Raw genomic sequence first — 144179 nt, 5'->3', positions numbered from 1 at the left:
ATGCCACACCTTCCCTTTTGTAGCAGCCATGCAGGACTCAGCAATTATCACCATCATCATCATCATCATCATCATCATCATCATCATAATTATTTTGAGATGAATCCTTTCTGGTCTTGAATTCATGATGTTGCGACCTCAACCTCAGCAGTACCTGGGATTACTACCTGAAGTTAACAGTGAAAGATCCTAGGGGCTTTCACCAGCCTTACACCCACGGCCTCAAGTCAAGATTAGGCCAAGTTCCAGCTTCCCACCTCCGGTCAAAGCGAGGCCAAGTTCCATTCTCCACCCACAGTTCTTGGGAGAAGCAGGGACATTCTTGAAAAACCGCAGAATGTACTGACCCTCTGGTCCCAGACAGAGTTCAAATGTGTGTCATGTGCTTGCTAGCCAATAGATTCAGAGGTCAATATGCTTAACCAATAAGTTTAAGCTGTAACCTTGCTGATGTAACCTGTACCCCTAAAAAGTATAAAAACTGCTTGTTATAGCCATTCGGGGCTGCCTTCTAGTCACTCGCTGCGAGGGTATGATTGAGGATCGACCCCCAACATGCCTGAAAAATAAACCTCTTGCATTTGCATCGAACTCCATTCTTTTTTTTTTTTTTCTATCTCTTGCTCTCTCTTTTTTTTTTTTTTTTTTGGTTCCTTTTTTCCGGAGCTGGGGACTGAACCCAGGGCCTTTCGCTTCCTAGGTAAGCGCTCTACCACTGAGCTAAATCCCCAGCCCTCGAACTCCATTCTTGTGTCTCACTTGGGCGGGGTGGGGGGTCTCCTGGTAGTTAAGACTTCCTTCGAGCCTTGCAACAATATCGGCTTCATTTTACAAATGAGAACGGTGAGGATGGAGACTTCTTAGGATCTCACAACAGTTTGTGGTGGAGCCAGAAGTCACACACAGTCTACTTAATATTAGTGCCAATATCCTTCTACCCAACCAACCAGCTAGCCAAGAGATTTTTCAACCCTGGTTTGTAAGTCAAGCTCTTACATTTAGGTAGCTAACTTGCTGGGTGAAACATCCACTCAGATCGTAAGCGACACATTAAGAGACTCTTTCCCTAAAGGAAAAGAAAAAAAAAAGTAATAGGGTTATATGGACATGCTTTAGGGGATCGATGCAAAAGATGCGTGTCTCTGGGTCATCGTTCCTGATTCTGCTGTTTGCTTCACTGCACTGGGATCTGCCCAGCCACCAGCTAAACCTTTGCTTCCTTGGTCAACTTAGCAGCCTCAGAAGTAGGAAACATTGTGAAGAGAAGTGGTCAGCTGGCAGAGGGACACGCCAGCCATATCACCCGTCCTCTAGTGAGCATTTTATCCTTTTGTTTCAGCTGTTCTTTGGTAGGCACAAGTTGAAAGCTCAGTACTTTGGGATGTGTATTGGGCGGGTGGGTGGATCTTAAAAAAACGCACCAATCCAAATACCCAAACATAGCTAACTCGATCTTACACTGGATTTTGAAGGCACAATAGCAATAGTGAGGAAAAATTCTGACAGTGCCCGAGTCGAGTCGTAGGCTATTGAGTAATAAAGTTACGAGAGTGAGAAAGAATTATCTCCTCCGTGGCTCCAGTGGTCTAAAGGCTGCAGAAACAAACAAACAAAAAAAAACAAAAAAAACAAAAAAACAAACAAACAAACAAACAAAAAAAACCGAACACAACTCTACAGTATCAAACAATGCTGAGTTCAGAACGGTTTTGTGACTCCTGCGGGTGTAGGGAATAAAGTCAAAGCACGTTACATGGCTGTCTGTGCTCCGATCAATCCCAGCTGTCTAGTTTCGTCCCTCAGACATGCCGAGTTGTCACTCAGGGGCGGCACACTTCCACCGCCCCATCATTAGCCTCACAGCGTTAGGGCTTCTTAGTCTGGTCACATATGCTTCAGACCCTGTGCTTTTAAGTGAAATGTTACTCGTTGCTGCTACTAGATTTATGCTTCTTAAAATTATTGGCTCGCCCTTCTTCCACATCACAATTCCCACAATGCCTAGCACTTTCTGGGTCGTTGTGAGCACTAAATACATTTGCGGCCAGGGCTAAAGAATCGTAAATGCTGGGAGAATATTCTGCTCTGCCTCTTATGCTTCCCTGAACAAGCAAAGCAGCTATGGGCAAGCCTCGGGGGAAAGGAAGGGGAGAATACATACAGGAGCAAACGTGTGTCACCTAACCCTTTACAAAGTAAAGGCCTGGTAAAACAGAGCGAAAGGTCGAAGTGATTCTGCACTTTAATGGCAGGGAGACGAGAAAACCTTATAGAATCTCAGATTTCTGTAGAAAATGGAAGAGAAAAAAAAAAAGGACCATGGTCTAAAGAAAGACAGATACTAGGAATCAGGGATTAAGAGTGGTGTCTTAGTTAAGGTTTTACTGCTGTGAACAGACACCATGACCAAGGCAACTCTTATAAAGGCAACATTTAATTGAGGCTGGTTTACAGGTCAGAGGTTCAGTCCATGATCATCTAGGTAGACTTGGGACTAGAGGAGCTGAGAGTTCCACTTCTGGTTCCAAAGGCCACTAGCAAAAGACTGACTTCCAGGCAGCTAGGCCAAGGGTATTAAAGTCCACTCCCACACTGACACACCTACTCCAACAAGGCTACACCTCTTAATAGTGCCATTATCTCTGCTAAGCATATTCAAACCATCACAAGTGGTCTAGGGGTTTTGTAATCAAGATCATCATGGCCACTATTGCTTTAACCTCAGGAAAAGAAACACCCTTACCTACTTAAGAGTCAGGAAATGAAAGGAAAACGAGGTGCCGGGGCATATGCCTGTAATCACAGCCCTTGGGATGCAATGGCAGGAATCTAAGGCCATTCACAGCTGTGTAGAAAGTTTGAGGTCAACCTGGGTACATGAGATCCTGTCACAAACAACAAAAGAAAGGAACAAAATGAGAAATGATGTTACATTTATTAAATATTTATCGGTATCTTCTAAAGGTGTTATATTTTTGTGCCTGACCTCTTGAATTCAAATTCTGATATTATTAGCTGTTTATTATCTGCTTCCCAGAATGGTCAAAGGGACTGTAAAATAAAATTAAACACTAACTATTTATAAAGTGCTAAGAGTACAAGCCAAGGCACAGAAAATAGCATGTAAGCATGTATTAGAAACAAATGTGAACTCACTGATTCCCAGATAATCTTAATGATGTGTTAGTATTATGTAGTCCAGTGTAATTCTACTTTGCAGCAACCTTAGCAATAATGGTAGTAGGTGTATATTGTATAGTTGAACAGTTTCTCTTTTATGCATTTACAAAAAAACCCATTAATATATGGTCACTGAATGTGTGCAGTATAATGTTTGTGACAGGACAATCATAGTAACTTCAAACTGGAAGCTACAGATGTTCCTAACAGTAGAAGATCAAACCAATTACTGTCTACACAGATGCAAAGGCATGCCAAGTGCCAATGGGAACACAATGTCTTACTTTATTTGCAACACCATGGGTGGATCTGAATGTCACAAGGAGTGACAAAAAGCTCGTCAGGCAAAACAACATACAGAGTACGATTCTATTTAAATAAAGGCAATGGGTCTGTGCTGCTAGAGGTCAGGGCAATTGTAACGCTTGTGGACAGGCAGATCCTAGGGGCACTCATATTATTCTAGCATTGGTTACAAGGGTTATTCAGGCAAAGAAAAATAAGCCAAAGCAGTGTACATTTATGATACGATTGTTTTGTACAAAGGTTACATGTCAACAAAAGGTTTTAAGACATGCCATGAGGATAAAACAAGAACCAGTTACAGCTGTTAAGCTAGTAGGTAGTATCTGTGTGAAAAAAAAAATTAGACAGATCACAGTTTCTGGAATGTGCAGATGGAGATAGGTTGGGGCTCATAAACACCCAAAGAAAGATTGAATTGAAGAGCTTAGCAAAGGGCGTCTTCCACAGCATGACCTTTACAGCTTCACAGACCAGGCATCAGCCAAAAGGGCTCCCTGGAGCCACATGGTGTTCTCTGATAAACGGAGCATTCATTTGAGACCTTCATTGCATCTCCATAAAATCAAACAAAACGTTTTGCTTTGGCTTCCAAATTTAAGTGAAGAAAACACATTGGGTTCTTAGTGTCTTAGCGAAGTGCAATTTCATACTCTTGTTCATAAGTATGGCTATACCTATATAAAAATTCAGGGGTTGGGGATTTAGCTCAGTGGTAGAGCGCTTGCCTAGGAAGCGCAAGGCCCTGGGTTCGGTCCCCAGCTCTGAAAAAAAGAATCAAAAAAAAAAAATTCAGTTAAATCCATTCCAAATGTGACCAAACTTGTGACATTGTGATATGGCATTGTTGTCTACAAATATCATGCTGGAGAAGCACCCAATCGAGTGACCAATAAAATAATCATAAAATAAAATAATGTTGTAAGAATGTTTTGTCTAGGTCTGCCTTCATAAGCATCCTTGGATGCAGAGAGTCCATCTGCCATGGGTTGGGCATCCCTGAACCAAGTTTATAGCTCTAATAAATTCATTATGATGAGCATAAGCCTCAAGCACAATGTGAATGAAATAGCTAATTATATTTTGTAGAATTTGCTTTTAAAGTGATTAGATTTGTGGTTGTACACACATCTCAGTTCCTTTAGATAACTAGCGTTTTGGAAAAGATATGAAAGACCCACGTGACCTCTGAAAAATTGACAGCCCATCATTAGCATCTTCTCACCCATAGAGAGCACAGTTATTCATTTCCTGACACACATTTTACATATTTAAACAATCCCCGAGTTCTCCTTTCTGTTAGATTTTACAGTTTACTTTTTGGCTGAAGAGAAAAGTCAAGATTCAGTATACAACTTGCCCTGGACATAATACACACAGGCAAGAAGTGGGATCAACTGCCCATTTCTGTGGCTCAACACCTTCCGTTTCTACTGTACAGCACCGACTCTGGGTATGTCCGTGTGTGTGCAATCACACGCAAATATCTGTATCCTAATAGAGAACCCAAATTAGCATCAAAATCGTACAGGTACTTTATTATGTAGGCAAGCAGGGGAAAGAAAGGATCCTAGACAAAGCATATTGGGATCGGGCTGAGTAATGGAACAAGGTTTATTTTTGTAATCTCTTAACTGCAGTCATTCCATTGTGATTCAGTTTGTAATTGAAGCGCAGTGGGAGGTGAGAAAATTTAGGGTGGTTCATTTCACTTAGCTCTTCCTTTGTAAATTCCCTGGTTGCTAGGAACCACTGCCCTCTGAAGGGTCCCCATGTTTACACACCCTAGTTCCTCTGACATGGGGTGTCATTCCTCTGATGACAGAGCGGGGCTCTCGATGGGATCTTCTCTGCACTTTTATTGTCAATGGAACTTAATAGAACAACTCTCCGGCTTCCGTGAACACAGTCTCTCCTCTTCAAACAACTTCCAAGTATGCCACTACTAAATGGAAGTTTCTAGGGAAAGAAATAAACCATATGCCGCTTCTCCCTTCAGCTTATTTTAACCATATGCTACTAGAAATGAGAACGTAACCAACGGTATTAATTTAGACTCCCTGCGTTCCCAGTGCTACCATTCCCCAACTAATTTAAAGGAGTCCTTTCTATTGGGCTGGAAAAATATCGTCTTCGGGGGGGAAAAAAAAAAAAAGAGAAGAGAATTAGAAAAGAGACCAACGAGACTGTAAGCTGTACTTCCGCGCAATGTGCTTCCGCACAAAGTGCTCCCGTGCAAGTGGCCCAGGGCCCGAGAATACCACACGTAGAATGCCAGAGGTCACAGAGCGTCCATTACTACATTGAAGTGGTTGGCTTGTGGTTTGAACACTTGGTCCCAGGTCCCGTTTGGCGGTGGTGTTTGAAGAGGTCGAAGAAGTGCAGATTTGCTATAGGATATGCAAGAGCTCATAGCCTTGCTCAACTTCTAGTTCAGTCTCTGCTTCCTGTTTCAGTGATAGGAGATGTCAGTTTCTGGCTTCTGTTCCCATACGTGCTGATGGGAACTATGCCTGCTTACCTCAGTGGGCTCCTCTCTCTGGAACCATAAACCGAGTTAAATTTTTTTCATGTCTGCTTTTGCACGGCAGTGAAATGGTAACTAGTATATGAATCTTGAAGCTTTGTTTTGAACTGCAGAACTCACAGGCTGGCATTGATATACCACTCACTGGGGCTGGAGAGATGGCTCAGCGGTTAGAGCACTGACTGCCCTCCCAGAGGTCCTGAATTCAATTGCTCTCCCAGCAACCACATGGTGGCTCACAACCATCTGTAATGGGATCTGATGCTCTCTTCTGGTGTGTCTGAAGACAGCTACAGTGTACTCTTAGGCATAAAATAAATAAATCTTTAAAAAAAAAAAAGATATACCACTCACTGGGAGTAAGACCAAGCCTAAGACTAGATAGAACATTACATGTCATATGATTGACACTGAATACTTCAGAAGCCAGGGGAGTTCTGCACAGCATACTAGAAGGGCATTTTTGGTGCTGGAAAAGACACAATCTTTGTTGTAGATTCAATAGAATTTTAAGGTTTTAAAGAAGTAGATGCAAAGAAAACTTTTAGGATTAGAGATTAACAAAAATGAGTAAATTTACCATGTTGAGAAGCAGTATACACATATCACATACAGCTGTTCACCTAAGTAAAAAAAAAAAAAGAGTACATGAAAAGGATTTCTTTCTTTCTTTCCTTTTTTTCTTTTCTTTTCTTTTTTTTTTTTTTTTTTTTTTGGAGCTGGGACCAAACCCAGGGTCTTGGGGAAGATTCTCCACAATTTTAATTTACAGGAAAAAAATTTCCTTTTTGCATTGTTATTTATGTAGCAAACTTGAGATTTATTTTTGTGAATATTTAGATACTTTTAGCTTCTTTGACGCTTTGTGGTTCTTCTCCGTTTAATTGTGAGTTGGCCAGAATGACTTAAAGTTTTACAAAGACCCATTCTATTGAAGCTGTAAACCTGCTTGCCCCAATATTTTCAGCTGAGTCATGAGTCAGAGTTTTAACATGCTGCTGAACAAGGAGGCAGGTTCAGTTAACCTCAGTAGGAGCCGTCTCTGTAGGGGAATGGTCTTCAGGTCAAAAATATATTGAAGAAGAAAGCTATGGTAAATGTTTTCTACACAAACTATCAACATCTACACATGGACCAGAGGAAGGTCTGCCATCTTTGAGATTTACCCCTCTGGAGGGGTGCTTTGATATTTTCCTGTGGATCTGAGACTAGAGTCCTTGACATGGCTCTAGTAAACTTCATGACATCAAAAACACACATTCACTCAGGACTCCACACAAACAGGGATTCCCTGCACCCCACAGAGATGGATTTGCAGGTTTCCCAGCAGAGTTAGAAGGAGGTATTTTGGAATGGTGGATATGATCAAAATACACTGTACATGTTTAAGAAGTTTTCAAAGAATAAAACAATTCTTTAAAAATTCCCTTTCCCTCCCTCCTTCCTTTAAAATTCTTTTGAACTTTGTTCTTGCATTAATGCCTGTTTTATTTTTGTTGTTGTTGTTGTTTTACTATTTTGCTTCCTTTTCATATCTTCGGTTCCTATTACATTTTGTCGTATTTTGCTTCATGGTGTCTAGTGTCTTTACATCAGGAGCCTGCATACTATGAGCAGTGTCCATTATCTGCCCCCCTCCCCACCCCCCTTAGCTTCTGTAGAAAGGTTTCTTGGCATGCAGTCATGCCCATCAGTTGCACACAGCCACACCTACTCAGTGACATGTGGCCACGCCCACCCAGCGGCATGCAGTCACGCCCATCAGTTGCACACAGCCACACCTACTCAGTGACATGTGGCCACGCCCACCCAGCAACATGCAGTCACGCCCATACAGTGGCACGATCTCTGTTTTCTTGCAACCACAGCCCAATCGAATAGTTACACAGGAGACTGTATAGCCAGGAAAGCTTAAAAAGTAGTTATTACTTGGCACTTCGCAGAAAATAAAAAGTTTACGCTTGCTTTAGACAAGTTGTAGTCCTTCACTTTGGATTTTTGATAATTTAAAATATACTTAAAATTCTTTATACAACTTGATTTCTCCTGGAGGGCTGCCTCTTTGTTTGTTTGTCTCTCTCTCTCTCTCTCTCTCTCTCTCTCTCTCTCTCTCTCTCTCTCTCTTTCCTTCTTCCTTTCTTTCTTCTTTTCTTCCTTCCTTCCTTTCCTCCTCTTCCTCCTCTTATCTTTTAATTTCACTTTCTTGTGTACCTTAGAACTTTGGCTTGCAGGCTAATACCTCAGTCAAGAGAGTGCTATAAGTTCATGTTCTGATGTGTTCCTCTGTTCTAAATACAATTGTATAATGTCTATTACTTTTCTATTGCTCTGATAAAACACCATGACCAAGGCTCTTATAAATGAAAGTATTGAATTTGGCTTATGATGTAAGGATGTTAGAGCCCTGTTAAAGAGACTTGTTTTGGTTTTAGAAGTAATGTTCTTTTTTTTTTTTTTAACCTCTCTCTCTACCATGGTTTCTCTCTGCCAGACCATTTCGTATTTACCACCATCAAGTCCAAGTGCTGTGGTACTTAAGTTGATGTTACAGTGAGTGACCTGTTTGGTTTCTTTCTTGGTTATCAGACACTTGGGGATCTCCTCGTTAAACACGAGAATACTGTGCCCAGATATAAGACTCCCCTTTTTTCCAATCTCCCCAGACACTCGGCTAGGTGTGGGTCTTAGGCACTGGTAATGACCAACAATATGTTCAGAGTCTCTTTATTAGAGAGGGCAGATCCACTGTAGGGACCACCTTCAATTCATAATGGTTCAGACTCCTGACAGTATTAGGAAATATATGCCTATTCCATGAAGTCTGCTTTTGAACTAAAATCTGGCAGGTCCTATAGTTTACACCTGTTCATCTTTTTTCATCTTGGTTGTTTCTGAACCACAGAATTACTTATTGTGCTTTAGAATCTGAGTCTTATTTTTTAGCTTTCCTAAAAGTAATTTAATATAATATTGCTGATGTGGTTTGAATGAGAATGACTCCCATGGGCGAATGGGGGGTGTGTATTTGAGCTTATGCATGGTACCCAGTTTTAGAACTGTTTGGGAAGGATTAGGAGGTGTGGCCTTGGAGGAGGTGAATCACTGGGGTTGGTATATGAGGTTTCAAGACTCATGTATCACCCAGCTATACCTCTCTTGAGCATATACCCAAAAGATGCTCCAACATACAACAAAGACACATGCTCCACTATGTTCATCGCAGCCTTATTTATAGTAGCCAGAAGCTGGAAAGAACCCAGATGCCCTTCAACAGAGGAATGGATACAGAAAATGTGGTACATTTACACAATGAAATACTACTCAGCTATCAAAGACAATGACTTCATGAAATTCATAGGCAAATGGAATGAACTAGAAAATATCATCCTGAGTGAGGTTACTCAATCACAGAAAAACAAACTTGATATGCACTCATTGATAAGTGGAGATTAGCCAAAAAGCTTGAATTACCCAAGATGTAATCCACAGACGACAGGAAGTTCAAGAAGAAGGATGACCAAAATGCGGATGCTCCCACTCCTTCTTAAAAGGGGAAAAGATATCCGTAGGAGGGGATATGGAAGCAAAGTTTAGAGCAGCGACTCAAGGAATGGCCATTCAGAGCCTGCCCCACATGTGGCCTATATATATACAGCCACCAAAACTAGATAAGATGGATGAAGCTAGAAAATGCATGCTGAAAGGCACTGGATATAGATCTCTCCTGAGAGACACATCCAGAGCATGTCCAATACAGAGGTCAATGCTAGCAGCAAACCACTGAATTGAGAATAGGATCTCCTTGAGGGGAATTACAGGAAGTATTGAAAGAGGTAAAGGAGCTTGCAACCCCATAAAAACAGCAATGCCAACCAACCAGAGCCTCCAGGACTAAACCACTACCAAAGACTATACATGGACTGACTCAGGACTCCAACTGCACATGTAGCAGAGAGTAGCCTTGTTGGGGCACCAGTGGAAGGGGAAGCCCTTGGCCCTGCCAAGGTTGGACCCCCAGTTTAGGGGAATATAGGGGGGCAGTAAGGGGGATGTATAGGGGGAATACCCGTATGGGGGAGGGGGGAAATGGGTGTTTATGGACAGGAAACCAGAAAAGGGAATAAAATTTGAAATATAAGTAAAGAAATATATCTAATAAAAGATTTAAAAAAGACTCATGCGTCTCCAGTGTGTTGCGCTCTCTCTCTCTCTCTCTCTCTCTCTCTCTCTCTCTCTCTCTCTCTCTCTGTCATTCTCTGTCATTTTCTCTTCCTCTTTACCCATGGATGTGGATCAATGTGTGAGGTTTCATTTGTTCCTTCATTCATGGGCTTCACTGCTCTGAAATCATAAGTCAAATTCAAAACTTTCATTTAAAAGTGCCTTGGTCATAGTGTTTATCACAGCAATAGAAAAGTAACTTAAATGATTACATTTAGAGCAAAGGGACACATCAGAATATGAAGTTATAGCACTCTCTTGACTGAAGTTTCCTGCTCTCTTTCTCTCTTAAACCCCTTGTATGTGTTTGTGTTGTGTTGTGTGATAACATAATATTATATGTTTATTTGTAATTGAAATTATGAGCTTGAGTTTACACAAGCTTACTCGAGTGACTGTTAAGGGGCCATTTTAATACCAACTTGAATTCAAAGTGACTTTCTCAAAAATGCATCAAATTTTGCAAATTATAGTATTTATATAGAATTACTCTAGTAATTATAGGATTTAAATTGAATTATTCAAGTAAATCAAACTTCAAATCCAACATAACCTTTCATAGTAAATTATAAAAAACTGACTTCAGCAAAGAGTCTTAGTTCTACATTAAAACATGACCAAAAACCCCAATTTTTGTCAAGTCAAAGAAGCAACAGGAATTATATGGAGAATGTGTACGTTCATTTTGATTTACAGAACTAATGATGTTCATCAATAAGTTTTTATTGGGCTGGAGAGATTGCTGAGGGTTTAAGACCAGGTAATGCTATTGTAGAGGACCCAAGTTCCATTCCTAGTACCCACAATGCACAGCTCACAATAACTGGTGGCTCCAGTTCCAGGACATGTGACAAATCTCTTCTGCCTTCCTCATGCACAGGCACCTGCCCTCATAAGCATAGACCCATATACACAGATCTACACATATGCATAATTAAATATAAAATAAATCTTTTAAAACCATCTTGCATGTAATCTAAAATGCTCATTTCTTAACGTGCTTGCCTAATGCCTGGCTGTTAGGCTATTGTTCAGTGTTTAAGGAAACAAAATTAGTGATCATTCCCTGCCTGGAAATTGGGTTTGATTCTCATGTATGCATCTTAGCTCTGTTTTGGATTCTGGATGAGTTTTGCAAGTACATGTTGAAGATTAGTAGACTGAGGGAGTCAGAATCCGGAACCACTGCCTGGCGAGCCATACCCACCCTGGGCTGCCAAAGGAGTTGAGAGGCTACTAGAGTCATCCTAGCAAGATCTGACTGTTTGTGTGGCTGTAATTAGTGCTGATGTAATGAATGCAAAGGTACACGCCACACTGGAATCTTACACTGATTCCCTAGAAAGCAAAAAAAATTATGTGTATTTTTTAATGATTTATTTATTTATTTTATGTATGTGAGTACACTGTCAATATCTTCAGACACACCAGAAGAAAGCATCAGAACCCATTATAGATGGCTGTGAGCCACCATGTGGGTGCTGGGAATTGAACTCAGGACCTCTGGAAGAGCAGTCAGTGCTCTTTGCTGCTAAACCATATCTCCAGCCCAGCCCCACAGATTTTTTTTAGCATATGCCTATAATTTTTCTACATATCTAATGTGTATATGTCAGGAAAAAGCAGAAATTTATGTCATATTCATGAAATGTATTTCACGCAATCAATTCTTGTGCTTTTTTTAAAACTGAGAACAAGCTGTATTTGGGCGATGGAATTCTAATTTTATTTTCCATTTAAGTAAAATAGAACACGCTTAAATGTTCTCTTGGTGATTTGTTTCTACTCAATGGCTGCTCATTTAGTTACTTAAGTTTAGTCTCAAAAACTGAATGAGGTTTGAATAAAGTAGATGAGGTTCTGAAAGTTTTCACTTAGGATGGGTACACTATGTAGTTTACTAACTCGTAAGCAACTAAGATAGAGTTTTGAGAAGAATTATTTTAGAAGTAATAAAATAAAGTAAACAATTTGCATTAGACTTTCTTGAAATTGCTTACCCCTTTCTTCTAACAGATATTTATTGAGCAATTGACTTACACAAACTACCATGGTGGTCCCTATAGGCAAAGACAAAGAAATAGGAGTCACTCTTTCACAGCTTATGTCCCCCAGAATCTTAATTTTGGAGACAAGATGTACTTAAGTACGTTATAAGAAAAACAGTGCATGGTACTTGCAGAACAATCAATGAGGTAGGGACCTGCTGCAAAGGAGTGACGCAGAAGCTGCATCCAAGGCAATGAGAGGAGAGTTAACCTTAGAGGGGGTATCTTGAATGCATCTCATGGAGAAAAAGGAGGAAGCTGTATACAGTTTGAACAGCTAGGTCCCTAATGCTTCCAACAAGAGCAAGAACATTTGCAGCAAGGGTCCCCACAGCATATCCCACACAGAAGTGAAGACATCCTCCACCCACTTTGGGGAAACACAGCTCTAGGATTCGATGACAACTCCATTCTTCATGAAAATGATGACTAGTGATTTGAGATTCCTCATTGAGCAAGAATAGAAATCTTTTGTGCAGTATAAAAAGGACAGGAGCAGGTCTGTATTTGGCACTGGAAAATTTAATGGTTAGATTATTTATGTCTTTGTGTGATAAGCTGGGTTAGTAAATTAATTAATATCAGTTTTATGTTAACTGAGAATAAGCATTTTTCATTTTCCTATATGAATAGCAGATCAAGTAAGAACTATATAATAAGGTGATTGGGGAGCTACCAATGCTACGAAGTTGTAAGAAGGTACATGATGCATGGTAAGGGCCTGGGGAGATGGCTCACTGGTTAAGAGCAGTGGCTGCTCTTCCAGAGGTCCTAAGTTCAATTCCCAGCAACCACGTGGGGGCTCACAACCATCTGTAATGGAATCTGATGACCTCTTCTGGTGCGTCTAAAGACAGCTACAGTGCATTCACATTACCTAATAAATTAAATAAACAAATCTTTTTTTAAAAAGATGCATGGTGAATAAAAGGTGAATTGTCATTTCTATCCATTGCAGGCGTCCTAATGTTGTCCCTACAATTTGGAAGGCCATGCTATTCTGAGCAAGAGAGCACAACAGAAGTGGCATTGAGCTTTTTGATCAAGAGATTGGTGGCTTCTGAATCTTACATAGGAATTTTGGTCCTAGATCTGAGCTGTCAGACTCTGAGGAGAATCAAGCAGACTCTGAGGAGAACCATGGAGGAACATGTATGAGAAACTCAGGACCATAAGCAACTACCTCCCATGAGACCTTAGCCAATAATTATGACCAACTTGCCTGTTATGAGATTAAACCATCTTGGAGATGCAATGTTGCTCCCCTCCAGCTCACAGTATGTGGAATACTTACGAGCTGAACTGCCTCATGAGTTACAGCTTTGTGAGCAAAATGAATATCTATGCTTTAAACTACAACATCGAGGTTGTTGGCATTCAACAATGAATTAGCAGAAAGAGCTGTGAACAATACTTCAGAGTATACTACAGATCATCATGCATATTTTGCCTTAGCTATAATTTTATGCTGTGTTTAGAGATCCCTTCACTAGATATATATCCCAGGACAGGGAAAGAGTCTTTAGTTAGTCTAGGCTTCACCCAAAGTAAGTAGCTCTACCATTGAACTGTAACAACGGATCCAATGACCCTGAATTGTTTGCGATAGATTGGAATGAGGTAGGGCGCTTGTGGTTAGGTGAAACAGAAAAGCTTCTTATTAGAGAGCATATAGAAAATCCGTCACATCTTCATTAAGGGATTATTTATTTGGAAAAAGAAACTTATGGTTTGCTATACACACTTCCAAAATTTACCCTCTGAGCCCCATAATGGTTGATGCATTCAGAGAATGTCCTTCTAGGTATCTTAAAGCACGTTTGCTGCTTGCTACAGCCAAGCCCTCCAAAGTTGTCATCTCTTTAAAAACTATATCGACTTCACTTTGGGTGTGGAAGGAAATTTTTATGAGTGATAAAATTCTACATTGACAGTTTTCTTTTGCCTTTTGGCACCTTAAAAGTTTTATATCATCGTGAGTCAGTCTTTTCTCATTTTTTTCCTCTGAGAAGCCTGCCTTCATTCATCCCCTCTGCCCTCCCTCTCCATATGCTAACTGGTATGTGTGCGCGCTCGCGCATGTGTGTGTGTGTGTGTGTGTGTGTGTGTTGCTTTTAAGAAGTGTCTATTTATAGCCTATTCACAGTAGCTAAGTTGTAGAGTCAGCCAAGGTGTCCAAGAACAGAGGAATGAATGGAGACAATGCAGTACACCTATACAATGGGTTTTTCCCTCCACAAAGAATAATGAAATTATATTGTGCTGGAGAAAATGGATGCCATTGGTGATAACCTTACCCAGCAGATCAAGCCAGTCTCAGAAAGATGACTATCACATTTTTCTTTCATTTTTGGTTCTTAGTTTTTATGTCAACACACTAAAAAAAACCAACAGCAACACATGGTACATGATGTGAAAGTAAAAGCAAGCAAAGGAAGGATGGTGTAGTGGGAGGGGATGTGTTAGGCAATTTGGGGTTCTTCTTGGCAAACAACTGTTCAGATGGTTCCTTGGCTGCCTTCCTTGGCTTCTCACACGAGGACATTTGACCGTAATGTCCAATAGGAATGGAATGTGATGCTTCTTTTTGTCTCTTTTCATTTCAATTTCTTGACAACGTGGACAATTTCAATTACTTGATCTCTGAGTTCATTGACCCTTGTCTTTTTATGTACTGCTATGAAGCAGACGAGGCAGGTTCGTCATTTTATGGTCTTATATTTTTTTTAAATAGAATTTTATTGAGAACTTCATACAATGTATTTCAACCCAATGTACTCCCCTCTCTTAGCCCCTCCTAGATCTACCCTTCCCACCCTAACCTATCTACCTACCCAAGTTTGGATTTTTCCCTTCCTTCCTTCCTTCCTTCCTTCCTTCCTTCCTTCCTTCCTTCCTTCCTTCCTTCTTTCCTTTCCCTTTCCCTTCCTTCCTCCCATTGCGTCCAATGTGTATTGCAAGTACTTTTGGAAGTGGGGCCTTCCTTGGGTTTCACCAACTTACCAGCGGTCATACTGTTAAAGAAAACTGATTTCCCCTGTCTTAGCAGCTGTCAAGTGCCAACAGCCATCTACCTCTCTGCTTCCACTCTGGGATTTTGTCTGGTTTGAGCTTGTGCAGGTTTTTGTAAATGCCGTCCCAAACGTCATGAGTTCATACATGCAACTACCCTGTTGTGTCTGTAAAACAGTGTCCTTTAGGTTATCTGTCACCTCTGGAGATTACAATATTTCTGCCCCCTCTTCCATGAAAGTTCCAGAGTGCTGGGTGTGTGTATTGTGGTGCGTGTGTGAATTGTATGGGTTTTTAAAATTTTATTTATTTATTCGCTTTACAATCTGATCTGTCTCCTGTCTCCTCTCAGCATCACCCTTACAAATTCCTCCCCCTTCCTTCTCCACAGAGGAGGGGAAAGGCCCCTTGGGTACTGTGCCACCCAGGGACATCTAGTCACAGTGGGACTAAAGGCATCTTCTCCCACTGAAACACAACCAGGCAGTCTAGTTAGGGGAAGGGGATCCAATGGCAGGTGACAGAGTCAGAGACAGCCTTGCCTCCAATTGTTAGGGGATTAACAGAAAGAGGAGTGGCACATCGGCCTGGGAAGAGCACCCTATGGTTTCTCACTCTTGGCAAATTGAGCATTTGAAGGTCTCTGTGTTAATTGCCATCTGCTTCAAAAAGAATTTTCTCTGAAGACGGTGAGGAGATGCAGTGATCTATGGGTATAGCCATTAATCATTAGGAGTTTATTTTTAATACAATTTTATACTATTATTACAATATTATACAATTAATACTATGTCCTTTTAGCCAAATAATAATATTGGGTTCTCCTCTAAGGCCTATAACCTATCTAGCTGTAGGATATTGGCCCCATTAACAGTGTGGGCCCCACCCCATGGGGTAGGCCTTTGATCCAATCAGGGAGTGAGTAGTTACTCCCATGACGTCCGTGCCATGATTGTGCCAGAGGGCATATCTTCTCAGACTACTCATCATTGTAACTCACAGGGGTGACAGCTTGATGACACGGATGATTATGTCTTTCCTCTGATAGCTCTTTAACATATGAAAGGGATGAAGTTTCCGTGTTGGTACAGTTTGATTTCCCCATGTTCTAGGATTCAAGCACGTGGTATCTTGAACAACAGGGTCTTAACATCAAGTTTCTGAAGGTTTGTTGTTGTTGTTTTGTTTCTGTTTCTAGTGTTCTGTAGAAATGACATTTCCCATCTATCTCTGCATGTTAACTTTTTCCATAAGTTTTTATTAATAGTTTTATTCTTTGGCAATTTCATATAAGTAACATTTTGCTTGCTTCTGCTCCTCTATTACCCTCGCTTACTGCTTCCCATACTATTGACTCTCTTCTTTCCAACACCTCCCCTCCTCCTTTTTCATCTTGTGACCCACTGAGTTTAGTTAGGACTGCTTGCCTGAGTGGGGATGGGCTATTATTTGCACAGGCAACATAACTGGGTACACCAATGAAGAAATCCTAGCAACCATTAAGTGCCAATAACATTTCAGGGACAGATGTGGCACTACGAGGTCCTCATTGTCCATGCTGGAATATTAATTGGTTTGATCTTGATCTGTTCTCGTATAGGTACCCTCAGCTGTTGTTCATGAGTACAGTGCTGCTTCATATCCAAAAGACAGCATCTCATAGCACTTCTTCCTATCTTCTGGCTCTTATAATGTTTCTTCTCTCTCTCCCATAACATCCCCTGAGTCTATAGAGGTACTGTAGATGGCTAGATAATGCTGTTCCCAGAAGCCATAGGTTACTATATGGAAACTCAGTAGAATTCTTCACTGAGAGTTTTTGATCAGAGAGTCCCCACATGTCCACTAAAGAATACATGTTATTGGCCTTGTTTCTATTTTCTCCACAAGAACTATGTAATAAGACCCTATCACACCATGCATATTGGTTGGAGGACACTGGAAAATTAAGCTTGAACCGAGCTGGAATCTTCTTATCTGCTGGGGAGCTTCTATAGTACCAGGGCGAGGAACGCAAGCTATCGAGGGAGTAGCAGTAAACCCTGTGAGCTACAATACCAACAAGCCATGCAAGATATGCCCACTAGCACAATAATGGCACGATTGTTATGAGGGTAACCACCGCACTTCAGCACCTACTTCATAGAAAGGAATTCATGCCCAACACTGTAAGTGTGTCTAAGAGTCCATGGCAACATAGGTCATAGGCCTCAGGAAGAAGAAACTTTTTTTGCTAAATGGCTATGCTATAAAACTGCCTTCTGAATATTGATGTTTATGCCCACAAGTTAGTGCTTCTCTCAGCCATGATCAGAGAAGCCTCTGCCATCAGTAGTTGGTAATTAGCACACAGACTGAGTCAGGTAAAGTGCTGAGGATATGCATCTGTTGAGGGCACAGTCCTAAGTAGGTCACACATATTCTTGCTTTTCAAAAAAATTGGAATATTTAAATACTATCTTTTATTCATTGGTTCTAACATCTTGGCTAAGTTTGCGTCTATGTCTACTGACTACTTATTACCATCTTTATGCGTGGTTTTATTCCGCGCAAGTCTGAACTTTGTGGCAGAAGTGGTGCATAGAAGTATGAACAATCACCTGTTCAAGAGAAAAGTGTGCCCAGGCCTAGAGTAGGCTATGCTTAACCAAGATGAAATAATCTCACTTAAAATTAAGTTTAATCTGAGGTTTGTCAAAGCTTTTGTTAGATTAAGGAGTTTCTTATAGGTTCCCAGTGTTTTAGGAAAGGGATCCAGACTTGTTCATCTGAGCACTGGTACAATTCTGGAGATGGCTTCATGCCCTATGTCCCCTCTGCAATCCCAGATTTTCAAGTTCTCCAGTGGTCTTTTGCTTGGTAGCTTGTTCAGAAAAGGATTTCTGGTGAAGCCCAGCTGACATTAGCCCTGCCACCCTCCTGTCTCAGCTTCTATAAGGGTACAGTTCTTGTTATGGATCACCATGTCTGGTTTCTAGCCTGTCTTCTGGGTCTTCTAATCTGATCCTGACAGTCTGAGCTTCACTGCATCTGACAGAATCAACGAACCCCCTGTCACTTCGTTCTCAGCCTTTGTGTACTACTGTCTGGCAGCCAGGTGGAGTAGGGTGTGTGTGTGTGTGTGTGTGTGTGTGTGTGTGTGTGTGTGTGTGTGTACTGCTATAATTTAGTGTTTATTTGCTGTATATTTAGTGCATATTAGAGTGCATCCCTCAACAGATTGAAAATCAACATTTTTGTGCCGTCAGCCGTATGTGAGGTACAGTCATCTCTTGCTTCCCAGTTGTTCTGACCCATATCTCTATGGGGTATGCTAATTCTGTTAATAAGAAAATGTGCCCTAATATGACTTCATTTATCATCCAAGGTCAAGCACAACAAGATTCTTAATATGAAACATTCTTTTTTTAAAAAATTAGTTATTTATTATATATGAGTACACTGTAGCTGTCTTCAGACACACCAGAAGAGGGCTCAGATCTTATTACAGATGGTTGTGAGCTACCATGTGACTGCTGGGATTTGAACTCAGGGCTTCTGGAAGAGCTGTCAGTGTTCCTAACCACTGAGCCATCTCTCCAGCCCATGAAACATTCTTTATCTGCTGGAATCAGTCTTTTCCCTCGTTGAGGGTAGTTGATTTACCACTCGTTCAATGTGAAGAATCTAGGCTCAGAGGACACAAGGCACTAGGTGAGTAACTATACAAGAGAACAACAATCCGAGGTGTGGGAGAGTGAATTAGAACTGCCTTTTTCTTGAGCACCACCTCTCACGATTCATGTAGGAGAACATGCTACATCTTCCAGTTCTGGATAGACATTTTGAAAATTATTGCACAGTTCTTTTTCTGCCTCCTTCTTCCCTATTATAGGATTAGGTGAGTCCTTGGTAACAACAAAACCATGAGTCCATATCTTAGAGAAAAGACAATCATCATCACCACCACCATCATCATCATCACCACATCATTATCATCACATCATCATCATCACCACCACCACCATCATCACATCATCATCATCACAGCATCACATCATCACCACCACATCATCATCACATCATCATCATCACCACATCACCATCACCATCACCATCATCATCACATCATCATCATCATCATCACATCATCACCATTATCATCATCATCACATCATCATCATCACTACCACCACCATCATCACATCATCATCATCACAGCATCACATCATCACCACCACATCATCATCACATCATCATCATCACCACATCACCATCACCATCACCATCATCATCACATCATCACCATCATCATCATCACATCATCACCATTATCATCATCATCACATCATCATCATCACCACCACCACTACCACCACCATTATCACATCATCATCACATCACCACCACCATCATCACACCACCATTATCACATCATCATCACATCATCACCACCACCATCATCATCACATCATCATCACATCATCACCACCACCATCATCATCACATCATCATCACATCATCACCACCATCATCATCATTACATCATCATCATCACCATCATCATCATTAATCATATCATCACCACCACCACCATCATCACATCATTATCATCATCATCACCACCACCATCATCACCACCACATCATTATCATCACATCATCATCATCACCACCACCACCATCACATCATCATCATCATCACCACCACCACCATCATCACAGCATCATCATCACAGCATCACATCATCACCATCACATCATCATCACATCATCATCATCATCACCACATCACCATCACCATCATCATCATCACATCATCACCATCATTATCATTATCACACCATCATTATCACATCATCATCACATCATCATCACCACCACCATCATCATCATCACATTATCACCGCCATCATCATCACATCATCATCACATTATCACCACTATCATCATCATCACATCATCATCACATTATCACCACTATCATCATCATCACATCATCATCACATTATCACCACCATCATCATCATCACATCATCATCACATTATCACCGCCATCATCATCATCACATCATCATCACATTATCACCGCCATCATCATCATCACATCATCATCACATTATCACCACTATCATCATCATCACATTATCACCACCATCATCATCATTAATCATATCATCACCACCACCACCATCAGCAGCAGCAGCATCACCACCACCATCATCATCACGTCATCATTATCACCATCATCACCATCATCATCATCACATCATCACCAGCACCATCATCATCACATCACCACCACCACCACCATCAGCATCATCATCATCAACAGCAACAACAACAACAAATTATTGTAATGTACTCAGAAAATAAACCAGTTGTAAGCAAGTAATATCTTAAAATTGTTGTGGTATAATCAAGTTAAATTTACATTTACTAAGGGATTTTGACACTTTTGAACTATATATTGTTCAGCACAGAGGTACCATTATTTGGAAAATATATTCACTCATGAAAATATATATCTCTTGCAAGACTGAAGGTGGGAGCTTATCTACAAACTAACCCCTCAACCTCTCTTAGTCTCCTCCAGATGAACTTCTTCATCTATCTTTTCCTTCTTCTCTCATTCCTCCTCCTTCTGATCTCTTTGCCAAAGGTATAAATATTATTTAATTACCAACCATCTTTGTTTGTACAAGGTAGTGTCAGGCATGGCACTGAGACCACGACTTGAACACACACATATTTTTTCATGTGCATACGTAGGTCTATAATTTGAGAAACTTACAGTGGCTAATTTGCAGCAGAATTTGACATGGTATGAATTCATCTGATGACAGAGTTTCATCTGATTTAAAAAAAAACTATTTATAGGTAGGGATTAATTAGCTCTTGTAAAGTAGACATTCATAATCTTTGAGGGGTGGGGAAAACATGTTTCATGGTGAGGAGCTCTTATACAACTTCTGGGTGATGGTACATAGTATGTTATATATTGTTTTGTCTCCCTAAAGCCCTAACTTATAGTTTCTGATACCCATTTAGTCACACTTTTTTTTATATATTTTTTTTTATTAACTTGAGTATTTCTTATATACATTTCAAGTGTTATTCCCTTTCCCGGTATCCGGGCAAACATCCCCCTCCCCCCTCCCCTTCCTTATGGGTGTTCCCCTCCCAACCCTCCCCCCATTGCCGCCCTCCCCCCACCAGTCTAGTTCACTGGGGGTTCAGTCTTAGCAGGACCCAGGGCTTCCCCTTCCACTGGTGCTCTTTTAGTCACACTTTTTAAGATGAGACATTATAGCCTTGCATCACTAATGAGTTGTTTCTGGAATGTGACTAGTACGTTTTCCTCCTTGGTTACACCATAGGTACCTTCACACTTTATCTATATAGATCTTCCACAGCCATTTTAAATACATTTCCAGCTTCCAGGTGCTGAGCACTCGACTTCCCGAGAAGAGCTGCATGCTTGCAATTTCAGCATCCGAAGTGTGATTGTAGAGCGAATCTATCCCAAGTCAGTTGTAGGTGATGGCGCCTCTTATTTAGAACGTGTGCCACCTTAGCATGGACAGGGGACACGGAGATATTAATATTATACTTTAAATTTTCAGGCTGACTTCACTGATTAAAAGTGCCTAATCTGGAAATTTAACAGAAAATTTACATGTAAGGAAATACTGTTTGTTTGAAGTGACTCTACTTACATCAGAAATAATCACGCTGGGCTAGGCATGTAGCTAATTTATAATCGCACAGTTGACAGAAGAGCCACACGGCTATCCATGAATATGCAAGGACAAGAATCCCATGATCCATTGCACAAGCCAAGTAAGGATCTACGTTACAATGTAAACACAACGTTTCCAAAGCTTTAAACAACATGCCTTAGTTAATGCTGGTCATGCTCAGTCTACGGAGAATTATATTTTATCCATTTGTTTCAAATTGTATTCAGTCGTAAGTAAAAGGAGAATAAGATATGCCCCACAAGGTTCCTAATGAAACCCATGCCATTCATCCTTTCTGATGGAACCTGCTTTATATTCTGATTATGTCGCTGCTATGAAATGAGCAAAGAGGAACATGGAATTTGATAAAGACAAGAAAACTTTTATTAAACTTTTACAACGGCGAAATAAATTATTCATGCAATTGCATGAATCACGGTATCCATGCTGATTAAATCAGCCAAGAGGAGGCAAAATATTCACGTGCATGGCATGAGCTCCATTTTCAAACAGTGCTGAGATGAAAATGTAATATCAAACAACTCAGTAGTCGGTCCCCCAAAAATGGAAAGAAAAGAAAAATGTGGAGTTCCATATTAATTCCAAAGAGGAGGGAAAAGTTTAAAGCATTCACTCTACTGAAATCCACGGGCCAGAAGGAATTCCTCAAAGACAGGAAAAAAAAATTAATCCACAACTTCAAAGGAATTTAATGAAAGAAGTAGTAACGGGGACGAGGGGGCAAGAGAGGCAGACCCAAGACTTAGTGGAGGGGGAGAATGGGCACATATCCAACGAGCCATTCATTGCACATCCCATCCGGGATTTGAGTAAAATAGAATTCTCTCCAAATTGAGCTGCTGGGCACATGCCAGCATTGTGAGGTGGCTTGAGAAAGAAACGGATGCTGTAAAAGGTGTCGTCCACATCTCTACTGCAGTCTCTTTTAAGGACTGTGAGGTTCACTTTTCCTTTCATCAAAAGGTTTACCAGAAGCGTCAAGAGTTTGGACCTCTCTTTCTCCACCACTGAGCATACGAACTAGAGGAGAAACCCTGCTGCCCACAGGATTCCAAGGGGTTGAGTGAGTGCTGAGTGCTGCCCAGGACACTGGGGGCGGGAGGGAGGGTGGATATCTCATAAATGAGTTAAGCAAAGAAAAGGGCAATGGGGGGGGGCGGTCAGGGAGGACTGACCAAAACGGTAGAATTCCTACCAGGAGACACAGATCCAGTGTGTGTGCGTGTCACTCCTAGGTGGTCCCTCAGATTAGGGAATACACATAAGCCAATGAGGCTAGGGGCCTGCTGTCTCAGCCTCTAGGGCCCGTGTGGCCCCACTAACCTCTTTCAGCTCTGTCAATTTTGAATGTTTGCCTGACTGTTTAGATGGGGCAGCCAGTGGCATGTTATCTGTTTCCTAAAACAACTGTGACCCTTTCTTCATTCAGGGTACTAGAAGCACCCAGAGGAGGCCACTCACTAATGTGGAACCATGTTTCTATCCTGTGTTCTTCCTTCTGTGTCCCTAAGCCACCCTTCCTTCTCTTCCTTCCCTTCCCTCTCCTCTCCTCTCCTCTCCTTTCCTTTCCTTTCCTTTCCTTTCCTTTCCTTTCCTTTCCTTTCCTTTCCTTCCCTTCCCTTCCCTTCCCTTCCCTTCCCTTCCCTTCCCTTCCCCCCTTTCCTTTCCTTCCCTTCTGTTCCCTTCCCTTCCCTCTCCTTTCCTTTCCTTTCCTCTCCTCTCATTTCCCTTCCCTTCCCTTCCCTTCTGTTCCCTTCCCTTCCCTCTCCTTTCCTTTCCTTTCCTCTCCTCTCATTTCCCTTCCCTTCCCTTCCCTTCCCTTCCCTTCCCTTTTGTTCCCTTCCCTTCCCCCCTTTCCTTTCCTTCCCTTCTGTTCCCTTCCCTTCACCCCCTTTCCTTTCCTTTCCTTTCCTTCCCTTCCCTTCCCTTCCCTTCCCTTCCCTTCCCTTCCCCCCCTTTCCTTCCCTTCCCTTCCCCCCTTCCCTTCCCTTCCCTTCCCTTCCCTTCCCTTCCCTTCCCCCCTTTCCTTTCCTTCCCTTCTCTTCCTTCCCTTCCCTCTCCTTTCCTTTCCTTTTCTCTTCTTCTGCTTTCTGACTGGATCTCTGGTTTTCCTAAGGCATCTGTAAGCATAGGAAACCTTCTAGGTCTGTCTGTTCCACATTCTTGCAAAAGCTATTGTTTTTAATCGTGGCTCTCCTTTCCTTGATTTTCAAAGCTCCTCTTTGTTACAATAGTCAATTAATGATCAGGTGAGTTCCCAGACTGTAGGAAGTCCAGGGCTGCCCATTCATTTTCTGTCTTAGTTACACTACCCGTGCTGTGCAGAGAACACTAACTGGAAATGCCATAGCCTTTTGAAACCTCGAAGTTCACACTCAGTGACACCTCCTCCGAGACCACAACTCCTAATCCTTCCCAAGTAGTTCCACCAACTGCAGACCAAGTATTCAAATATATGAGCCTATAGGGGCCAGTATAATACAAACTACCACAGTCTCCTAGTTTTTTGATGAACATCAGTGGAGTTGAAATGTTTTCCTGCTTCCACTAGTTACCAGGACCCACAGCTCAAGGAGAGACAAGTGTGGTGGTTTGAATATGCTCAGCCCAGGGAATGGCACTGTTAGGAGGTGTGGCCTTATTGGAGTAGGTGTGGCCTTGTTGGAGGAAATGTGTCACTGTTGAGGTGTGATTTGAGAGCTTCCTCCTAGCTGCCTGAGGAGGCCAGTCTTCTCCTGTTTGCCTTTGGAACAAGATGGAGAACCCTCAGCTCCTCCTGCGCCATGCCTGCCTAAGTACTGCCATGTTCCTGCCAAGATGATACTGAACTGAACCTCTGAACTGTAAGCCAGCCCCGATTAAATGTTTTAAGAGTTGCCTTGGTCATGGTGTCTCTTCAAAGCAGTTAGAAACCCTAAGACAACATGTGACATAGTGTTTTACTCACACACACTGGGAAGATTTCTCCATGGTCAGGACTAGCACACCCACCCCAAGTCTCCAGCCTACCCCAGAGTACAGAGAGATGTCTGTCTGGGTAATCATTGGCATTGTGACTGGGCAATCTCCCAGTGCAGAGCGGATGGAGACCCAGGATACTGCCGATCACTAGCAAGGCCCTGGCTCCAGCAGTCAATGAACACATCCCTTTAATTGCTTACCCGTCACCCCTTGAGAAGGGCCGGACAGAGACTCCTGGAAGTACCAATAGGAGCCAGAAGAAAGGACCATTTTTAAACCTTCTCACTAATACCCTGAACTCGGAGGCAGCTCTGCTGTTAGTTAGCATCCAGGACGATTTGTGTATATATTCACAGTCACTGATGTCTCTGGCTGTTGGCTACATTTCCTGTCTGGGCACTAAAGGCAGTGAAAAAAATATGGTGGAAGGACCCCAGGAGACCTGCAGTGCAAGTGGAGACAGGGGGGCAGCATTTGGTGTTCTTCACAGAAAGACAACTCTGAGCTGGGTCTCGAAGTGTGGCCCTGCAGTTCCAGTGGCTTTGGAGGCTGAGGGACTAGTGTTGCAAATTCCAGGCCAGTCTGGAAGGGAGACATCATCTAAAGGCATAAAAAGTGGGCGAGCTGAGCCAGGGGTGGTGGCATGTGGTGCTTGTTACTCTAGCAGGGTACCCCCTAACCAGCCCACTGATTTTTTTTCCAGGATTGCTGACATGATTTCTCTAAATCCCCAAACACAAAGCCATCATGTGCAACTGTTGTGGTTTGCCCTGAAGTTACTGTATTTTGATGCTAATTCCACTGCCCCAAGGACAGCTGCCTAGTCAAGGACTCAGAACTCTAGTGACTTCACCAGAACCACCTCCCCATTGAATTTGTAAAGTACTGGTGAGGGGCAGGTACAAGATAGAAGGAGGCCTGTCATTGGAGGAGAAGGAAGATGGGCGGGAGAGAAGTCTGAAGGAAGAGGAGGAGACTAGGGGAGAGAGGAAGAGACAGGAGGGAGAGAAGGAGAAGTCATGGGAGGACAAGATGGCAGGTGATGTTAAGATTCTGCTCTGTGTATTTACAGGTTGTTATTAATGTTCTAAAGGGATGGAGGGTATCGGGCTTTGTATGTGTAAGTGGGCAATTATATCTTACCAATTGGGTCAAAGACTGTTGTGCTGTGTGTTCTTTTATGTGAGGGTTTGAGTGTAAGAAAGTGTGCGGCTGGGCAGTGTTTCCGCCAAGATATCTAGCAGATACCTTGGGCACCGCAGTACAGACCTAGCAGGATAAAAAGACAATAATACGTCATTTATTTTTATAGTTTTACAACAACATGCAACAAACTAACCAGAATCCCAGGACATGAAAGTGGGTTGGCAGTATCTGATGGACAAACACTTCTCACGTTCACTGTCACCATCTCGACGGCTTCTCCCTCGAAGCTGCTACAGTACAGCGTTATGTTCCTTTCTGAGGCTCCTAGCTCCAAGAAAAGACAGAGTCCTAAACACCCATACCTGGGCCCATAGGAGAAAGAAAAACACATAATTGACTATTGCTGATAATCTCAGAAATCTGACCCACCCTCAAGGAGAAAAGATTACTTAAAGACGAAGGAACAAACAAATGAACAGAGTTTCATACACAAAATCCCATTCACAAATAAGGATGTGTTGACATTTTACCATTCAGGACATCCTAAAGAACATTGGTTAAACAAATACTGAAATAAAATGTCTGTTCAGTAAATGTTTTCGCAACAGGATGCTGAAGCAGAGTATTAATTGAAGGCTGTATGGTACTTAGGACTTTGGCCCAATTAGTAAAATGTTCCCCATCAGGATGAAGGCCTGACTTTGATGTCTAGAACCTACGTGGAAATGCCTAGCTGGGTGGCAGGCATTTGCAGTCTCAGTTCTGGGGAGACAGACGGGGACATTCTTGGGGCTCATTGGTCAGCCAGTTTAGACTAGATCGTGAGCTTCAAGCCAATGTGAGACCCTGTCTCAAAGGAAGTGGGTGGTGTTCCTGAGGATGGCACTGAGGGGTTTCTCTGGCCTCTGCACACAAACTCATACAAGTGCACATATGCCCTCTCATGCCCACATTAACAAAAGGCTTCTGATCCTGTTTCTTTTTATATGCCAGTCTGTTACACTAGCGATGGCTTTGTTACATAAACATGCTGTCTTTGCAAAGGATGATGACCTGCTTCAAACCATGGCACTGGACTAGGTATCTGCCTTAGTTACTTTCCTTCTTGTTACGACAAAAATACCGGACGAGAACTTAAGAGACAAAGGGTTTATTTTGACTCCTATTTTGAAGGGATGGTCTTTTGTGTCGTAGAAGTTGTAGCAGCAAGAGCATGAGACAGGTGCTCATGGTGCATCTACAGTCAGGGAGGAGAGAGGGGCAAGTGCTTGAGCTCAGAAGGCTTTCTCTACATAAACACTTAAAACCTAAGCCCAAGAAAGGGTGCTGTCCACTCAGGACACCCTGAGTTCTTTCCCATCTCAACATCATCAAGATGATCCCTCACAGGTAAGCCTCACAGGTATGATCTTGTCAAGAAGACGACACTAACCGTACAGTATGCTTACATGGTAGTTTGCTGTATTTGGTGAAAATAAGGTTGAACAACCAGCAACATTTCTAGTTGTACCAAGAATTAAAATGAATGTTCTAGAGAAGTAGATGATGAAAGCAGGCTGATCATCCCTGAGTACTTCCAGACCTACAGTTATGTAGTATCAGCAATAAAAATGTATGTAAGTTACAATGAATCCTGGGAGAAGCAAGGGAGGAGGGAAGAGAATTCTTTACTGCATAGGCTCTGTTTCACTTAAATTCTGATAACATCCAGGCAGAGGAAGGTAAAGGTGTCAGGTGTGACTTGGTAGTGAGTCTTCACAGGTATCAGGATGGGTGCAGTGACACAGTATCTGCATGAGCCCTTTCCTGACCCATTTCTGAGCAGCTTTACCCTTATGTTACTGGAGAGTTCCCACTTTAACTTAGTATTTTCAAAACAGGAAAGACTTGGAGATGGGTGACCCATTAAGACCAAGAGTGTTTTTTTTTTCTTTTTCTTACTTTTCCTTCCTTCCTTCCTTCCTTCCTTCCTTCCTTCCTTCTTATCCTCCCCTTCCTCCTCCTCTTCCTCCCCCCTCCTCCTTCCCCTCCTCTACCTCTTCCTCCTCCTTCTCCTCCTCCTCCTCTCCCACACTCCTCTCCCTTGAGACGAGGTCTCAGTATGTAGCTCAGGCTGTCCAAAATTCATAACATCCTATCCGAGCTCACCAGCACTGGAATTGCAGGCACGTGTCAATATGCTAATCTTCCATATTCAGATATTGTGGTGTAGACAGATGCCCAGTATTTGTAAATGTTAATTAATAAAGGTGGGAAAAATGAAAAATCTGTTAATTATGTCACTGATAAATCTATGTATGCTTAAGAAAGATACAGCCAAATTGCTTGTCAAATGGCACAAACAATAATCAAGTTCCTGATCTCAGAATTTACCCAGTGTAATGTTTGATGTGCCGCATAAAGTTTTAATACAAGTTCACAAAAGAAAAAGTTAAATCAACTCCATTATGAATTTATAAATGCTATACAGATTGGAACATGTTCGCATAATATAAAAAAGATATATGATAGAGAAAGTCTGGTTGAATATATTAGTATAAAGTTTAAGCATTCCTTTCTTATGGTTACGGGAGATTGTATGGGCATGGGCAGAGGACGACTGTATCCCTCCACTAGACATAACTGTCACTTTTTTCTTTACCCCCACCATATTGCTGATCTTGAAGAGGCCCAGCTTTGATCAACAAAGAAATGAATGTTGTTTTAAGATTTAAGTATATAATAAAGTAAAGGTATTTTTTTGTACTAGGGTGGGGGAAATCTTGTATGTGCAAACGTGTGTGTGTGTGTGTGTGTGTGTGTGTGTGTGTGTGAGTGGGCATGCTCATGTGATTGACTTGTAGAAGCCATGGGTTAATGTGATGTTGACTGTTTTTCTCCATTGCTCTGTATGTTACTTTTTTCTTTTCTTTTCTTTCCTTTCCCTCTCTCTCTTTCTCCCCCTCCCTCTCTTTCTTTTTCCCTTGGGGGTGGAAGGAGGAGACATTCTCTCATTGAATTTAAAGCTCACGGACTCACTATGCTAGTCAGCCAGGCAAGCCCCAGCATTCTCCAGCCTCCACCTACTTTTCCTAATTCAGTGCTGGGGTTACATGCATTTATCTCTACATCTGCTTTTGATATAGGTGTTGGGATCTGAACTCAGGTCCTTAAATATGTATGGCAAGCACTTTATCCACTGAGTCATCTCTTCAGCCTATGAGCTGAGGTTTTTGAAGGCCCCTTATTTAGAGCAGTGAAGTTTTAGTTTAGGTAGGAAGGCTTTTATGTTTAGTTGTGACTGCAGCAGAAAATTATGAAAAGCCAGTGAGGTGATTCTGCAGGTAAAAGAACCAGCTGAGCAAACCTGATAACCAGCAAATCTCTGTAACGAGAGAATCCACTCTCAAAGGTTGTCCCCTGATTCCCATACACGGATCATAGAACATGAGTCTGTGTGTGTATGTGTGTGTGTGTGTGTGTGTGTGTGTGTGTGTGTGTGTGTGTGTGTGTGTGTGCCTGCCAGTGTCTGTGTGTCTGCCACATGTGTGAAGGTGCCCACAGAGAAGGTGTCAGATTCCCTGGAACTGGACAAACAAGTTGTTATGAGCTGCCATCAAATATGGATGCTAGGAACTAGATGGCATCTTCCGGAAGGACGGAAAGGGTGCTTAGTTGCTGAACCATCTCTTAAGCCCTCAATTTTAGTTTATCAAACAAAGTCATTTTGGAAAATTGTGACAGACTTTGAAGTAGGTAAAAAGATTAGAGAGTGTCCTACTTGCTGTGCTCCCCTGGGTGCTTGCTATGTTTCTTTCATTGCCTTTGAGCTATTTTACAACACCAAAAGTTGCCAAAAACTGATAATAATGGAAATCACTTCACAGAAAACAAAGCTGTTTGGCAAAAGACTATTGGCTATTTTTCTATGCATAGACTCATTTTGTATTTACTCTTTCTATTTAAAATATGATTATATCACCTCTACCCTTTCTTTCCTCCTTCCAACCCTCCCATGCCCCCTTCCTCTCTTCAATTTTTTTTAAAAGATTTATTTATTATATATAAGTACACTGTAGCTATCTTCAGACACACCAGAAGAGGGCATCAACTCTCATTACAGATGGTTGTGAACCACCAAGTGGTTGCTGGGATTTGAACTCAGGACCTCTGGAAGAAGAGTCAGTGCTCTTAACCACTGAACCATCTCTCTAGCCCCCTTCTTTTGATTATTATTGTTACATATGTAACATATGCACAAAATATGTAAAACCAGTTAAGTCTAGTTTTATTGCTTCGATGCATATGATTTCAGAGTTGACCACTTTGTATTGAGGAATCAACTAGGGGGTTCACTTTTTTCTTTTTCTTTTTTTAATTTTTTACTGGTTAGTTTATTAATTTACATTTCAAATGTTATCTGCCTTCTGGTTTCCCTTCTGCAAATCCCCTATTCCATCTGCCCCTCCTCCATCCTGCCTCTGTGAGGGTGCTTCTGCCCCCCACACCTTCCCCCTCCCACCTCACTGCCCTAACATTCCCCCACATTGGGGCATTGAGCCTTCACAGGACCAAGGACTTCCTGTCCCATTGGTGCCAGATAAGGTCATCCTCTGCTACATATGTGGCTGGAGTCATGGGTCTGTCCATGAGTACTGTTTGGGTAGTGGTTTAGTCCCTGGGAACTTTGGGGGGGGTCTGGTAGGTTGCTATTGTTGTAATTCCTATGGGGTTGCAAACCTCTTCAGCAGCTTCAGTCCTTCCTCTAACTCCTCCATTGGGGTCTCTGCTCAGTCTGATGGTTGGCTGAAAGCATCCACATCTGTATTGATAAGGCTCTGGCAGAGCCTCTCATGAGACATCCATATCAGGCTTCTGTCAGCAAGCACTTCTTGGCATCAGTAGTAGTGTCTGGGTTTGGTGTCTGCATATGGGATTGATCTCCAGGTGGGGCAGTCTCTGGATGGCCTTTCCTTCAGTCTCTGCTCCTCTACTCTTTGTCCCTGCATTTCCTTTAGACAAAAGCAATCCTGGGTTAATATTTTTGAGATGGGTAGGTGGCCCCATCCCTCAACTGGGGGTCGTACCTATCCACTGGAGATGGTCTCTATAGGTTTCTCCCCACTTTGTTGGGTGTTTCAGCTAATGTCATCCTTGTTGGGTCCTGGGAGGCTCTTGCTTCCCTGACATCTGGAATTTTCTGGTGGTTACCCCAGTTCCCCATCATCCACACCACTGTTCAATTTCCTGACTCTGTGTACATCTCCCTATCTGGGGGTGGGGGTGTCATTCTTTACTCTGTGTGCATGTATGCTACTTAGAATTCTTCTTCCAGACAGTTGCAATGTTCTACTCTTTTCTCCATGAATGAATGAGTAAAATTAGATGTGACTCATAAATTTATATGAGTCATAGTTTTCCCTTTAAAATTTACCCTTCATCAATGTCATCTCTACTAAGACATGGAAAAGACCTTGAACTTCCTTGTGCTTTTCTTGTTGCAAGTAAGAACTTAGAGTGTATAGATTTAGTATGTGGAACCACATATGTGAGGTTATGACTCTGTCCAACAGAAAGGACACATCTGGACAAAGCATGACAACACCACGCAGCCAAAATCCAGACAGTTGGCTCCCAGCAGACGAAACATCTGGACTTCAAGAACTGATTAATTCCCATCTGTCTCTACTATTTAGGCTTCATTTAGACACAGTTCTTTCCCTGGTCCTAAAATCATTCTTGGCACGACACAATTTTATGTACTATGTAAAATGGATTTATTTTTTCTCTATTACCTTTGTCCATTCGTTCATATTGTATACAATATTACAATTCTGTTTGTTTTACTCCATGGCTATGTAAACAATTATTTAAAGCCATCATTAAGGAAAAAGAATAGGACAGATCAGAATGTATTTAGTGCATCCGAGTACCAAACATATCCTGGCTTTTGATAATAATAGGAATATTTATTTTCACATACTCTTGTGGAGACAAAAATAATTTATCCATTTTTGAACTCAGTGTCACACACTTGGACAAGAAATAGTAACAGAGGAAAAAAAATCCCTCCAAACATTAAATTGCTTTTAAACAAATTTAAGAAAGATACCTGGACATAGTCTATAAAAGTCACAGGCATAAGTAAGAAAGAAGTTAAGAGAGCTGAACTATACATGGCTCAGAGAGTGCAAGGCAGCCTGCTCTTCAGTTCCCGGAATAGCGATTCAAAGTATTAGACGCCAAGTTGTGAAATGGATAACTTTCGTTTTTATACCCTATTACAGATTTGCCACTTGGCCGCCCTTACAACAACAAGGGGAGGGGGCAAGGAGCGCAGGAGAACTCATCCAGTGGGTTGTCACACTTATATTTGTTCCCGTTTATATTCAGTTTTGTCAGTTTGACCTTCACCGGTCTGTCATTACCGTAATCACAGCCTGCTGAACATGCGAACAATCAAAGCTTCCCCATTTGAGCAGTTGAACAATAGCCTTTTTAATAGGGGTAAAGGCGTGCCAGAAAGCTTGGTTGGTTTACTTCCCGGCGTTCTGAAAACTCTGGATAATGGGGAACAGGTATCACATAATCTTTAAAACAAAACAAAACAAAAAACAAAAACCTCAGTAAGCAGCGAGAGCGCCTGGCACTGTCACCAATAGGAGCACGTTGTATCTAGAAGGAGAGCTGTCTCTACCCCTTGGCAGCTCTTGTTCTCGCTGAGGTTGCCTAATGAGGTAAGGGGAACACTGCAATGGCTAAGATGTTTGCAAAGCTCAACAAGCATCAGCAAACGAGAGGGCAGTGAAAAGCTCCTTCCACAGTCCTGCAGTTGCTTCCCCAGTGTTCCACCCCCTCCCTCAGCCCTCAGCCCTCAGCCCCACTGTGGCTCCTCTTTCTGTCTTTGGCTTCTGCTTTTTTTTTTTTTTTTTTTTTTGGTTCTTTTTTTCGGAGCTGGGGACCGACGCTTCCTAGGTAAGCGCTCTACCACTGAGCTAAATCCCCAGCCCCAAAATTTTAATTAGACCCTGTCTTTTTTTTTTTTTTTTTTTTTTTGGTTCTTTTTTTCGGAGCTGGGGACCGAACCCAGGGCCTTGCGCTTCCTAGGCAAGCGCTCTACCACTGAGCTAAATCCCCAGCCCTTTGGCTTCTGCTTTATCCCTCCTACTGTTCTCTGTGTGGCAGAAGGAACAGAGAGGTGCCCGGGAGGCATCCACTGGGGACATGAGCTCAGAAGTCTTGGAAGTCTTGAGGCTGGATGTTACTAGTGGTCAAAGGGTACGAACCGCTGGAGTTTGAAGGTTCCTGAGAGCCTTTTTCCGGTTGGGCCGTCTCTTAAGCCTCCTAATACCGAGTTGGTACTTTTGGCCCCAATTTCACAAGGGTTAGGACAGATTTACCAAGAAAGGACAAGTAACAGAGACTGAAAGGGGCTGGAAAAACAAATAGGAAAAGGCCTGTCACTGCGGTATAATTGATGGTTCCTCTTACAAGCCTGGGTCACAAACGGATTAATTCGTTCTATAATGTTTGTATACTATTTAGAATGTTAACAAAGGAAGGTGGATAAAATACAGTTTCTAATGACATCCACAAAAAAAAAAAAAAGAAAAAGAAAAAAAAGAAGGAAAGAAAAAAAGAAAAAGAAAAAGAAAAAAAAAGAAAAAAGAAAAAAGAAAAGTTCCTTCCAGAATGGCTTCTGTTAGAGGCTCCTTCTCTGCCTTAGAATGAGATCTTGATTGATTGAAGACATGCTAGCCTCATGCTTCTGGGGCCTGGTTGTTATTGTGGTTGTTGTTGTGCTGCTGTTACTGCTGCTGCTGCTGCTGCTGTTGCTTCTCCCTGAACCCATGGAAGCAAAGTTGTCCTGAACCTTTTTCCATACTCTCTTGGAAAAATGAATTAACATCGAAAAGAATCTAAGATGAGGAAAACATTTTTTTAAAGAATTATTTATTTTAAGTATGTGAGTACAATGTAGCTGTCTTCAAACACACCAGAACAGGGTATAGGATCCCAGTACAGATGGTTGTAAACCATTATGTGGGTGCTGGGAATTGAACTCAGGACCTCTGGAAGAGCACCACTCAGTGCTCTTAACCGCTGAGCCATCTCTCCAGCCCGGAAAACAGTTTTTGATTGTCAAACAGGTTTTTGTTCTTTCTGCGTCTTTGCTGTTTCTTATGGGAGTTGCAATCTACAAGTCTTTACATGTGTAACTCTAGAATTTCAAGGTTCGGGGGAGATTATAAAGCAAATAGAAATTATTTCTAGCCCTGCCCCCAACCTGTTTTCTGCCAGAGAACACTTAATTGTTAGAGACAAATATGTAGAAGCAAAGTTTCTGTGACCCCAGTATCCAGAGTCCTTCCTGCCTGGTCTCCTTCATCAACACCCTGCTCTCCTCCGAAAGCATGAGTGAGCTCTAGGGGGCTATAGAACACAGTATAGAACTTGATGGCGTTCGTTTTCAGCCAATATTCCAATGCCTGGAGGTATGAATTAGCCAAGGTCATTCTCAACTCTCCGAGTCTCCATTGTCTGACCAGCTGAGTCAACCAGAAATGCATTTTCTGCTAAAAATATTCTGGTAAGCAATTGCTTGTCTCTCTGAAACACTTGCCACTGCCTCTCAGGGACTTCTGTGGCAACAAAACCAGCCAACCCAGCAGTACAGGCCAGTGTCCACTTCCTAGGACCAGCCTTGGTTTGAAAGAGGACAGAATGCTCATGAGACAGAGGGCACTAAAATAGCATCCAGTTTTCATATAGGGTGCACAGTGCCCACTCATGGTGGGACACGTGCACCAGTGGAGAAACAATCTCCTCAGAGTCCCGCCCCTCTCTGTGTGAGAGCAGAGCGTGCTGAGCAAATGAGAACATTGCAAACTTTCTATCTTCACAGCCTTTGTCTTAGGGTGTGGAAAATTACCCCGATTGTTTGAACAGTTCAGAATATCTTGGTTGAACCATCTCACCAGCCCCGAAGAAAGTGGTCAGAGGCTGTACTCCCTAGAGGTCCTAATAAGTTTTTAATAAGGATTTTCTCCTTAGTTCCTAACAGGGAGGATTATGGTTGGGATCCACTTGAAAACTAAGGTTGTATGTTGGAACATTTCCGAGTTCAGAAAGAACCATTAAACTAGAACAGACATAATATGTTGGTTGAATATAAGTTGTCAGAAGAAAGTTTATTAAGATGCTACTAGGCTAGCATTTTCCCTCACACCATTTATCAATACTTACAAAAAATCCTAATATGAAAAGCAGCACTACTACAGTACAAAGACACAGACATCAGTGGTACAAAGCAAACCTATCAAAGTCCTAGGGCTGTCTGGCAGCTCAGGCTGCAAGCCCCTCATGGCATTTCAATAGTGGGACTGAACTTGAAAATAGATATAGCGTCTGTAGGACAGCATACCTATACAGTTGGGTAGCTTACAACTCCCTTTGACTCAAGCTCCAGGGTGATCCAATGTCCCAGGCCTCAGTAGGCACCTGCATGCACATGTATGTAGTGCTCCAAACACACAAGTAACTTAAAAAAAAAAAAAGAGGAACATTTAAAAAGAATTGGTAAGAAGTTGAGTTGAATGGTGTCAGTGACTTCTTGGTTCACAGTTTGCCTACTACAAAGAAATTTCATAGAACAGTCGTGTGTGTTCCTCAAGAGCACTGCAACTTAATGGCAGGAAAAAGAGAGCCTGTTGCCTTAAGCCGTGGCTTCCTGGTGTATTTTTAGATAGGATACTACCATTAACTTCAAGGACCAAGCAGAACATGCTATTTATAGTAAGACCCATGTAACCCCTAACCCTTTCCTTTAGAATGAATGGGTTAAGAAAAACCAGTAATTATCATGAATGAAAATTTAAGTGTTTCTAAACTGGAATCGAAGGAATCCCCACTCATTTAATTCATATTGTTTAGTCCCAGGAAACTGTATGTTTCAGCTATGAAAGGTATTTTTCTATATGCATCTCATACTTTCTGTAAGACAGTCATGACTCTAATTGGCTATGTTCTATCTTGTAACGACCCCTACTTGTGACTGCTTGGTACGTCTCTACTTTCTCAGCGTGGCAGACAAGTGGCCTACAGGATCGAGGAAAACCGATGTGAGAAGCGAGGAAGGAAAAAATTTAAAACAAAGCAATTTCACTAATAACATGCTCAAGTAGTCTAGAGTAATTTGGGTACTTGGTGAATCATTGCTTAGCAATTCATGAACACTGTGGGTGCTTGGAATTCAATTCCATTGTCCTCTATCTGAATTGCTTTGAGAAGGGGGGGGGGACTGTCACATGGGAAGGAAAGGAAGTTTTGACTTTCACATGCCTGTTATTGCTAAGGAAACCACTTCCTCCGGCATTCACATACTAAGCTTGTCTCTGCTTCTGGCTACCGTTCAAATTACGTCTTGGTGCTGCTTTAAGGAACGAACAAGGGTGGAGAGCACTTTCAAAACTTTACTCAACTTTGTTTGGAGAACAAAAAGAGGGGGATTTTCAGAGATGCCCCTCCTTCTCTGAAGTTCTCTAGGTATCCTTGGACGGAGCCTCTCAGACCTAACAGGATGTCTGAGATTGGAGGGAAGTGGCCTGCGATCTGCCAGTAAACAAATGAGATGGGAGTGCAGCTTTGTTGTGCTTTCTGATTGGCAATGGCTCTGAACTATCTCCTAGTTCTTGCCGCAGACAAAGAGACAGGAGATGAATTACCATGTTCTGGGACTGAGTGTTCCTTTCTAATTCAAACTGCAATAAGAAATAAAAATGATTAGGCATCCAGCGTGTAGATTATATAACTCGCTTCCTCTTTTTTTTTCTTCTCCTCCTCTTTGGTTTGTTTTGTCTTTTAAAGGAAAAAATGAATAATATTTTAAAGAGCTCATCAAGAGCCTTCTTACACACTCAACTGGACTCTGATCTGAAGTGACGATTTTTACACAAGTGGGTCTCTACTATTTGAGGTTATTTTTACTTTTATTTATATTTCTGTTTTTTAACCCTAACAGAATGTGTGTGTGTGTGTGTGTGTGTGTGTGTGTGTGTGTGTGTGTGTGTGTGTGTGCGCGTGCTGGGGAGATGGTTCAGTCTACCAAGCTTGCTATAAGCATGAGGAACTGAGTTTGAGTCTTTTCTCCCACATATATAAATCAGGCACCCCATATGCTGGGGAGAGAGAGACAGGAGGCTCCTCAGAAGTCACTGAGGATCCCACTGCTGAATCAATGAGCTCCAGGTTCAGTGAAAACCACTGTCTCAAAAACTCGGATGGAGACGCAGACAAGATGGCACCTGTGTTGCAGGAGCTTGCCACAAAAGTCAGATGGCCTGAGGTTTGTCCTTGGAATCAAGGGCGGAAGGCAAAAGCTGAGAATCAAAAGTTTACCTCTGACCTCCATGTGCTAGCTCTTTTTTTTTTCTTTTTTTTGGAGCCGGGGACCGAACCCAGGACCTTGCGCTTCCTAGGCAAGCGCTCTACCGCTGAGCTAAATCCCCAGCCCCCATATGCTAGCTCTAATATGTACTCATGCATGCACATGCACAACCATAATAAATAATTTAAAAAACACGCTGATGGAGTGACTGAAGAATGCTATTCCCTGTTAACCTCCAGCCTCCACACATACACGCATTCGTACACACACAAGAAGGGTCTTGTATAAACTACTGCTTGATCCACTGTAGACTCCCAACAGATTCTAAACTTCTTTGCTGTTCCCTAATGGCGAGGCTCCATAGTTCATTGTCTACCTCTTTGTTTTCAAAGTTGCTCATGAATCTTAGAATCGGAACAAAACCCCTCTGTTATGAAGAACGGTCTGCAAACAATGAGTCTATGGTGAATGTATGACAGAGGAATGCTCTTTCGATATCGCATGGGGCAACTGGGAAAAGGGCAGCCAGCTTCTTCACTGTAGTTAGGCCGGTACTGTGTTAGGAGAGGCTCCCGGAAATCATGAGCGAAGGAACAAAGTGTTTAATATTAAGTGGCTTCATATTCATCGTTTCAGCAATCATAGCTTTAGTTTTGATAATTAGCATATAAAAGAGGAACGTATTTTTATATTGACTGCGAAAGTGCAGAAATGTACAGAAATGTATTGCCAGTCTATTCACGACTGCCTACATATAATCCCCAGAAGCTTCAGAAAAGTGCTTTATTTCTAAGTTTGATAGTATACAAAGGTTGCAAACCCGTGACGTACTTTTCAGTATGAATTCAGATAGTGATGTTTGACAAGGGAGATAGTGGGATCGCCCATAACAGAAATACCTGGGGTGCATTGAGAATTTAGTATTAGTCACTGAGGTGAACATGTAACATGCTGTCTCATTTAACCTCCTGCTAATGACTCTGTAAATATTGGTTCTATCATCATCCTTGACCTTTATATGAAGAATGGAAGCTCAGAGAGATAAGTAAGTTCTTAATTAGGCTCAGTCAGTCCAGTAAGGGGTTAACATTCAAAAGCTATGGCTTTTCCTCTCAGGCTGCATAGCTGGTAGGTATCTGCAAAGAGAATGCCTTTGACATAAACTGGTTTGAAAGGGCTAAAGAGGAAGGGAAGGGCTCCACCCCTTCCTTCCCCAGAAAGTACATATGCACAACTCTTGAGTGATTCTTTTGAACCACCAGAGGTAGATAATATAGTTCTCTGGAGAGGGCGGGGGTTATCCCAGCCTTAATCATTCAGGAAAGGGGGGAGGCTTCCACCAGAAAAAAAAAAGGAACATTTGCGAGCCACAGTAGGTGAGGATTGAGGTCTTGACTAGGATATCTTGAATGCAGTTGTAAAACAAAACAAAACAAAACAAAACAAAACAAAACAAAACAAAACAAAACACCAACCTGTCTTCTAGCATCCAACTATCCTTGCCTCCTAGAGACAGACTAGAATTTAAAAAGACTCGGTGGTCATCCAACTTGAAGAAGGGGTTTGTCTTGTTGAAGGAGGAAACTGATTCCTCATATCTTCAGTAAAGTAATACTTAGTGAAATCAAAAACACGTTCCAAAGATACCAAGGGAAGGTTCACATGGCCATGTTTGAACTATTAGCTACATTTGAGATTCCCCTAACTTTTTCATTTTTGAACTGAAGGGTAAAAGTCTTGCTAATGGGGAGGGCAAATCAAGTGGGAAACCACGAAAACCCTGAGGGCCAATCCCCATCTCTCCCTGTCAAATCAAGAGAAACAGCTTTCCTCCCTCTCTTCCTCCTCTTCCTCTCATTTTGTTGTGTGGTGTATATGCATGTGCACATTCATGTGTGTGCACATGTACACACGTGTATAGAGGACAGAGGGTGGTTGACTATGGGTGCTTTCCCCAAACACACCCCACCTTCGGTTTTTTGAGATGCGGTTTCTCATTGACCTTGGAGGTCATTGATTGGCTAGAATACAAGCATACTCCAGGGATCCTCCTGTCTCAGGTCCACACCCTGCCAGTGGGCCACCATAACTAGATTCTTGTGTGTTCTGGTCATCTGGCTTTTAAACCAGCATTTAAACCATGCCATCTCCTCAGACAGATTTTTGTTTATCTGTTTTCAAGAGAAGAAAAATTTAATCCCACAATGTCTTAGCATGTCTCCCTCTAGATATATATTTCCCCAAGGACTCATAGTTCTAGCTTAAGACATTAAAGTCGTAATTAAGAGCAAATGTCATCAACACACCCTAGTTGACATCTTGCCCAGCTGTGTTAAAGAAAACCAACTTCCACCCAGTTTCTAAAGCCCGTAATCGTAGAGTGATTCCTCACCTCTTCATCCCTAAGTTCAATTACCGTTAGGATGTGGCAACGTTGCCTTTAAGGGACCTGAGTTGGCGACTCTTCTGTTATCATGGCCTCTCATCTGAGTGACGGCAGCACCTTCCTAGCCGTCCAGTTGTTTCTACATGTGCCTTCTTTCAGCTCATTTTCTGTCTATCCGTCATGGGGCAGCTTTTCCTAATTCAGTGTTTATCTAAATGTCTTGAAAAGTATACAGTTCAGGATAAATTTCATGCTCCCTTTACTCATAATGGTTGGTGTCATCCAGGCTGGCTTGTCACTCTCTACTCCTCTCTTCAACCTCCACACTCCAGTCCTAGGTGATTGGATTAGTTATTTTTCTTGTTGCAGTGACAAAACCGCTGATTAACGGAAGGGCTCGTTTTTATTCCCAGTACCACTGTGTGGAAGGCATGGCTGTAGGGGCTGGAGGCAGCTGGTTTCCAGACTGAGAAAGCAAAGCGGGATGAATACTGGGGTCTGCTCACTTTCTCACTGTCTCAGGGTTCCTCACCTGGGATCTTTAACCCATGGAATGATACAATCCACCCATGGGTCTTTACTGCTTAGTAGGGTCAAACTCCCAGAGTCTCCTAGTCAATTCTGTATATATGAAGCCAAGCATCTACCTTCGCTAATTTGACACTTGACATTACTTTTAAGTCATAACATTTCACCTCTGATACGTACAGGCCCATGGCTGTCTCACGACGTAAGATGTATTCAGGGCATATTCAAAAGCCCCAAGTCTTTAGCAGTTGCAAAGTTGTTCAGAAGCACAAGCGTAGTGTGTCTCTTCTGAGATTCAGGCAATTTCCTGACAGTAAGCTATTTCTTATAAAACTCAAAACCAAGTTACACAGCTCTAATATATGAGAGAGAAGTGATTGGGCATGGGGTGAATAGGGACCAGAAAGGACTAGACTGCTTTCTCTCAGTTACCACAGATGAGCCTGAGGAGCAACTGTGGAGGAGTTGAAAGTGAAGATTCCAAAGTTACTGTGTCCTCTTCAGCAGTTAGTGCTAAAGGAACTATGTGATGTCTATGCTTAACCAGTCAAGATGGGGTAGGGAGGGCCCTCTAAACGCCCAGTGACTTCAAGCAACTGAATTCTCTCCTTGTTCATGGTCTATTTCCATCACTTCTGAGTATTGTAGACCCTGCGGTGACCCAATCACAAGCTGACAGGTCACGTGCCAAAAAGGGAAGGAGAAAAAGAGAGAGGGCAATAAATTTCAGACAGATACCGGCTGCATTTTATTTGTTAAAGCAAGCCATGCTACTGGCTAAATTCAATCGGGTGGGAAAATAAAAGAACAAGAACATGTCTGATGTCTGCTACCTGCCAATTATCTGGTTAGTAAACATTCTGTTCTTTTTTTTCTTCCCACACAACATGTTCTCTCGCTGCCCCTGTGAAGAAAAAGGAAAAAAAAATCACTCAAATGCTATCTAGTCACAACCATGGAAGTTCAGTGTGGTTTCTTATAAGCCACAGAATCTATATCTCCCCTATTCTGCCGACAGAAGACAGAAGAGCCATGACAGTTTGATGATGAACACCCGCTCCAAAGGGAAAAGAGAGGAAGTCACAGGTGACCACTGACCCGGGGAAACTGTATGAACCTTCAGGATTAAAGAGACAGTCATTGGGATAGGTGAAGTGTTGCTTGATTAGGCTCAAATTCTTCATGTAGAAGCCCTGAGAAGTTTCTTTGACTTTGATGCCTGGAGCCTCAGGGACATCTCTTTGATCAATTTATTGGCTTATTTACCAATATAACCTTTTAAAGATTTAGTAACTTTATGTCTATGAAGACTATTCTTTTCCCACCTTACTAAGTGCTTTCTAGTTTTTGGGTTTTTTTTTTTTCTATGATAAAATTATGACTAAAAGCAACTTGGAGAGGAAATGGTTTAACTCTCACAGGTTAGAGTCTCTCACCAAGAGACTTGAAGACAAGACCTCAAGTAGTAACCCAGAGGCAGGCACTGAACCATAGATGGACATTGGTTTCTTTTTTTTTTCTTTTCTTTTTTTTTTTTTTTTTATTAACTTGAGTATTTCTTATATATATTTCGAGTGTTATTCCCTTTCCCGGTTTCCGGGCAAACATCCCCCTCCCCCCTCCCCTTCCTTATGGGTGTTCCCCTCCCAACCCTCCCCCCATTGCCACCCTCCCCCCATAGACTAGTTCACTGGGGGTTCAGTCTTAGCAGGACCCAGGGCTTCCCCTTCCACTGGTGCTCTTACTAGGATATTCATTGCTACCTATGGGGTCAGAGTCCAGGGTCAGTCCATGTATAGTCTTTAGGTAGTGGCTTAGTCCCTGGAAGCTCTGGTTGCTTGGCATTGTTGTACTTTTGGGGTCTCGAGCCCCTTCAAGCTCTTCCAGTTCTTTCTCTGATTCCTTCAATAGGGGACCTATTCTCAGTTCAGTGGTTTGCTGCTGGCATTCGTCTCTGTATTTGCTGTATTCTGGCTGTGTCTCTCAGGAGAGATCTACATCCGGCTCCTGTCGGTCTGCACTTCTTTGCTTCATCCATCTTGTCTAATTGGGTGGCTGTATATGTATGGGCCACATGTGGGGCAGACTCTGAATGGGTGTTCCTTCAGTCTCTGTTTTAATCTTTGCCTCTCCCTTCCCTGCCAAGGGTATTCTTTTTCCTCATTTAAAGAAGGAGTGAAGCATTCACATTTTGATCATCCGTCTTGAGTTTTGTTTGTTCTAGGGATCTAGGGTAATTCAAGCATTTGGGCTAATAGCCACTTATCAATGAGTGCATACCATGTATGTCTTTTTGTGATTGGGTTAGCTCACTCAGGATGATATTTTCCAGTCCCAACCATTTGCCTACGAATTTCATAGACTCGTTGTTTTTGATAGCTGAGTAATATTCCATTGTGTAGATGTACCACATTTTCTGTATCCATTCCTCTGTTGAAGGGCATCTGGGTTCTTTCCAGCTTCTGGCTATTATAAATAAGGCTGCAATGAACATAGTGGAGCACGTGTCTCTTTTATATGTTGAGGCATCTTTTGGGTATATGCCCAAGAGAGGTATAGCTGGATCCTCAGGCAGTTCAATGTCCAATCTTCTGAGGAACCTCCAGACTGATTTCCAGAATGGTTTTACCAGTCTGCAATCCCACCAACAATGGAGGAGTGTTCCTCTTTCTCCACATCCTCGCCGGCACCTGAGTTTTTGATCTTAACCATTCTCACTGGTGTGAGGTGAAATCTCAGGGTTGTTTTGATTTGCATTTCCCTTATGACTAAAGATGTTGAACATTTCTTTAGGTGTTTCTCAGCCATTCGGCATTCCTCAGCTGTGAATTCTTTGTTTAGCTCTGAACCCCATTTTTTAATAGGGTTATTTGTTTCCCTGCGGTCTAACTTCTTGAGTTCTTTGTATATTTTGGATATAAGGCCTCTATCTGTTGTAGGACTGGTAAAGATCTTTTCCCAATCTGTTGGTTGCCGTTTTGTCCTAACCACAGTGTCCTTTGCCTTACAGAAGCTTTGCAGTTTTATGAGATCCCATTTGTCAATTCTTGATCTTAGAGCATAAGCCATTGGTGTTTTGTTCAGGGAATTTTTTCCAGTGCCCATGTGTTCCAGATGCTTCCCTAGTTTTTCTTCTATTAGTTTGAGTGTGTCTGGTTTGATGTGGAGGTCCTTGATCCACTTGGACTTAAGCTTTGTACAGGGTGATAAGCATGGATCGATCTGCATTCTTCTACATGTTGACCTCCAGTTGAACCAGCACCATTTGCTGAAAATGCTATCTTTTTTCCATTGGATGGTTTTGGCTCCTTTGTCAAAAATCAAGTGACCATAGGTGTGTGGGTTCATTTCTGGGTCTTCAATTCTATTCCATTGGTCTATCTGTCTGTCTCTGTACCAATACCATGCAGTTTTTATCACTATTGCTCTGTAATACTGCTTGAGTTCAGGGATAGTGAGTGATTCCCCCTGAAGTCCTTTTATTGTTGAGGATAGCTTTAGCTATCCTGGGTTTTTTGTTATTCCAGATGAATTTGCAAATTGTTCTGTCTAACTCTTTGAAGAATTGGATTGGTATTTTGATGGGGATTGCATTGAATCTGTAGATTGCTTTTGGTAAAATGGCCATTTTTACTATATTAATCCTGCCAATCCATGAGCATGGGAGATCTTTCCATCTTCTGAGGTCTTCTTCAATTTCTTTCCTCAGTGTCTTGAAGTTCTTATTGTACAGATCTTTTACTTGCTTGGTTAAAGTCACACCGAGGTACTTTATATTATTTGGGTCTATTATGAAGGGTGTCGTTTCCCTAATTTCTTTCTCGGCTTGTTTCTCTTTTGTATAGAGGAAGGCAACTGATTTATTTGAGTTAATTTTATACCCAGCCACTTTGCTGAAGTTGTTTATCAGCTTTAGTAGTTCTCTGGTGGAACTTTTGGGATCACTTAAATATACTATCATGTCATCTGCAAATAGTGATATTTTGACCTCTTCTTTTCCGATCTGTATCCCCTTGATCTCCTTTTGTTGTCTGATTGCTCTGGCTAGAACTTCAAGAACTATATTGAATAAGTAGGGAGAGAGTGGGCAGCCTTGTCTAGTCCCTGATTTTAGTGGGATTGCTTCAAGTTTCTCTCCATTTAGTTTACTGTTAGCAACTGGTGTGCTGTATATGGCTTTTACTATGTTTAGGTATGGGCCTTGAATTCCTATTCTTTCCAGGACTTTTATCATAAAGGGGTGTTGAATTTTGTCAAATGCTTTCTCAGCATCTAATGAAATGATCATGTGGTTCTGTTCTTTCAGTATGTTTATATAATGGATCACGTTGATGGTTTTCCGTATATTAAACCATCCCTGCATGCCTGGGATGAAGCCTACTTGATCATGGTGGATGATTGTTTTGATGTGCTCTTGAATTCGGTTTGCCAGAATTTTATTGAGTATTTTTGCGTCGATATTCATAAGGGAAATTGGTCTGAAGTTCTCTTTCTTTGTTGTGTCTTTGTGTGGTTTAGGTATAAGAGTAATTGTGGCTTCGTAGAAGGAATTCGGTAGTGCTCCATCTGTTTCAATTTTGTGGAATAGTTTGGATAATATTGGTATGAGGTCTTCTATGAAGGTTTGATAGAATTCTGCACTAAACCCGTCTGGACCTGGGCTCTTTTTGTTTGGGAGACCTTTAATGACTGCTTCTATTTCCTTAGGAGTTATGGGGTTGTTTAACTGGTTTATCTGTTCCTGATTTAACTTCGATACCTGGTATCTGTCTAGGAAATTGTCCATTTCCTGAAGATTTTCAAATTTTGTTGAATATAGGTTTTTATAGTAAGATCTGATGATTTTTTGAATTTCCTCTGAATCTGTAGTTATGTCTCCCTTTTCATTTCTGATTTTGTTAATTTGGACGCACTCTCTGTGTCCTCTCATTAGTCTGGCTAAGGGTTTATCTATCTTGTTGATTTTCTCAAAGAACCAACTTTTGGTTCTGTTGATTCTTTCTATGGTCCTTTTTCTTTCTACTTGGTTGATTTCAGCTCTGAGTTTGATTATTTCCTGCCTTCTACTCCTCCTGGGTGTATTTGCTTCTTTTTGTTCTAGAGCTTTTAGGTGTGCTGTCAAGCTGCTGACATATGCTCTTTCCTGTTTCTTTCTGCAGGCACTCAGCGCTATGAGTTTTCCTCTTAGCACGGCTTTCATTGTGTCCCATAAGTTTGAGTATGTTGTATCTTCATTTTCATTAAATTCTAAAAAGTTTTTAATTTCTTTCTTTATTTCTTCCTTGACCAGGTTATCATTGAGTAGAGCATTGTTCAATTTCCACGTATATGTGGGCATTCTTCCCTTATTGTTATTGAAGACCAGTTTTAGGCCGTGGTGGTCCGATAGCACGCATGGGATTATTTCTATCTTTCTGTACCTGTTGAGGCCCGTTTTTTGACCAATTATATGGTCAATTTTGGAGAAAGTACCATGAGGAGCTGAGAAGAAGGTATATCCTTTTGCTTTAGGATAGAATGTTCTATAAATATCCGTTAAGTCCATTTGGCTCATGACTTCTCTTAGTCTGTCGACATCACTGTTTAATTTCTGTTTCCATGATCTGTCCATTGATGAGAGTGGGATGTTGAAATCTCCCACTATTATTGTGTGAGGTGCAATGTGTGTTTTGAGCTTTAGTAAGGTTTCTTTTACGTATGTAGGTGCCCTTGTATTTGGGGCATAGATATTTAGGATTGAGAGTTCATCTTGGTGGATTTTTCCTTTGATGAATATGAAGTGGCCTTCCTTATCTTTTTTGATGACTTTTAGTTGGAAATTGATTTTATTTGATATTAGAATGGCTACTCCAGCTTGCTTCTTCTGACCATTTGCTTGGAAAGTTGTTTTCCAGCCTTTCACTCTGAGGTAGTGTCTGTCTTTGTCTCTGAGGTGTGTTTCCTGTAGGCAGCAGAATGCAGGGTCCTCGTTGCGTATCCAGTTTGTTAATCTATGTCTTTTTATTGGGGAGTTGAGGCCATTGATATTGAGAGATATTAAGGAATAGTGATTATTGCTTCCCTTTATATTCATATTTGGATGTGAGGTTATGTTTGTGTGCTTTCATTCTCTTTGTTTTGTTGCCAAGACGATTAGTTTCTTGCTTCTTCTAGGGTATAGCTTGCTTCCTTATGTTGGGCTTTACCATTTATTATCCTTTGTAGTGCTGGATTTGTGGAAAGATATTGTGTAAATTTGGTTTTGTCATGGAATATCTTGGTTTCTCCATCTATGTTAATTGAGAGTTTTGCTGGATACAGTAACCTGGGCTGGCATTTGTGTTCTCTTAGGGTCTGTATGACATCAGTCCAGGATCTTCTGGCCTTCATAGTTTCTGGCGAGAAGTCTGGTGTGATTCTGATAGGTCTGCCTTTATATGTTACTTGACCTTTTTCCCTTACTGCTTTTAATATTCTTTCTTTATTTTGTGCGTTTGGTGTTTTGACAATTATGTGACGGGAGGTGTTTCTTTTCTGGTCCAATCTATTTGGAGTTCTGTAGGCTTCTTGTATGTCTATGGGTATCTCTTTTTTTAGGTTAGGGAAGTTTTCTTCTATGATTTTGTTGAAGATATTTACTGGTCCTTTGAGCTGGGAGTCTTCACTCTCTTCTATACCTATTATCCTTAGGTTTGATCTTCTCATTGAGTCCTGTATTTCCTGTATGTTTTGGACCAGTAGCTTTTTCCGCTTTACATTTTCTTTGACAGTTGAGTCAATGATTTCTATGGAATCTTCTGCTCCTGAGAGTCTCTCTTCCATCTCTTGTATTCTGTTGGTGAAGCTTGTATCTACAGCTCCTTGTCTCTTCTTTTGGTTTTCTATATCCAGGGTTGTTTCCATGTGTTCTTTCTTGATTGCTTCTATTTCCATTTTTAATTCCTTCAACTGTTTGATTGTGTTTTCCTGGAATTCTTTCAGGGATTTTTGTGTCTCCTCTCTATGGGCTTCTACTTGTTTATTTATGTTTTCCTGGAATTCTTTCAGGGATTTTTGTGTCTCCTCTCTATGGGCTTCTACTTGTTTATTTATGTTTTCCTGGAATACTTTCAGGGATTTTTGCGATTCTTTCAGGCATTTTTGCGATTCCTCTCTGTGGGCTTCTACTTGTTCTCTAAGGGAGTTCTTCATGTCTTTCTTGTAGTCCTCCAGCATCATGATCAAATATGATTTTGAAACTAGATCTTGCTTTTCTGGTGTGTTTGGATATTCCGTGTTTGCTTTGGTGGGAGAATTGGCCTCCGATGATGCCATGTAGTCTTGGTTTCTGTTGCTTGTGTTCCTGAGCTTGCCTCTCGCCATCAGATTATCTCTAGTGTTACTTTGTTCTGCTATTTCTGACAGTGGATAGACTGTCCTATAAGCCTGTGTGTCAGGAGTGCTGTAGACCTGTTTTCCTCTCTTTCAGTCAGTTATGGGGACAGAGTGTTCTGCTTTCGGGCGTGTAGTTTTTCCTCTCTACAGGTCTTCAGCTGTTCCTGTGGGCCTGTGTCTTGAGTTCACCAGGCAGCTTTCTTGCAGCAGAAAATTTGGTCTTACCTGTGGTCCCGAGGCTCAGGTTCGCTCGTGGGGTGCTGCCCAGGGGCTCTCTGCAGCGGCAGCAACCAGGAAGACCTGTGCGGCCCCTTCCGGGAGCTTCAGTGCACCAGGGTTCCAGATGGTCTTTGGCTTTTTACTCTGGCGTCCGAGATGTGTGTGCAGGGAGCAGTCTCTTCTGGTTTCCCAGGCTTGTCTGCCTCTCTGAAGGTTTAGCTCTCCCTCCCACGGGATTTCGGTGCAGAGAACTGTTTATCCGGTTTGTTTCTTTCAGGTTCTGGCGGTGTCTCAGGCACAGGGGTCCTGCCGCTCCTGGGCCCTTCCCCACGGGAGCCCAGAGGCCTTATACAGTTTCCTCTTGGGCCAGGGATGTGGGCAGGGGTGAGCAGTGTTGGTGGTCTCTTCTGCTCTGCAGCCTCAGGAGTGCCCACCTGACCAGGCGGTTGGGTCTCTCTCTCACCGGGTCTGGGAGCAGAGAGCTGCTGCGGGCCGGGATCCGCGGGTGTGGGACTTCCGGTAAACACAGAACGTGCCTGGTCCTAGAGAAATTCTGCTTCCGTGTGTCCCAAGCTCACCAGGCAGCTTTCTTGCGGCAGAAAATTTGGTCTTACCTGTGGTCCCGAGGCTCAGGTTCGCTCGTGGGGTGCTGCCCAGGGGCTCTCTGCAGCGGCAGCAACCAGGAAGACCTGTGCCGCCCCTTCCGGGAGCTTCAGTGCACCAGGGTTCCTGATGGTCTTTGGCTTTTTCCTCTGGCGTCCGAGATGTGTGTGCAGGGACTGGACATTGGTTTCTTATACCATCCAAGATGGCCTCCCCAGATCTGGTGTCACCTACAGTGTGCTAGGCTGCCCACCCCAATTATTAACCAAGAAATTTCCCCTCTGTCATTTCCATAGACCAACCCCCAAGGGCTGTTCTCTGTGATGATCCACATTATTCAAGCTTTATCTGTATTTTGTTGGTTGGTGACTGGAAATCAGAGGTGATTAAAAATTCAAAACCAAACCAAACCAAACCAAACAAGGGTAGGATTGAAGGGAACTCCCTTCCCAGCCTTGTAGCAGTCTTTGCAATGGCTGCCTTGTTGTTTCTAGTTCCTGCTTGGCACCTTTCTTGCCTGGCTCCAGACTTAGCCCAGATCCACCACTCAGTACCATACCTTGGCCACTGAGTCCTGGAATGTGAAGCTCTCTGGCTGCTGGTTCCTGAGAGACTCATTGTCCCTTATTAGCACCTTAACACTGACATACCTCTGTAAACTGCATCTTTAGTGAATTCTCTTCAGTTAAATGGCTGTATACCCAGCTGCTTCCTGCTAAGCTGTTAAACACAGCTGTCTGCCAATCCCATTCAAACAGCTAGACGTGTCATTGTAAAGATCTTTTCTTGATACATTACTTGGGTGTCTCTCTCTCTCTCTCTCTCTCTCTCTCTCTCTCTCTCTCTCCCTCCCTCCCTCCCTCTCTCATAATTTTGGAAGCTCTTAGTTCAGTGCATTAAGTACTGGTACGGCCATTCTCTTTAAATTAATTATTAAGATGGCCATGACAGTGAACCACACACGGGTGGTGAGAGTGAGAGAAGTCTGAGTTCTCACAGCTCTGAAGCATGAAAGGCAAAAATGAAAAGCTCTAGGAAGCGATGTCCTCTATCCTCTCTCTCTGTAGTTTGCAGATGTTTGTGTTCTTGCTATGTTTCTCACATGACCTCCTCTACGGGTATAGATCCTGGTGTCTGACTGAATTGATGTGAGATCTACAGCTATGTATCTACCATCAATTATTTAATATCTACTTACCTCTGATTTGTGTATCTACCTCTCTATTATCTATCTTTCTCTCTATCTGTCTGTCTGTATGTCTGACTATTATTTACCTATAATCTATCTATGGATCTATCTATCATCTATCTATCATCTGTTTATCTACCTGTCACCCACTTATCTGTAATCTATGTTCTATCTATAATCTATCCATCTTCTATTTATCAACCCATTGTCCATCTATCACCTATCAGTCTATCTATCTATCTATCTATCTATCTATCTATCTATCTATCTATCTGAATTAGCTAACACAAAACAGAAGATAAAGGGTCTTATTTTCTGCCATGGAAAGCTGCAGTTTCAGGAACAAGGTGGTCCATTGGAATCTTCAATGAAGTCTGTACCTGGAGAGCTGAGAACCAGGCGATCTGTAAAACGCCATTCCCAGAATAAATGACAGATATCCCTGACTCTGCAGAAAGACTAAGAATAAAGGTGTAAACTCCTTTTTCCTCTGTGTTTTGTTCTATTCAGGTCCTCAGTTGATTGAGTTGATTCAACTACCTTGGGGGGCGGGGGGATAGTCAACTTTTTATATTGGGTTAGGGCTTCATCTTGACTTAGTCACATCAACAGAGGCAGAATTTCCAAGAAGAGATGTATTTTGAGACATTGGAAGTTAGCACTTCAGAACGTGCATTCAAGGGAGACACAATGCAGACTATAACTCAATGGTATGCCCTTAGGACAGTACTATTAGGATTTTGCCTCAATGACTTTAATTGAATCTGTTTTCTATTAGAGAGATGAAGTTGCCTCTGGTATCTCAATAGGTAAGATTTTAGGGTAGTCATTATTTTCTTTCCTTATATGCCATTGTTTGTAAACTTTCTGACTGTGTCCAAGGTCGTGTATTTCTGAGGTGCCCTATCACTCCCCACACACTCTACCTGTTCTGCCTCCCATGTTATCAAAAGAAATAGTTATAATAAGTGTTCACTATCATGTTACCAGTGCCACCATAATTCTAGTCTCCAGGGACATTCGCTCTCTATTACTTAGTCCTTAACCACCATCTCAGAATTATTCTCTGATGGCACTTACATCTAGCTTCTTATTTTCCTTTATCTAAGTCCTATTGGCTTTACTGTAAAACAGGATACATTGTCTGCACTCTGTCTCTACCCATCTGTCGATGGTTCTAGTAGGCTGGTGGAGATCGGTTTGAACCAGCACCAGCCTCCACAGGGAAGGAAGCCATTGCCCCTAAGAGCTCTCCTCAACTGAAATTGGTGGAGGACTAGGGAGATAGAGGCAGAAGCATCAGGAATTCAAGGCTAGCCTGTGAGACTATCTCAAAAATAAGATCTTTCCTTGGATACTTTCTTGACCAAAATGAGTTATAGGCTCTTTCTGACTAATAAGGACAGGAATCTTCTTGAATGCTTGAGGAGAGAACCCAAAATTTGTGAACAGCACTGACCATTATCCTATAGGATCAACCTTTAGTAATTTGTAGTTTGTTATAGAAATTAAGAAAAAAATGGAAGGAAAAGAGGCTTTGATCATCTTGGGTCTTCTGAATGCTATAGCATCATTTCCTTCCCCCCATCCCCTGCCCTAAGACACTGCCATTCCCCAAAGCCATGGACTTACACATTGAGCTCTGCTGTTGTCAGCTGCCTGTAGCATGACATTTGGTAATTTCCATTACTTCTCCTTTCTCCCTACTAAAGTGGTTCAAAAGCTATGTCAAGAGAGTCGGGTGACACTTTCTTATGTATATTGTATATGTGATATGTATTCTGTGCATCTTATTCTTACCCAGATACATTTTGAAAAGTGATGTCTTATTTAAATTTGTCATTTCTAAACACGAAAGGTATTTATTGTTATGCACTGCCAAGCAGACTGGCAGATTTCAGCAGCAAAATGATTTAAAAAAAATTCTTCGAGGGCTCATTATTTCTATAAATTGACTATTTTTCAGCTGTTATATTTGATTTGGATAAAGCCAAGTGCAAATGGCAAAACAATCCAGTGGCCATCCAACCCTGAGTGCAGTGAGACACCTTAGTTTAGGATAAGTGAAGTTAATTACACCATCTCACATTCTGAAAGGACACAGAATTCAGGGGTGCCAATTAGACTGGTCCAGTCTAAAATAGATGTCTGTAGTGGGAATCACTAACTGCAAGTTAAAAATGGAACCAGGTATAATGTACACGGTGCATAAAATTAGATTGTTTTGATTAGTGCAGACTTTTCCTCCAAACCTTCTCCAGGAATTAATTATTTTGCTTAACTCTCCCCGCCCCCCATTATTTCATCTTTGTCTCCGCTTCTAAGTGATTTTTAAAAATATAATTCAAATCTTGTCGTGTTCCTACTTAAAATGATTGTACATGGAACCAAATTGTCATTGGGAAAGAGTCCTAATTCCTGGGCTCAGAAGAATGTAATGCCACCTCTCTATGCAGGTCCGTTAATGGCAGTCCTGGTCTGAGTGTCCCTGTCCTTCCAGATTCATATGATGGTATTTTAATCCTGATGTGATGCTATTAAATGAAGGGTCTCTGAGACGCTCGTATGTCAGGAAGGAGACATATAATGGAATATATAACATATAACCGTCTTAGTTAGGGTTTCCACTGTGGTGAAAAGGCACCATGACCAAGGCAACTCTTATAAAGGACAACATTTAATCAAGGATGGCTTGCAGGTTCAGAGTTCCAAGACATTAACACCAAGTCAGCAAGTGTGGCAGTGTCTGGGCAGGCATGGTACTAGGGAGACTGGAAGCTCTACATCTTCCTCTGAACACAGCTACAAGACTGGCTCCCATTGCCTACCCCCACAGTGATACAGCTCCTCAGATAAGGCCACACCTACTCTAGTGAGACCACACCTAATTGTGCCACTCCCTTGCCCAAGCATATTCAAACCAGTTCCTGTATAAGACTTTGCTTCTCTTTATTGCCACATGAGGACATAGAGTGTTGGTGCCATCCACCAAGCAAATACTGGTCATTGCTATCCATCAAGTCTTCCATTGTATGCCTCTTGGACCTCTAAGCTTCTGTAACTGGGAAAATAAGCTGCAGCTGTGTCTGACCAGTCCAGTTTGTGGTATTTTCTTACAGCAGTCTGCCAGACTGATACTCTCTATGCTGAAGTTCTGTTCCCAGTCCTTCTTGTGGCCTTTGCCAGCTTGTTAGAGCCCACCTTGAATTGCCCCTTTGCTCAGAAGTTCGCTTTGTCTTTAATGACTCCTCTAGGTCACTGTTCAGGCATTCACCATTCGTTGCAGGTACTTACCTTTTTTTCTTTTCCTAGATTTGGCGCAGTAATCAAGTCTTGTAAAGGAACCATCTGTCTCAGATTGTGACACCAAGACCTTGTGAATTGGCACACGATTATCATTTTTACAAAGGCTCCAAGAAGAACACGAGCTTCTTCTTCGTTTCTCTCAGTTGTGTGCTAAGAGAACTCCATGTGCTTCTTTCTCCATACAATTGAAGTTATGGCCTTAAATAACATCATTTGTCAATCTTACAGACACATGGTTGGTTATTTTACTAATTTAAACAGTTTTACAAAGACTTTCTAAATTATACTTGATGTGACACAGTGTTGCGAAAACACGAAGTCTTCAATTTGTTCTATGGGCCAGTGATACCTTATTTCCCAAATGAATATCTCAAGGTAAGCATTCCAAGAAAATACTCCTGAAACACACAGTGTGGGGAAGCTACTCTCTTTTTCTGTCAAAGTGAATGCTGGGTAGTCTGAGAATGTCTGCTAGGTCCCAGCTTGAGTATATTATGTGATTCCCCTTTTCTAGTCATGACAGTGGCAATGGTGGAGGTAGAGGTTCGAAGTCCACAGAAAATGGAGATGTCATCACAGATAGCAGGGACATCATCAAGGCAGCCAGTCAGAATTTGCAGTGGGCTTACTCAGTGCCATTCTTAGTTCTTAGTACGTGCTCAGAGTTCTGGTCTGGACAAGCTCTGACTGCTACTTGCCTTTCTGGCTGCTGGCTCAGGAGTCTGCTCCTTCCTTTTGAGTGTGGAAGTCTTTGGATTCCGGAGCAAGCGGCCCCCATCATCACTAGCACTATCTCAATTGGTTTGGTGTTGGCCCCATGCACACCAAAACAGGCGTGTCTAGTCTCTTCTGTGCCTTCTCGGAGTTCTTCCACCCGAGACACTAACTCATATCTTCTAAAGTAGAGACCTTGGGATCTTTTTGCACATATAAGATTATAAATATTTCACACATTTTGTGGTACAGAGTTTTGATAACAGAGTCTTGTGTGTGTGTGTGTGTGTGTGTGTGTGTGTGTGTGTGTGTGTTTTAAGCAAATGTTTAAAACGTTTTTGCTTTCTTAGTTCAGAGGCCAACACAAAGAGCTTATGAATAGCTCTGGCCCAGCAATCCTGCCTGACTGAATTCCAGGTAGTTCTGAGGGGCTCTGGGTTAACCAGAGAATAGGTCTCTATGAAATGCCAAGAGGTGATTACACCTCGTTGTACTAAGGCATCCATTGTACGTGATTTCAGTCCTTCTCTTTTGGCTCCAAGTTGGTATTTTCTATGTGCATACTTGAAATAGTTGAGTAAGCAATCAAATACATTTGGTGGTTTGGATGACAACTCCTGGCTGGGGAAAGCTTTCGTCTACATACATTTTTATCCACTCAACAACCATTAAGCCAGCAGTCACTGTGTACTCAAGGGTTGCATTACCCATTTTGAAATCAGTAAATAAATGAATGTGGGCTGTTGTTCAGCCCCCAAAGAGCACACCCATTGGACTGTAAGAAATGGTGAAAATAACCATTTCTCAAGTCGTGCTCTAGAAGAAACAATGTTAAGACTGTAAGGACGCTTTCTTTTCCACCCCTGGAATAGCTCTGCTGTGGAAGAAGTTCTCTCTTCACAGGGCGGGGTCTTTGCTATGCAGACCTGTGGAGATTTGCCCGAGGCACACTAGCACACTCCTCGGCATACCTGTCCAAAGGTTCAAGGAGTTACGACGCCTAATCTCTGCCTCCTATTGGCTATGCAACTTTCAACAAGAGCTATTGCTATGTGAACTTTAGAGAGTTGAGATAAACCAAACATCCAAAGTAAGGTCTAGTGAGTAGCAAATGCTCAACAGAAGCTTGCTTCGAAGCTAGATCTCTGTCAGGGGAATTAGGGGTGCCTGCTTTTGCTTTTCGACTTCAATGCCGGCCATTTCTTTTAACTAAAAGCTACCCATGGAAAGGACAACATAGTTTTCTGATTGCCTTGGCCTGTTTGGAAAACTGGGGTCAGCTAGGAAGGTTAAAAAGAGAGTTTTATTCAATAGGTTATCTACAGATCTTCAAGATATGTCATTCTAAAAATGTGGCTTGATTTCATCTCAGTGTGATAAACCAGCTGCAGCAAGTGGGGTAGCGAGAAAGGGGGAAGCTCCACTCCTGTAAATTCCTGATTTAAACTTATTCTCTGTTTCTCACACAGAGCGGAATTAAAAAGACCCCTCCAGTCCCTGGATTCCGAAATATTATTCAGAATAATTCAAGCACCTTTCTCTGAATTTCTTCTTTGTGCTGGGCTCTACAGAGTTCACATAACCTGTGATACAGGGTTCTCAATTTATAAATAAATTGATAACACAGATGGCCTGAGACTCGACCAAGGTCTCCTAGCTGGTGTGACAGCAGCAGCAGCAACAGACTTTGAACCTAGGTGAATTTACTTCAGAGCCTGGCTTTTGATTCTTGTGCTCTATCACACCATGGAGAAAAGATCTTGGGACTTGGGTATGTGATTAAAGTTTGTCTTGTGTCACATTTTAAAAGGAACCATAATGCCTGGTGAGATGGACGACTGGTAAGCTGGATGCCTGGTGAGCTGACCCATACTTTTAATTACTGCATGGGGAGGCAGAGGTAGGCTGACCTCTCCATGAGTCTGTGGCCCACTAGGCTGCATAGTGAGATCCCATTTCAAAACAGAGCAAAAGAAAGGACACCAAAAATATAATTGATAAATAAAATTCAAGAAAATGAACAGGTGCAAGTTAACAATACGTTTGATTTAACCCATTATTTCTAAACGTTACCATTTCGATAATTAATTTTATTCATTATATCGATTTATTTTATGGTCTTTTTCACGCTTAGCCTTAAAACGGATGTGTAATTAATGCTGCTCATGTCTCAAATGCTGAATAGTCCTCGTGGCTGGGGGCCTTCATGCCAGAAAGCATGTTAGCATTGATTAGCTTAAATTACTAGCTTTTGTATTTCTTAAAAGTAATTTCTAATCTTCAGAAAATGTACAGCCCACAAGTATTCAAAGTGAAAGTAAGTATGGAGAAAAAAGGAAAAGAGAAAGCCAAGCAAACAGAAGTAATATCGTCATTGTTTGGGGCTCTGTAATAAACCTGATTTTTCTCAAGGGCCTCCTGTCAGACTTCTAAAATATTTTGAGTCCAGCTGCATGCCCATGTAAGAACATAAGGTTCATTTACCATACTTTACCCCTTGGCCAAACAGAGACCTAAAAATAAACTCTTAAGCTCTTAGGTCTGACCTAAGGCTATATAAATATCCATTTGCAGTTGTTATTGAAGCAAACGAAAAATCCAGTGCCCTAAGTCATTTCATTGTAAAAACTTAAAAAAAAAAAAAACTTCTGCACCCCCTCCCCCAACACTTCCTTCCTCCAAATCAAACACAAACCTAGGAGTGGGGACAGGAGGAAGCAGAGTTAGAGATTTCTAATGTTTCCCCACAAGAGGACAAGGAGAGAAGCTTTCCGTGGAGAATTCCTTCACCCTTTTTTATTCTCGTTGCTAATTGAAATAATGATTAGTGTGTGAAAAATTAGTCCCCTACTATAAAGTTTCTATCTATAAACTCTGGAGAGCTTGGGTCTGCGAAGTACTCTCCCTGCATTTGGAAACGCCCTGTGGGAGACTCCTCCTCCGTGCTGTAACCAGTAACCAGTGCCCCTATTGGAGGTTAGCCAATGTCTGCTCAACAGGGGCACCGAGTGTGGGTTCCGTGGGGGGGCGGGGGAGGGCAGCGACAGACAGGGCGTGCTGTGGCAATGCATTTCATTTATTCCGTTAGAGTAAGGGTAGAATTTATACTCACAGTTTTATAGGGAAATGATGCATTATTTTCTAATATGATGAAAATATTTAGGGCAGATGTTCCGATGAAAGAAAAAAAAAATCTTCCAAGGAAGGCGTGGCTGTGGAACATGGCTAATGCTCTCAAACTTAAAAAGTTGCTTGGCTTGGTGTCTACAGTTCCCTTCTAGCACCCATCCTTAAATGATCTTTTAATATGAATAGAGGGAGAAAATAAAATATCAAAATAGAACCTACACAAGAATGTTCGTATACTTTCGCTCAGAAAAGAGACATTAAAATACGGCAGAGGCTTAGAAAATATCATCTTTAACTATGTATATATTCTTTTCACAAAGGCATGGATAGAGACCAACATATGCAATAACAATGCTATCAGAGGGTTGATAAAGACGGACAGCACAATTCAGTGGTAGATAACTTGTTTAGCATGCACGGGGCTCTGGGTTCAATTCCCAGCATCACAAAAAAAGATATAGAGAAAAAGTCTGATAATGTCATATTCCAAATATCCATACTGTTAGCAAAAAATAGACTATGTTGAAAAAAAGAAAATAAAAATGGATAACAAATATTTTTCCCCCATGGGTGAGTCAGGGAAATGCAAACTACAAACTATGAATTCCAACTTCGCATCTTTATGCACCAGTCCATAAACACGCGTCCTATACTATTGTTCACTAACATTTAAAGGCCGCAAGAACTTGGAGCGGGAGGTTGAATGAGTTGTGGTGTGGCCACGGGTTACAACATATCTATTGGAATTAAGATTTGTATGCCTCATCCAGGAAGTCAGGGCTCTGAGTCTGTCCTGAATTTCCTCAAATACAAATTGGGGAAGGAAAGGGTGAAGCTTCCTCTTGCTGCTTCACCAAATGCAAAGGCTTTCTCAGTATCTTGTGACTGTGATCAGACACTTCAGTTGAGTTGCGGCAGTAGCAAGGGAGAAGCTAAAGGGCTTCTCAGGGGCGGAAGGGTTGCAGGACCTGATTTTGTGGTAGATTTGAGAGAGAATCCGCAAGACATGCAGGAGGACCGTCCCAGTCTGAACGAGAAGGGCCCCGATGACTCATGGGAAAGGACCATATAGGGACATTCAGCCGGGCTTTTCCATCTGTTTCGGTTTCAGTGTAGGCTGAGTGCTTGATTTTGGTTAGGATTCTGTTGTTTCTCTCCTCCACTTCCTGCACTTTCAAACCACTACCAACATTATACCAATTATTATATATTTCCAAGTATCTTTTAGTGCTAATTGCATAGAAAATTGAGATGGTGTTTTATCTAGCTATTTAGTTTACATGTGAGACAGAAGAAACACAAATTAACATGATTTTTTAACAGTGGAAGATTTGAGAAATGTAATATAATATATGTTATATGATTAGAATGCCCAAACAGAACATTTGTTGTGATAAAAAAGTGTAATTTTTAAAATGGAATTAGAAGTAAATATAGCATCTTTTATGGGATATCTACTGACTGGTATCTATAAATAGTATTCTTGCCAACTCTCTTTGATCAAAACAGTTGGATGAAGTGCCTTTAATAACTGTGTGAAAGGAAAATAAAATTGCATTCATTGAACATAACGAGATATAATTTATGTATACTTTAAGATCCAAAGTAACATTATCTCAGTAACTTGCTTTGGGCAACAAACGTAACTTTGAATCACATTTGGTGACTTCAATTAAATTCTTCCCTTTGGGCCATTGATTTGTCCTCACTCCAAAGAATATGAATATATACGTGTGTGTGTGTGTGTGTGTGTGTGTGTGTTTGTGTGTGTGTGTGTGTTTGTGTGTGTGTGTGTGTTTGTGTGTGTGTGTTTGTGTGTGTGTGTGTGTGTGTGTGTGTGTGTGTGTATGCACGCGTGCTGTTATTATTGGTGAAATTAACAGATAACCTCTAAAGATGTCTGTTCCAGTTGATGCTCCAGTTGAAACACTTTATCTGAATGTATAAATTCTAACTTGTTTTTAAAATTAGGGATGCTATTTCCTCACAGAGTGGAGAAAGTAAAGTGTAGTTGAGAAGTCAGAGTCTGGAGGAGGCCTTCATACTCTGGTTCCTCCTGTGGTGAGACATCAGCAGTTCCTAATGGTTCTGTGCTATTAAAATCCCCTCCCCTGGCCTTGCGTGTCCCTCTCTTCTCCCAAACTTCTGCACATTTTCGGGTCAGCAACTAAGCCCTTCTATTAGCTCGTTTTCACCTCCTCTCAAACAGAATGCTCCAGACAAAAGCCCGCTCTAACTCACTCCCCAGTTATTTTCTTCTTGCGTGTCCGTCACGTCACTTTTGAAGCGGATAATGGTTTCCAATAAAGAGTACAATGGACATTTTGAGGCTGGGAGATGACTCTGTGGTTAAGAGCACTTGCAGCTCTTCCAGAGGAGCCAGATTTGTCTCCTAGCACCGACGCAGAGCAGCTCACAAACGCCTGTAATGCCAGCTCCGGTGCCTTCTTCTGGCCCCCACGGCAGCCCATACTTAGGTGACACAGAAAAGCAGACACTCATGTGTGCATAAACAAACCAACCATCTAAAGATACTTACAAAAAAATTACTATCTTCTTCTTCTTTTTTTTTTTTTTTTTTTTTTCAGATTGTTCAGTTCCGGCCACCGTGTCTATACTAGGGAAGGCTTTGCTTGACTCTTCAAATGGCTCCGCGCCAGGCTTGCTCAGCCCACTGGAAATACCCTCCATCCTGGGGCCATGGAAACTCTCTCCACCTTGCTATTCTTTGCTGTGATTTATATCCAAACTTTAGAGGTTGAGGTCGAAGGGGAAGCTCATTCATAGCTGCAACTAACTTCACACTATTTCAGTAGTAACTTGTGCACGAGGAAAGTATTAAGTAAACTCTTTAATTTATTAAAGAAAATGCCACTTTCTTTCCAAAAGAAGAATCAAGGAGAGAAAATACCGAAGAAGAGATGTCAATCGTGGTGCAGTTGTTTGCCCCTGATGCGAGCGTGTGTGAGAACAGATGGTGTGCAGATGGATTGTCATCTGCATGAAGCCTTCCCACTATTCCTATAGCAGCAAAGCTGTCCCAAAGTATCCATTCTGACTGAGGACAGTATCTGCCCTCCTTTGCAGGCCTTTGGCCTAGGTAAGTTAGTGAACAGGATAGACGGGTTTAACTTCAGGCTGAGGCTGCTTCATCGACCTCCTTTAGCTTTCTTATTTGTTGCAGCAGCTGGAAATCTGGGGACTTCAGATGATGTAGCCCCAAGAAGACTTCCCAGAAGGCACCAGATTGCTGTGCTCTCAAAAGGAAACCACTTTGTGTTCCTGCTCTGTTTGAACTGATTCGGAACCCATGGAGGGATGATGCTTGCTGGCTTGCTTCCCATGGCTTTCTCAGCCTGTTCTCTTATAGAGCTCAGAACCAATAAGCCCAGGGATAGAACCAAGCACAGTGGTCTGGGCCCTCCTCCATTGATCACTAGTTAAGGAAATACCCCACAGCCAGATGTTACGGAGGCATTTTCTCAATTTAGATTCTCTTCTTTCTGATAACCCTAGCTTGTTTTGGGTTGTCATAAAACCAGCCAGCACACCATGATCAACCTGGCTTCATTTCAGAAATGTGGAGATAATCCAATACACATAAATTGGTAAATATATTTCATCATATAAATAGTATCAAAGATAGAAATCACAAATTATTTCAATAGATATAGACCATCTTTGCCAGAAGGTGACATCCCTTTATAAAAAACAAACGCCAAAGAGATAAGAGATGGATGGAACATGTCTTAATAAAGGCTAAGATAACTCTATAGCCAACATAATGTCAAACAAAGAAAACCAGAATATTCTACAAGAACTAGGAACAAGGAAAGAACGCCTACCCTCCCCATTCAGTGTACTGCTTGAAGTCTTAGCTAAATCAATACATCAAGAAAATGAATACTAACTAGTAAGGAAAAAAAGTTGAAGGCACTGGAAAATGGAAAGACCTCATGTGTTCATGGACTGGTAGGATTTCTAATATGAAAAAGACCATCCTACCAAAATAAATCTACAAATTCAATGCACTCCTCATCAAAATTTCAACTCAATTCTTCCCCGAAATAATTTCTGATTTAAAGCTATACTACGGAGCCATAGTAATAAAAACAGTATGGTACTGGTTAAAACAGACTCAAATGAAACAAAATAGTGGACTCGGGTGCACATCCATGCTATTACCGTCACTTAACTTGTGATTTAGAAGCAAAATGAATACATTCAAGGTAAGAGAGCATCTTCAACAAATGGAACTGGGAAAATCTGTATGTATATATGTATAACGATGTAACTAGATCTTTTTTTCCCATTTGTTAAAAAAAAAAACCAAAATGGACCTAAGATCTCAATGTTAGACTTGAAACTACTAGAAGATCACACACACACACACACACACACACACACACACACACACACACTCGCATAGTTAAGGACTTTCTCAATAGAAGTCTGATTATAGAAGACAAGGGCCAATAGTCAACAGATGAGGCCTTATGAAGTTGATTCTGTACTGCAAAGGAAACTGATAATTGAACAGAGAGGTAGCCTACAGAATAGGAGAAGATCTTTGCCAGCTGTACATCTGACCAAGAAATTGTGCCTAGAACATACAAGGAGCTTCAAGAAAGCAAACATCTAAGAGCAAACACGGTCCATAAAACAGAACGGATAGTTCTCTAGAGAAGAGACACGAGTGGGTAACAAGCACTTTTAAAAGTGTTTAGCGTCTGTAGCTATTGTGAAAATACAAATAAAAAACTACTTTGAGATGCCAACTCCTTGTAGTCAGAATGGTTATTATCAAGAAAACAGAATTAAAAGTGCTGGAAAGGATGTGGGAGAAGGGCAACTCTTATTCACTGTTGGTGAGAGTCTAAACTAGCACGGCCACTTTGAAAGTCAGTGTGGGGTTCTTCAAAAATCTAAGACTAGAACTGCTACATGATACAGCTATACTACTCATGGGCATATACCCAAAAGAACACACATACGCCTATAACACATGCGTCTATGATTTCATGTTCACTGTGGCTCTGTTTACAACAGTGTGAGATAGACCAGCCCAGACGACCATCAACTGGTGAATGAATGGATAGTGAAACTTGTAACACGAACACACATTGCGATTTTATCCATTGGTAAAGAAGAATGAAATTATGAAATTTACAGAAAGATAGATACGTATGAAAAACATACTGATTGAGAGAGGCACACATTGCAAGATTTTCTTCATTTAAGGACATTAGGTATGAGTTTATAGGACAATGTGCTGAACACTGAATTCTGGTAAAGGCCAGAAAGGTTGAAAATGGATTATTATAGGGAGATGAGAAGAGGAGAAAAGAGATTTTAAGATAGGGGGGTAGTAAAATATGATAGATATGGAAGTAGAGGGAATACGTGAGGGGATGGCACTGATAGGTCTAAGCAGGGAGGGGAGGTGGAAAGATAGGGAAGAGAGAGAAGTAAGCAAAAGTAAGGATATATTTAAAAAACATTCTATCTTACAATTTTATGAGCATATATTAATTATATAAGTATGTATAATATATGTATATGAGTTTGGACACACTTATGGGTGGACAATGCTCTTCCCAGAAGCCATGACTTATTAAACAAAGCTTCCAATGGTAGGTGTGTGGTACCTCCTTAGGAGTTGTTGGCTATGGAGACCTCAGAGGCCCAAAATAATATAGGATACTGCCATCACTCTTGGTCGTCCACCAGAACTTAACGATAAGGCCCTCTTGTTGAATATACCCTGTTCGTTGGTCACAGGGAAATGACCACAGAGAACTGAAGGAGGGACTAATCAAGAAGCTTCTGCTAGCTCTCTCACCCGTCCATGATTCAGCAAACATCACGGGAGAGGGAATCGAATAAATGTGAAGAGCCAGAGGATGGAGAAACGTGCCGCAAAAATGTGTCCTGTGCCAGATCCTAGCTGTGTTACTTGTGAACTCACTGCCTATGAACGAACACACACAGTTCTCTGTACAAGATTGGGTTGGTCAACATTTCATCATGGATGGGGGGAATGGCTCATCAGGCCCCACTCCTCCCTTCCTGATGGCCTGAAAAACTAAGAAAATAAAACCACTACGATTTGAAATGTATTAATTGCATGGCTGGACAATTAGCTGGGGTAGAGGTGCCGTTTTCTTCAGTGGTGTCTCGATTGCTAAGTTACTCTTCATCTAGTAAGTGGCTTCCCCCACACTTGGACGAGAGACTCTAATTAGAAGACATGCAAATAGGAAGGGGCTTCTTGAGAGGAAAGGCTGTGGTGGGAGTGGAAGAGAGGAATTGAATTACGTGAAAATGGCTAAGATTCATTATGTAGATGTATTAATCTGTCAAACCGTAAAAGATTAATTTGTTCTATGGAAAAATTCATCTTCCTGTCCCTTCTCTAGTGACTCGGGATTCTAGATTCTAGGTTTTTCCCAGGAGCCAAGCTCCCTTGTACTCAGTAATCTTCTTGCTGTCTCCTGTAGTGTGTGCTAATCGTCACTGTCGGTCAGCATGGAAATTCAGCTGGCAAGGGTTGAAGGTGGTAATATTAATACAGACTAAAACACACCATCTACTTAGCCAGAGTCAAAGTTAACGATCATACATTGTGACGTACTGAACATTCTGGAAAAACCTACATTTTTGAGCATTTTCCAGAAATGTTGTCATTATCAGTGTCTAGAGTTCCCAAGTAAACATTTTTGAAAGGTCTTCTTTAGAAGTTTGTTATTAAATATGGTATTTAATAAAGTAACAATAACAATGGGAACATTTAAATCAATCACACACACACACAACACACACATGTTAGATGGCAGATAGATGTGCAATTAGTAAATAAAAGTAGGTGATATATAGATGATAGATAGATCATAGAAGTTAGACTGATATTTTCTCACCTAGAAATGGGATCAAAATTGTATTTCCAAGAAACCGATAGTCTTAATTCTTTTACCACTAATCAAGGAAGATAGGCAATCTACTTCTTCCAAATTTAAAACAGGGAGCTAATATACAAGAGAATTAGAAATCTAAAAGCACCCAATTTGTTAATTTACAGGAGAGAATAAATAAACCCAATTTATTGGAAACTAAAGAACAATATACTAAAAAGAAGTTTGTTATTAATAAGCATAATTTATTGTGCATATTAATATGCATATATTAATAAAAACCAGTCATTCTGAGATTCTATAGATGCTTTATAAGAGTAAACTTTCCCTTTGAAGAAATAGGATTAATTATATTTCAATAATTTGTATTATGAAGAAATCATGATAGTATCTATTTTCATCATTGAAAATAAAGTGAAGCCCAGGAGCGGCAGGACCCCTGCCTGAGACACCGCCGGAACCTGAAGGAAATAGACCGGATAAACAGTTCTCTGCACCCAAATCCCGTGGGAGGGAGACCTAAACCTTCAGAGAGGCAGACAAGCCTGGGAAACCAGAAGAGACTGCTCTCTGCACACACATCTCGGACGCCAGAGGAAAAAGCCAAAGACCATCTGGAACCCTGGTGCACTGAAGCTCCCGGAAGGAGTGGCACAGGTCTTCCTGGTTGCTGCCGCTGCAGAGAGCCCCTGGGCAGCACCCCACGAGTGAACTTGATCCTCGGGACCACAGGTAAGACGAAATTTTCTGCTGCAAGAAAGCTGCCTGGTGAACTCAAGACACAGGCCCACAGGAACAGCTGAAGACCTGTAGAGAGGAAAAACTACACGCCCGAAAGCAGAACACTCTGTCCCCATAACTGACTGAAAGAGAGGAAAACAGGTCTACAGCACTCCTGACACACAGGCTTATAGGACAGTCTATCCACTGTCAGAAATAGCAGAACAAAGTAACACTAGAGATAATCTGATGGCGAGAGGCAAGCGCAGGAACCCAAACAACAGAAACCAAGACTACATGGCATCATCGGAGCCCAATTCTCCCATCAAAACAAACATGGAATATCCAAACACCAGAAAAGCAAGATCTAGTTTCAAAATCATTTTTGATCATGATGCTGGAGGACTTCAAGAAAGACGTGAAGAACTCCCTTGGAGAACAAGTAGAAGCCTACAGAGAGGAATCGCAAAAATGCCTGAAAGAATTCCAGGAAAACATAAATAAACAAGTAGAAGCCCATAGAGAGGAGACACAAAAATCCCTGAAAGAATTCCAGGAAAACATAAATAAACAAGTAGAAGCCCATAGAGAGGAGACACAAAAATCCCTGAAAGAATTCCAGGAAAACACAATCAAACAGTTGAAGGAATTAAAAATGGAAATAGAAGCAATCAAGAAAGAACACATGGAAACAACCCTGGATATAGAAAACCAAAAGAAGAGACAAGGAGCTGTAGATACAAGCTTCACCAACAGAATACAAGAGATGGAAGAGAGAATCTCAGGAGCAGAAGATTCCATAGAAATCATTGACTCAACTGTCAAAGATAATGTAAAGCGGAAAAAGCTACTGGTCCAAAACATACAGGAAATACAGGACTCAATGAGAAGATCAAACCTAAGGATAATAGGTATAGAAGAGAGTGAAGACTCCCAGCTCAAAGGACCAGTAAATATCTTCAACAAAATCATAGAAGAAAACTTCCCTAACCTAAAAAAAGAGATACCCATAGACATACAAGAAGCCTACAGAACTCCAAATAGATTGGACCAGAAAAGAAACACCTCCCTTCACATAATTGTCAAAACACCAAACGCACAAAATAAAGAAAGAATATTAAAAGCAGTAAGGGAAAAAGGTCAAGTAACATATAAAGGCAGACCTATCAGAATCACACCAGACTTCTCGCCAGAAACTATGAAGGCCAGAAGATCCTGGACTGATGTCATACAGACCCTAAGAGAACACAAATGCCAGCCCAGGTTACTGTATCCAGCAAAACTCTCAATTAACATAGATGGAGAAACCAAGATATTCCATGACAAAACCAAATTTACACAATATCTTTCTACAAATCCAGCACTACAAAGGATAATAAATGGTAAAGCCCAACATAAGGAGGCAAGCTATACCCTAGAAGAAGCAAGAAACTAATCGTCTTGGCAACAAAACAAAGAGAATGAAAGCACACAAACATAACCTCACATCCAAATATGAATATAATGGGAAGCAATAATCACTATTCCTTAATATCTCTCAATATCAATGGCCTCAACTCTCCAATAAAAAGACATAGATTAACACACTGGATACGCAACGAGGACCCTGCATTCTGCTGCCTACAGGAAACACACCTCAGAGACAAAGACAGACACTACCTCAGAGTGAAAGGCTGGAAAACAACTTTCCAAGCAAATGGTCAGAAGAAGCAAGCTGGAGTAGCCATTCTAATATCAAATAAAACAATTTCCAACTAAAAGTCATCAAAAAAGATAAGGAAGGCCACTTCATATTCATCAAAGGAAAAATCCACCAAGATGAACTCTCCATCCTAAATATCTATGCCCCAAATACAAGGGCACCTACATACGTAAAAGAAACCTTACTAAAGCTCAAAACACACATTGCACCTCACACAATAATAGTGGGAGATTTCAACACCCCACTCTCATCAATGGACAGATCATGGAAACAGAAATTAAACAGTGATGTCGACAGACTAAGAGAAGTCATGAGCCAAATGGACTTAACGGATATTTATGGAACATTCTATCCTAAAGCAAAAGGATATACCTTCTTCTCAGCTCCTCATGGTACTTTCTCCAAAACTGACCATATAATTGGTCAAAAAACGGGCCTCAACAGGTACAGAAAGATAGAAATAATCCCATGCATGCTATCGGACCACCACGGCCTAAAACGGGTCTTCAATAACAATAAGGGAAGAATGCCCACATATATGTGGAAATTGAACAATGCTCTACTCAATGATAACCTGGTCAAGGAAGAAATAAAGAAAGAAATTAAAAACTTTTTAGAATTTAATGAAAATGAAGGTACAACATACCCAAACTTATGGGACACAATGAAAGCTGTGCTAAGAGGAAAACTCATAGCGCTGAGGGCCTGCAGAAAGAAACAGGAAAGAGCATATGTCAGCAGCTTGACAGCACACCTAAAAGCTCTAGAACAAAAAGAAGCAAATACACCCAGGAGGAGTAGAAGGCAGGAAATAATCAAACTCAGAGCTGAAATCAACCAAGTAGAAACAAAAAGGACCATAGAAAGAATCAACAGAACCAAAAGTTGGTTCTTTGAGAAAATCAACAAGATAGATAAACCCTTAGCCAGACTAACGAGAGGACACAGAGAGTGCGTCCAAATTAACAAAATCAGAAATGAAAAGGGAGACATAACTACAGATTCAGAGGAAATTCAAAAAATCATCAGATCTTACTATAAAAACCTATATTCAACAAAACTTGAAAATCTTCAGGAAATGGACAATTTCCTAGACAGATACCAGGTATCGAAGTTAAATCAGGAACAGATAAACCAGTTAAACAACCCCATAACTCCTAAGGAAATAGAAGCAGTCATTAAAGGTCTCCCAACCAAAAAGAGCCCAGGTCCAGACGGGTTTAGTGCAGAATTCTATCAAACCTTCATAGAAGACTTCATACCAATATTATCCAAACTATTCCACAAAATTGAAACAGATGGAGCCCTACCGAATTCCTTCTACGAAGCCACAATTACTCTTATACCTAAACCACACAAAGACACAACAAAGAAAGAGAACTTCAGACCAATTTCCCTTATGAATATCGACGCAAAAATACTCAATAAAATTCTGGCAAACCGAATTCAAGAGCACATCAAAACAATCATCCACCATGATCAAGTAGGCTTCATCCCAGGCGTGCAGGGATGGTTTAATATATGGAAAACCATCAACGTGATCCATTATATAAACAAACTGAAAGAACAGAACCACATGATCATTTCATTAGATGCTGAGAAAGCATTTGACAAAATTCATCACCCCTTCATGATAAAAGTCCTGGAAAGAATAGGAATTCAAGGCCCATACCTAAACATAGTAAAAGCCATATACAGCACACCAGTTGCTAACAGTAAACTAAATGGAGAGAAACTTGAAGCAATCCCACTAAAATCAGGGACTAGACAAGGCTGCCCGCTCTCTCCCTGCTTATTCAATATAGTTCTTGAAGTTCTAGCCAGAGCAATCAGACAACAAAAGGAGGTCAAGTGGATACAGATCGGAAAAGAAGAAGTCAAAATATCACTATTTGTAGATGATATGATAGTATATTTAAGTGATCCCAAAAGTTCCACCAGAGAACTACTAAAGCTGATAAACAACTTCAGCAAAGTGGCTGGGTATAAAATTAACTCAAATAAATCAGTTGCCTTCCTCTATACAAAAGAGAAACAAGCCGAGAAAGAAATTAGGGAAATGACACCCTTCATATTAGACCCAAATAATATAAAGTACCTCGGTGTGACTTTAACCAAGCAAGTAAAAGATCTGTACAATAAGATCTTCAAGACACTGAGGAAAGAAATTGAAGAAGACCTCAGAAGATGGAAAGATCTCCCATGCTCATGGATTGGCAGGATTAAAATAGTAAAAATGGCCATTTTACCAAAAGCGATCTACAGATTCAATGCAATCCCCATTAAAATACCAATCCAATTCTTCAAAGAGTTAGACAGAACAATTTGCAAATTCATCTGGAATAACAAGAAACCCAGGATAGCTAAAGCTATCCTCAACAATAAAAGGACTTCAGGGGGAATCACTATCCCTGAACTCAAGCAGTATTACAGAGCAATAGTGATAAAAACTGCATGGTATTGGTACAGAGACAGACAGATAGACCAATGGAATAGAATTGAAGACCCAGAAATGAACCCACACACCTATGGTCACTTGATTTTTGACAAAGGAGCCAAAACCATCCAATGGAAAAAAGATAGCATTTTCAGCAAATGGTGCTGGTTCAACTGGAGGGCAACATGTAGAAGAATGCAGATCGATCCATCCTTATCACCCTGTACAAAGCTTAAGTCCAAGTGGATCAAGGACCTCCACATCAAACCAGACACACTCAAACTAATAGAAGAAAAACTAGGGAAGCATCTGGAACACATGGGCACTGGAAAAAATTCCCTGAACAAAACACCAATGGCTTATGCTCTAAGATCAAGAATCGACAAATGGGATCTCATAAAACTGCAAAGCTTCTGTAAGGCAAAGGACACTGTGGTTAGGACAAAACGGCAACCAACAGATTGGGAAAAGATCTTTACCAATCCTACAACAGATAGAGGCCTTATATCCAAAATATACAAAGAACTCAAGAAGTTAGACCGCAGGGAAACAAATAACCCTATTAAAAAATGGGGTTCAGAGCTAAACAAAGAATTCACAGCTGAGGAATGCCGAATGGCTGAGAAACACCTAAAGAAATGTTCAACATCTTTAGTCATAAGGGAAATGCAAATCAAAACAACCCTGAGATTTCACCTCACACCAGTGAGAATGGCTAAGATCAAAAACTCAGGTGACAGCAGATGCTGGCGAGGATGTGGAGAAAGAGGAACACTCCTCCATTGTTGGTGGGATTGCAGACTGGTAAAACCATTCTGCAAATCAGTCTGGAGGTTCCTCAGAAAATTGGACATTGAACTGCCTGAGGATCCAGCTATACCTCTCTTGGGCATATACCCAAAAGATGCCTCAACATATAAAAGAGACACATGCTCCACTATGTTCATCGCAGCCTTATTTATAATAGCCAGAAACTGGAAAGAATCCAGATGCCCTTCAACAGAGGAATGGATACAGAAAATGTGGTACATCTACACAATGGAATATTATTACTCAGCTATCAAAAACAACGAGTTTATGAAATTCGTAGGCAAATGGTTGGAACTGGAAAATATCATCCCAAGTGAGCTAACCCAATCACAGAAAGACATACATGGTATGCACTCATTGATAAGTGGCTATTAGCCCAAATGCTTGAATTACCCTAGATCCCTAGAACAAACGAAACTCAAGACGGATGATCAAAATGTGAATGCTTCACTCCTTCTTTAAATGAGGAAAAAGAATACCCTTGGCAGGGAAGGGAGAGGCAAAGATTAAAACAGAGACTGAAGGAACACCCATTCAGAGCCTGCCCCACAGGTGGCCCATACATATACAGCCACCCAATTAGACAAGATGGATGAAGCAAAGAAGTGCAGATCGACAGGAGCCCGATGTAGATCGCTCCTGAGAGACACAGCCAGAATACAGCAAATACAGAGGCGAATGCCAGCAGCAAACCACTGAACTGAGAATAGGTCCCCCGTTGAAAGAATCGGAGAAAGAACTGGAAGAGCTTGAAGGGGCTCGAGACCCCAAAAGTACAACAATGTCAAGCAACCAGAGCTTCCAGGGACTAAGCCACTACCTAAAGACTATACATGGACTGACCCTGGACTCTGACCCCATAGGTAGCAATGAATATCCTAGTAAGAGCACCAGTGGAAGGGGAAGCCCTGGGTCCTGCTAAGACTGAACCCCCAGTGAACTAGACTATGGGGGGAGGGCGGCAATGGGGGGAGGGTTGGGAGGGAAACACCCAAAAGGAAGGGGAGGGGGGAGGGGGATGTTTGCCCCGAAACTGGGAAAGGGAATAACACTTGAAATGTATATAAGAAATACTCAAGTTAATAAAAAAAAAAAAAAGAAAATAAAGTGAAGCTAGACTCTTCTAAATCACAACACACACACAATGTATATGTATATCATACATACTGTGTATGTATGTATACACACATAAGTGTATAGATATCAATATTAATAAAATAATAGGGAATACATCTTTGTACTCTTTGGGCTGATTTTTTTAATCTAAGTGATGCAATCTCATGAAACCATTACAATAAAAACTAGAAAGACAAGCCAGGCATGGTGGTGCACACCTTTAATCCCAGAACTCTGCAGGCAGAGTCAGGTGGATCTCAATGAATTCAAGGCCAGTATGATCTACATAGAGAATTCTAGGCCAGCCAGGTTTACACAGTTATACCCCATATAGACAATGATGACAATAATTTTCTGTATCTAATGGTTCAAAATAAGAATGCAACAGTAGCCAGAGTCTGCACCTGCTTTAAAGTGGTGTTGATAGGAATATTTTCATTTTAGCAGGCTGGCTAGGGAAGGAGTGCTTACAGAGGTTCTATTTCTGTGCACACTTAGTTGCAACTCAGAGTATTTGAACATGGTAGAGGTCAAGGTTAGTACTAATCATTGATACAGTGAACCCAGGGCCAACAAGAGTTGGTGAGGACACAAGGAACTCATGGTATCACCAAGGAGTTCACCAAGTAATCAAGACAGAGCACTTTGAGCCATGAGCTCTTTGCAGACACCCCCACACACTGGGGGTGGGGAGAAGGAGAAGCGGTCAGTTTGAGTACAGTACTTAGTAAATGAATATCATTTGGATTGTTTTCTTTTTCAGATTTATTTATTTATTATATACATCGTAGCTGTCTTCAGCACACCCGAAGAGAGCATCGGATCTCATAATGGCTGAGAGCCACCGTGTGGTTTCTGGGATTTGAACTCAGGACCTCTGGAAGAGCAGTCAGTGCTCTTTACCACTGAACCACCTCTCCAGCCTTTGGATTGTTTTCAAATCCAGCCTCTTAACAGGCTTTTGTATTATTTACAAGCAAGTGTGCCAAGCTTGGACTGAAGCTGAGAGAGGAGAGCCCCCACATACAAACAGCGTGTGTGTATGATATAAAGAGAGTGGGAATTTCCTGTGTTGTGTTCTGAAAAAGAGTTTAAACAGCCTTAAATACAAAGTAAGGCTAGAATCCTCTCTACGTGTGCCACATATTCAAGCTGTGGTCAAGCAGATGCGGTTGGACAGTAACAAGCGACACAACGGGTGGCTGACAGCACATGACTTCTGAACGAAGTGGGAGAATGTCTGACGCTCCCCTGCAGGGTTAGAGAGATGCCTTACTACATGTGGGCTACAGAAACATGTGCTACATGGAAAGCATATGCAGCTGAACTCAGGTCCTGAAGAGGACAACTTCCTGCAACCCTGGGGACCTGTAAGAGCACTTTGATGTTGAAGGTCATATGCCTGTTCTTGAGCTGGAATTTGCTACTGCCTGCCTCTGATGGGTAATCTTCCCCAGATTCCGAGATCTTCTCTGATAAGTCGTCTTTACCTGTAAACAGCTGTGAGGGCTGCCGGAGACAGCATACAAGGGCACTCCAAGTTTAGTCATAGGTGCGGTAGACTATGATGGTAACAATGAGTTGGGCTCAAAGCTGTGGAAATAGTGGGAGATTCATCACACACACCTCCAAACACACTCACATGCATGCACACACATATTCATATGCACACTAATAAATACATAGATTACTTACTAAGCAAATAAATACATCTACTCATGATATTTGTGGAAGCTGTTTAAAATATTTCTTTTTTTGCAACCAGGACTGATTTCCTCAGTACAAAGACATAAAGGCCTGAATTGGGGACAGAGCTCACTGACTTCTCTGTGGTATCTGCCTGAGCATCTCACTCACCCGAGGCTGGCCTGTTGATTCAGATCTGCTAACACATTGCAGGGGAAAGGACTGTGTGCCTGCTATGCTTTCAAACACGTTTGAAGTCCAATGTGGTATTTCAGTGGGACGCTCCTAACTGACTGTATCAAACTGAGGAGGGAGGAAACTCGAGATGAAGAAAAACCTATTTTTCTTCTATGTATGTGGCTCTGGAACCTTGTTGGTGATATGATGGATAGAAAGTTGCTCATTGAAACAGCAGGCACCCGGGGGACATTCTGAGAATTTAGACACTGGGCCACAATCTTGTAAGGACCCAACTCTATCGTTGCTATTTCTATTTCAATATTTTAAAAGTTGTTGTTTGTAACTACAAACTGGTGAGACCCAAGATCAGGCAGATTCCAAGAATAATTAGACATTTACATGCTGTGTCATTTTTATTTGAAAATACACTTAAAGCCTACTTTGTATCATAGTCGGTTCTAGATGCTGGATGTAAAATCAAGACTCAAATGGCCATTTTGTGGGGGACGACACCTGTCAAAACAATGCAGGGCACTGTGGCACTGTGCGTGACTGATCTGCTCTGAGGGAGGTAGGTGATGGCTCAGAGAAGGGACAGTGACACGCTGAGGAACAGAAAATAGTATTCTGAAAGTTCTTCAATATTTTAATACCTCTTTAAAAATAAGTAGTTAAATTTTCTTCCCATAAATAAGTGGAAATCTTGGCAAAGAGAACCTAGTGAATAGCTGTCATGAAGGGATTGCATGTTTTTTCCTTCTACTCCACGTAAATTAGAAATCACTTACTTTTCTGATGAAAAGTCCCTATGACTCCATTTCTATAACCACTGCTCAGCCCAGCCAGCAGCCTCCATTTGGTCACACACACCCCCTCCCCCACCGCCCTTTTCACCCCAGTTCATGATGGATTCATTTTCCTTTGAAATAAGTCACTTTAACATTTTCTTCTCCATCTACATGGTACTTTCAAAAGCATCAAGTTGTTTTAGGGGGAAAGTTTTTTTTTTTAAAGATTTACTTATTTTATATATGTGAGTACACTGTCACTATCTGCAGACACACCAGAAGAGGACATCTGATCCCGTGACGGATGGTTGTGAGCCACCATGTGGTTGCTAGGAATTGAACTGAGGACTTCTGGAAGAGGAGTCAGTGGAATTAACCGCTGAGTCATCTCTCTAGCCCTGGGGAAAGTAATTTTTAAAAAGTTGTAGATCTGTCTCTCCTCAATGTTTTTTCTTGAAAATATAAGGAAATGAAAACCACCATGGCTTGTAAGGAGTGAGTCAAGTTCCTACCTGAGGAACCCAAAAGGAAATGGAGATGTCTGTCACGGCCTCAGATAAACCCAGAGAAAGCTGATTGAGCTATTGAGGTCCATTGCAGGGGAAGAGGAGCTAAAACCTCACTTCAGTGCATGCATACATGCACGCGCAAGCACACACACACATGTACACACACATACAACACACACATGTACACACACATACAACACACATACATATATAACACAAACACAACACACACACTTACAACACACACATATACACCACATACACCACATACCACACACATACACACACATATATACAACACACACATATACTCACAGATATATACAACATACATATACAACACACATATAACACACACACTACACACACATATACAACATACATGCACACATATACACCACACACATATACACACATACACACCACACACATATACCCACATACACAGCACACACACAATATACACACATATACAACACACACACACATACACAGACAATACACACCACACACACACATACACACACACACATACTGTGCACAAGGATTCAAGACAATGGACATCAAGCCTCACAATTAGCTCTATGGACTGACTAAAATGTGAAATTATTAGTAAATCCAGACCATGTCAATGAGCCCAAAGACTCAGTTAGTGATATCGAATTTCCCTCAGGGAAAGACTATTTTCTATTCATATCAATGCAATCTCAGTGAGCATCATATGTATCAACGAAATGTATGTGATTCTCCTGACTTCATGATAGGCAATCAATTCAGAGTTGCAAGCTGAATCAAGAGTGTAGCCTCACACGCTCACTTGTAGCTTCGAACTGAGGAAGTTCTTAGTGATTGACACGATTCCAGACCAAGTTCTGTCTAACCCAGACTGGAGGCCCCAACCGTGGTTGTTACTAGGGAAGTGGCACTTGTGATTACAAAGTGGAGACTGAAGTGAAAGGAGACAAGGGGGAAAATGATGGCCAGCGACTGGGTCAAATGAATGCATCGTTGTGCATATTGCTTTTGCTGTTTATAAAAATATGTTTTGTTTTTACCCCCCCTCCCACATTAGCTATTGGATAAAAAAACAATTACCTCACTCAGAAAGTCTCAATTAATAATCTAATTTTAATTAATTATAAAAAAGTACAGTATATTTTAAATAACAGTCACCGTGTTTGTCAAGAGATCTCTGCTAAGGACATGTATTTGTGTGGAAATGTTATTAAACATTTCAGCATGGAGAGAATTAATTAAAATATGAAGAATTGTTTTAGTGATGGTAAAATGAAATGCTTATGAATTTGTGAGAAATAGTGACCTTCCTGGCTGTATGAGGTACAGTGTTTAAAATATAGATTATTTTCTATACTCTTTCGGCTTAACATGTTATTAACAGTAACTCTTAACCTTAACCACCCTCTTAGAAGGTATAATTTGTCAAACTTGGTATCTGGCTGAAAGCATATTAGTTTGAGAACTATGAAGGTGCATGGGAACCAGACCAAATGTCCTGTTAATTGGGTTGCTGGACACTGTTGGTTGGGGTCTTGACAAGTAACATTAAAGTTTGATAGAGGGAAACTCGAAATACTTTCGAAGTTATAATTTGTACTTAATTGAACAAAAAATTATTCTGCTAACTGACCCTGAGAAAACCATTCTATTTATAATTCTGGAGCCAGAAAAGTCTTCCTGGCTCAGGGCGTGGGGGGCTGATAGGGCTTAAAGAAGGACCAGAGGAGTGCTCCCCAGAAGGAGGGAGGGCACAACTGAGCTGACTATACCCACTTTCATCCCGAATTCCCCATATGGTGAAACAGCCTATGTCCCTGGGGAAAGGGAGTAAAGAGACATAAATGGCTGGAAAGAGGGTGAAGTGTTTAAGGGAAAAAAAAATCCCTCCTCACAGAGACTAGAACAGCTGAGAAAATGTGTTTCTCTGGACCAGAAATAACTCCCTAATCCCGTAGGATTTGTTCTTTCAATGTTCTTGGTGGCTTTAGCACGCGGTTTCGAGGTGGCTTTGTGGGATTAAGCATCAAACATGTAGGATGTGCGGGGCTTTGAAATTGGTTGTGCGGCTCCCTTCTGCTGTTTTCGTTTGGGTCCTACATCCGGAGCTGTGTTAACGTGCCGCAGTGTTTTTAGCTTTGCAGCCATCTACAACTGGTAAGAACCTTGACAAATAAGTCTCCAAGAGCCAGTCTCTTCAAACAGTCTATTTCCACAAACAAATCAGTGACGCTTCTCGCTCTGCAAATGTTTGTTCAAATACGCCTCTTACATCATGGTCTAGAACTTCACATCCAAGATTTCACTCTAAACACAGCGGAGGATGTTTCCGATCTCCCAAAAGCATAGGAAGTGGGGTATTCCTACGAGATTAAAAACACTTGAACATCTATTAAGTGTTAAGTTTTCTGTTTGTCTCCCTGTTTCTGTCTGTCTTGCCCTGTGCCTCTCCTGTCGGTGTGCATTTCCTAACTGTGTTGACTGCTGCGATGATCAGATGAGTTTCAAAGGCCCCAGATGAAGCTTGTTTCTCAATAACCCAGAAGAACCCGTAAGAAACCTCAAGTTTTAATTGTTTTGACAAGAGCTACACATTTTTGTTTTCAAGATGACCCGGAAGAAGCATCTGTAGATGGCTCACTAATGGGGCTGGTATTGCTGCCTCCGTCCCCACCACGGATTTCCAACAGGTTTTAAAAGAAAAGCTGAGAGAACAGAGCCTGGTAAGAGTCCTTGGTTTTTAGTGATTTGGTGGCCTCTGAAGGTTTCTTACAGTTTGTGGGGAGGAGACTGTTCTTGGCTGAGGTCCCTGAGTACACACAGGGCCTGAGGGAAACTGAGCAGAATTCCAAAACAAGCCAATATTTATAGTATCCACAAAACATGGGCGACCTGTAGGCTGGTCTCCTTTTCTTTGCCCTCCTCAGGCCCTGGTTTTTTAAAAAAAAAGTCTCACACATTCTTGAGTCTTCTGGCCCTTCAAGACAGAAACCACCAAGGTCGTTGGCAATGTTTTAATTAGCTGAAGTAAGCGCCACTGGGGAAGTGACAGAAACTGGGGTGGTTGACTGAAGTCATTGGCTTTTAATGTTATTCCCACCCTCAATCGTCCTTTGGGCCTTTTTTTCCCCAGCAGCATGTGATGTCACCGTGGACTTTCCCCACCTCTCTATCCCACCTGGCTGATGCCAGGCAGATTTGTGTGGTGAGTTTGTCAGTCATATAATATTCTTATATACGTGGCATAATCTTGCTATTCCATATTTTATTTTAATTGCCTATAAAATTATAAAATTTATTTATTTATAAATAAAATTGCCATGTTATTTTTTTTTTTTGCTGAAACTATAGAGACTCCAATTTCTGACACTAAGAAGGATGTTAGTTTAAGCTATTTTTTTTTCTCTCTGAAAGATCAACGGCAGATTAGAATCAATATACTATACTTTCAGAAGCCCAAGTTTTGGATCTAGAACCTGCTGCTATCTTGAGGCCATTCCACGCTGAATTGAGCTGCCATTCCACGTTCATATTCTTGCAATACATATATGAATGAGTCGTGACAGATGTTACTACTACTAATAGATAAAATATTAAAATCATGGATAATAAGTGACTTATAAGGGGCACCTATGACTGAGGTGGGTCAAAACCGGGAAGGGACCCTATTCCTTTAATTTCGCAAGGGCATACGGGAACACAGCTCAGAAAACTAGACCCAAAGGACCCATCAATGTGGCAGTCACAGGCCAATGATATGTTCAGGTTTGTTTTCTAGGTTAGGGGGGATCTTTTTGAACAGAGTGGAGTCAGTGATCTCCAGGATGTGGTGGCATCTAACGTGGCGCCTTCAGTGGTTGCTAACCAGCGAGACTCGAGTCTTCTAGTCTCTTCTCTCCCTGAGTAGGGACATTGCTAGGATGATTATGTGTTACAGGGTAAGGCTGGAACATAAAACACATTGTGGTGCTTGCCTCACTTCCTCCTGCAGCACGTGCCCTTTAGGAACCTAGGCGCCATATTGTGTGGTTCTTCTAGCAACTATGGAGTTAGCCGGTGTGGTAAGGAACTGAGGCCTGTATCCGATGACCAGTGTCAACCTGACAAAACCTGGGCTGAAGCCTTCAAAGGACTGCAGGCTTGGATGATCTACAGACACAGGCTCAAAAAGGCCTCCGAGCCACAGTAACCTTGTTACTCATCCCAAGTTCCTAACACAAGAGTTCCACCGGGTAAAAAATTCTCGATGTTGCTTTAAGTCAGGCGAGCCGGTCACGACAAAGATGAAGTAAGACGAGTGTGTCAGAGAGACGAGGAAGGAACTGTTGGGCAGATTGAAGCAGAGGATTCCCCAGGATGTACATTGGAGTCCAGGCGTGGCTATGAAGAGGCGACTATGGACAGACACAGTGGGAGAAGACACTCGGACTGAAGCAGGAGGTACAGAGGCTCCTGAGGTAAGGAAAAAGACCGGCACGTCTGGAGTTAAAAAGAGAGCAAATTTGATGACCAAGGGAGAAAGTTGAAGAAAGCAGAAGTAAGATCCAGACAGGACCCCATTCTAAAAAGCTTTGGAGGTCATGAAAAACCCTCTGGAGAATGTTTGGGTACGGGAGACACACGACCTGGCTTAGAGCTTTCTGAAGGGCTCCTCTGCTTGTTGGATGAACCTGGCTTGCTGTAGGGTAGGCACGAACCCAGGAAATCAGTCGGAAACCATTGCCCTTGCTTAATTAGCAGAGAGACAGCAGCTGTGGAAGTGCTGAGGGTTGACCGGCGTTTGGTATATTTTAAAGAAAGGACTGAGAAAACATCTTATGGAATGAACGTGGTGTGAGAGGAGATAGCCCAGCTGTGAGACCTGGAGCTGAGAAACATTCTCAGTCTTAGCTTGTTATTTTCTTGTTGTTTATTTTTATGATTTTTTTTGGGGGGGGGCAGTATCTCAACATGTACCACGAAGTGGTTCCTAATTTACAATCCTCCTGCCTCATCCACCGAGGTCCAAGCTTGTGTCACTGTATCTGGCTACCTCCAGATTTTTATAAAGGGGAGGGGCAATGAGGTAACAGTCGGATGCACCATCACAGTCTAACATAGTCTATAGGTTTTTTTTTTTTGAACCATTCAATATTCTATAGCTTCAAGGAATTCTTGCTATTAGTGACCTTTCTCGAGTTCATAAAAGCTGGTCTACTTGGGAGGATCAGCAAATCTCGGTGCGGTTTTAGCTGGTGTGATGGATTCATGAATCAGAAGGACTCTCTGCCCGGGAGAGAGCTTTGTTAACTGCTGCACAGAATACCTCGCTCCCAGGGGCAAAAGGCTAGTGGAGCCTGGTCCAGCATTAGGACTATACTCCTTAAAGAGGAATTTTCAGAAAACAAATTTCTTTCCTACAGAAGAACAATTAGGTGTAGTATTACAATGTACGAGGGAGTTCTTTTATTTACTTTTTGAGTTATGTAAACCTAAAGCTTTCTGGGACTAGCAGGATGTTCAGTGGGTAACAGTGCTTGCTGCCAAGGCTGAAGACCTGAGTTCGATTCCCGTGACCCATTTGGGGGAAGGAGAGATCAAGGTCCAGAAAGTTGTCATTTGGTTGAAACACATGTACCCTGTGGTGTGTGCACCCTTCCCATAAATAAATAAATAAATAAACAAATAAACAAACAAATAAACAAATAAATAAATAAATAAACAAATAAAGTAATTACAAATGATTTGTGGATATTTGTGCTGGAGAAATTGCTCAGTGGTTAAGAGCACTGACTGCTCTGAGTCCAATTCCCAGCAACCACATGGTGGCTCACAACCATCTGTAATGGGATCAGACAGCTACAGTGCACCTATATAAATAAAATAAATAAATCCTTAAAAAAGAAAATTGTCATTTGATTAAAGCACATGTAGTCTGTGGTGTGTGCACCCTTCCCATAAATAAATAATAAATAAATAAATAAATAAATAAATAAAATAATTAAAATGATTTGTGCATATTAGCTGTAATTCCTAATTGATAACAACAAGCTATTTAACAGTTACGTTCTTTTCACAAGAAATACAGTTAATACTGTAATACTGAAATCAAATTTGATAATACTGAAATCAAAACCTGGCTGACAGTATAATGCAATCTGCAAAGAACCTTAATGATTCAGACAGGAAAGATAGCTCATTGGATAAAGATTGTCCCTGCCGAGCCTGAAATCCTTATTGAAACCCAGGGACCCACATGATGGAAGGTGAAAACCAACTTCTGAAAGTTGTCCTCTGACTAAGGCAAGTGCACACGCTACCCACAAACCCAACACATCCATGCACAGACAGAAGTGAGCAAGTCAGAGGGGTCAAGGACATGAGACCCATGGAGTCAACTGACCTGAGACCACGGGGGCTCACAAAACCTAGACCTTCAACCCGGGAACATGCAGGAGCTATAACTCAACCTCCACACATTTGTAGCAAATGTGCAGCTTGGTCTTCATGTGGGTCCTCTAACAAGTGGACAGGGACTGTCTTGGTCTGTGCTCCCTGCCATTGGATCCCCTTCCCCCTATCAGGACTGCCTGGTTGGGTCTCAGTGAAAGAGGATGGGACAAGACCTGCTGGGACTAGATGTCCCAGAGTTGGGTGGTAGAATGGAGATCCTCTTCTCTGAGGAGAAGGGGAAGAGGCACTGAGAGGGGGGGGTTTGTAAGGGTAGGAGGGGTTTGTAAGGGTAGGAGGGGTTTGTAAGGATGGGAGGGGTTTGTAAGGGTAGGAGGGGTTTGTAAGGGTAGGGAGGGTTGTAAGGGTAGGAGGGGTTTGTAAGGGTAGGAGGGGTTTGTAAGGGTAGGAGCGGAAAGAGATGAGGGAGGGGGGCTGTGATCCAGATGTAAAGTGAATTTAAAAAGAACCTAAAATTGAAACGAGGATAAGTAAGTTATGTAAAGAAAAAAAATAAACACGATAAAATGTTTTAGAAAAGAAAATTTTAATACTAGTCGTGACTTCATGTATAATATATGATGATTTGAAAAATATCTAGCATATGCCTCTCTGTGATGTTTATGTTTGGGGTCTATTGAGTAAAGAATTCCACTGTGCCTCTCCCTGCAGAAGAGGGTCAGCACAGGACACTGTGGTCCTTCGTTCAGGCCCATGATGGGCCCTCTATCAGTTGCTCCCTTACCATCCACACGCAGCCCCTGCTGCCTAACACGCCGTCTAGCACATTTTGTAAAGCAAAATGAAAATTCATTCAAACACCAAACAGATGTGAATAAAAAGAAGAGGGTAGTTTAGAAATATTTCTGTTGCTATCAGCAATCATTATGTCCCATGAATGGCGTTGGCTCTTGGCACAGAATGTGAATAAAGCTGTCTGGTTACTGGGGATTTAGAACAATAGCAAGATTCCACTTTCAGTTCATGAGGTTTTTCTACTGGAGATTCATTTTGCTCTCTACACTCCTTTTTAAAGAAAACAGAAAGTTAAATTTTATATAAATCATGATTTTTCCCCCTGTAGGCTTCCACAGATAATGGCTACAAACAAAACATTGCAAAGGCTGTTTCCTAATCTATTTTAAAAATATTTGTTAGCGTTGGAGAGATGGCCCAGCAGTTAAGGGTACCTTCTGTTCTTTCAGGGGACCGGAGATAGATTCCCAGAACCATTGACAAGTGACTTGCAACAACCTGTAACTCTAGCTCCAGGGGTTTTGATGCCCTCTTCTGGCCCCTGCCGGCATTGCATCCATGTTCACAAATATATAATTAAAAATGAAAATAAAATCTTAAAAAATGTTTCTTAAATCTTAAAAAAAACTACATTCCTATTTTGTTGATGTAAAAATCCCCACTCAAACAGACACTTCCAATAAAGTAATTATAAATTTTTTTCTTTCCTATGATATGATATTTTACAGGAAAACCAGGACTCATAAATATATACAGCAAGTTGATTGCATGTTTGAGGTAATATGAAGAAAATTTACGGGTGGAAACAAGGTGTTTTTTTTTTCTCTTTTCTTGAAGATAGATTGCAGTTAAATCCCTAAGGCAACCAATGATGTGGTGTAGATTTGACAGGAGTCTCACAACTCTGAACCTGTCATTAGGACTCTGGGGTAACAGTTGTGACCCAGGATTCTGCTAGAGTCGATTCAAGGATGCTGCATTAACGAGTTATTGGTAGCAGCTTTACCGACTCAAGTTTGGACCCAAAATGATACCATAAAACAAGTAATTAAAAAAAAAGACAAACACCTAAAGGAGTCTAACAGTGATCAGGTTGAGTGTGGTGGCACACATCTGAATCATAAGGATCCGAAGTTTAAGGCCAGCCTGAACTTTGGCGTTTTTTGTCAAATAAAAAAAGAAAAAAATTAAGAATAAAACTAAGTAGAAATATCACTTAAAATCTGGAAGTTACTTATGACAATATTTATAAATAAAAATCCATCAAAAATTTTCAGCATGTCTTAGATGTCAGGCTTTATATTCTAGGCATTTACCACTGAGTCTGACCTCCAATTTTACCCTTCCCCCTCCCACAAGGCCACACTCACTCTTACAATGCCACACCCACTCTCACAAAGCCACACCCACTCCAATAAGGCCACACCCTCTCCAACAAGGCCACACCTCCTTATAGTGCCACTCCCTGGGGCCAAGCATATTCAAACAGCCACTGGGATACTTTGATGAACCTTTAAAAATGGATGATAGATAACAGCGATTTGGGTGACAGATGATAGTAATAATGGCGATGAGAGTGTGCTTTCAGTTCTGGGAAGGGCTGAGAGACAGGACCTTACACAAGATTTGTAACCGAGAGAATGGTGCATTCCTTTGCATGAGCACAGGTGTCAATATACACTCTGAAGTACCAAACTGTCCTGCAGAATAATCATATATGACCCGGCCACCTATCTTTAAAAAAACAAAAAAAAACCCAAAAAAAAAAAAAACACCAAAAACCAAAAAACAAAAAACCAAATCCCAAATCCCTCTGAATTTAGCTTAAAGAGAGAGCCAGGCTGATGGAATGTGAAGCTATTGATGATGTATACCTTGTGCGGTATTGGAAAGTAACCCCTTCTTTGTTCGTTTGTTGGTTAGTTTAATAAAACTATCTTATGAGCATGTATTTAACGTAGTGTTTTATATACTGAAATAATCTATTTTGCAAGGTTGTTTCCAGTCCTTTGGAAGCCGTCATTGGTTCTCCTTGGCTTCAGTGGAGGGGAAACTTAACCTGGGTTAATGGAAAATCTTTGTACATATTTGCACCGACTTGTCTCATGGATTGAGGTAGCTGCCACTCAGGAAGGCAGGGTTCGGGAATGTGTGAGGACAAAGTACATGCTCCCCACAATCCCGTGCGAGTTTCTGTTTTACATGCATGCAGATTTTTTTCTTTGTAAAAGTTCTCCCCCCTCTTCCGGTATTCCACACAGTAATAACCTTTTCCATTTTATAAGGCTTTTAGCCTTATAAAAATTGACTTTGTAAAAAATTATAGTGGTCATTACTACAATGAAATATAAGCAACATAAGAAGGTAATTAAAAAAATAAACAAGAGAACCCTGGTCTAATCTTTTCACGTCAAACCTCTAATGAGGTTTGAATGTTCTTGAATACCATTGAGGTTCTTGAGGTTTGAATACCATTGAAAGTTCTTCATCAAATGTTTAACGCGCATCAAAATGTTCATTTGGCGTACTGCTCAATTAGTTGAGATTGTTACAGACACAGTGAACAATGACCACAGTGGGGATATGGTACATTCTCATCACTCCTGAAAGAGACCCAGTGTCCCTGGGGGTTCCTCTGTTGCCCCTCCCCCATCACCTATCTGTTTGTTGTGTTTTCTTTCTTGTTGTTTTGTGCTCAGTGTAAATGGAACCGTGGCCACAAAGCCACACCCACTCTCACAGGGCCACACCCACTCTCACAAGACCACACCCACTCCAATAAGGCCACACCCACTCCAACAAGGCCACACCTCCTAATAGTGCCACTCCCTGGGGCCAAGCATGTTCAAACAGCCACTGGGATACTTCGACATTTCTTTGTCTTTTAGCAGTAATAGACACTTTCTAGACTCCTTGTTGAATAATTTTAGACCAGATTATGGAGATTACAACCAAGATGCTGTGCAGGCTCTGGGCTCTGTTACATTGTTTCAAAGAAGGTTAACATTTGTGTTTTCACAGCAATTGACTGAGCCAATGTAAATCCCATAGTCCCCTTAGTTGAGTAATTGGCAGCTTGGATGTCAGCTCATTCTTTGCCGCCATTTTCTTTCTCTTTGTCCTATCAATATGTGGCTCAGAGACTGGCCAGAGCTTGTAAGGAGAGAAGCTTGGGTTTTTGCTTGTCTAGTTCTTGGACCCTTTCTTGGACCACTCAGTAGCAGACTTTCTGCTGTGAGCCTAACTCATTAGTTTAAGAAAGATAAGGTGAGTGGCCATAGGTGGTTTTATTTTATTTTTTTACCACTACCCTGGTCATTTAAAATTTGACTGTCCATTCATTAACTTTTCTCTTCTTGGGACTATTTGCATCTGTTTCACAGGTATGGTTTTCCCATCGGACTTTCTGCTGCTGGTCCACTCGACCTTGTATGTGTGGCCTCTGTTATGGGTTGCATGTGAAACTTAGAGTGATTTGTATTGGCAACATCTGGGTTTTCATTGGAGAGTTTTCAAACCAGCTTCTCACAAGGATGTTTTGTATCATAAGCATTGCTAAACTTCTGACTGTGTGTGAGACTCGTTCACAGTACCTATTTTCTTTCTTTCTCTCTTTCTTTCTCTCTGTCTTCCTCTCTCTCTCTTTCTCTCTCTTCCTTCCTTTCTTTTTTTTTATAAAGATTTATTTATTTTATGTATGTGAATACACTCTCACTGTCTTCAGACATGCCAGAAGAGGACATCGGATCCCCATTACAGATGATTGTGAGCTGCCATGTGGTTGCTGGGAATTGAACTCAGGACCTCTAGAAGATCCATCTCTCCAGCCCCAGGCCTGAATTCTAACCATTCATAGGTACCTATTTTCTACCCGGGCTCTGGGACATTATTGTGCTGTCCAAGCTAGTTAGGGTTCTAGCAGGGCAGCTCTCCCATCCCTATGGTGCTCAGAGGCCAGCCTCCTCATCCTTCGATGCATGCCAGGTGTTCAGATCCGGCCTCCAGTGAGCTTCCTGCATGGTGTCACCAACTGTCCTGAAAGCATCCAGTATTTTCCATTCACTTCCTTCCATCAACTCTGACTGTGAGTTTGGCTTTAGATTTAATTTTATTATGTTTGTAGTGCATTTGAGCAGTGCTTAAAACAAGAAGTGTTCTACTTGGTATCTTGCTCTGTCAGATCAACTGGAAGTCTTTGTTCTTTGACTGCTTGTAGTCTATTAATGAAACCTTTGTTGGGGTGACCTTTTGATACATTGTGTGAAGACTGTCTTTGTATTATCCAGTCATTAATTCTGCACCAGCAGAGACCTGAGTACTGGCTAGATAGATATTGATATTGTTGCTTTTTTTATCTATTAATTAATTTATTCATCTTTCCATCCCAATTGCTGTCCCCTTCTGGTCTCCCTCTCACATAGTCCCTCTCCCTTGCCCCACTTCTCTTCTGAGAGGATGGGAGCTCCCTGGGTATTTCCCCCATGCTGGAGCATCAAGTCTCTGCAGGGTTAGGCACAACCTCTTCCACTGAGGCCAGACAAGGGGAACTGATTCCACAGGCAGGCAACAGCTCCCACTCCAGTTGTTGGGGGACCCACATGAAAACTGAGCTGCACATCTGCTACATATGTGTGTGGGCCTCAGCCCAGCCCATGTATGCTCTTTGGTTGGTGGCTGAATCTCTGAGAGTCTCCAAGGGTCCATGAATCAACTCTGTTGGTCTTCCTGCAGAGTTCCTATCCCCTTCCCCACAACTCTTTTTTTTTCTCAGCTAAGTTCACCCCCATAGACTGCTGGGAGGCTCCCCATCCCACATCTCTGGCACATCCTAAGATGACCCACCCCCACCAGCCCCTGATTTCTATTTACTCTCCTGGCCCTCTGACCCTCTCCTCTCTCTCCCTACACCTAATCCTGATCCCTCATTCCCCATCCCATCCCTTCTCCACCCAGTTTCCTCCCTCCATCTGCCTCCTATGACTATTTTATGCCCTTTCCCCTTTTATATTGATTATTTTATTTATTTACATTCCAGCCTTTGCCCTCCCTTCCAGTCCCCCCCTCACAGTTCCCCATCCCATTCCATGTCCCCCTTACTTCCTAGAGGGTACCACTGAGCATTCCCTTTCCCTGGGGCCTCAAGTCTCTCAAGGGCTAGGCAATCTTCTCCCACTAAGGCCAGACCAGGAAGCCTTCTGCTATGCATGTGCCAGGATGGCAGGAATGGAGAGGGTATGGGGCTCAGACCAGCCTGTATGCTGCCTTGTTGGTGGCTCAGTCTCTGGGAGCTCCCAGGGAGACGCTGGGGTTCCTATGGAGTCACCCTCCCCTTCAGCTCCTTCAGTCCTTCCCCTAATTCCTACATAGTGGTCCCCGACTTCAGTCCAATGGTTGGGTGTAAGTATCTGTGTCTGTCTCAGTCAGCTGCTGGTAGGGCCTCTCAGATGACAGCCATGCTAGGCTGCTATCTGTAAGCACATCATAGCATCAATAATAGTGTCAGGCCTTGGTTCCTCCCCTCGAGATGGATTCCAAGTTGGGTCAGTCACTGGGCAGCCATTCCTTCAGTCTCTCCTCTATTTTTGTTCCTGTATTTCTTTTAGACAGGAACAATTCTGGGTCAGAAATTCTGACTGTGGGTTGGTAAGAACTCATTGGCACAGGGGGAAATTTCCTGAACAGGACACAAATGGCTCAGACTCTAAGATCAATAATTATTCTCTCTTCTAAGTGGGAATCAAGCACCCTTGCTTGGGCCTTCATTCTTGTTTAGCTTCTCGGGTCTGTGAAATAAATGGTGGGTATCATGTACTTTATGGCTAACATCTACCTATAAGTGAGTACATACCATGCTTTTTTTGGGGGGGGCTGGGTTACCTCACTCAGGATGATATTATTTAGTTCCATCCATTTGCCTGCAAACATCATGATGTTCTTGTTTACGTTAGTTGACCAGTATCCCGTTGTGTAAATGAATCACATTTTCTGTATCCATTCTCCAGCATTGTTATTCTTATGACTCATCACCTGCCTTGGTACTTTTTTTATACAAACACCATCCTCACTTGCTGATTACTTTAATAAAGAGCTGAGGACCAATAGCTGGGCAGGAAAGGGAAGGCGGGACTTACGGTCTGTGAGAGGGTCTCTGGGGAGGGGTCCAATGTGGAGGGAGGTGGACTAGAATAGTCAGGTTAACTAAGTTAGATGAGCTAGCTGGAAGGTAGCCTTATCTAAGGCCAGGCTATAATAAAATTAGTAAGTCTCTGTGTCATTACTCAGTCACTGGTAGGTCCAAGAAATCCCTCCATAACCTTTGTCTTTTCTTCCATTTTTGTAATCCCAGATGTCATTCCCATCTCTCTGATACTTGACCTTCAACCTGTGTAGGCTCCTTTTGTATCATAATATATTGGTGCATTTCTCCCCATTTCTATTCCCTTTTCTGTGGTCATTACCCAAATTCATCTTAGGAGCTGCTGTCTTAATACTTGCTCTAGGAACTGGCCTTGATTCTCTCACTAGTCACTCAGAAGTCTTTAGTTGCTCTTCAGTGCCCCAAACAAACTCTGTTCCCAAGGTAATGATGAAGTAAATCTTTCTACCCGTTTATGCTGCTCTTCACAGCACAAGCCCTGGAGTTCCAGCGACACCTCTGCACTCACTCTCCCTTTAGTTGGACAACTTCCTCACTACATTTTCATACCATTCTACGTGACGTGAGATGCCTTTTCCCAGTGTGCAAACATTTCCAAATAGTACCTTTCCTCTCAGACAGTCCTGGGAGTTCCCTGTTTCCATGAGCAGAGGTGAAAATACATTTATCTGTTGTCTTTGCGAGGTACTGTGATTCCTCCTGTCCTCCCTCCCACTTCTTCCTTCTCTCTCTCTCTCTCTCTCTCTCTCTCTCTCTCTCTCTCTCTCTCTCTTCCTTCTCACTCATTACATGAGGAAAACTTTATTTGTGAAATTTATCTTTCATAGTTAAAAAAGTTCTTTGCCTATCAGAATGAGAAAGTAAATTTTGATGCAGGAAAGGGGCATAAAAAGAGACAGGAAGTAAATTCATAATTGTCCCTGAAAGCAAGAAGAAATGAGGATAAAAGCGATTAAAATCTAGCCACTTGATTAGCCATTGTTCTTGAGACAAGCCTCTCTAGCTCTATGAAGGAACGGTTACTTAAAAACACATCGAACACCAAGGACCCAGCTTAGGTCTTACGCAACTGACTTGTTCTTTTCCTTTAGGAATCATAATTCATTTTAAGTGGCCATTGCTTTTGTTATCCTCATTTTCAACTTCCTTAAACAAGAGGGAACAGGGGAGACAGCTTCTTATTGGAAGTGCATCTCATAGGTAACACAATGGTAAAATTTATCTGTCAGTTCCTAGTCCTTCATGAAATGCAGTTTGTTTTATTTTATTTATTTTTTTACTCTGGTGCCTAAGGCTTAAAAGTAGGTCAAGGTCTCAGCTTACTTCAGCTTAGCATCAGAATTTAAGAGGGTATAATAAATGATGAAAAAACATTAGACTGCATTGAAGAATTCATGTTTAGACCCTTGGGAACATAACACTAAAATACTCCATACTCTATCTGAACTGTATAGAATCTCATCAAAACAACATGACCTAGAATCATAAGCATTTATAGTTTGACAGGTTTCTTTGAAATACAAGAGCCAGGAATGTCCTTGGTTATTACAGATGAAACTGAACTCATCAATTTTCTTAATCTAGATCTTTCCCCAGTGTCTATCTGTCCCCACCAAAGGCTGGCTGCTTCTTCTTCTTCCTCTTCTTCTTCTTCTTCTTCTTCTTCTTCTTCTTCTTCTTCTTCTTCTTCTTCTTCTTCTTCTTCTTCTTCTTCTTCCTCTTCTTCTTTTTTTATTAAGATTTATTTATTTCTTTTGTATATGAGTACATTGTAGTTGTCTTCAGACACCAGAAGAGGGCATCGGATCCCATTACAAATGGTTGTGAGCCACCATGTGGTTGCTGGGACTTGAACTCAGGACCTCTGGAGGAGCAGTTGGTGCTCTTAACCACTGAGCCATCTCTCCAGCCCCAAAGATTGGCTTCTATTGGATGCCTTGGAAACAACGCGTTGACAAATAAGGAAAATCTTGAGGCCAGATGGTTTGGTAAATGCTGTGTAATTTTCCATATCAGGGATGATGAAAATAATTTACTTATTTATTTTGAGACAGGGTCTCACTATGCAGTCCTGGCTATCCTGGAAGTCATAAAGACCCAAGTGCTTTCCTCTACCAAGTACTTAGATTAAAGACACATGAAGCCATGCCCCGCCACATTGTTTAAATTGGGTGTTCCACCTGCATGTATATCTGTGGATCACATGCCTACAGCATCTGGGGAGGATGGAGAAAAAGACAGAAAGGGAGTAGAAAGAAAAGAGGGAGTGTACTTATTAGATGTTGGATAAATTCCACCGGAACTATTATTACAGAGTAGACACAGAGCAAAGTTAGTCATAACAGTCTATTCAGAAGAGCTGCAAGTTGACACAGAGCCACTAAACCAGCTGCTAAAAGTGCAAACACAAATAAATTACAGAAGGAACGAGGAAACATGAGCGACACCCTCGGTCAGTATTGCTTCCTGGTCGGGATGAGCAGAGTCTCGCCCTGCTCTCTTATCTGTTGTAGTGATGCCTGTAGGCGGGGTGAAGGCTTAGCGTTAGTAACTCACACTATTTAAGTGCAACACACCCGAGTCCCTCTTGTTACAAGAGGATTCTGTGTGGGACCTCTGTTCTGCTGGAATTTCCTAGTCTTAGACATGCCCCTCCCACTTGTCAGTTACAACTTCCTTTCTGTTGTTTGGGGGTTCATGAGTCCCATGTGGGGTTTCACGTGACGGAGACTGTGAGGAAGGTCCACCTTATCTGGGCTTTCCTTTCCCGGACACCACATTTATTAGCATTGTTTGAAGAGACTGACTTTCCCCCCACCCTTTCTTGTGTAGTCATGGATCCAAGCAATGGTCCCGGCAGTTCCTTTTCCTGCTATTTACTCCAGGATGCTGCCGGAGAGCCTCACACTCAGGCTTTCCTGCCGCCCTGTTCTATGCATCTTTTTACATACCGTGCATTCACATCCGGTCAGGCTCTCTCCAGATAGCTGTTTGTGCAGGGCCCTCATCCAGGAGAGCTTTTTGAGAAGCCACAAGTGGTATCTCTTCTGCCTGTGGAGCTTGGTGTGATAGGGATGCAGGTGGCTTCTGGATACTTTTCTGTGGACGGTGACACCTGGGTTACTGCTTTTCTCTTCGACTCCTTTCACAGGGTTAGGCTCTTGTTTTCTGTTCTACCTTTTTCTTTCGCTGGGTTGCACAGAGACAGTTTCTAATCTATTATTTTATTCTGAAGTCCTGCACTGGAAGTTAATCGCTAACTGCTGACAAACACACTGGTGTTTTCAACATTTTTAGTTTTAATTAAAGAAACTTTCTTTAATCACTGTATACCATTTCTTCAAAATCAGGTTTTAATTATTCTGGGATACTGCTTATGTGTTTACATCTATCTATCTATCTATCTATCTATCTATCTATCTATCTATCTATCTATCTATCTATCTATCTATCGTCTTAGTCAGGGTTTCTATTCCTGCACAAACACTATGACCAAAAAGTAAATTGGGGAGGAAAGGGTTTATTCAGCTTACACTTCCACATTGCTGTTCATCACCAAAGGAAGTCAGGACTGGAACTCAAGCGGGTCAGGAAGCAGGAGCTAATGCAGAGGCCATGGAGGGATGTTTCTTACTGGCTTGATTCTTCTTGCTTGCTCAGCTTGCTTTCTTATAGAACCCCAAACTACCAGCCCAGGGACAGCACCACCCACCATGGGCTGGGTCCTTCCCCCTTGACCATTAGTTGAGACAATGCCTTACAGCTGGGTCTCATGAAGGCATTTCCACAACTGAGGCTCCTTTTCTGTGATAACCCCAGCTTGTGTCAAGTTGACACACAAAACCAGCCAGGACAATTGACCCCTTATCAACTTGACACACAAACACATCACTACTAAGCCTCAACCGTTACTTTCTTACTCATCCCCAAGATGCATTTAACAAAAGGAGGACATTTTTGGAAACTCCTTCTTACAATTGCTTTCCCCTTTGCAGACAATATCCTTCGTGTACTCACTGAGAACTCAAGACCACTATAGCCAAGAAATAGCTTCTTTAGCAGAGTCAGCAGCTGTCTTTAACAGGAGTTTCCCAGGAGATGTTCCCCCAGACACCCACCAAAGGTCTAGTCACGCATGCTAATCCTGTGCTGTGTGGTTTGAGGTTACTTAAGACTCAAATTATTTTACTTTCCCTTTGTTGTTAGAACATTCTTCACTGGCTTCCTTCCTACGAGATTACAGTTCTTATTACCCTTATTTACTATGTCTTCCTTCTTTCTGTGCGTGTCATCAGCCAGCGGTGAGTCTCACAGGGCTCAGCCTACCTCCTTTAGTGCACAAATTTACCCCATGGTGTCGTTATTTGTTTGTTTTGTATAAGTTCCTGTTTGACCCTGACCACGCAAAATCTGAATGTGCACATCGGATGCATAAGATGTCTGTACTTAAGTGCCATCCTTCTGCTTCAAGGAGCTTTTCCTCCCAAGACACAGACATTCAGCAAAGCCACAATCCATGTGGCCTGGCCAGAGCTTTGTGTCTCACTGGAAGAACATTGCCAGTGGCCAGAAATGCTTCAAAACGATTGACATCATTTTCTTGCAGTTACTGAACATCAGGGAACAATACGGGGTACACACAGGTGAACCTTGAAAGCCACATTTTCAGCTCATCTACTTTTCCTGTTTACCATGCAGCTACATCCAAGTATTTATTTTCTCTGACAGCTCTTTAGCATTTTCAGGTCACCTTCTGTTGTCTCCTCTTATAATCCTACATCAATTAACAGTCTTAATTCCTCTTTGGTAATAAAATATTCTTCTTGGAAGTCAGAGAAGGGGAAGATTTTGAGGGTTCAATGTTGTCAAACTTTTCACCAAGTAGGGGCCAGCGAGATGCTGAACAGTCAGTCCTATATACCATGTCCCATCAACATAGCTATGCATGTCACCTCACCGTGACTGACGTAAGCCTTAACATCATCTCTTCCAGCTCTTTTGACCAAACCACTGGGCCTTACCTGTTAGAATGCCACTGGACAGACGTCCTTTCTTTCTCCCTCCATTACAAGATGGCCTCTTGGTGTTATTTTATACGACAAAACCTACAGGGCCAAAAGATAATTAGACTCAGACATAAACTCATACCAAGGAAAATTCGAAAGGGGGTTGAGAGTTACTTATCTTACCATTTAGATCAATATTTTCTAAGATCAACTTTTGTTTGCACCAGGAGATGAACTTCTATAGACTCAATTATCCAATCACTAAGTGTCAAGTGGAAATCCTAATTGTCTGGGTTTTCCAAGGTCCTTTATTCCTCTTTTGGTAACCAAAGCTTAATAGAATTCCTCTCTTGGTACCCATAGAATAATCAGGAAAAGTCTTGCAACCCCCACATTTCTGTTCATTCAGCGACCACTGGGACTGGCTGTTCTTCACCTCCTTCTGACCTCATTCCTTACCTCCACTCAGCTTCTGAAAACCTCCCACCGTCTGGAACTCTTGGACAGCCATCAGCACAACTCCACATTGTTTCCACTTTTCTGAACATTCCCTGATTTTTTTTTTCAGACTGGCATAGCTTTCCCCAGAACTCACATGTCCCTCCTGCCTCTTCTGGGAGCGAAGCAGACATCTTTCTTCCTCCTCATTGCTCTGCCCAGAGTTTTGGCTCGCACCCCTTCTTAGAAATTACTAGAGTTTGTTTTCCTATCAAATCCCTTCAGCCTCTCTTCTTTCAAGACTACTGTGTATCTGGGCTTTGGTGTTTTGTGGATTTTTCTTTCCCCCTTCCCTTTTATTCCCCCAGTTTCACCCCCGTCACTAGATAGGAGAGAAAGAAAGAAAGAGGAGAAAGAGATAGAGATCCTTGAGTCTAACTTCTTTCCTTTTGTTTCTTCTTTGAACACAACTAACAAACCACAAACAATTCCTCAATGGCCAACAATCAGCAACTCTGCTTGTGGGGCCCTTCTAGAATGTTCCTGGAATTCTAAACGTCAAACAGTTGCAGAAATTATCTGCAGCAGGCTGGCAAAACCATGCCTCTTTGGTTTTGCATGAGGCAAATCATAGTCAGCTGCTGTGGACAGTTCTAAGAAGCCCTATATCCCCACACCTGGGATTAAAATGAAAACGCTTTCTCCTAATATTTCTCTGTTGGTTTTTTTTTTTTTAAGAAACAAATTTTCCAAAATTGTCACTGCACTCCTGCATCACTGCCCTTCCTCAGAACTTGCTGGAAGCAGGCTGCTTAACGATTTCAAAACTCAGCTCTCCCCACTCCTTTTTCCTCTTTTCCTCCCACAAACCGCCTTTTAAAATCTTATTTTCCTCCTTTTGGTAAAATAGACACAGTGAATTCAACTTAGGGTTTTGGGGGGCATTATTAAGTGATGCTCAAAACGCACACTGCACAAAGGCTACCTGAGGTGCAGGGGAATAACTTAGCATCTTAAGGTTGAAAAGTGTGCCTTAAATAAAATCTCACAGAGTGGGCTAAAATATGTAAATGGGTAGCTGCTTTTGTTAAGATATAGAAAGGTGGTGAGGAGGGGAAATATCTCTGGAATGAGAGAAGGGAAGCCTGGAAGTCCTAGGATAGAGTTTTTTTCAGCGGGGGCCAGAACAGTTAGAAACCCCCTGGAAATGTGGAGAGGGCTTTCTAGGTAAGGCACCTGCTGCACATGGAGCTCTTAGTGGAGACCCCCAGAATTCTCAGAATTAAAAGAGTACACTTGTGGCCCCATGCTAGGTAAGGATGTGGAGACTGCAGGGTGCCTAAAGATCATTGGCCACCCATTCTGATAATGTTTAGGTTCAATGAGAAAACCTATCTCAAACACTAAAAGTGGATATCTGTCTGTCTGTCTGTCTATCTATCTATCTATCTATCTATCTATCTATCTATCTATCATTTGACAATGCAGGATGGTCATACAGGTGAGGCAGATACAGGATAGAACAAGGCCTGTCATTGGACAAGAAGGAAGGATGGGCGGAAGAAAAGTTTGAGGGAAGGGGGAGGAGACTGGGACGAAAAGAACAAGAGGGGGAAGACTGCAGAGAAGCTGTGTTGGAGAGAACATGGAGGGGGAGGTTAAGATTCCACACTGTACCTTTACAGGTTGTTATGAATGTTCTTAAGGGATGGATGTGTACAGGGCTTTGTATGTCTAGGTGGGCAATTATATCTTATCAATTGGATCAGAGGTTATTGTGTTGTGTGTTCTTTCATGTGGTGATTTAAGTTTCAGAGAGTGTGCGGCGGCTAGTTTGGGCCGCCTCGAGTTGGGATGTGTGTCTCTGGCATGGAAACCTCCCTTAGAAACTAGATAGGTAGAGAGATTGCTGTCAGGCTCAGAGAGAGAGAGGCCTTTGGCACTGTGTTATGGGATGGAGCAAAGCGGGTGAGATGCTTTGCTGACTGAGACTTAAGATGTCTAGTAGATATCTTAGGTCACTTTGTTGCCGGACCAAGAGCAGGTAAAAAGACTGATTTATTTTTATAATTTTACAACTACATGACCATCTATTTATCTATCAATCATCTATCTATCTATCTATCTATCTATCTATCTATCTATCTATCTATCTATCTATCTATCATCTTTCTTCTATTTCCTATCTATCTGTCTGTCTATCTATATTCTATCTATCTATCTATCTATCTATCTATCTATCTATCTATCTATCTATCATCTATCTTCTATTTCCTATCTATCTGTCTGTCTATCTATATTCTATCTATCTATCTATCTATCTATCTATCTATCTATCTATCTATCTCTTCTATTTCCTATCTATCTATCTATCTATCTATCTATCTATCTATCTATCTATCTATCATCTATCTATCCACCCATCTATCTTTGCTATATGCCCACATAACAGAGTTCGTCTCAGTTATCTGAGCTCACTGAACTAAGCCAACCTCCCCCACGCCTTGCAAAAAAGTTCACACGAAAGCAAAGCTGGGAGTTCCAGGAACAATGGGACTGGTAAAAATCAACACGGAACAAGTTTAGGAAGACAACACCACAGAACTGTAGCATCTTGGAGAAGCAAGCCAACACATGGGCTAGTGATTTAATTATCATATATTGCCACCCAGCTCTCAGTCTCCCTGAGCTATTCCTGTATATGTTACCTATATAATGCCTGAGGCCAATGTAGCAAGGTAGCATTGTCTGTCTGCTACTGTTCATGCCTTTTAACACAGCATTTTATTTCTGTTTTTTCCCTTCCTTCTATTTTCTTCTTTCTTTTCTCATACACTATAGCCTATCCTCTTCCTGGTACTTCTGTAAAAGCCCAGAGGCTAACATGACTTTCAATATCTGAGTATCTCTTTCTGTTCCTTGCTTTTTTAGTCTTATATTAACCAAAACTCCCATAACTCCCCTCCCTTCTAAATTTTTCTTCACTTTTATTATTCCTACCTAGCAGCTGAATACAAATGGCTACTCTTGCTGTTAATACTTATGTATATTTTCTTTTCTTTTACACTCATGCCCACATTAAATGATGTATTAGGATACCTGGTACTATCAAGTCTCTGCTTCTAAAACAATCAGTGCCTAACAAATGTCTCTCTTTTATCGTAGGCAACTCTTACTGTTATGAGCAGTGTATTAACCAGTGGATAGTAATGTTGCTGAGTTCTAAATCTATAGGGCTGGGCTAGGAATAGAGCCTGGTGTTCAGAACACTGGTGTCATGGAGGAAAACATCACCATGACCCTTCTACAACCTTATCTCTCCTCAACCTTGCAAACACTTCCACTGAAAACAGAGATAGCCCAAATTAAAGGAATAAGAGCAACAACAACAGAGAAAAATGTCTTCAACGATAACCTAACCCCAGATAGGTAGCTCTCAGTCCCAAGACGTAAGAGAACATGAGAAACAATGACAATAGGTTACTACCAAAAACGATCAATCTGATAGTAATAGCCATGGATGAAAGCGACTTCTATAAAAATACATACATAGAATTAAGAAGTATATTTGTAAATATGCTTAAACCCGTCTGAGGGGACACAATATCACCTGAGAGAATACAAATATTTAAATAAAATAAGGAAGTCAATTCACGGTATAGAATTCAATGAAGAGATTAAAAAATATTGGTGAGGGACCAAATAGAAATTGTGGAGATAAAAATATAATAGTTCAAGTAGCAATTAGAATTATACATACTGAGCAGGTTGTATTCAGATATATACATGTATATAAGAATATCTATATCTATCTATCTATATGCATATATACATATATACACATACATATGTGTATATATATATATATATATATATATATATATATACATATATATATCAACAATTAGGCCCTGAGTTTGTGAAAGAGTAAGATGGTTGCATGGGAGGGGGGATAAAATGGGAAAGATGCAATTATGTTATAATCTCAAGAAGCAGAAGATAATGTTTAAAATACTAGTTTTCAGAATTATATGTTTCCATTGTGTTGAGTGCAATGTGGAAAGTGGTTCTGGAGGCTCACCAAGTTACAAAAAGTTCAGTAGAAACCCTCAACAATAGTGGGTTATGTGGAAGACAGAGTGTCATGGTTTGTTTGCTGTCAAAGTAGAGGAACTGGACCATTCAACTGAAGTTAATGCTAAAGTTTGAAGTATATGAACGGAGCATGCAGGGACTTTGGGGTTCCATGATTCACGCACAAGGAAAAGAAAAATTTCATGCCCAAAGAATAGACATTATTTACAATAAAACCCTAAGAGAAAATTCCCCAAATCTTGGGAAAGGGAATTTTATTCCCATACATAGAACACAAATCAGATCAGTCAGGAAGGAACTCTCTGTGGCACGTTACTGTCACAACCCTGAAAGTACAGGAGCAAAGAAAGTATTTAAAAGCCCGAAGAGAGAAAGAGCAGGGCCATCAGAATCGCAACTGACTTTTCAGCTGAAACCTTACAATGGCTTAGAATGACAAATTTCAGACTGGGAGATACATAACTGCCAGCCCAGCTCTAGATAACTGAAATATTCTGTTTTTTTCTTTTTGTTTGTGTTTTCAGAGAAGCAAAACTTTTTGACAAAAATCAAGATAAAGGAAATATGGCCACCAAGCCGGCCCTAATGAAAATGCTGGAGGGAACACTGTGGCTGGAAGAGAAAGGCTTCAGCAAGAAGAAGAAAGGATTCATACCTTTCAATAGTAATTCTGGATTCTAGGTGGCTTAGTCACTCTATCAAAAAACACAAACACAAATTGTATTGGAGTCCAGGATGCTTCTTTTTGATTGCTTTCAAGAAACAGATTATTTTTTTTCATGTTAGTTGATACAAACAGATTCATTTTCAACTAAGTGTGTGTGTGTGTGTGTGTGTGTGTGTGTGTGTGTGTGTGTAGGGTATTTTATTTATTTACATTTCAAATGTTATCCTCTTTCCCCGTTTCTCCTCTGCAAATCCCCTATCCCATCCTCCCTTACCCTGCTTCTATAAGGGTGCTACTCCCCTACCCACCCACCCATTCCTGCCTCACCGCCCTGGCATTCCTCTACATCAAGCCTTCACAGGACCAAGGGCCTCCCCTCCCACTGATGCAAGATAAGCCCCCTTCAACTCCTTCAGTTCTTCTCCTAACTCCTCCATTGGGGTACATGTGATCAGTTTGGTGGTTGACTTTGAGCAGCCACCTCTGTATTTATCAATACTCTGGTAGAGCCTCTCAGGGCACAGCTATAACAGGCTCTTGCCAGCAAGCACTTCTTGGCATCTGCAATAGTGTCTGGGTTTGGTGTCTGCATATGAGATGGATCCCCAGGTGGGGCAGACTCTGGATGGCCTTTCCTCCAGTCTCTGCTCCACTCTTTGTCCCTGTATTTCCTTTAGACAGGAGCAATTCTGGGTTATAACTTTGGAGAGTGTGGGTGACCCCAGTCCTCAACTGAGGGTCATGCCTAGCCTCTGGATATGGTCTCGACAGGTTTCCCCTCCCCTTTGTGGGGTATTTCGCTCATGTCATCCCCATGGGGACTTGGGAGGCTCTTGCTTTCCTGGCATCTGGGACTTTCTGGTTGCTACCCCCAGTTCCCTGTCCCCCATTGCTACAACCTCTGTTCAATTTCCTGACCCTCTGTACATCTCCCCCATCTCCTCCCATACCTGATCCTGCCCCTTTCCCCCTCCCCTTCTCTTTCTCCCAAGTCCCTACCACCCTCTACTACCCTTGACTATTTTGTTCCCCCTTCTAAGTAGGACTGAAGCATTCACACTTTGTTCTTCCTTCCTCTTGAGCTTCATGCGGTCCGTGAATTGTATCACAAGTATTCCAAACTCTTTGCCTAATATACATGTATCAGTGAGTACATATCATGTGTGTTCTTTTGTGATTGAGTTACCTCACTCAGGATATTTTCTAGATCCATCCATTTGCTTGTGAACTTCGTGGAGTCGTTGTTTTTAATAGTTGGGTAGTGTTCCACTGTGTAGATGTCCTACATTTCCTGTATCCATTCATCTGTTGAAGGGCATCTGGGTTCTTTCCAGTTTCTGGCTATTATAAATAAGGCTGCTATGAACAAACCTGAGGACCCAGCTATACCTCTCTTGGGCATATACCCAAAAGATGCTCCAACATGTGATAAGGACACATGCTCCAAGAAACAGATCTTAATGTCAATAATAACAGGCTTGTGGTGCTTTGAATGAGAAATGGTCCCCATAGGCTCATATTCAATATTTGGTTCCCAGTTGAACTTTTCTGGAAGGATCAGGAGGCATGGAGCTGGGCATGAAATTGTTTCTTCACTCTGTCACCGGGGACTCTAATGCTCTGAAACAATGAGGTAAATTAAACACTGTCTTTTATAAAGTGCAGTGCTTTATCATAGCAAGAGAAGTAGAACTAAGACAATACCATACAGTTTCTTTCCTTATGTCTATGTGCTGCACTGAATGTTTTCCATGTATATATGTTGTATAATCATAGCATATTTGCAACTAAACCATAGTATATGATTAGCTTCATGTGTTCTTGAATTTAGTTTCCAAGAACTTTTTTGAAAAAAATTTCTATGTTTACCATAGAAATTGGACTATAGTTTTCTTCTTTTTAAAAATAAATTTGTTTTTTTTGAGATTATTACATAATTTTCTCCTTTACTTTCCCTTCTCTTTGTAAACCTTCCCATATACCTCTCCTTGCTCACTTTCAAATTCATGGCCTTTTTTTTTGCATTAGATGTTGTTAGTGTGTGTGTGTGTGTGTGTGTGTGTGTGTGTATAAAAATATATGTGTGTGGTATATATTGTATATATAATGTATATAATGTATATATCACATACATCTATGCATCTATATATATATATCTAGATATATATCTAGTCTATATGTATATGTATAGATATAAATATTCCTAACTATAAAATTCTCAGCCTGAGTGATGTTACTTATATGTATATTTTTAGGAAGGACCGCTTGGTATTGGATACCCAATTTAGTGTGCACTTCCCTAGAGAACACAATTTCTCCCATTATCACCATTTCCTAGTTGCCTATAGCTCTTTATGTGGGGTTGAGATCTCATAGTCTTTCCCTTATACAGTTATCATCATCTTCCTCCTCCTCTTCCTCATCATCCCCCTCCCCTCCTCCTCCCCCTTCTCCCTTTACCCTCCTCCTTCCCCTTTTCTTCCCCACCTCTCCTCCCCTCCTCCTCCTCTTTGCATTCCTACTATATTTTGATGTATGCTGAGGTGGAACTTTGGTTCTTTTTTTTTTTTTTTTTTCGGAGCTGGGGACCGAACCCAGGGCCTTGCGCTTCCTAGGTAAGCGCTCTACCACTGAGCTAAATCCCCAGCCCCTGAGGTAGAACTTTGGAGAATGAGTTTGGCAGTGTTTCTTTTCTAAGTTACAAAACAGTTCGTGGGCGGGGCAGGTACTCACATTGTCCTGAACACTTTTCATATTATACCTTCTGAGACATGTAATGCCCAAGATAGGTGTTGCCTTCCAAATATATTGGGAATCTGGGAGGGAAACATAGCATCAAGATCTTCCGAAGATGAGCGGCTTTCAAGACCTCCTAAGCATTCATCGCTCTGAGAGATGAAACTGAATATATCAAGTCAACAGCTATAGCTTCCGAGTTCTGGGCTTCTACAGTAGACAGGCACCTCTGGAGTTTACTGTATTCACTGAGTCCAGGCTGAGGATGATCAAATGCTAGGGCTATTCTCAGTTGATGGTTACTCTCTTTGCTTTCTTTTTTCCTGGTTATTCTCTTTTACCAGGACATATGGAGGCAATTTCTAGCCCTCCCTTCTACTTATAATTCTGATAACTGTAATTAGCCTATATATAACCCTTCAAGGACACCACAAGAACATGGCCCACAGAATCAACTAAACGGTGCTCATAAGGGATCACATGGATTAAATCAATAGTCTCTGATCCTGCATACATCTGTGCCAGTTCCTCTGCACATACACGATGGGTATGTGGCTTGGTGTTCTTGTGGACATCCTGAGAGTGAAAGAAAGGCTGTCTCTGACTCTTCTGTCTCCTCTTGGGACCCTTTTCCTCCTACTGGGTTGCCTGGTCCAGCCTTGACATGGGGGTTTGTGCCTAGACTTATTACATCTTATTATGGCTCGTTTGTTTGACGTAATTGGGAAGCCTGCTCTTTTATGAAGGGAGATAGAGCAGCAGTGAGTTTAGGGGAGAGGGGACGTGTGTTGGGGGAGAAGGGGAGAAGAGGCTGCAGAGTGGAGTGTAATGTATTAATAAAAAAATTAAAAAATACATGTATCTTGGGATTTCTGTAATTGGCTTCTTTCCTTTCTTTCTACTTTCCCACACAATTCTTAGTTTCATTTTTGTTTTTAAATCTGGAGACAGGATCTTGCCATGTAAATCAGACAGACCTGGAACTTTTGTGGGCTGGCTTTGAACTCATGGTCTTCCTGCCTCCAACTCTGGAGTGACTGCCCTTCACAGCTGTGTATGTTGCTTCATCCTGATAATTTCAGGGGTCATGCTTTAATATCAGCACCTGGCTGCCGTTAACTATGGCAGAAGACACCCTGCAGATCATTGGCATGGTGTCTTGTACTTGAATCACAGTGCCCAAGAACCTGAGGCAGGAGGATTGCTGAGTTTGAGGGAAACCTTGGCTAGAACGTGAGTTCCGAGTCAGCCTGGATGAGTGACATTCTATTTCCAAAATCCAAAAGTAAACAGAGGTTGAGTCCAAAGACTTATCCTCATCCAGGACCTTAAGATTATCCTGGGGTACATGGTGAGGTCCATTTCAGGCTCAGAGACTTAGGGTAGAACCAAACACAACTGACAAAAAGCAGCCTGTGGAACAGGTTGATTGCTATTGATATCTGCTGTACTCATAGATCAGAGCCTAGCCCAACCATCATCAGAGAGGCTTCCTCTAGCTACTGATGGGAGCAGATGCAGAAAACCACGCTCAAACATTAGACAAAACATGGGGAGCCCCGTGGAAGAGAGGAGAAAGGATTGTAGGAGCCAAAGCAGTAGGAAAATAAAAAAACCAGGAAAACACAGCCCACAGAATGAACTAGGTAGGCTTATAGGGACAGTCACAGACCCTCATGAGCCTGAGTTACACCCTTTGCATATAGACTGGGGTTGTTTAACTTGGTGTGTTTGTGGGATTCCTAGCAGCGGGAATGGAGGTTTCTCTGACTCTTTTGCCTGCTTTTGGGATCCTTTTTTCTCCTACTGTCTTCATCCAGCCTTGATATAAAGGCATGTGCCTAGTTGTATTTCATCTTGTTACACCATGTTCGGTTGACATCCCCGGGAAGACTTCTCTTTTCTGAAGGGGACTGGAGAAGCAGTGGATCCAGGGGGAAAGAGGAGGCAGGGGGCGGGGGGTGGGGGCTGGGTCCAGGATGTATTGTATGGGAGAAGAATGAATGAAAAGAAAAAAGAAAAGAATAAGGAAAAGTGTATTCATATAGAATTTTTAAATACACTGGCATTGAGTTTTCCATTTATGTACAAGGGGACAAAAATGACTTATGATAAATAGAAATAGGCATATAGAAGAAAATAATTCAACATCTAAAAACATCATAAATCCAACAGAAGCAATTTGTTACAATTAAACAATATTTGACTTCAAGGGACCGATCTTTCGCGCTTATTTGAGTCGATATGTATTTGGCACAATTCCCAAAAATTTTGGCTAGAAACAAAAACCTACAAAGAGGTCTGTGTTTAAATGCCATGGTTGTGACATAAACTGACAAACGCCAGGCCCTTCTGTCTGTCACTCTCCCAAGCAAAGCAGGGACCCACCCAAAGGAAGAGTGACGTGTTCATAGGAACACACAATTTTCTGGCTTTTGTCATGATGTCACACATTGTGTTTCTCTTAAGATAGGCTTTTTACTGTTTTATACAAACCTCTCACAGACCCAGGGACAGGTGACAAGCGGACTAGAAAAAAAAATAGAGACAGTGATGAAATAAAAAATATTCTTTAATCAATCACATTATGTGGCATGAGACCTCTCAGCGAGGGCTGAATGCTAATGTTGCAAGCAAGCCATGAAGGGATGTGGAAAACCCTAACTGTTAATTAGCCACACTAGGGCTTTGATCTGGTGGAAACCAAAGCTAGATTGGGGCCGCTGGTTCCTATTTCAGTGCCATTTGTGGCCGATGAAAGAATAAGCGACAGGAGTTAAAAGATTGGAAAGGAAGTGCCAGTAGCAAGCAGTACAAATTAGTCCGACTATTTTAGATCCCGTGTTTGTTCACGATGTTTGAAGAACTGTCAGAGTGGGGTAGCTGTGTTATTGACCGTGGAAGGATCTCTACCTTCACTGAAGCGCTCTTTGGGTTTGATTGCTTCGAGACCCATTGTCCAACATGGAACACTGCTTACACAGTACAACCTGGTTCTCGGTACATTATCTGAATGACAGTCCCCTGTCCCCTGGACTTTGACGCTAGCTATCAATGAACTGCTTAGGCCTGTGACCTATGTGTCTCAGTAAGATAACGGCGCTCATAATTATAGTACAGAACTACAATGGTCACAAGCAACAGAATCACTTTAAAAACTTTAGGTATCTGAAGCCTGAGGCAGGCAGGTCACCAAATGACATCATTAGAAATCCCCCACCCCCGTCCCGCCCCTCCCTGCCCTACCCCGCCCCGCCCTGTCCCACCCTCTCAGTTCTGCCTTTGTATGTTTCCCATTTTGGCACACAGTTTTCTCATACGCATTGGCAAATGCAGTGGTTAGCAGTTCATGGTTATGTCTTAACAGCTTGACGCCAGGCTTAAATGTCTCTAAAGTCCCAGCAGAAAGTTTCGTTTATCCTCCTTGAACCAATCCCCACTGTTCAGAGGATGGGAAGACTGATCGCTCGGACTGTGTCCGGGTCTGCTTCAGGAAAGAAGTTAGGCCTGGGCAGGATGCAGACCTGGATTAAAGCCACAGAAACAACGGCCTGAGTGTGAAGGGGCTAGTATGCCCATGGGAAATGACCACCACGACCACCCAGCCTTACCGTCTCCTGTACAACCCGCACTCTGTATTATCAAGATGACTCCAGACCCCTAAGGGAAAATTCCTAGGTCCATTTTCATACAGCAAAAAAGAGGAGGTGAGCTTGGATTGAAATTCACTATATACACAATCAGATAAAAATCTCGCTTATGTTTATTCTGGTGCCATGCATGCACACACCTTGTTCATAGCCATGGTTTATTTTTCTGGGTTTACTCTTTGGGTAAAGACACACATAGAGCTCTATTTCCTATGTGGTGGGGTTTGCACTGCTGTTGTCAAACATCACTGGACCAGCTAGCTACAAGGGAAGAAAGTAAATGATTGCCATCATCGTCATCGTCGTCGTCATCATCATCATTGTCATCATCATAGAGTGGATTTCAGAAGCAAGAATCAAGTTTCACGGGGTTGGGGATTTGGCACAGTGGAAGAGCACTTGCCTAGTAAGCTCAAGGCCCTGGGTTCGGTCCCTAGCTCCGAAAAAAAAAAAAAAAAAAAAAGAAAAAAGAAAAAAGAAAAAAGAATCAAGTTTCACTTACTATTTACTCTGTAGAGCAATTTTGGAAGCAATCCAAGAAAGTTATTTTACACGTTACCGTGGGAGAGGTTGACTTGGGGTTTGCAGAGATGGTCCACTGGGCAAGCATGCAGACCTGAGTATGAATCTCCTGTACTATAACATAAATGCCTGACCTGACCCCTGTGTCATTAATCCCGGTGCTGATGTTGACAGGAGGTAGAGACAGGCAGACACAGCACAAAAGGCTCAGCTTGAAACTTGAGTTTCCTCAAAACCCTGGCTAAGGGCTACTGCATAGAAAAGGACTTATATTTCATCCAAGGTCCCTCCCTTTGAGTCCTGAGGAGTCTCTCACCTCCCAGGTCTCTGGTACACCTCCCCTCTGGGGAAGGGAACTTGTAGAGTCCACCTCCAGTAGAAAGACAGGGCATCTAGGAGAGGGATGGGGTTGCCATCCCACATCAAAAACTCTGACCCAGAACTGTCCCTGTCTGAAGGAGCTGCAGGGACAAAAATCGAGAAGAGACTGAGGGAAAGGAGGTCCAGTGATTGGCCCAAATTACAATCCAGCTCAAGGGGAGGATCCAAGGCCTGCATTATTACTGATGTGTGTGTGCTTACAGACAGGAGCCTAGCATGGCTGCCCTCTGAGAGGCCCAGCAAGCAGCTGGAAGAGTCAGATGCAGATACTTAAACCCAACCAATGGACAGAAGCCGGGGACCCCTGTGGTTGAATTAGGGAAAGGCTGGAAGAAGCTGAGGCTGAAGGTGACCCCATAGGAAGACCAGCAGTCTCAACTAACCTGGACCCCCAGGATCTCTCAGACACTGAGCCACCAACCAGGCAGCATATACAAGGTAATACGAGGCCCCTGACACATGTACGGCAGAGGACTGCCTGGTCTGGACTCAGTGAGGGAAGATCTACCTAACCCTGAAGAGACTTGAGGCCCCAGGGAGTGGGGAGGCCGGTTGAGGTAAGGGTGGAGGGGTGGGGACATCCTCTTGGAGACAGGAGTGGGTTTGGGTGGGAGGGAAGTATGAGATGGGGAGTGGTTGGGAAGAGGGCAGACCGGGAGGGGGATGAAGTCGACTGTAAAAAAGGATTAAAGAATAAAAAATAAATAATTTTTTTCTTTTCAAAAAGCAAAGCAAAGTGGACTTTCCCCTTATAAGAACAGTCCACTCATGCCTCTCGGATCCTTCCTTCAGAGAAGCAATGGCAATGAAACATTGATCCCATGGGATTCTTGAATTACTAAATAGCTTATGCTATGTTTTGCATGTTAATTGGCAATAGGTTGACTCTAATTACGATGCGTTGATTAAAATAGTAATGGGTTTTTGGTTGTTTTCAATAACATACATTAAATATATTTTGAGATGATTACATGTTCTCATAAAGTAAAGAATTATGTTGTTTCTTACACTATAGTTTTGCTTCTTCTTAAACTGCAATATAAAACCAAGTTATTATTTATATTATCCATGAAAAAGACTCATAAAAGGTAGAAATGTTAATGTTCTATATACTGATATATACTATAAATTCTTCAATATCTGTACCTAATGACATTTTTTTCTTTCTATTAAAGTTTTTTTTTATTAATCATAGATGGAACTGGAAATTATTACTTTGACCACCAGATGGAGCCAGTATTATTTCAGAAATAAGGATACTGATAGTTTTCACATTTCACATTGCCTACTAACCCAGGAGTTTTATATTCGATTCTGAGGTTGGCGAAGGATTTCAGATTTAGAGCTTATTAATAGAATATATCCCCATCAGTCGAAAGCCATATCCAACATTTCCTACAATGAATCATCTAAATTTCTGAGGTGTAAAATGAAGGCAATATTCAAGGCGATCTGAATTCTATAACACAGGCTAGGAATGTTCTGTTGGTGCCGCTCAGATGACATCATGGCGTCTAGCAAGCATTCTTTGGCATTTCATCTCTTATAATCATAGAGGTCGATGATGTTGCTATCTAGTAAGAACAAGAAGTATTGAGACATCACTAATGCTGATGCCAAGAAGTGCTTGCTGACAGGAGCCAGATATGGGTGTCTCCCGAGAGGCTCTGCCAGAGCCCTACTGATACAGATGAGGATGGTTGCAGCTAACCATTGGACTGAACAAGGTGAACCCAATGGAGGAGTTAGAGAAAAGACTGAAGGAGCTGAAGGGGTTTACAACCCCATAGGAAGAACAACAATATCAACCAGTAAGACCCCACCAGAGCTCCCAGGGACTAAACCACTAACCAAAGAGTACACATGGAGGGACCCATGGCTCCAGCCACATATGTAGTAGGGGATGGTATTGTCCAGCATCAATAGGAGGTAAAGCCCTTGGTCCTGTGAAAACTCGTTTCCCCGGTGTAGGGTAATGCCAGGGTGTTCAGGTGGGAAAGGGTAGGTGGGAGCATCCTCATAGAAACAGGGGCAGAGGATATAAGAGAGGGGGGAAAGGGGATAACATTTGAAATGTAAATACATAAAATATCCAAGAAAAATAAAATTAAAAAGCAAGCAAACAAACAAACCCAAAAGACTCTTAAATGGTATCCATTTTGAAAGCCTACTGGATGTTTGTACAGAGAAATGTTGAGCAGTGTTGAGAGACTGTAAATTTATGTTCCTGAGAAGGGAGCCTGAGGCTTCTTAAGGTCTTGGGGTAATTCGCATCATGTAGGCCTTGAAGTATCCACAAATGCTAAAGTTACTTGTGAATGTTTGAATGCATAAAAACTGCAATTTGTTCAAATTAAACTTCTAAACATGTAATATTCAGGACAGCTTTTACCATGTAGAAGAAAGCAGGCATGCATTCATGTGTGTATCTATCTTATGCTGCCTTTGGTTATGTCTCTGCTTTTATGTCTCACCTTCTAATATAATCAATACGCCTTCCAAAAGTTGATTTGTGCATTCATGCACATGTATATGCATGTGTGTTTGCATGTGTACCCGCCCATATATGTTGCATTTGCCTATGTGTATGTGTTTCATGTTCTTTTTAAAAAATTTACTTATTATCTATAAGTACACTGTAGCTGTCTTTAGACACACCAGAAGAGCACTTCAGATCTCATCACAGATGGTTGTGAGCCACCATGTGGTTGCTGGGATTTGAACTCAGGACCTCTGTAAGAGCAGTCAGTGCTCTTAACCACTGAGCCATCTCTCCAGCCCGTTTCACGTTCTATCCACACACTCTCGTCACATCAACAATGATTCACCATCTAAACATGGTCTTACTGGTGAAAGACAGGACACTGATGCTGAAAGAAGTTATCCGCACAGAGTAGCAGGAAGTGATTAATTTAAAACAAGGCTGAGGTATCCTCTTCAGAAGACTGTGTGTGATGGCGGCCAGGTGGTGAGGAGCTCAGCACGCCTTGCAAACCGTGTAATGCCAGGGAGTGGAATTCACACAATTAGTCTAAGCCTGTAGTGTGATAATGGACTTGACAAAATGATTTCATGGATAAGAGGCCAGAAGGGAAGCTGTAGGTGAAGTCGAGTGTTTGGTGTCTAAGCTTAATGGGCATAGTTTTCAAGCAGCGTGTGGTTCCTAGGTGACTATCAATTATAATATACAAATAGAGTCTTGCTGTTGCTAGGATTCTATCTAAACAGAATTGTGCATTGATTGGGTTAATGAAATATAAATTCCATTCAGGGAGCCCATTCTGTAAATGTGAAATTGGAGCGTGAGAAAGAATGAGAAAGAAAAAACAAAAAAAGACGAAGAAGATGCTGAAGTAAAGGCAGCAGCTGAGAATATTTGACTCTGGAGTGAAGCTGAGTTCTTACCCAACACAGCATTTCCTAAACTCTCTTCATTCCATTCTCAATGTCTTCTCCTCCTCCTGGAAAGTTCTTAGGGATGATACCTTGCAGGTGATGCTTGAGTACCATTAAATAACAGAGAATAATTCAGGGGAGATAGGAATGTTTTCCATGCCTTCATGCTAAGTTTTCTGGGGGCAGCACGTAGAGAGCTATCACCTTCGGGACGTGTACCCCCTAAGTGGTTTACAGAGGCTCTGCTCGTCAGTGGTAGGGATCCTTCAGAGTGACGGTCTAGGAATGGAAGCATGAACAGGAGTCTGTCCCACTAAAGCTTCTTAAGGCCTGTAGGTTAGGAATGGTGCTATCTCTTGGCATTTCCTTGATTAGAAATTTCTATCTGCAGAAGAGAGTTGCGAATTATGTTAGAAATACGACTATGCTTAAGCAGGATATCTGAACATTCTTTTTTTTTTTTTTATTACCTTGAGTATTTCTTATATAGATTTCGAGTGTTATTCCCTTTCCTGGTTTCCGGGCAAACATCCCCCTCCCCCTCCCCTTCCTTATGGGTGTTGCCCTCCCCATCCTCCCCCCCTTGCCGCCCTCCCCCCAACAATCTAGTTCACTGGGGGTTCAGTCTTAGCAGGACCCAGGGCTTCCCCTTCCACTGGTGCTCTTACTAGGATATTCATTGCTACCTATGAGGTCAGAGTCCAGGGTCAGTCCATGTATAGTCTTTAGGTAGTGGCTTAGTCCCTGGAAGCTCTGGTTGCTTGGCATTGTTGTACATATGGGGTCTCGAGCCCCTTCAAGCTCTTCCAGTTCTTTCTCTGATTCCTTCAATAGGGGACCTATTCTCAGTTCAGTGGTTTGCTGCTGGCATACGCCTCTGTGTTTGCTGTATTCTGGCTGTGTCTCTCGGGAGAGATCTACATCCGGCTCCTGTCGGTCTGCACTTCTTTGCTTCATCCATCTTGTCTAATTGGGTGGCTGTATATGTATGGGCCACATGTGGGGCAGGCTCTGAATGGGTGTTCCTTCTGTGTCTGTTTTAATCTTTGTCTCTCTATTCCCTGCCAAGGGTATTCTTGTTCCCCTTTTAAAGAAGGAGTGAAGCATTCACATTTTGATCATCCGTCTTGAGTTTCATTTGTTGTAGGCATCTAGGGTAATTCAAGCATTTGGGTTAATAGCCACTTATCAATGAGTGCATACCATGTGTGTTTTTCTGTGATTGGGTTACCTCACTCAGGATGATATTTTCCAGTTCTAACCATTTGCCTACGAATTTCATAAAGTCATTGTTTTTGATAGCTGAGTAATATTCCATTGTGTAGATGTACCACATTTTCTGTATCCATTCCTCTGTTGAAGGGAATCTGGGTTCTTTCCAGTTTCTGGCTATTATAAATAAGGCTGCGATGAACATAGTGGAGCACGTGTCTTTTTATATGTTGGGGCATCTTGTGGGTATATGCCCAAGAGAGGTATAGCTGTATCCTCAGGCAGTTCAATGTCCAATTTTCTGAGGAACCTCCAGACTGATTTCCAGAATGGTTGTACCAGTCTGCAATCCCACCAACAATGGAGGAGTGTTCCTCTTTCTCAGCATCCTCGCCAGCATCTGCTGTCACCTGAGTTTTTGATCTTAGCCATTCTCACTGGTGTGAGGTGAAATCTCAGGGTTGTTTTGATTTGCATTTTCCTTATGACTAAAGATGTTGAACATTTCTTTAGGTGTTTCTCAGCCATTCGGCATTCCTCAGCTGTGAATTCTTTGTTTAGCTCTGAACCCCATTTTTTAATAGGGTTATTTGTTTCCCTGCGGTCTAACTTCTTGAGTTCTTTGTATATTTTGGATATAAGGCCTCTATCTGTTGTAGGATTGGTAAAGATCTTTTCCCAATCTGTTGGTTGCCGTTTTGTCCTAACCACAGTGTCCTTTGCCTTACAGAAGCTTTGCAGTTTTATGAGATCCCATTTGTCGATTCTTGATCTTAGAGCATAAGCCATTGGTGTTTTGTTCAGGAAATTTTTTCCAGTGCCCATGTGTTCCAGATGCTTCCCTAGTTTTTCTTTTATTAGTTTGAGTGTATCTGGTTTGATGTGGAGGTCCTTGATCCACTTGGACTTAAGCTTTGTACAGGGTGATAAGCATGGATCGATCTGCATTCTTCTACATGTTGACCTCCAGTTAAACCAGCACCATTTGCTGAAAATGCTATCTTTTTTCCATTTGATGGTTTTGGCTCCTTTGTCAAAAATCAAGTGCCCATAGGTGTGTGGGTTCATTTCTGGGTCTTCAATTCTGTTCCATTGGTCTATTTGTCTATCTCTGTACCAATATCATGCAGTTTTTATAACTATTGCTCTGTAATACTGCTTGAGTTCAGGGATAGTGATTCCCCCTGAAGTCCTTTTATTGTTGAGGATAGTTTTAGCTATCCTGGGTTTTTTGTTATTCCAGATGAATTTGCAAATTGTTCTGTTTAACTCTCTGAAGAAATGTATTGGTATTTTGATGGGGATTGCATTGAATCTGTAGATCGCTTTTGGTAAAATGGCCATTTTTACTATATTAATCCTGCCAATCCATGAGCATGGGAGATCTTTCCATCTTCTGAGGACTTCTTCAATTTCTTTCTTCAGAGTCTTGAAGTTCTTATTGTACAGATCTTTTACTTGCTTGGTTAAAGTCACAACGAGGTACTTTATATTATTTGGGTCTATTATGAAGGGTGTCGTTTCCCTAATTTCTTTCTCAGCTTGTTTCTCTTTTGTGTAGAGGAAGGCTACTGATTTATTTGAGTTAATTTTATACCCAGCCACTTTGCTGAAGTTGTTTATCAGCTTTAGTAGTTCTCTGGTGGAACTTTTGGGATCACTTAAATATACTATCATGTCATCTGCAAATAGTGATATTTTGACCTCTTCTTTTCCGATCTGTATCCCCTTGATCTCCTTTTGTTGTCTGATTGCTCTGGCTAGAACTTCAAGAACTATATTGAATAAGTAGGGAGAGAGCGGGCAGCCTTGTCTAGTCCCTGATTTTAGTGGGATTGCTTCAAGTTTCTCTCCATTTAGTTTAATGTTAGCAACTGGTTTGCTGTATATGGCTTTTACTATGTTTAGGTATGGGCCTTGAATTCCTATTCTTTCCAGGACTTTTATCATGAAGGGGTGTTGAATTTTGTCAAATGCTTTCTCAGCATCTAATGAAATGATCATGTGGTTTTGTTCTTTCAGTTTGTTTATATAATGGATCACGTTGATGGTTTTCCATATATTAAACCATCCCTGCATGCCTGGGTTGAAGCCTACTTGATCATGGTGGATGATTGTTTTGATGTGCTCTTGGATTCGGTTTGCCAGAATTTTATTGAGTATTTTTGCGTCGATATTCATAAGGGAAATTGGTCTGAAGTTCTCTTTCTTTGTTGGGTCTTTGTGTCGTTTAGGTATAAGAGTAATTGTGGCTTCATAGAAGGAATTTGGTAGTGCTCCATCTGTTTCAATTTTGTGGAATAGTTTGGATAATATTGGTACGAGGTCTTCTATGAAGGTCTGATGGAATTCTGCACTAAACCCGTCTGGACCTGGGCTCTTTTTGGTTGGGAGAACTTTAATGAGTGCTTCTATTACCTTAGGAGTTATGGGGTTGTTTAACTGGTTTATCTGTTCCTGATTTAACTTCGGTACCTGGTATCTGTCTAGGAAATTGTCCATTTCCTGCAGATTTTCAAGTTTTGTTGAATATAGGCTTTTATAGTAAGATCTGATGATTCTTTGAATTTCCTCTGAATCTGTAGTTATCTCTCCCTTTTCATTTCTGATTTTGTTAATTTGGACGCACTCTCTGTGTCCTCTCGTTAGTCTGGCTAAGGGTTTATCTATCTTGTTGATTTTCTCAAAGAACCAACTTTTGGTTCTGTTGATTCTTTCTATGGTCCTTTTTGTTTCTACTTGGTTGATTTCAGCTCTGAGTTTGATTATTTCCTGCCTTCTACTCCTCCTGGGTGTATTTGCTTCTTTTTGTTCTAGAGCTTTTAGGTGTGCTGTCAAGCTGCTGACATATGCTCTTTCCTGTTTCTTTCTGCAGGCCCTCAGCGCTATGAGTTTTCCTCTTAGCACAGCTTTCATTGTGTCCCATAAGTTTGGGTATGTTGTACCTTCATTTTCATTAAATTCTAAAAAGTTTTTAATTTCTTTCTTTATTTCTTCCTTGACCAGGTTATCATTGAGTAGAGCATTGTTCAATTTCCACGTATATGTGGGCATTCTTCCCTTATTGTTATTGAAGACCAGTTTTAGGCCATGGTGGTCCGATAGCACGCATGGGATTATTTCTATCTTTCTGTACCTGTTGAGGCCCGTTTTTTGACCAACTCTATGGTCAATTTTGGAGAGAGTACCATGAGGAGCTGAGAAGAAGGTATATCCTTTTGCTTTAGGGTAGAATGTTCTATAAATATCTGTTAAGTCCATTTGGCTCCTGACTTCTCTTAGTCTGTCTACGTCTCTGTTCAATTTCTGTTTCCGTGATCTGTCCATTGATGAGAGTGGGGTGTTGAAATCTCCTACTATTATTGTGTGAGGTGCAATGTGTGTTTTGAGCTTTAGTAAGGTTTCTTTTACGTATGTAGTTGCCCTTGTATTTGGGGCATAGATATTTAGGATTGAGAGTTCATCTTGGTGGATTTTTCCTTTGATGAATATAAAGTGTCCTTCCTTATCTTTTTTGATGAATTTTAGTTGAAAATTGATTTTATTTGATATTAGAATGGCTACTCCAGCTTGCTTCTTCTGACCATTTGCTTGGAAAGTTGTTTTCCAGCCTTTCACTCTGAGGTAGTGTCTGTCTTTGTCTCTGAGGTGTGTTTCCTGTAGGCAGCAGAATGCAGGGTCCTCGTTGCGTATCCAGTGTGTTAATCTATGTCTTTTTATTGGGGAGTTGAGGCCATTGATATTGAGAGATATTAAGGAATAGTGATTATTGCTTCCCTTTTTATTCATATTTGGATGTGAGGTTATGTTTGTGTGCTTTTCTTCTCTTTGTTTTGTTGCCAAGACGATTAGTTTCTTGCTTCTTCTAGGGTATAGCTTGCCTCCTTATGTTGAGCTTTACCATTTATTATCCTTTGTAGTGCTGGATTTGTAGAAAGATATTGTGTAAATTTGGTTTTGTCGTGGAATATCTTGGTTTCTCCATCTATGTTAAATGAGAGTTTTGCAGGATACAGTAACCTGGGCTGGCATTTGTGTTCTCTTAGGGTCTGTATGACATCTGTCCAGGATCTTCTGGCTTTCATAGTTTCTGGCAAAAAGTCTGGTGTAATTCTGATAGGTCTGCCTTTATATGTTACTTGACCTTTTTCCCTTACTGCTTTCAATATTCTTTCTTTATTTTGTGCGTTTGGTGTTTTGACTATTATGTGACGTGAGGTGTTTCTTTTCTGGTCTAATCTATTTGGAGTTCTGTAGGCTTCTTGTATGTCTATGGGTATCTCTTTTTTTAGGTTAGGGAAGTTTTCTTCTATGATTTTATTGAAGATATTTACTGGTCCTTTGAGCTGGGAGTCTTCACTCTCTTCTATACCTATTATCCTTAGGTTTGATCTTCTCATTGAGTCCTGTATTTCCTGTATGTTTTGGACCAGTAGCTTTTTACGCTTTACATTATCCTTGACAGTTGAGTCAATGATTTCTATGGAATCTTCTGCTCCTGAGATTCTCTCTTCCATCTCTTGTATTCTGTTGGTGAAGCTTGTATCTACAGTTCCTTGTCTCTTCTTTTGGTTTTCTATATCCAGGGTTGTTTCCATGTGTTCTTTCTTGATTGCTTCTATTTCCATTTTTAATTCCTTCAACTGTTTGATTGTGTTTTCCTGGAATTCTTTCAGGGATTTTTGCGATTCCTCTCTGTAGGCTTCTACTTGTTCTCTAAGGGAGTTCTTCATGTCTTTCTTGAAGTCCTCCAGCATCATGATCAAATATGATTTTGAAACTAGACCTTGCTTTTCTGGTGTGTTTGGATATTCCATGTTTGTTTTGGTGGGAGAATTGGGCTCCGATGATGCCATGTAGTCTTGGTTTCTTTTGCTTGGGTTCCTGCGCTTGCCTCTCGCCATCAGATTATCTCTAGTGTTACTGTGTTCTGCTATTTCTGACAGTGGCTAGACTGTCCTATAAGCCTGTGTGTCAGGAGTGCTGTAGACCTGTTTTCCTGTTTTCTTTCAGCCAGTTATGGGGACAGAGTGTTCTGCTTTTGGGCGTGTAGTTTTTCCTATCTACAGGCCTTCAGCTGTTCCTGTGGGCCTGTGTCTGGTGTCCACCAGGCAGGTCACTTGCAGCAGAAAAGTTGGTCTTACCTGTGGTCCCGAGGCTCAAGTTTGCTCGTGGGGTGCTGCCTACGAGCTCTCCGCGGCAGCAGCAACCAGGAAGATCTGTGCCGCCCTTTCTGGGAGCCTCCGTGTACCAGGGTTCCAGATGGCGTTTGGTGTTTTCCTCTGGCGTCAGAGATGTGTGCAGAGTGCAGTCTCTTCTGGTTTCCCAGGCGTGTCTGCCTCTCTGTAGGTTTAGCTCTCCCTCCCACGGGATTTGGGTGCAGAGAACTGTTTATCCGGTAGATCCCTTCAGGTTCTGGCGGTGTCTCAGACGCAGCGGTCCTGCTGCTCTTGGGCCCTCCTCTGTGGGAACCCTGAGGCCTTATACAGTTTCCTCTTGGTCCAGGGATGTGGGCAGGGGTGGGCAGTGTTGGTGGTCTCTTCCGCTCTGCAGCCTCAGGAGTGCGCACCTGACCAGGCGTGAGGTCTCTCTCCCACCGGGTTTGGGAGTAGAGAGCTGCTGCGGGCTGGGCATATCTGAACATTCTTGACTCATCACAAAGATATTTTCTTTTCTCAGAAGGTAGAAGAAACACTAAAAAGATTAGAGGCTTCAAACTTTGGACAGAGAATTTACTGTGGAAAACAATCAGATTGCACAATACAGCTGAGTGTGCAGCGTGATACCCCAGCAAGTGCACACATGCCGTAGGCATGAGAGCTGGCTCGGATAGGCTCTTTTAAGCAATGCCTTAGTCTTTCAGAAATATGGGGGAAAAAAACCTGTGATATCATCTTGGAAACAGGAGACTTAATTTAGGATCTTAAAAAAAAATGGATATGTTTCCCACTTCCAAAAGTGGTCATGAGCAGTATGTAGGACACTAAATGTGGATGTCTCTTGAACCCACTTGGGTTTCTGTGCTCTCTCAGGATTCCCAGGAAAGCAGTTGATTCCATACCCTAGACCTAGAAAACTCAGACAAGCAATGAGCATCTTGTAGCTGAGAACTTAAGACTTGTTTTGACCAATTTGATAATTTGATTAGAATGAAAGGCAGTAAAAGACCAATCCATGAAAATTAAGAAAAGTCAACATAAAGGGTAAAAATGGAACAGAGAAAAAGAAAAGTATATTGATAGGTGCTTTGTTTTGTTGTTTTGATTAGTAGAGAGAGTATCCCCCTCTCTCTGTATATACATATACATATACTTACATATACCTGAATATACATGTAGCTATAATGGTTTTGATAGGAATCTATAATCATATAGGTGACACACTTCTTTATTTTGTGTGGCTGAACCAAATAGACTTGGGAAATGTGGCTCTGGGTTTTTGTTATTTTAGGAATGCCGAACTGCAGGCCAATAGTTGTCTCACATGGGTCAGAAGAGATACTTACCGAGTAGAAAAGCCTCGTCTCTGGAAAGACTAAGGCAATGAGTTACCTAACAAGACCCATGGGAGTCAACAACAGAGGGAGCCCTGTCTTGTCTTCCAGGAGTGGCGACTGCGGGGCTCCTTCCAACAACACTATTACATCGAAGCACATTTGAACTTTTGAGAACTCACTAGGCCAGGTCCTTCTGCGGGCTGAGCTGACTTAGAGAATATTCTGAAATGAACAGTACATGGAGGGAAGATTCCCTGTTGTAAGAAATCGAGAAGAAAGCATGAAACTTAGAACTCACGGGGACTTTATATAAGTCTGGCTGAAGAAAGAAAAAGAAAAAATAAAAGCGAAAATACAAAGCACTAGATAGCTGATTTGCCATTTATAACCCTTTCGCTTTGGGAGAGGCAGTGAGATTTCTCACGCTAGGCTCACAGTTGGTGGCTAAATCTTGGAGCATCCCACCCTGGAGGTGGGAAAGCAGGTTAGGTCAAAAGTGCGAAACAAAATAACGAGGGAAATAGCAAATATGAAGATGTATAGAGTAAAACACATCCAGGACCTTAATGTTTGCAAACTCAGAGTAAAAATAGAAATAAATCTTATTTTTACTACATTTACATGTTTTGTCTCTCATTTTTGGAGTTTAAGAATATTCAAGAGAAGTGATCACGGTAGATTTTTAATTATCGTTTAAATAATTTAAGAGCCCTTGAGACTTCAATCAATGTTTAACTGTTGAATGAATTTATTTTGCATAGTTTTGGGAATCGGGTATAGGTTTAAGACCCTGGACATTGGATAAAACCAAAGTGAGGGTGGGTATATCTTTTAAAAGAGCAAAGAATCCTCCAGATATTAATTAACCTATCTAATAAGTTCATGGAATCACTGGCTTGGAGACTAATTCAAGCTCAACACTGGAAAAGAGTCTGTAGTGAAATGGGTGTCCCTGCCTTTCACATCTTAATTCCCTGCTTCTTTTTCCTCTGAGTGTACAGTGTGGTTCTTGTAGGGCTGGGACTGACCTGCAGCTCGGGTTGGGTGAACGAAGCAGCAAATGTGCAGAAGCCAATGTGCAGTTGCAATTAAACTGACGCACTGGAAGCCACCCTGTTGCGGTAGAAATAAATGGTGGGACGATCTCCTCGTGCGTACCTGGGCGGTCCCTCTCTCGCTAGCAGGCTCCAGTAGGCCACTGGAACTAGCGCTAATTTATCTCAGCAGCTCCACGCCGCCCTAAGTACTCTCTGACCCAGGCAGTCCACAAGCCGTTCCAGCGCGGCAACCTGCCTTCACTCACAGCTCTATCCCATATCACATTTCCAATGGCTACTCTCCGAGCCTGGCAGCAAGCTCTCTACCCGTCTAGTTCACCAGGTGGATCGCTGCCATGCCAGTTTCATACAGCGGCCACCTATCTCATGGCTCTCTTACTGTGGACTCAGTTAAGTCACCACAGAAAGAGTCACCACCATACAATATCCTCTGATCCAATTGACAACACAAAACCCTGTACACACCCATTCCTTAAATATAGTCACAACAGCCTGAATCCATGCGCAGAGAAGAATGTTAACACCTGCGGCCATGTTCTCCCAGCTCCTCTTCCTCCCTTCTGCTTCTCCCTCCCTTTTTTAAAAAAAATTATTAGATATATTTCTTTATTTACATTTTAAACGTTATTCGCCTTCCCAGTTTCCTGTCCATAAGCCCCCATTCCATCCCCTCTCCCATATGGGTACTCCCCCTATACATCCCCCTTATTTTCCCCCCCTTATTTTCCTGCACTGGGGGGTCCAACATTGGCAGGACCAAGGGCTTCCCCTTCCACTGGTCCCCCAGCAAGGCTGTTCTCTGCTACATATGCAGTTGGAGCCCTGGGTCAGTCTTTCGGTAGTGGTTTAGTCCCTGGAAGCTCCGGTTGGTTGGTATTGTTGTTTTTATGGGGTTGCAAGCTCCTTTACCTTTTTCAATACTTCCTCTAATTCCCCCCATAAAACCTCTGTTCCCACCTCCCTTCCCTCTCATCCAATGACTGGCCTTGTTTAATCTTGTCTGCCTTCACCTGCATAATGACATCGACCTACACCACCCTTATTCTGCAACAGCAGCTTTCTCAGTCTGATTCCAAAGTGAATGCTTGATTCATCATCCCAACCAGCAGAGTCCTTCCTCTCTTTTTTCAAAACTCTTCTCCTTGGAGTGCGAAGATGTTTCAGCACTGATTAATAAGGAGACTCTTCTGTTTCTTCTGCCATCTCGGCAACCCTCCTTTTCAAGGGGGGAGCCCTCTGAAAAAGCAAGCAAGTAATTTTCTCTTTCATAATGCCCCCACTTTCACCCCCGCAGTTTGCTCATCTGAGCTAGTTTTAGAGTTAGGCGTTATCGTCAATCAGGGTCAACATATTCTTATTAAGTATTTGATCAAAAAGACATTTTCGCAATGGCCACTTATAAGCTCTATGCACTGCAGAAATTGTGGCCATTTCAGTGTCCTTTCCATTCCCAGGATTCTGAAGTCACCAGAGGAAAAAGACTGGTCAGTAAACAGAATGCAAAAGTAAATATAAGTGAGAGTTAAACAAGCCCCATCATTTACCCAGTGGTGAATATTGGACAAAGTAAAGCCAAGAAAAACAAGCAAGCCTTCTCTCCAACGAACATACCAATAAATGGAAGTCAGGACAACACGGGCCAATGGAGGACAGAATCCTTACTCAGCTGTTTCTTCCACAAACTGTAGCTTAGCAATTTTGTCTGAGATAAATTGTTCAATATTGGAAGGAAGCTCTTTAAGACTCGACTCAGGATGTTGTAAAGGGATGCTCTCAGGATTCAGGAAGCAAGCAATTCTAAAGCTTTGGTGGTGGTGGTGGTGAGGTCCCTGAAAAGAACCAGCCACACTAGGCCTTCTCTTCACCAGGTTAAGCAAGCATTAAACAGGCCCAGCAAAGCAGTACTGTCTAGGAGACAGCAAGACCAACTAAGCTTCCTGGAAGATAGACTCTGGAAGACTGACTAGCCAAGCTTCATGGAAGGAAGGGGCTCAGACTACCCGAGCTTCCTGTAAGCTGTTCAGGACTCCAGTATTCATACCCTGCCATCCACACCGCAGTGTGTTTTTTATGATGCAGCTGTATTTGAGTCACAAGAATGACTCAAATCTGTAAGCAATGGCTCCCCCATATTCCTGTAAGTAAACCCAACAAAACTCATTGGTTCACCAAATTGACTTCTCTTCCTTTTGTTTGTCATCTGTTTTCTATGTGCAGTGAGGAGATATTTGTTTACATCTCTCCGGGAATAGTATCACAACACCAATAAAGCATGTGTAGTTCCTGGGACCTGAACCTCTCCTATCAAGTTAATGTAAAAGGGATTTTAAAGGTCACACTGAGGACTAAATGAGGTTGTACAGTGTACAGTGGCTAATGTGATACCTAGTATAGTAACTTATAAATTGATGGTATCTACTTCTATAATTTCCATACACTCAATCTAAAATATTTGTTTTCATATAATCTTCAAGAGAATGAAATTTCTTTAGGTTTTTATGTTGAAGAGCACAGTCAGTGCCTTGAAGGCTAGTTTATGAGAAATGAAGGAATACAGTTGATTAAACTTTCCAAAATGTCTAAATGAGACCAATTTTGGATGCTTCTATAATTTGATCAATAGATAAATTTCAGTACTTGGTAAAGTCAGGAATACACCCACAAGGGAGTGAACATCCACTAAAAGGGCCTTAGAAGTGGTTGGCTTTGGGGAAATTATACCACAGGAGAAACACAGGCTCCACTGGCCATGTCCGAACTGGTGAGGACTGATCATCTCTAAGGGCGGTGCTCAGAGTGTAAGCTTTCAGGAAGACTTAAGCATATGACACAAAGAACAACGGATTCGTAATGGACGTGGTAATACCCAAGGAGAGGAGATTGCTAGCTCCCGGAGTTTTCATCTGATGCTGCCTTGCTCTGAAGCAAGCCCAATAACAGGTGAAATCATATTCTGCTTCTCGCCTGAGTAGGAATCCCAGACAGATAAACGGCTCATAATGGCCCCTTTTTGGTGATTGCAAGGTACCAGATGTTGAGGAAGCAGCATCTCCTTCAATAGCTTCTCCAAAGGGTCTATGTAGGCAGAACCGTCTGAGGCCAGTTTTATTGTGGAGGAAACTCAAAGTTAAAGTGATTATGGAAGAAACATGGATAATAAGAGACAGGGCGATGTTTTCTGTGTTATTTTAATGCTGACATCTTTAGTCTTGCTTGGCAGCTACAGCTCTCTCTTACACACCACACACCACACACACACACACACACACACACACACACACACACACACACACACACACACACCCTGCACACAGTCTTTCACAAAATCTCTTCTAGACCTTCAGAATATAACCCAGCACTCCCATTGCCATGGAGCCACCATCTTGTCCTTGTGTTTTGTAATCACCCTTCCAACCAACCAGCCCATAGTTGATCTCTGCTTTTGACCTTGAGTCTTTTCCCACTTTTCACTCCCCTCTCACCCAGGCCTTCATAGACATTCCACACATCTTCCTGAAGTTGCTCCAACCATGAGATGATTTTTCTCCACATGGAGGCCTGCAAACTCCCTGAGCACTTTCAGTCACTTCCCAAGTATCATTGCTCATCAAAACATCCTGCCTGTGGTGGACTGGAATGAGAGTGCCTTCTATAGGCATTGATGTTTGAATATTTGTAACCTAGGTGTTGGCATTGTTTGGATAACTTTAAGAGGTATGGGCTTGCTGGAGGAAATATGTTGGGCAGGGGTGGTTTCTCAGCAACAGAGGGCCCAAGGGATCAGGCATGCCTGTGCAAATACCCCGTTTCCTCAGAGTCTTCTCTGTAATGCCAGAGATCTCTTTGGGAATCTTGACTCCATGGTTTACCAACACCTTCTGTACAAGTTTGTCACTGATATTAAAAAAGGTCTTTTATGTAAGAGACAGTTCTGGTATTCCTGGAGTCATCTCTTAAGCAGTGATTTCTTATTTTACTGTTTTCTATGTAGTATTATCTTACTCTCCAGCTTCTTTTTTAAAGGAAGGACATATTTCATAGCATCCCATGAACACTCAATATATTACTTCCTAAAAAACTACTAAAGTATAACAGGTGTCCACTTCTTTAAGCCAAAATTTCCTAACATCAAAGACAAGATTTTTTTTTGTCAAAAGTTTTGTTCAGATTTTGGATTTGGCAGTAGAATTATTATACTATTATATAAAGTATGTGGCTCCTAATGACTAATCCTTTGTATATTTTACAGATAAGAAAAAGCCTTGTTGGAATAGAATTGAAGACCCAGAAATGAACCCACATACCTATGGCCATTTGATCTTTGACAAAGGAGCTAAAACCATCCAATGGATAGCATTTTCAACAAATGATGCTGGTTCAACTGGAGGTCAGCATGTAGAAGAATACAAATTAATCCATTCTTATTGCCCTGTACAAAGCTTAAGCCCAAGTGGATCAAGGACCTCCACATTAATCCAGATATACTCAAACTAATAGAAGAAAAAGTGGAAAAGACTCTTGATCACATGGGTACTGGGGAAAATTTCCTGAACAAAACACCAATGGCTTATGTTCTAAGATGAAGAATTGACAAATGGGACCTCATAAACCTGCAAAGCTTCTGTAAGGCAAAGGACACTGTCCTTAGGACAAAACAGCAACCAACAGATTGGGAAAAGATCTTTACCAAACCTACATCTGATAGAGGGCTAATATCCAAAATATACAAAGAACTCAAGAAGTTAGAGTTCAGAGAGCCAAATAACCCTATTTAAAATGGCATACAGGGCTAAACAAAGAATTCACAGCTGTGAAATATCAAATGACTGAGAAGTATCTAAAGAAATGTTCAACATCCTTAGTCATCAGGGAAATGCAATCAAAACAACCCCCGAGATTCTACCTCTCACCAGTCAGAATGACTAAGATCAAAAACTTAGATGACAACAGATGCTGTCGAGGATGTGGAGAAAAAGGAACACTCCTCCATTGCTGGTGGGATTGCAAACTGGTACAACCACTCTGGAAATTAATCTGGAGGTTCCTCAGAAAATTAGACACTGCACTACTGAGGACCCAGCTATACCTCTCCTGGGGCATATACCCAAAAGATGTTCCAACATACAACAAAGACACATAGCAGCCTTATTTATAATAGCTAGAGGTCGGAAAGAACCAGATGTACTTTAACAAAGGAATGGATACAGAAAATGTGGTACATCTACACAATGGAGCACTACCCAGCTATCAAAAACAATGACTTCATGAAATTTATAGGCAAATGGATGGAACTAAAAAATATCATCCTGAGTGCGGTAACCTGATCAAAGAAAAACACACATGGTATGTACTCATTGATAAGTGGATATTAGCCCAAAAGCTTGGAATACCCAAGATACAATACACAGACCACATGAAGCTCAAGAAGAACAACCAAAGTGCAGATGCTTCACTCCTTTTTAAAAGAGAGAACAAAAATATTTATAGGTGGGGCTATGGAGGCAAAGTTTGGAGCAGAGACTGAAGGAACAGCCAGTCAGAGCCTGCCTTGCATGTGATCCATATATATACAGCCACCCAAATTAGATAACATTGATGAAGCTAAGAAGTGCATGCTGACAGGAACCGGATATAGATGTCTCCTGAGAGACACAGCCAGAGCATGTCAAATACAGAGGCGAATGCTAGCAGCAAACCATTGAAGTGAGAATACGACCCTCGTTGGAGGAATTGGAGAAAGGATTGAAAGAACTGAAGGGTCTTGCAACCCCATAAGAACAACAGTGCCAACCAACCAGAGCTTCCAGGGACTAAACCACTTCCCAAAGACTATAAATGGACTGACCCAGGGCTCCAGCTGCATATGTAGCAGAGGATGACTTTGTTGGGCGCCAATGGAAGGAGAAGCCCTTGGTCCTGCCAAGGCTGGACCCCCCTCGCAGTGTAAGGAAATGTCAGGTGGATGTGAAAGGGGGGGATGGAGAGGGGAATACCCTTATAGAAGAAGTTGAGGGGAATGGGATAGGGGGCTTATCTCTGGGAAACTGGGAAGAGAAAAACATTTGAAATGTAAATAAAATAATATCCAATAAAAGAAAAGAAAAAAGAAAAATTAAAGAAAAAAAAAGAAAAAAAGCCTTGCTACCAAAGACTCCAAACGATAAGAAAAGGATTGTGTACCTAGACCAATTAGTGTCTCAGTAAAGTGAAGAAGTAAAGATAAGGTAGCTCACCCCGTGCCACCCAAATTCGAAGATAAGGAAAGATCCTGCTTTTCTTGTTCTGGGAGGCATAAAGGGCAAAACCAACCACAATCTCAACAGAACCAGGAACCATTCCAATTCAAACATGTTTTATTCTAAATTTTTCTCTGAGTCTGCTTTGACAAGAGAAAAATAACAAAAGAAGCTTTAGGAAATAGTGAAAATATCTAGGCAAGTTCAGTGGATACCTGTAGTTTGTTTTCTCTGTCCTATATCCTCATTTTAGAGAACATGTGAGGATGTGGGCCATGTTGCCACATGAAGAGGAAATGACCTGCTTGGACCTGCGAACCAGAGTATCCTCTCCTTCTGGACACAGACTTGTCCTGTTGCTACCATGTAATCTACACAAACTCAGCAGCTATCTGACAGAGTGATGTGGACACTGTGCAGTGAGGTGTGGGGTGTCTGTCTGAACTGTTAGATAGGAAGGAGGACTTGAGGTTGGTGGGGCTGGTGGCCATCTTCTCAGATGAATGAAGAGAAATGTCTCAGACCTAAACCCTCACTGAGGAAAGCACACAAAGAAGGCAGAACAAAGGGAATTCGTATCATTTGACTTTCCACATTGGGCTACAGCCAAAGTCAGCCTGCTTCTCTGGCTTTCTCAGTTTTATGAGCCAAATGAATTTCTCGCCTCTATATTAAATGGCTAGTACAATTTGGGATTTCTTTCTCTTTTGACCAAAAGAGGCCCAACTTCTGAACCAGAATTCTTCATCAATATCTCCTCAATTGTCTGACGCCTTATTTGCCAACAACTAAAATACATCTTTAAAGTCATGGCCCGTTAATGGTGGCTCTCAGTCTGTGGCTCATGCCCCCACAGGGATCACATATCAGATATTTACATTATGATTCATAACAGAAGCAAAATTTCAGCCACGAAGTAGCAATGAAGATCATTTCATGATTGGGGAATACCACATGAGGAACTGTATTAAATCGCAACAGCATTAGGAAGGTTGAGAACCACTGTTGTAGAACAATGAAGACGATTCCAATATGCTTAACTTCATGTCTTAACTTGTCTCTCCCCCTTCCCCATTTCTTCCTTCCTTCCCCTCCACCATCTTTTTTTCCCCAAAAAGTGGTAATATACTGTAGCTTCTGTATCAGAAAGTAAGTGTTATAAAGAGACATTCAGTGTCAACAGTTACAAATTCAAATTTTATGACTATTTTTCAGTCATCAAGAAAGCTAAATAAAGTAGTATCCATCCCCAAATGCTATATTATTTATAACTATATATAATTATATATAATTTATAATTATTTATAATTTATATTGGTTAGCACCCCCCCCCAAGAAGATTGAATCCCTTTTGTGGTTTTGTTTTTTTGTTTTGGTTTAGTTTCCACTTTTTGTTTGTTTATTTTTGGGCCTACTTGATACTTACTAGTTATACTTTTGACCAAACTGTAGCTTATCTGTCATTTGTTCTCACTATCTGTAGTGAGAATTATGATGTTTTAAGTAAGAATGTAAAATGAATACTACATACATGTACACATACATGATGTATATACACATATATACAAACACACACTACTGACACACATACACAGACACATACTGTGCACATATTCACATACTAATTGCACACACATACATACACAAGCACACATACTACCCCACACAATACACAAACTGCCTATAGACATGCACACATGAAAATTCACTGCCTGTACTCATACACACATGCACATCATATCTACATACATACATACATGCATACACATGCACACACACACACACACACACACACACACACACACACACACTGCTTTCCTTCTGGGAGTAGGCGCTCAGTAAAAGGTAGTTATTTTTATATTATCACTATCACATTACTTTCACCGACTATTTTTAGATTCTGGAAGGGGAATGGCATAAAAAGGTATTCTTACTCAGTCTTTAAGAATAGCTAAGGAAAATAGGACATTGCTAAGTAAGCAAGAACATTTGTGTCTCTGTCTCATGCCTACATTTGCAATAATATGAATAGGCAACAAGATTAAGTTTCTTTTAAGGGACGCTCCATATTTTCTATCCTCAAGCCAATGACTTCTTGTTTTCTCCCCCTGAGTTTAAAAAGCCTGATAAAAAGATAAAACCAGTGAGGTATGTAAGCGCCCGTGTTAACGTCCCCATAGAAAGTCTTACTCTCAGTTTTGCACACCTATCGTAGAACAGAGTAAACCAAGCTTTCCTGGGTTAGCCACACATTTTTCTGCAAAGGTCCCTGAGCTAGATTTTTTTTTTTACTGGAGTTTGTTAAAAGTATATATGATTGTTTCATATATGTGGCTTAAAACTCTAAATATGCAAAACACACAGCCAGCGAGGATGGGAGGAAGCTGGGATCAGAAGCTTCAGGAAGCATTGCCTAACATTGTTTTTCTTAGGCCAAGCATTTCTTGTTGGTTTATTATTTCAACAACTCAATGACAGATATATATTCATGCCCATGGCAATGTTGATCCTTAAAAACACAACTGAATATATTAAAATATGGAGGCTTTTACAGTGACGCATATTGGCCTTGAAGCTACCTTTCATCTTTCTCCTGCTAGGTATTTGAACGAAAAACAATGTCTTCTTTTGCACAGGTGTAGGGCTTTATAAAAATGCTTTTATATGGGGTTTTAAGTGGGTTACACACTGTCTTCCATAAAACACTAACTGACGGGGAGTTGCTGCTCATCTCTCTTCCTGTTTTAAATCTGTAAAATTTGCAGCTCTGCGCCTTAAATAGTTTGCCAAAGGTCAAGCTTCTAAAGGACACACTCAAGGAGAATCCACTCAGCACATTTGTTGTGTCAAAATTTCATTACTTTTTTTTTTTTTGCTGTTGCTGCTTCATTTTATTTTAAATTCTTGAACTTCTCTATCATCATCCGGCTAACAGAGAGTTAGTTTTGGTGAACGTGAGAACATTTTTGTTTTCATTTAAGGGAAGAAAAGCTGATTGACTTTTCTACTACATGTGGCTCCTACAACACAATGATTACCTCTTTATCTTTTAGGAAGCAGGACATATTTATGAATTAGTGACAGTTCATGAGTTAGTTAGGTTTCTGTCATGGCAGGAAAAAAGCCCCTCAGGTAAATGATCTGTGGGGAAAGATTCATCATTCTGTCCATAGTCAGTTACCTTTGAGCTAGCTGAGGCAGAACCCCATGACCATGAACATATCACAGAGCAAAATACTCATATGTGGCAGCCAGGAAGCAAAGAGAGGGAGTGAGAAGGAACCATGGGTTCCATATTCCCTTTGGGCACAAACCCCCAGCTGTCCAACGCCTTTTCATCACACTCTATCTCCTAAAGGTTTTACCCTCTGGTCAAGGCCTCTTGACCAATTCCTTAACACACAGGCCTCTGGGGCATTCAAGATTTAAAGTATAGGAGATAAATGAATGAGGAAGACCCATGGATGTCTTGGCATGTTAAATTATCATTAAACTGGTTAAGGCATGTGAAAGAAAACCATTCTATATAGGCGTCACTTCTTCATCTTTCCTTCTTTTCCTCTCTGGTACTGATTAAAAACTAGATAATAGAATGATATGCTGGACTATTCCATTTGGGAAGAATTGCTCACAGGTGATGCTGGATTGAAAATATCCACTCTGGTAATATTTTATAATCCAATTTCTGAATAGTCCTTGTCTTAGGGTTTCATTGCTGTGAAGAGACATCATGACTAAGGCAACTCTTATAAAGGACATTTAGCTGGGGCTGGCTTACAGATTCAGAGATTCAGTTCATTATGATCATGGCAGGAACCATGGCATCTACTAGAGAGGCATGGCGCTGGAGGAGCTGAGAGGTCTACCTCTTGTACCAAAGGAAGCTAGAACTCTGGGTCTCATGTGGTTAGTGGGAGGGTCTCTTTGCACCCCCCATAGTGACCTGCTTCCTCTAATAAGGCCACATCTATGCCAACAAAGCCATACCTCCTTATAGTGCAACTCCCTGGGCCAAGCATATTCAAACCACCACAGTCCCCAACACATTTTGTCCCCACCCCCACCACATTTTCCAGTAAAAGACCTTTATTTTTGTTTGTTATTCAATTTCTGTTTTCTAGCTAGAAAACACCATTAACTCTTACCTTCTTGCTTATTTCCCAGACCGAAGAGTTTGAGGCATTCACAGCTACCTGGAGCATGACCCTCTCTCCTTAGCTCAACTTAGGAACACTTGCTTCAACTCTATTGCTATCGAATTTTAAGCAGAAGTTACAATTCTGCCAGGAAGAGTGAAGATGTGACCGTTCTCAGATTGAGCACGTGACAACTGAAATTTTACGAAGGGGGAAAGGAAAGGGTGGAAGCAGAAACACTCTGTAGCAACAACTACTGTAAGTTGTCCGTGGGAAGAGTTGCCTATATTGTGGATTAAAAAAATCATGCCTCGTATGTAAAAATGGTTAAAGTCTCAGATGAAGCTGAGGGACGCAAGCACAGCATTAGCAGATATAGAACTGGTCTCCTTCAGGAACATCCCCTGTGTCTAGAGTCCTGTGCTTTGTCCCTGGACAAACTGTCCTTTTGCTCTGGACCAGTGATTATTCTCTACCATTCTTCTTGTCTCTCTGGCTGGGTCTCGCTGGCACTACCTTCTACCCCCATTTCCAGTGTGGCTGTGTTGGGTGTGGGGTGAAAATGATCCATGCTTTTAAAGAGCTGCTGCCTGACGGGTGCACTTGAGAGACTTTGCATGGATGCGCCAGGATCCCCCTAAGGTCACCAGGTTCTAGATATACTTTATGCAGTGACTAGATAATATTTTGGTGCTCTTGGTAATGACAGGATGTATGTTACGTTTGAAAAGATAAAAATTCTATACAGCCAAGGCCAGGGTTGGGATATATTTTTTCATAATAATGTCTCCCAACGAAAATGAAAGCTCCTATTTTCAAGGCATATATTTTTTTTCTTTCTCATTTGGCTCTGAAATGGGTTGTATAATTTCTGGCTAATGTTATGTCGGCAAACACCATTACAACAAATGCCTACTGAAAGTTCATCTCTTGAAGCCCTGGTTCTTGTAATGCTTACACAACAGGACAGCTCTGGTCTGGCAACCCCAGCCATCTTCAGCTTCCCTCAGGTCCCTTGTAGGGCTACATAAGACTTAGCAAGAAGAATATTAAACAGCAAACCCACAGTGTCTTAAGAAATAACAAAGCATTATGACTTAAGTAAGTACATTTAGAGTGATTAGTTAATCAATATTACATAAATGGTATAGCAGTCTACAGTCCATTTAAAAAAATCACTCAAAAATACACTTACAGGAGAGAGCCTCGCTTCCCAGTCAGCGATGATGTCTTTTTTAATAGATGTCTTAATCAAGAGGCACCACAAACCTGTGTTTACACATGTAGTTTTGTAACGGCTCAAAATTCTCATGAGCAACGCCAATTGTATATATTTCAACTCTCCTTACCTCAGGACGTTAGTAACTCTATTCTAAGAAATGTGAGTTATCAGCAAAAATTGGGGGTGGGGAGAGAAAACAATAACTAACAACCTAAGATGTTCTATTATTACATTTGACCCTGACTGCAGTCTTTAACATCATCTGTTGCTATGAAGCCTGATTACATTCCCAGGGTTCCTATGTGCTTAGGAATAGTTTCTTTTTAATACATTATAGAATCACATTGTTTGGAGAGCAAACATATTTTGGGAGCAAATCGATAGTGAGATGCACACTCAAGGGAAATCAGGGGTGAGGAAACAGCATCACTTTAGAACTATTTGCAGTACATACCAGATTAACTTTTTGAACTCTTCCAATAAAAGAAAAAAAAATACAAGTCAGGTTATATGACAAAGCTTTCCTCAAATTTCATGCCTGGGTTAGTGTCCAACATACATGAGATTCTTGTAACAAATGAAAATTCAATTCTATTAACTCAAATTCTATTAAGTCAGCTTTTTATATTTTCAAACAATGCGCATATACCTGAAGTAAATTTCATGTACATACCATTGCCCTCATCAGCATAAAGACAAGAATCTGTCTTCTTTAAAATCCATGTCCAATGTCTCTGTTTGGAAAGAAATTATCTTTTTTAAGTTTTTAAAAAAGATTTAATTTTATTTATGAGCACTCTGTAGCTGTCTTCAGACACAGCAGAAGAGGGCATTATATCTGATTACAGATGGTTGTGAGCCACCATATTGGTTCTGGGAATTGAACTCAGGACCTCTAGGAAGAGCAATCAGTGCTCTTAACCGCTGAGCCGTCTCTCTAGTCCTTTAAAAACCGTATTTAATCTTTTTGTACAGTTCAGATTTTATCCCCCTCTCAGTCTACCTTCTGACTGTTCCACATCCCATATGCCTCCCCTGACCCCTCCTCTATCTCCATAAGGATGTCCCCACTACCCCACCTCCAACCCACGAGACCTCTCCACTCCTGGGGCCTCCAGTCTCTTGAGGGTTAGGTACATCTTCTCTGACTGAATCCAAACCCAGCAGTCCTCTGCTGTATATGTGTGGGTCCCATATCAGCTGGTGTATGCTGCCTGGTTGGTCATCCGGTGTTTGAGAGATCTTGGGGGTCCAGGTTAGTTAAAATTGCTAGTTCTCCTACAGGGTCTCCCTCCTCCTCAGCTTCTTCCAGTTTTTCCCTAATTTAACTGCAGAGGCCACAAGCTTCTGTCCATTGGTTGGGTGTAAATATCTGCATCTGACTCTTTCAGCTTTTGTTGGGTCTTTCAGAGGGCCTTCATCACAGGCCCCGTTTTGGGAGCACACCATATCCTCAGTAATAGTGTCAGGCCTTGGGGCATTTCTTACAGTTCTTCAGATGAATGTCTGAGGTCAAGAGTCAATGTGGCTGGCCTGTATCAAGAGTTCTCCTCTTTAGTTGAAGTAGGCTACTGTCTCCTATCTCAGAGAGAAAGAGATAGGAGGAGATACTGGGGAAGGGGAGAAGGGGGTAGGGGATAGGAGAGGGAGAGGACAGAGGAGAGAGGAGAAAAAGTTTGTGGGGGGAAGACAGAGAGAGGGAAGGGAGGAGGAGAGAAGGAGGGAGGTCTATTTCTCTGATGTTTCTTCTTATAAGGTATTGCTGTCACCACAAAGGGTTCCTTCTTATGTCATCACTAGATACTCACTGCCTCCAACCAGCATCAGTTTCACCTAGAGATTACAAATTTAACACATGGCATTTACAAAGTTAATGAAGTGGGCTGGAGAGATAGCTCAGTGGTTAAGGGCACTGACTGATCTTCCAGAGGTCCTGAGTTCAAAACCCAGCAACCACATGGTGGCTCACAAGCACCTGTAATGAGATCTGATGCCCTCTTCTGGTGTGTCTGAAGACAGCGACAGTGTACTCATATATCATAAATAAATAAGTCTTTTTTTTAAATAAAAAGTTCATAAAGCAAAAAATGCCTAAACAAATAGAAAATAGCTGTAAATATTATTATATTAAAAACCATCTTTAAATGAGATCTATTTAAACACATCAAAAGAAAATATTTTCATTGGGTGGGGGGGACCTCAAGGAATGAACCAACCAAACAAACAAATGAAAAACCCCAGGAAGATCCAAGTATCTTGCATCCATAAGAAGTCACTTTTAGTACAAAGACTCAGATGAGTTAAAAAGTGAAGGGCGAAGGGAAGCATGCACTGTGAGTTCATATCACCAGGAAACCAAAGCCTTTTTCAGTCTCAGGCAATTAGGTTTTAGAACAAGAAAGAATATTAAAGATAAAGGGCTGTTGTATATTGGTCAGGATCTCCTTCTCTAAGGTCCCGCAACCCTTGTGAACTTAACAGCTTCTCAACACATGAGGTGAAACTCCATCAGAAGAGACAAGGCTGTCACAGTAGGTGGCGGAACTTCTCCAGAGGGCTACATAAAATACTATGACAGGCAATGGATTGTCTGGGGCATGGGCAGGGACGTGTAGAAGAGCAGCTTTAGTTTACACCGTTATGATTCTTTCCTCGTCTATTGTAAGGTATCTACTATGTATTGAAAAGTAGGAAGCGAGAGAAAGAAGACAGCCTCAAACTGGACAAGATTCCTGCCACACACATGGAGCCTCAGTGTTCGCATCTCTCAAGTGTGGACCATAGGACTCTTCTGTGAGTGCTTCAAGGATTATGTTAGGTACATGCACCAAGTGGTATTGCATAAGCCACATGGGGTGTGTTTGTGTGTGTGTGTGTGTGTGTGTGTGTGTGTGTGTGTGTGTGTGTGTGTTTATACCCTGGTCAACCTGTAGTATAGGAGTTGTTCTCTCTTTCTACCATGTGGGTCCCTGGTATAAATCTCAGGTTGTCAGGCACGGTTTATGTAAGTCACACGATCGCCTCATGAGTCCTTAAGAAGCTTTCCATTTTTTTCAGATATTGGTCATTTCCAACTCAGTTTTAGTTCTCGGATGTAAAGGTCTGAGAGAAGACCTCTGGTGCGTACTTTTCGGTGCCCTAGTGACTTGAGTTTTGTTGTATATGATAATTCCTTCATTTCCTGCCATGCAAGTTCAGTGATTCACATCCTTCAGTGCTTGGGAATTTGGTCATATGTCATCCACTGACGTCTGTACAGCAGGACAGTCAGGCACATAATGTAAGTCATCCTAGCATCCTGCATTGGCTTTTACATTTTATCAATAATGATTTTAAAATTTGTATCACATTATGTATTCATTTGCATGTATAAGTCCGCCCCCCCACCCTTCGGGCGCGCGCGCGCGCGCGTGTGTGTGTGTGTGTGTGTGTGCGCCCCTATGCCAGGATCAGAGGCACAAGTTAGTTCTCTTCCTCCACCCTGTGGGTCCCTGTATGAATCTCAGATTGTCAGACATGGGAGTGGTGTCCCTGTCCATCAGGTCTCTGGTCCTGTCTTACCTTTGAGAAGCTTCAGTGTCCCAGCTCAGCAAGACCTTGTTACCTTTGGCTCCTGCTAGGCAGAACCGACAGTAATTAACACACGTCGCTGACTCTGTGAGTTCACCTGTTGCTTCGGTCTCACAAGCCCAAGCTTAGAGCACGAGGGAGCGGGAGCGAAGAGTGGAGGCAGGAGACAAAGGGTTAAAGAACATGCCATATTTTCTTGCAGATGCAAATACTTTTTTTCCTGAGATCAGTTCTAAAACTGTACTTATGGTCTGGGTGTGGGGGGACAGCATTTGTCGAGATGTGCTATAACTGTAACTTTAATCACTGTTAACGCTCCTCAATTAATACTCCATAAGAAATATAAGAATATAAGCTACTAAGAGTTCAAACACACCTAGTTACCAGTCTCTGAGAAAAGGCACAGTGCAGAATGCCCCAGTGATGAAGAAATGACATCATTTCAACGAAACTTTTGAGGCATTTTGACATTTTGAAGCTGAGAGCTCTCACAAAAGGTCAAAGGATCAAAAATTAATTCTAAATAAAGGTTGGCTTATGCATTTTAAGCCAGGCTACCTTTATGTAACATGTACTGTGGCCACTTGAGGCTGCTAGTGGTGTGGTGTTGGTCCTGCAAAAGGGACAACCTTTGTCTGTGTTTACTCAGACGCTTTCCTACTGTGGTCTCTTCTCCTGGACTCCCAATCCCCTCTTAATTCCTAATTCAGTCTTTGTGCTGCCCTGGGACTTTCCAAAGCACCACATTACTGCAGTATGTCTGTTTTGTTGCCTTTTTACTTCTTGTTCCTACCTGTCCAATGTAAATATGTGTCCAATATGTAAAAAAAAATCAAGAGAAACATATTGGACACGTATTTACATTTTCATATTTTTCATATTGGACACATATTTTCAACCAAAAGCAAATTATAAGAGACAAACTTTATTTTTCTGGCCTGAGCCCCAGAGAGCACAGCATGTATGAAGCAGTGGTATTTGGGACACTGGATGTCTGGGGATGAGACACATTGTTCTGCAGGAGCAAGAAAGTGAACCTGGCTATTCACATGTTTGCCTTGTGACAGACCCTGGGGCGGGTTCCATGTCAGCCAAGTCACACATCTGCACTGTGTCAGCACTGGGAGAAAGAAACCAAGTCCTGGATGATGACGGCGCCCTAAGTTATGGCGCTTGGGTCTTATGTCCACAGAGTAACATCACTAAAGGTACTGGGTAGAACGCTGCATGGGAGAACCCTGTGCACAGAAGGAGATCTAGGTGCTCAGAGGAGTCTTGGTCACTGTATTCAACTAAGCAACCACTGAAGAAAAGCACACGAAGACTAAATGAAGCAGTGGCCGGCAGTCACACCAGCCGTGGATCACGCCGGTCCCTACCTGACGTATCAGAAAACTTTATGGCTACGAGGTACATGGAGTCTTTTCTTGTGGTGAACAATGCATTTTAGGCTGGGCAGTACTCCCTTTACTTTGGACATATCTCTTTTTTTAAATTTTTTTTCATGCTCAGTACATATGTATTTCATGCGGAACATACTCTATGAATACAGTAGCCGCTAAAACTTCAATTTGATAATCAGCAGAAAACTCTGTCCCTATCCTTATGTTTGTTAAAAACTGACAAACAAACAAAACCTGTACAAAAAATACCCCAAATTCCTTATCAATCTCAAACAGCAATCTTGAGAGACATTATCGCCTAGGACCCCCTCTTCCTCTGCCACGACCACGCCCTCTTCCTCTACCCCGGCCTCGGCCTCTTCCTGCAACAGCCTCTCTTTTCTTAGACTTCACTTTAGGTTCGACATCCACAAGTAGTGTATCTAGAGGTAAACTGTCTGGTAGAATAAAATACCGAATGTTATTGCCTCGAATACTCAATGTTTCCAACTGTACAGGCTCTCTGTTCTTCAGGGCCATTTTCACAGCTTTAAGGTGCGTATTCATGCTGACATCTACACCTGCGATTGTTCCATGGACTTGCGTTCCATTCTTCAATTCAATGGTTACAGTTTCATGAAAAATTTCATCAAAAATCTCACGAGCTTCATCCTAGCGGCGCAGTCTCCCTTCTAGTCCAACTGTCCACGGAATTCAGTCTCCAAAGACCCACAGACTAGGAGTATGAATGGCCGGAAGAGCGACATATCTCTTTTTATTGGTTATTTTATTTATTTACATATCAAATGTTGTCCCACTTCCCGGTCTCCCCTCCGCAAACCCTCCATCCTGTCCCCCTGCCCCTTTGCCTCCACCTACCCACCCACTCCCACCTCACCGCTCAGAGCAACGACTGAAGTAAAATGTTAATATGCAACTTGTGTCCATCTTAGAACAGAAGCTAAGAACGTTTATAACAGCACAATATAACTGCTCATTGGGGCAAGACAGTATATGAGATCTGTAACAGTCAGTGTTGTGCATGATACCCTACCGGAGGGCTGAATTTCCAGCCAGATAGCCCAATGGTTAGATGCTATATCAAAATCGAATTGTACAATTATCCAAATTTGACAGTGAAAAGCAATATGTAGATGAGTTATTAACATTGCTAAATAGGCTGAAGGAGGCAAGTTTTGCATGAGAATTCATGCTTCAGACCGCCAGAGCTTTATTCCAGGTGTCAGGATAGACACTGGATACTGAGTGAACTGCCAAGAATAAAAATGATCTTCCTCTTCCCCCTCTTCTCTCCCCTCTCCTTCCCCCTCTCTCTTCCTCTTTCCTGCACTGCATCACATGGACTTAGTGTAGCATTTCAGCGAACATTAGCTCACCCAATCTCTATTTCTGGCTCCTTTTGTAAGCTGCTGCACAGTTCTGGCTTCTGTGAGACAAGAGGATTTGGGCTAGTTCACTAAGTGTTTGGTTCTCTTGGGTTGCATAAGGTGTAATCTCAACATGTTGTCTTCTACTTTGGTTTTTTTTTTTTTTTTAAACGAACCAGTGACGACTAATCCTCTGCCATCTGAAACAATCTGTAAATATTGGTTATTTGTCCTCTCACAAAATCTTCTGCCACACTTTTTTTTCTTTAGTCACTGTGGATCATGCCATTGTATGTGTGTGTGTGGGGGGGGGGGTTGAATCAAGCTTTTCAAAATGTTCCAGAAATTGTAATGTGGATGAAGTTTACTTGAATGTATGCATTTTAAGTTGTAGATAGATCATGTATTCTTCCAGCAGTAAAAGAGTTTTATAGTTTAATTAAGTGCTTTCCTATACTGCATTTGAATAAAACATTATTCTGGGAGACTATCATCTATCTATCTATCTATCTATCTATCTATCTATCTATCTATCCATCTATCTATCTTTTCTCTATTTATATATAGATACATCTTTCTGGTCATCTAATATATACTTTTCAATTGTGAAAGTTTTATATTAATTATGTGCCTTCCTATAGGAATAATTTTCACAACTCAGGAGGTTTATCATCATGTATCATACCTCTATATCTATCATTTAGTATGCCTTTGTCTATCATCTATCTGTCTGTCTGTCTATCATCTGTCTATCTGCCTATCTATCTATATACCATCTATCTATATATCTATCATCTGTCTAACTATATCTATCTACCCATCTATCATGATTATATCCATCAGTTTATTGATATACTTGTAGGTTTCCATATCCCTAGCATCTACAGATTCATCCAATCTCAAATGAAAATACTTTTTAATTGTACGGTAAAACAAAAGCCAGCGCTTTGTACAGCATTTCCATTAGGATTGATATCAGCAGTCATCTGGAGAGGAGTCAAAGTATCCAGGGAGGGTTGCACAGGTTGTATGCCTTCTTATAGAGAAGGGCATGCGCGTCTCCCCAGTGCTCCTGGGACTGACTTCCTGCCCTCATGCACAAGTATCAAGGGATAACTCCATGTGTGTGCTTAGCAGCAACAGTGATAACCCTTGCTTCCCTTTGTCAGCCTCTTCAACTGTCACGTTCTTCCATTCCGTCTAGCTTTAGTTTTGTTTTGCGCTTTCATTTACATGTAAATATGATATGAACATAAAACATGATTTTTCAATACATGCAGTATTACTAATGTGTGTGTTTTTTTAGACTGAAGGCACCATAATATTGCAAAGGTGTGTCATATTGCGTGAAACACAACAACTTGGAAATGTACACAGGACACACAAAGACTACAAACACGTTGACACACCAAGGTAGAGTGCTGAGCGGGAGTTTTAGTAGCAGTATTTTGTGGTTTGGCCTCCCTCTTTGCCAGTAACCTGCTGTAATGATTTAATGCTGTGTTTCAATCTTGAACTTGTGGGAGGAGCTCGAGTAGCAAACCTGTTTAAGCTGCGAGCTGAGTTGTTGCTACAGAACTTTAGAAAGGATGAACCATGTAGCTAGTAATCCTGCAAACAGCCCGAATGCTTCAGTAGTATATTGGGGGTTAATCACTTATTTTATTCAAAGATAGCCCATTCATTCATTCATCTCCATACTAGGGATGCCAATGGATGCATATGCAAAGAAAAGTATTTTAGACAAGTGTAAGAGACAAAAGCTTACCTAAATACACTGTATAAGCAAGAAGAAGTGAATTGTGCTTTGTCATTGGTATCGAGTTCTAGAAAGTAGAAAGTCTCAAAAAAAAAAAAACCAAAAAAACAAAAAACAAACAAACAAAAAATAAACAAACAGAAACCCCAAACTGACACAAAGTAGCTTTACTGTTTGGTTGGCAGCCTAAGCAGAGGAAGTGCTGTTCTGTGGCAAATCTGCTGAAGTGGCAAATTAAAAGAGTTAATCACCAACGATTAAAAGCTGCATGGAAACCTCAGGTAACATTAAACCTTTCCAAAGACAATTCTTCAGATTCCGTGCATCGCATTTTGGATGACAGAATAATTGACTTCCCAAATGGGGGACATTCTCAGGGTGAAAGGAAGATTACTAATTATCCTAGCTAACAAGAGTAAACTTCCTATCTTGGGAAATTGTGAATGGGGGTATTGAACGTGAAATAAAAGGTTATTTTCTTCTTGCTTTGTTTTGAGATAGGTTTTCATTACTCAGAGCTGTCTTGCCTGGACTTCACTATGTAAACCAGACTGGCTTCAAAGTAAAATGACAGATTTTTTAATTCTGCTATGTCTGTAAGTTGGCAGGGTAGCCTGTTACCTAACATGTATGTATCCATAGATACATAGATGCATATATTTGCGTAGACATCTGTGTATACAAAGACAGAAAACCCATATTATCAGAAATACAAAACTTCTGGATAGACCAGGAAATGAGTCTCCTATTTTAATCACAAAGTATTTCGAGTCAGCTTTCTGTGCCAAGCACTTCCCACATGGGAATTCTGTAAGAGTGTGGCAGAGCGGCACAGGAAGTGTATGAAAGGAACACCACATTGGAAAGCTCAGAACCTGCAAAGGGTAGCTGGTATGATTGTCTACCCTCTTTTCTGTGTGTGCCTAGGGCGGTGTGTGTGTGTGTGTGTGTGTGTGTGTGTGTGTGTGTGTGTGTGTGTTGGGAGTGTGACACATTATGTAATTTCATTGTATACATTATGAAATTTTCAAAGAATAAAAAAAATGCAAGGTGGGCGTGGCATGAGAGTAAACGGAGTTGGCTCTATTTTGTTCTGAAGTGTATACAACTCAGTGTGGCAGAAGAGGGACAGGTGGATGCTTCATTTCTTGCTCTACTGTGAGCATAAATAAGTGGTTCTGGAAAGATACATATCTATAGCTCTCTGGAAGTATTTTAGTGTTATTCAATGACCTTTTAATCCAGGCGCCTGCGCTCTTTGCTGTAAAAACTTAACAGTGTTCAGAGTCTATACATCACTGCGCCGTAGTTGACCATCAATGAAATACGGACTAACTTTGCAGAAACAAGACGGCTTAAGGTCAAGTCCAGAATTGGGCTTATGCTCAAGTCAGTGTGGGCTTATGCTCGGTCCCCTAGATTTCTCAGTATCACCGAGGATATATATGCTCTTGTTTGATTTGTACATAAAATGAAACCAAATGAATCCCATACAAACTTCTGGGGTAAGAAATATAAACATTATGTCTGCTTTTTCACGGCCTAGGACAGTCTACTTGAATCCGAGTAAAGAGGGTTTATCATGTTTCCACTAGGTATCTGTTGTCATTTCTGCCTCTGTTGCTGTGATAGTGTTTGACAAAACGAGTTTACAGAAGGAAAGGTTGATTCTGGCTCTCTTTTGAGAGAGGTCCTCTATTCTAACAGCAGCTGTCAGTACTATCCAACCACAACCACCTCAGTGTTAGGCTTTATCCTGGTCACTGTTGGATCTAAGCGAGCCTCTGGGTGGAGAAAGGATAGAACTGGGGAAGGGAAGAGAAGCAAGACTGTTTATTAGGTATATAGCGCATGCGCAAGACAACGAGTGACATGAGGCAACAGTGGAAATGTGTTACCTCTTAGCAGATAGTGATGATGTTTTCTGCTGTTGCTGGGTCCCTCAGGCTGGCCACAGAGGTGCCTGATGGTTCTACTGTTACCAGAACTCTCGGGCTGGCCACGGAGGTGCCTGATAGTTCTATTGTTACCAGAACTCTCGGGCTGGCCATGGAGGTGCCTGATTGCTAAGAGTCACCCTTATCTGCACACGCTGGCCTTCGTTTGCTTTTCTGTATCTGCTACTGGAGGAGGAGGAAAGGCTCAAATCTCCTCTCAGTGTCACGTTTAGTACTTTGTGTAATGGGGACTCAAGGGCTCCTCTGAGTTCTGAACAGGAGCCTTAAGAGAGTGTCTTTGTGACTAATAGAATTCATTTGAAGGAATTAAAGAGTAGGATCTGAATGCATTAGGGCAGAGTGCCTCTTTTCAGGCACAAACGAATCCATCTGTTTAGAATAGAGCTCTGCTTGCACAGAGTTTGCACTGGTCTTAACTCATGCTTTTCCTTGCCGGTTTGATTAGAATCCAGTATTCAAAAAGACGGGATTACTTGGTAGAGGTCATCAAAAGAGCCTTCTGAGTCACCATGAGTGACCATTTCCTCTGATTACAGCAGGACTTCGGGTAGGGGGGAGATAATATATCACCCAAACCTCCAGCTATGGGTTTGAGCCTTTGCACTGAGCTTCGTAGGCTCAGCAACTTTAGAGAAGTTTGTTGTCATTTATTTTATGTCTGCTTTTGGTATGGATTAGGGTACTCTATTCTTCTAGAAGTGCCTTGTTGGTATTAGTGAACTCTGGATTGCAAAAGGAGTTAAGCAAATGGATGCTTTGTAAAAGTCCTTTTATCCTCTGTAACTGTCAGCATTATGCCTCCATTTGCACTGCTTTGAAAATGGGAATATTGACTCTGATTTGAGAGCTCCAGTAAGGATCAAATGAGTCTAGTAGAACTGTAAGAGGTTTGAGGGCCCAGAAGAGGTGGCTTACTGGTTAGAGCACTCGCTGCTTTTACTGAGGATCAGCGTTCATTTCCCAGGTGGCTTATAATGACCTGTAACCTCAAATCCAGGGTATTTGATGCCATTTTCTGCCTTCTGTTGGTACCCACATACACGTTGCACACACTCACATGGACACACAAATGCATGAAAATAAAATCTTTTTTAAAAGGCTGTGAAATTGGTAAAGTTATGTAAAGGGTAGAGGTTAACATTCAGAACACTATAAAGTCAAACAGTGTTACATTAAATGCTCAACATTACTTGAATGCTTCTGCTCTAAAATCTTTGGGCGTAGCATTTAAACTAAATCATCATAATTACTCTACAGGGTATATACTATTATCATTCCTGTTTTTATATGTGACCTTAATTCATACCCGGGTTAAATAATGCAAAATTAATTCAAATGCAGAATTACTAATAAGGAAGGTTTAGCTGTCTTTAAGACTGTAATACATTTCCATGGTAACAAACAGCATTAAAAAGTAAATTCATCCAGTGGGTAGAAAGCCCAGTTCTCCACACTGTTTTGAAGAGCTAATAATAACCATAAAGAGAACTCTTTCTGCACAATTGATCCAGCCAAAGCTTGGCCACTTGCTGGTTTAACAAGATCACTTTCATGTATTTTACTTCCTTCCACTTTTATATCTAGGTTAGAAGAGCTCTCTTATTCTCTCCAAAGTGCCCGTGGGTGTGGGTGAACTCTGTTAGGTATATTCCTGGAAACAAGAGGTGCTAAGCAAACAAATTAAATCCTTTGATCTTTTGTAAAGAAAATGCCTCTGCAACTGTCAACTCTTTAAAGAAATTCAGTTCCTTTTTAATATGAGGGATCATATGCCAGAGTAAACACTGATGATTTCCCTAGTTAATACCTTGATGTATATTTATAGATTAAAAAAAAACAAAAAAGATCCTATTGCCCAGAACTAGTTTTATTATAATTATGTAGCTTCTAGATAGGCAAATATTGTATATGTTTCATTTTCATCTAGATTTCAAAAAATGAAAGATCAGACACATCCATAGTTAGCTTTTTAAAATTAAGAAGTCTAAAGAGTTCTAATGATTCTCATTGTCTGTAGATATGTGGTCCTAAGATGGACAGAATATATGGCCACATTGACTCACTGTTGCTGTTGTTACAGTCTTAAGATCTAGTGACTGCCACTGATTTCCTGTTTTAGGCTCTGTGTTAAGCACTTCACTTGTATAATTGATTCACTCTCTACAAGTCTACATCTTCCGTATGATAGAGGTTATTGGAATTTTTTTCTTCTCCACATTTTACTCTCTCCCTTGCTACAGCAACAGAAGCTTTAGCAAATCACATGTCATCCTGTGAAATCAGATGTCGTCCATGGCTAGATTCTACCCAAGGGAATGTGAATGGAAGGGGTTTGTGTAACTTCTGAATCAAACCTTTAAAGATAGAGAAAACATGTCCCTCTTTCTCTTATTCTTTCCTGAGTAGAATATAAACTTCATTGTTCCTGAAAGAGAAGCTACTTTTTAAGAGATTAGAGCAAGCCAAACATAGCCCAAGTCTACAGAACAATACTACCACCTTATCAGCCCTCAATGTTCCCATCAGAGAGAACACACACACACACACACACACACACACACACACACACCTATATACAGTACTTAATTTAATACACAAGTCATTGTGCAGGGTTGTTTGTTTACTTGTTTTCTAAACTTCTGCATTCGGAAGCACATAGGGAATCTGGTTGAAATTAATTTGGATGTGGCTAGCTCTGTAAAGGAAGAAGAGTGAGGCTGATGACAGAAATCAGGAACAATGACTGATGAACTGAAGAATGTGACTCAGGAGGTCCAATGTTTGCATGACAGACAAGAAATTCAAATGAAGATGATAAAGATGAAGTAGCTAATAAATAAATGATTTTATGGCATATGTTACCTCAAGGTAACTTTGGGTGCAACCAGGGATGCTGGCATCTCAGTGTTGGTACTGCTAGTTCTGAGTCCCATTGGACAGCACTGGCAGTGGTGCAGAGACACATGATGTTGGATTAAAGTCGGGTTTCAGTGACCTTCTGCCCTAGTTTGCTCTCTGCTGCTGCTATAAACTGCAAGATCAAAAGCAACTTAGGGAGGAAACGGGTTTATTTCACCTAACAACATATAATCCATCATAAAGAAAAGTCAGAGCAAGAACTAAAAGCAGGAACCTGCAGGCTAGTAGAGGCCATGGAGGGATGCTGCTTGCTGGCTCGCTTCCTAGCTTGCTTTCCTGCACTGTAGAACCACCAGCCCAGCACTAGCACCACCCACAATGGGCGGTGCCTCCCCGCACCAATCATTAATGAAGAAAATGCCATCACAGACTTGTCCACTGGCTGGATCTTATGCAGCCATTTTTCTCAGTTGAAGTTCCCTCTTCCCAGATGACTTTAACTCATGTCAACTTGACATGAAAGTAAACAGCAGAGCCCTTCCCACAGAGGTCTTCAGTTTTAAGTCTTCCTGGCTTCCTGGGAGGCACCAAGAGCAATGCTGAACTCTGCTGGGTTCCACCTCTGTTTCCCTTGGCGTCTTCCATAGGATTCTTGACAGCACGGGGCAGATAAACTTTGAGACTATAAAGTTACCACGCCTAAAGTTAGAAGGCTCTCACAGTGTTTCAACGTGACTCCCTGCTTCGCACATCAGTTGACCTAAATTCCATTTTAGAGCAGAGGTGTTTCCTCTCGCCACAGGCTTCTTCACATCTCTGAACTTCATTTTCCTCAAGTGTGAACAGTGTCTTGAACTGAGCTAGTGCTGAGGTCATTCACAGGAAGAGTCAGCCTGGTATCATTTGCCTTCTTAGTAGTGTTGTAAAAGAGGTCATTGCCATATTTTTTTTCAATACTTCCCTATTCTTCCCTTCCCTAGTTATTTAGATAATGGCGTGTTCTATGTGTTCATGTCTTTGTGCAAGAAACCACGAGAAAGAAAGTGTCTCATTAGCAGAAATGACTAAGGCTGCTAAAGCATAAAAAGAATTCCATCTTTAAGAAAGTGGAGTTGTCCCAGGGACAACCATAGGAAGATTCATATGGACCCCATATTTCTGCCACCCATAGTTGTCTCATCACTGAAAGGAAATTTAACTTCTAACTTCACAAATGATGCTTCTCTAAGAAAAGAGACACAATGACTTCTGCTCTCAAAGACTGCAATACAGTTTAGCATAGGATGCAAATCATCAAATTGGTAGCACCCTAGGCTTGGAGGGGTGCTCAGTGCAAGACCCCCTGCCCATGGTGGGTGAGATTCAATGAATTAAATATAAGCTTTGCTCTAAAGGGGTCCATAATCCAAGGCAAAAAATAGACACATGCATAAATAATTCCAATTCAAAAAACATCCTGATATATGCTTTAAAAGAGGTACAAAGGAAGTGCTAGAAGAACAGTAGAAGTGAAGGGCACAGCCCCTGGCTTCTGAGTGAGATCTCTTAGGAAATGTGAAAACTTGTCAGCTTTTTACTGGCAGTCAGTGTGATGGTGAGTCTTAGTTCAACTCTATACAGTCTGGAATCACTTGGAAAGGTGACCTAAATGAGGAATTGTCTAGATCAGTGTGACCTCTAAGCTTGCCTGTGCAGAATTTTCTTAATTGAGTTATTTTAGGCAGAAATATCCATCCTGGATATGGGCAGCACCGTTTCATGGGCTGGGTCCTGGACTGATAGAAAGAGGAAAGCAAGCTGAACACAGGCATTTATTTCTTCTTCCTGCTTTAAAGTAAAAAGGTGTGGCTTTATTTGTGTGTGTCCATGTGTGTATGTTTTTAGGTATATTAACACATGTGTGCACAGATCAGAAGAGGAAGCTAGATCTCTTGGAGCAGGAGATAGAGCCATTTGTGATATGTCCCTCCTGAGTGCTTGGATCCAAGCTTTGGTCTATGGGATTGAACATCAGAACAACAGCGGAGCCATTTCTCTAGATTTATCTCTACCCCTGGACCATGGAGGCAATGTAACCAGCTTCGTAAATCTCCCAACACTGGAGCTTCTTCAGAACAAGGGACTATAAGCTGTAACTGTGAGCTAATACAAATCTTCTTTCCGTAATACTTTGCAAAATCCTGCCATTTCTGAAGGCAGGAGTCTAGGTGATGAGCATTTCTAACCATATCTACGCAGTGTCTATTGAGCATAGAGTAGGCAAGATTTTTGGAAAGGCTCTCAATGTAATGGAGACCAAAGTTCGTTCCTATGTATAATAATTAATAAACATAAAATGTTTAGAAATATTGCAGTCGAGTAAAGTCAGAAAATACAGGGATAAAAAGGAATTAAACATGTTTTCCCTTAAACACTGATTCTCTCAAAAGCTTTGCGAAGTCCACAGGGAATCTCCAAAATAAGATGGGAACATGAGGGGATGGGGATTTAGCTCAATGGTAGAGCGCTTACCTAGGAAGCGCAAGGCCCTGGGTTCGGTCCCCAGCTCTGAAAAAAAGAACCAAAAAAAAAAAAAAAAAAAGATGGGAACATGAAATGTTCCCTAAAGACAACCGACTGCTTTCCTCAGTAAGCATTTTGTGAGTCTAGTGTTTTATGAGAGACAGACATTTAAGGAAATGCTGATCTGAGAACTTCTATCTGATTATTCAGTAACCTTTTAGTTTAGAATGGTTTCCTTATTGTTAACCAGAAATCTCATATTGGTTTTGAATGATCACAACAGAAATCCACAAAACATTTATAACTGAGTATATAAAGTAATTATAATTCTAAAAAAAGTTTCTAACCCAAGGGAAAGTAAT

At 41.6% G+C, this 144179-nt stretch overlaps 2 long non-coding RNA genes and 1 pseudogene across 4 annotated transcripts; 1 reads left to right on the top strand and 2 right to left on the bottom strand.

Moving 5' to 3' along the window:
- Window positions 1-41139: 41139 nt before the first annotated feature.
- LOC120094650 (uncharacterized) lies at window positions 41140-138659 on the bottom strand. Of its 2 annotated transcripts, XR_005489067.2 has the most exons (5): window positions 138397-138659; window positions 129073-129133; window positions 92170-92253; window positions 90100-90247; window positions 41140-41323 (listed from the first exon to the last, which is right to left on the bottom strand). It is a non-coding gene; the product is annotated as an uncharacterized LOC120094650 (long non-coding RNA). The 2 variants fall into 2 exon arrangements; XR_005489069.2 differs by lacking the exon at window positions 129073-129133 and having other exon boundaries at window positions 138397-138651.
- LOC120094649 (uncharacterized) lies at window positions 76086-127346 on the top strand. 2 transcript variants are annotated; one of them, XR_010054739.1, is made up of 5 exons: window positions 76099-76529; window positions 76940-77011; window positions 77798-78263; window positions 121055-122748; window positions 127206-127346. It is a non-coding gene; the product is annotated as an uncharacterized LOC120094649 (long non-coding RNA). The 2 variants fall into 2 exon arrangements; XR_010054738.1 differs by lacking the exon at window positions 127206-127346 and having other exon boundaries at window positions 76086-76529; window positions 121055-123212.
- Window positions 133562-134127, bottom strand: Snrpd1-ps1 (small nuclear ribonucleoprotein D1 polypeptide, pseudogene 1; annotated as a pseudogene).
- Window positions 138660-144179: the final 5520 nt, after the last annotated feature.

This window comes from Rattus norvegicus, chromosome 9 (assembly GCF_036323735.1).
Source record: "Rattus norvegicus strain BN/NHsdMcwi chromosome 9, GRCr8, whole genome shotgun sequence".
In the NCBI taxonomy this organism is placed as follows: domain Eukaryota; kingdom Metazoa; phylum Chordata; class Mammalia; order Rodentia; family Muridae; genus Rattus; species Rattus norvegicus.
The sequence above is the reverse complement of the archived record's forward strand: the minus strand, read 5'-3'. Positions and strand labels throughout refer to the sequence as shown.